This window comes from Lemur catta, chromosome 10 (assembly GCF_020740605.2).
Source record: "Lemur catta isolate mLemCat1 chromosome 10, mLemCat1.pri, whole genome shotgun sequence".
In the NCBI taxonomy this organism is placed as follows: domain Eukaryota; kingdom Metazoa; phylum Chordata; class Mammalia; order Primates; family Lemuridae; genus Lemur; species Lemur catta.
In genome coordinates, this window is record NC_059137.1 from 12718819 (window position 1) to 12862660 (window position 143842).

The window sequence follows — 143842 nt, forward strand, 5'->3', positions numbered from 1 at the left end:
GGCCTAGTAGCCGTCCAAGAGTGGTCTCCCAAAAGCAGAGGAGCTATCTGCAGCAGGTGGCAGGGTCTTGCTCCAAAGTCCTAAGGGCATGTGCTGCGATGCACCCACAGGGGCTTGCCCAAGGCCCCAGACAGCGTCCCTGTCTGCCACTGACACCTCCAGTACCATGGGATCTACTGGGTCATATGGCCCATGTGGCAGAGCAGCTCGCACAGAGAAGTGTCACCCCACACTTATCTCTTGTCCCTATTCCCACTACCCTTCTTCCCCCTGTTCTCATCTACCCACTGGACCTGTTGCAGAGCCTTCTGTTCTGGGCCCCGTGCAAAATAGCAGCTTCTCAAGCCACTCAATAGATGGGGCAGAGTGACACACCCAAATGAGGAATGTGTTGCCTCCAAAATCTGCTACCAGATCAACTATGTAGATAAACTGTAATAGACAGCATATATACATATATTATATAATGTCATATATACACAGAGAGAGGAGAGAGAAATATGTGCACATGTATTAATCAGAGTTCTCCAAAGAAAAAGAGCTAGTAGGATGTGTATACGTAGAAAAAAATATTTATTTTAAGGAATTGGCTCATGTCATTATAGAGGCTGACAAGCATAAACTCTGGCTGGCAGGCTGGAGACCTAGGGAGGACCTAGCAGATGGCCTTTGGTTCAAGTCCAAAAGCCGTCAGCTGCAGGATTCCCTCCTGCTCGTGGGAGAAGCCATCTTCATTCTGCTCAGGCCTTCACCTGATTGGGCGAGGCCCACCCACACACAGAGGGTAATCTGTTTTAAATGTTAGTCTTGTCCAAAAACACCCTCACAGAAACATTCAGAATAATGTTTGACCACATGTCTCGGCACTGTGGCCCAGCTGAGTTGACACCTAACGTTAACCTCCACAGTATACACATTAGCACATATAAACATACTTCTAGCTCTATCTGCTGAGAGGGACTAGGGCCAGTGAGGCCCCAATAGCAAGGAGCACATTTAGCACCCAGATTTTAGTTTCACATACTATTTCCTAATAGAAAGAATCAGGACTCTTTGGAGAAAGGGCTGATTCAGGATTGGGACAGGGAAGATACAGATGAAACTGGAAGATCTCGTGGCACCAAAAAGTAAGGAAGAATTCAAAATCTGGGACAATTTGAGTAACAAAAGAAATAATCATGGTGACAGATGATAACTCAGAATAAATATTCATAAATGTTTAGTGATAGAAATGATTGCATAAATGAGTAAATGAAGGAGAAAGGGCGGCTTTTTCTTAGAAGTCCAGTTAACCAGTGTAGAAGGAATACTGGAAACAAGACATAACTGTTAGGTGCACACCAGAGTATTAATGAGGTAGGAAAGAGTCTGACAGCTGCTAAAATTAGCGGGCCAGAGTGTGATGAGAAACAGGACATTTGTATAATCCCTAAGTGCCTCTCCACAAGACATTCATGAATTATAAAGGACAGGTAGTAATTTTACAGGGGAGAGACCTGGCAGATATTGTCTGAACCAGGTGAGCCCAGTGAACGTCACCAGCAGCAAGGTATGTGGACATCAGGGACCTCCTGACAGGCTGCACTGAGCAGGACACCAGATGGCTCCTGCAGGGTTCTTGCCTCGAATCACGAGAAAATATCAGACACATACAACTTGAGGGGCAGTTTACAAACAACTAGCTAAAACTCTTCAAAGGTGCAGAGGTCACAAAAGACAAAGAACAACTGAGAAATTGTCACAGATTGGAGGAAACTAAGATGACATGACAACGGCAAATGATGAGAATCAACTGTACATGTGTGTATGTGTGTGCTTGTGTGTGCACATGTGTGTATGCGTGTGTATGCATCTCCAATACATATCCAGCATACATCCAGGGCTTCATACCGATACCTCTGATTCCAGTCCAATGCCACAGGATTTGTTCCAGCCTTCCTTCTTTGCTTGTTTCTGACTCTTCTCTCCAACAATGAGAAACGTGGCCTTCATTATGCACAGCATATTTACTTAACTGCTCAACCCTGGTATATACACGTAGTTTCAGGATTGCTAACCCATACCCCTGTGAAAACAGATTTACTCACAAGAATACGATAGTGTGTACACTTCTTTTTGTCCCTAGCTTTATAGGAAATATGACAGTATTTACTGTAAATTTTACTGTAAATATTTACAGTACAGTAAATATTTCCAAAGAGTCATGACAACTGTTTCCCAAAGTTTCCTAAATTACTTTCCTTCCCCACTGCCTTCAGTGTGGTGACATTATTCATTTATAATACTGTTAGTTCTCTTGTGTGACGGCCTGGTTAATTTATTTATTCATTCTGGGGGTATGTGCAATGTTGCCATGGTTCTAAGAATCACAGCTATGCAAGAGGTATCCTCAGAGAAGTGTCACCCCCATCCCTCCCCCCAACCCCGGTCCCTCCTACCCACTGCAGGTAACTGATCCCCTTAGTCCCTGGTTTGCCTTAACTGTATTCCTTTTGTTCAAATGAGTAGATACCTGTGTATTTTCTTATGTCCTTTTTAAAAATACATTTATCTTGAAAACATTTTGCAAAAGTTTCTATAAGGTCAATTCCAAGTATGAGATTTCTGACGTGTGCTGAGTATGTTTCTTAGATGATGCAAATTGCGTCCACCTAATAGAGTAGGTGCTTGGTAAATATTTGTGGAATGAATGAATGAATGAATTCCTGGCTTGAGAGTAACTCACTGCGTGATTTGGGGAAAGTCTCTTGGTCTCTCTGGATTTTGGTTCTCCCAACTTCATGGCAAGGGAAGGCTCTTCCAACTGTGACATGAGAGGACATCCCAGGGCAGTCAAATGTATGCCTGGCCTTTTCCCTCCTCCTCTCACTTCTTGCCACGTGCCCTCTCCATTCCATCCCCATAACAACCTGGAACAATAACAAAAAACAACAACAGCGACTACAATAATGGCTACAACCATTCATTGAGCACTTGCCATGTGCATTGTCTCATTTTAATACTTACAAAAACCACATGTGATAGGAATTTTTGTTATTCCTCTTTTACAGATGGGGCATTTCAGGTCAGGGAGGTTCAGGAACTTGCCCAAGGCTGTATAGTCCTAAATTATGGTGGTGAGACTTGAATTCACGCCTGCCTGACAGCTGAGGCCACAGGGTTGCTTTACAGAACATCCATCCTCTCCCCCTGGCCCGTTCCTGCAAGCATGGCTCTTACTGAGTTGTTGACCAAATTTCCTAAGCCCAGCATTTCCCACGCCTGGTGGATATAAATAGCTGTTCTGTGCTCACATAAGTCCAAGGCTCTGTCCCTGAGGACTTCCAGCACTTTATGTGTGCTGTGGGCCTGCAGGATACAGAGTCGCCTGAACTGTTGTAAGCATGAAACCGCTTTTTCTTGCAACATTTGCTAACGTCTCATGTATTAGTTCTTTGGGCCACAGCTTAACTAATGTAATGCCCTTGGGTTTTTAGGGACAATGTGATCCAAGAGGGTCTCTTTTCAGGGCTGGGGGCGGGGGGGTTAGTTACATTTTCCTAGGAGGCTTATAGCCTAGGAACCATCCACAGGCCAAAAGGGGTGACTCTAGGGGTGGGTTTTCAGGCCCTGGAAGAGCTGGCAGGAGAGTGGGTGAGGGCATCAGAATTGGCCTGGCCCACTGCACAGCAAACTTAGTTGTCAGCTGCTTCCTGAGGCTAGTTCTGGGGGCAAGATGATGCTCCTTCTCCCTTTTATGTGGGGTGGGGGACTTTGGCCTCAGCTGTGTTTCCTCTGGCTCACGAGGCAAGTGCTAAATATGGTTTCTTACCACTGGAAAGTGTTTCCTGAAAGCCTTGATGGGAAACATGCAAAGGGCCCCGAGACAAGCAGGCTCTATCAGAGCACTTCTTTACGGTGAGCAATGCTGCTGGGGCTGCCGCCCTGCACAATTCCAGGAGGCGCTGTTCATACAGAGCACGTGGGGTACTGAGTGTGCCCTGCTGGGTGGTATCCCCTGGCACTGCACAGTGTCCCCACGCTGCCCTTTTCCATTTCCTGAGCCAAAAATCAAGGTTTCATTCTACTGAAACAGGAAAAAAGGAGAATTTGAAGAAATCTGAGGCCTCTAAATTCTTGTAATTCCAGGATTTTCCAAAATGTCTTAATGAGAGTTTTTACTAAAAAAGAAAAGAAAAGAAAAAATCAGCCAGTGAGGGATAAATGCCATGATCAGATATTTTAGAAACTTCCAGGTTAAATAAAATGTAACAACTTTCTTTGCTACATGACTTGTCAGAGCCTTTAATATACTGAAGACTCTATAAATCCAAGAGGGAAAGGTGGGCTGTGGCATTTCTCAAACTTATTTCACCATAGACTTTCCTTTTTTGTCTTCCTGAAAGTAATGTTTCAGAAAACATATTCTGGAAGCATTTCCTGGGTGTGAAAACAACAACAACAACATATTCTGGGAAACTCTGGCATAGAAGAGTATGTTTTCCTGAAAAAGTCACCTTTCCCCAAGGTCTGTATAAAACATCATTATTCTCCTCCTGTCCCTTCCAACCTGAATCACTGTTGGGACCCTGGGGCAGCCCAGCCCGCCAGCCTGTGGGCCCTGCAATGAACTGTGGTATTTGTTGAAGTCCCAGGATGTGTTGTTGCTGAACTAGTCTAGTCTCTGTGGCTGGGCTGCCTCAGTTTCCCTGCCTGGTGCTGCAGTTCCCAACTGGGAAGGGACCGTCATTTCAAACTTCAGCATATTTGGTAGGTCTAGCCACAGCTAGCTCGTGGCCCAGGGCCCCGGGACCCTGCCTGGCACCCACTGTCTGCTAGCTGGGGAATGGCGTGAAGGGTGTAGCTGCCTGCAATGCTGTTCTCTGCTGGGCCCCATCCCACCCCACCGCCACTACCTCCTACCATTTTTGCTCAGGCTTTGACATCAAACAGAAGTGAGTTCTCATTCTGACTTGGCCACACTCCCCAGCTCTGTGAATCTGGTGGGGGGGAGCATGTATGACTCCTTTGGGGCTGATGAAGCCCACATCATAACGAAGTTACAGACTTTCACGAGATAAAGGATACAGTGTGCTCAGCACAGTGGTGGGCACATAGTAGCTCTTAGCAAGTCCCCTGGGGTTGAGTGACTCCCAACCGTCCCACTTCCTGGCTGTATGTCCTTGTGCAATGTCCTTCTTGACCCTGGACTTCAGTTCCTGATCTCTAAAGTAAGAACAATCACACATATTTCAGAGAGTCATTGGGAAATTAAAAAAGAAAATGCATGAAAATGCTCTTTGGAAACCATGAAGCGCTATGTAGTTATAGTAACCATGGTAACAACAATGAGTTAGTGAGATGTGTAGCTGCTGCACCAACCCCAGTAACACATTCTAAATCTCTGAGGAATTCTGTGTACTTGGCAGCAATTCCCATGGATTGACAACCATTTATTCCACAAATATTTTTGGCTGCCAACTCTATGCCAGTCTCCAAGCTTAGGCTGGGGCTACCTATTAAGAACTGGAAAGGGTATGAGATTTTACCCTGCTGGGTAGACTTAGATGCTGGCAGAAGACAAAATACTCCTAGGTCAGAGACAAAGGACTTTATTACTCACAACATGACAAGCAGCACGAGCATCAGCATATTAGCATTAGTTTCTTTTGGCCCCAATTCCCACAGAGGTAAGGTTGCCAGATGTAGAAAATTACAATATGACATACCCAGTTGAATTTGAATTTTAGATTAACAATGAATACATTTTTAATATGTGTCAAATGTTGCATGGGACATACATAGACTAAAAAACTAATCATTGTTTACCTGAAATTCAAGTTGCACTGGGTGTCTTGTATTTTTAACAGGCAACTCTACACAAGGTGACGCAGATGAGTCAAGCTGTATGAACACACACACAGTGGATTAGATTACAAGAGATGCCTCTGAGTTTAGAGAACCCAAACCTTTTATAATGGGCAGTAAATATGCCTGCGCTTTGATTCAGAGAGACCCTCGCTCTGTCTTCTGATGTGTTGGCTATACAAACGCCATTGAAAAGACAGTCCAGGACAAAGGGGACTCAGTGGCTCTGCTTGCAAGACTTGGAGCATTGTCTCCCAGTAGCGCCCCAGGGAATAGGAGTGGGGAAAAGGAGATGGCGGTGGTTTCTATCCCCTAGAGTCACTATCTTGAGATAATTGCTTGTCAGAGGGCCTGGGTTTCATCCACATCCCTCCCCTAACCCTCACCCCCACCCCAGTTACAAGCTGACTCCTTTGCAGGGAGAGAGGGAGTGGTAGGGTAATCCAGGTGCAAATCTGCCCCAAGCAAGAGAGGATGAGAATACCTTCCCCCCACACCCACTCATTGAGTGAATGTCTGCCCAGGGCCTGCCATAGTCCAGGCACCGGGTAAGGCACTGGGGCTGCCCCCGTGGGGGAGCCCCACCCGGTCCTTGCCCATCTGCAGCTTCAGCCTGATGCATCTATGAAGGGAACTGGGAGAAAAAAGACGTCTCCTTTTTGTAAAGAAGCAGAACCAACTGCAAAGCCCCCTGCTCCACACTCTGCCCTGTGACCTCTTGCCTGAAGTCACTGGTGTGCCCTGCACTACTTCCTGCCCAGGGAGTCTCCCCGCTGGGGGATAGCAGCCTGGAGACCTGAGTTTTAGCTGCAGCTCTGGTCTCTGTCGCCCTGTGACTTTGGACAAGTCCCTTCCCGGGGCTGAACGGATAGGCTGGATCGGACAGTTGCCCCAGTGCTGTTTAGGAGGCTGGGATTCTACCTCATTGGGCCTGCTGATGTGTCTTTAGCTCCCACCGAGGGGCAGAGCCCAGAGAAGAGCCCTGACCCCTGCGGGCTCTGGGAGCTTCCGTTTGGACCTTAGTCTCCAGCCTCGTGATGTAGGAAGGGAGCCCGTGCACCCTGCCCGCCCCGTCCCACTCAGCCACCCCGTCCCACTCAGCCACCCCCTAGCACAGCCCCATGTGCGGCCAAGGCAGTCACTGCAGAAACTGCGATTGCCCAAAGTTGCTTTCTTAATAACCAAGAGGGCTGAGTTCCTGAGGAAGGAAGACGGTGGATAACAAATAAAACCAATTTCAAAACTCCCTTCTGGTTGCTGCAGGATCCTTTGGCCTCTGGGCCCCTCCCTGGCTCCCAGAACCCTCCAGCCTTTGACCAGTCGGGGCCTTTTCTTTTAGGGCCACCAACTTGTCCCGCTTTGCCTGGGACGATCCCAGTTTTACAACTGAAAATCTCACATTCCAAGAACGTCCTCAGGCCGAGGCAAACCAGGAAGGTTGGTCACATCACTTTCACGGCATTTTTCATATTTTCTACCTTAAGAATGATTCGGTGATCAGGAATCTGGGCTCTGAAGTCAGACAGGACAGGGTTTGGGTCCTGCCTCTGGCCCCATCCGTTGTACAGCTTTGGGCAAGTGACTTCTCCTGTTGGAGACTTAGTTTCTTAGTTCCTCAGCTGTCGAATGGGGACAATACAAACATTTTCCTTCAAAGGGTCAGTATGAAGACTGACAGAGGCATTGTTTAGTAGTATCTGGTCCCCTGGGTCCCAGAGATAGCACAGACCAGCCCTCACATTGGAGGGTGGGAGACAGATATTAGCTCTCTGGAATAGGATGTGTTAAGGTTGATTTTTGTTTTTGTTTTTGTTTTTTGAGACAGAGTCTTGCTCTATTGCCCGGGCTAGAGTGCTGTGGCATCAGCAACCTCAAACTCCTGGGCTCAAGCGATCTTCCTGCCTCAGCCTCCCAAGTAGCTAGGACTATAGGTGTGCACCACCATGCCTGGCTAATTTTTTCTATTTTTAGTTGCCCAGCTAATTTCTTTCTATTTTTTCATAGAGACGGGGTCTCGCTCTTGCTGTGGCTGGTCTTGAACTCCTGAGCTCAAGTGATCCTCCCGCCTCAGCCTCCCAGAGTGCTAGGATTACAGGTGTGAGCCACCTCACCCAATCTTGTGTTAAGGTTCTAAAGCAGGTGGGAACCAAGTGTCCTGGGGCCCATGGAGAGGCTAAGTCTGCCCAGGGATGACAGGAGAGACTTGAGGAATGGAGATCCAGTTGTGCAGGGCTTTCATGGATGAGTAGGAGTCCTTCAGGAGGAGAATAGGGAAGAACATTCCGGGCAAAGGAAGCAGGCTGAGGAAGTGTGTGTCTGGTCAAATTTCGCTGAACTGCAACTTACGTTTCCTGGAATTTCCTGCTGGTCAGGGCTGGCCTTAAGAAAAATCTGTGTGAACCCCAGGAAGAGAACTCTGCTGGTTTTTCAAGGGGAACTTTGACTAGCCCACAGGCATCTTGAGGCCTTTTAGAAAGCGGATATACAGGAGAAGGGAGGTTGTGCAGCTTACTGTTCTCTCCCGTGTTCGTGGAAGGATTGCAGGTTTATTACTTTACAGTGGCTTTGAAATGTGCTGTTTCTCTAACGAGCATGTCTTTATTGACTTCTGCACTTCACGGACTCCCCTGTGAAGTCTGGGGACGGGATAAATGGCCCCGTGCAAGCCACAGCCCAAGGTCCTGACGCTTCCCAAACAAGGCACACAGGTCCTGGGAGCTGGTGAGTGTCACCTTGGTTACAGTGAATTCAGGAGGGACTGGGCTTGTCACGTCTCTATTACAATAGTTTAAAGTCTATATTCCTCATTATTAAAATTTTTATTTTTTCTAAGGTATATTTTAAAAACTAAAAAAGAAAAGAAAAGAAAAATCTGTGGGAGATTTGAGCAGTGAGAGTGAAGCACCCAACACATTTGTGCCGAGTTCGGGGGAGACACGGATGCTGCTCACATGTGCTGCCATGGACCCGTGGGCTCACTGGTTTGGGCGTGACGTGGCAGCGGGGCCCACGTCTGTTCCAGCTCCCACTGGATCTTCTCCTTCAGTTTCTGCATCTCTTGGCACTTTCTTCAATAAAGACTCCAGTTTCTCCTGCAGGTCAACCCCACGGTGGAAGCTGCAGGCTCGGACACAACAGACCACTGCGGGTCCCAGTTTGTTCCCGTGGGTTCCAGCCAGCCCTCGCTCTCCTCCACTTGTGTCCAGCTGCCTGCCCTGCTGGCCTCAGACCCAGCACGGGCTGCAGAAGCCACAGCTGTGTAAGCTCCTATATTGCACACGGTCAACTGCCTATGATGTACCCCGAGTCTCTGTCGCTGCCGATGGTTCTGCTTCCCCAACTGAAACACTGAGTCCCATGTGCCTGGGGGCTGGAGAACCAGGGACATGGGGGTGCACGATAAGAAATGAGGATAAGCCTGGGCAACATAGTGAGACCCCATCTCTAGCAAAAATTAAATAAAAAATTAGCCAGCCATGGTGGTGGCGCCTGTAGTCCCAGATACTTGGGATCACTTGAGCCCAGGAGTTCAAGGCTGCAGTGAGCTATGATTGCACCACTGCACTCTAGCCTGGGTGACAGAGTGAGACCCAGTCTCTAAAAAAGAAAGAAAGAAAGAAAAGAAAGAAAGGAAGGAAGGAAGGAAGGGAGGGAGGGAGGGAGGGAAGGGAAGGAAGGAAGAGAGGGAGAGGAAGAGAGAGAGAGAGAGAGAAAGAAAGAGAGAAAGAAAGAAAGGAAAGAAAGAAAAAGGAAAGAAAGAAAAGGAAGAAAGAAAGAAAGAGAGGTGGGGCTGGGCCTGGGGGCAGATAATGGGGAGCCATTAAAGGTTGTTGAGCAGGGCAGTGACACAGTCCGGTCCCAACTTTCCCTATAATTCTTGGTTTCTTTCTTTCTTTTTTTTTTTGAGACAGAGTCTCACTCTGTTGCCTGGGCTAGAGTGCTGTGGCATCAGCCTAGCACACAGCAACCTCAAACTCCTGGGCTCAAGCGATCCTTCTGCCTCAGCCTCCCGAGTAGCTGGGACTACAGGCATGCGCCACCATGCCCGGCTAATTTTTTCTATTTTAGTAGAGACAGAGTCTGGCTCTTGCTCAGGCTGGTATCAAAATCCTGAGCTCAAGCGATCCTCCCGCCTTGGCCTCCCAGAGTGCTAGGATTACAGGTGTGAGCCACCACGCCTGGCCCTAATTCTTGATTTCTATGATTATGTGTTTATTATGAGCCAAGCCCTGGGCTGGGTCCCCAGGGGCTCAGTGGGCATGTGAGTTATGCCTCTTACACGAAGAAACTCCAAGCAGAAGGTGTTCAGAGCCATAGGAGAGCTGGAAAAATAGTATTATTATATTAACATATTAATATATTTCCTCAGTGACTATGACTTTCTTAAACTATTGTTTCTTCTCTACTTCCTCACCCAGGGCTTAGTATACAGCAGTTGCTCCTGAATTGACTTGAAAATGCTGCCTCCCTCTGTATCATAAGAGGACAAAAAACTTTCAGAGGCTTCTACTAAACAAACAAAGATTTCAAAATCATTTTTTCTTCTCTTGTCTTCATTCACCTAAAAGTGTGGGTGGGTGTGTGTATTAGCAGGGAATGGGAGCGGGGAGCCCATCATCCCTGTGTCCTGGGGGTCCTGGCTGATCATAGCTGGAATTCGGACACTTTTGTACGTGTGTCCAGTTAGGGGACGCTCTTCACCCAGCCCCATGCTGTGGGTACCTGCTGATTTACGTGGGGCCTGAGGAGCTTCCTGGGAGGACTGAGTGAGGTTCAAGCACTGAACCTTCCCTTTTGCAGCTGCCTGCCAAGCTGTGGCAGCACTGTGAGGTCTGCGAGTGGAGGTGGCAGCTCTATAGGCTGAATCTTGGTGGCAGAACCCGGGAGGGGCAGAGGGGACGGCCGTCTCAGATGATGTGTCTCCTGCTCAGCCAGCAGCAATGCGGGCACCGAGAGCCCCGGCCGTGGCCACGACTGTGTCATACTCCTTGGGACTAAGGCTCCTGCAGGAGCAGGTGGAAGGTGTTGAGAGCTAACTGCCAGCAGGACATTATCTATATCCACAGTTGGCAAGACCTGGGTCACACCCACGGTCACACTCAAGTGAAAACGAGCCGGTGTAGGGACAGCAATGGGGTGGGTGGAGAACTGGAACCCTTGTCTTGTGCAGGGGGAGGATGTGGCGCTGGGGTGGGAGAGAACCATTGCTCTCTGCTGCAGGCTGTCACCGTGCACACATGTCCCATGAGAGAAAGATGCAAAGAGGCAGCTTCCTCCTCAACCCAAGGAAGCGCTTTCTCACCACCAGAGCCCTCTGGGACACAGCGAGCACTGGGCCCCACAGGACAGCCAGCGGAGGGGGTGACTAAGTGGTAGCATTGCTGCAGACCCGCGGACTCCAGGCTCCCAGCCTCATGGACCAGTAATCAATCAATCAGTCAATCAATGACAAAAGTTATCTAGGTCCCAGCACAAGTTTAACACCAAACAGAGGAAGAACATACACATAGCCTTTCCCAAGAGGGATTTATCAATCATGTATGTACCAAGGGAAAAAAACTAAAGGAATATATCACAATTTATGCCCCAAGTTGCTGTTCAAACGGGGGACTGTTATACAACAGTGATCAGAAGGAACTGAAACCAGAAACAAATGCAGATGAACCTTAGAAACATGACACCAAGGGGAAAGGACACAGACGAAGAGACATTATATGTAGGAAAGTTTCCAAACATTAAGCAGAACCAAATACCGTGTTCTTTAGGGGTGGTTGAATCTGTGGGACAGCTATTTTATTAAAGAAAGGGAGTCAGGAACACAGCCTGGGACGGACAGCCGAGCTGCTCCGTGAGACAGAGGTCAAGAGCTCAGAGCTCGGCCGGGCGCGGTGGCTCACGCCTGTAATCCTAGCACTCTGGGAGGCCGAGGCGAGAAGATTGCTTGAGGTCAGGAGTTCGAGACCAGCCAGAGCAAGAGTGAGACCCCCGTCTCTACTAAAAATAGAAAGAAATTAGCTGGACAGCTAAAAATATATATAGAAAAAAATTAGCCGGGCATGGTGGCGCATGCCTGTAGTCCCAGCTACTCGGGAGACTGAGGCAGAAGGATTGCTTGAGCCCAGGAGTTTGAGGTTGCTGTGAGCTAGGCTGACACCATGGCACTCATTCTAGCCCAGGCAACAGAGTGAGACTCTGTCTCAAAAAAAAAAAAAAAAAAGAGCTCGGAGCTCTCAGTCTTGTCTGGCTCTGCCACCATGATGGCAGTGAGCCTGGACAAGTCGCTTGTCCTCTCTGGGCCTCAGTTTCCCCAGCTGCACAATGAAAGTATAGGAGAGGGCTCTGACCAAGGCTAAGACGCCAGTGGCCTCAGCATATCTGGGACAGAGAAGCGTCTCAAACGAGGAACTGCCATCTGCCCAAACGCCAGCACCCCAAGGAGCTGGGCTTCCCTGCCCCCTTCCAAAGGGGCTGTTCCCGGTGAGCCAGCTGCTGCCCTCCTGACGACCCCTGTCCCAGCTCTGCCCTGAGGGAAGGCTTCGGGAGCAGCTACTAGGTGGCTGTAGCAGGAAGCCTCCAGACAGCCCCCAGTCACCCCCACTGCCCTCACGTAGCCCCTCTCTCTGAGCGTGAGCTGGACCTAGCGACTCGTTTCTAACAAGGAGAATATGGCAAAAGTGATGGATGTGACCCGTGAGGTTGCAAGAAGACTGTGGCTTCCAGCTCGGTCTCTCATCCGCTCGGACTGAGGGCAGCCGGTGGCCAAGCCGGGAGCTGCTCTGTGGACAGGCCCATGGGGTGAGGGGCAGAGCCAGCCCTCTGACCCACCACGGGGGAGGAACTAAGCCCTGCAGCTCGGGAGGAACTGAATCCTACCAGTGACCGCGGGAATGGGTCCCTCGGGGAGACTGCAGCTCCAGCCCACACCGTGGGCCGGACACACCCAGCTAAGCTGAACCTGGATTTCTGACCCCAGAAACGATGAGATAACTCACAGTTGTTGTTGTACGTCACTAAATTTTGGGGTGATCTCTTGCATAGCAATAGACATCTAGCCCCGCCCTCACCAACCCCGAGGGCCCCTGGGAGTGGTCACACCCTCCCTGGGCCCCTCTTTCCTGCTTTGCCTGTGGTCAGTAGGGCTGTTCTCCAGCCACCTGCCCCTCTGTATTCTAGGCTATTCTGGGGCAGGGGCAGAACCTGTCTACCCCTCCAGGTCTCTGAGGGCTTCTCTCTGTGCCAGCCTCTGACACTTGGAAGGAGGGTGACAGCCGGCGGCATTGGGTGCTGAAGGGTGTTAGTTCTGGAAACGTCTGCTGGGTTGCTGTGTAGCTCTGCGTGGCCATTTGACCTCCCTCCGGCTCCCTCCCTCTGGGTGGCAGGATTGCCAGGGAGGCTGCGAGCTCTCTAGTGACTGTTGCTACAAACAGAGAGCAGATGGACGTCTTTCCTGCCTGGAAAGGGGCTCTGGTTTGCGTGTCCCCTGGGCCAGCTGTTTCCAATGTCATCATGGAAAGCAAAGGTTGTCAAGGGAAACCCAGAGAAGCAACTGAGCCGTGGGGGTGGGGGTGAGAGGCCCGGGCCCAGCCTCCCCTGCTGGCCTGCTCATGACCTCAGAGCCAAGCCTGCTCCTGTGGTCTCAGAAGTGCTCTCCTGAGAACTGCTCACCTCGTGTCTCCACCACCCCTCTACTGCGCCTGGCGTGGGGTCTCCTCCCGAGGAGACCCCCCTACGGGCCTTTGGAAAGAATGGAGGAAAGATATGGGCAAAAGGAGAACCTGGATTTAGAGTCAAACCTGGATTCAAATTCTAACTCCTCTATTCTCTGCTAGGAGATTGGGTATATCAATTAATCTCTCTGAGGCTCAGTTTCCTCAACTGTAAAATGGGGTGAATCATCTTTGCTTTAAGGTGCTTTAACATTCTTTTATTGTGGTAAAATATACATAACATAATTTACCACTTTAATCATTTTAAGTGCACAATTCGGTAGCATGAAGTCCATTTACATTGTTGAGCAACCACCACCGGCTCTAGAACCTTTTCATCATCACAGACAGAAACTCTGCACCTGTTAATCACTAACTGCCCAGCCCCCACCCCAGCATCCACTATGCTACTTTTTATCTCTATGAATTTGCCTATTTTAGGAACCTCACATAAGTGGAATCATAGGTATCAGTCCTCTATGTCTGGCCTCTTTCACTTAACTGCTTTAGGGTGTTTGCGGAATAATTGAAACTGTGTGCGTGAGACAACTGCAGCTGGGGGCCAGCACATAGTAGGCACTTAGAGATGCCTGTGCATGAGTAACTGACAGGACAGCCCCATCTGTCTCCTATGTCCCCAGGCTTAGCAGCTGAAGGAAGAGGACTGAAAGAGGGAGACGTCCTTTTGCACGTGGGGAATCCCAGCCCCGGGAAGGGAAGCAGCTGCCCAGGTCATAGCTGCCCTTCAGATCATCCTGTCCCAAGCAGGCCATGTGGTTTATGACAAACCAGGGAGGTCTCTTGTTCATTCAGTGCCACTGCCTGATGTCCTGCCATTAGGACTTCCTTATTCTGGATCTTGATTGTTTTTGATTCCCAACTTGTTCCCACACCTGTCTCTCCTGCCTATACTGCTCATTCATCATCATAGCCCTGGAAGCTTCAGGGAAGGCCTTCATCAATAGCTACCAGCAGCCGGGCACAGTGGCTCATGCCTGTAATCCTAGCACTCTGGGAGGCCGAGGCGGGAGGATTGCTCAAGGTCAGGAGTTCGAGACCAGCCTGAGCAAGAGTGAGACCCCGTCTCTACTAAAAATGGAAAGAAATGATTTGGACAGCTAAAAATATATATAGCAAAAAAAATTACCCAGCCATGGTGGCACATGCCTGTAGTCTCAGCTACTTGGGAGGCTGGGGCAGGAGGATTGCTTGAGCCCAGGAGTTTGAGGTTGCTGTGAGCTAGGCAGACACCACAGCACTCTAGCCCAGGCAACAGAGTGAGACTCTGTCTCAAAAAAAAAATAAATAAAAAATAAAGCTACCAGCATTAGCTGGTGTGGACAGTGCCCTATCAGAAGGCAGGCAGTCCTGGGCAGCATCTGCATCCATTCAGGGGCCCCTAGAGGAGTGTCTTCAAAACCAGAGGGCTTTTTCTCCAGTGCCTTCCCCCCTGGGCTGCAGAGGCCCATTATTACAGCAGAGCCTGTCTGGCCAGGGGAGCCCAGGGGCTCCGGGACTACTGCACCAGAACTGTAAGGGTCCTGTGTTTTAGTTTCCTCTTACTGCTGTAACAGTGACCACTTAGTGGCTTAAAGTGCACAAATTTATCATCTGAAGTGCAAGTTCTGAAGTCAGAAGTCTGCCATGAGTCTCACTGGGCTAAGATCAAAGTGTCAGCAGGGCTATATTCCTCTCTGGAAGATCCAAGGGAGAATCTGCTTCCTTGCTTTTTCCAGCTTCTGGAAGCTGCCGGCATCCCTTGTCTTCCGGCCTCCTTCCATCAGCAAAGCTGGGAACAACGGGCTGCGTGCTCGTGTCGCATCACTGCAACTGCCGCTTCCTTCTCAGACTCTCGCTCCTCCTCTGCCCCCATCTTCTTGTCTCGGGCTCACCCAGTGCCTTAGTCCATCCAGGCTGCTACCACAAAGTGCTACAGTCTGGGTGGCTTACAAACAGCAGAAATCCATTCCTGTTCTGGAGGCTGGAAGTCTGAGATCGCAGTGATAGCTCAGCCAGGTTCTGGGAAGGTGTCCCTTCTGGGTTGCAGACTGCTGACTTCTCCTTGTATCCTCACATGGTGGAAAGAAGGGTAGAGAGCTCTCTGGGGTCCCTCTTATAAGGGCTCTAATCCCATTCACAAGGGCCCCACCCTCATGACCTAATTACTTTCCAAAGGCCCCACCTCATAATACCATCACGTCAGAGCTTAAGGTTTCATCCTATGACTTTTTGGGGCATACACACTTTCAGGCCATTGTATCTGCATAATCCAGAACTTTTACATTTTCTCTTTAAGGTCAGCTAACTAGCAACCTTAATTCCATCTACCACCTCAATTCCCCTTTGGCATGTAGCATAATGTACTCCCAGGTTCCGGGGATTAAGCCATTACTCTTCCACACCTTCTTGCAATGGTGGTTTTCTGGCCCCACTGTGCGTGTGGGCTGACTCAATATCTGTGGCCTAGCAATCTGAATTTTTCAGGCTTCTGTGGTGATTCTGATGGTGAGGTTTTATCAGATTTGGTAACTACAATTCTAAGAGTCTCTGTGGGTGCACACGTGGGCACGTGTGTTTGTGGCATGGTCTGAATGTGAGTACGTGTGGTATCTGTGTTTGTCTCTGTGTGTGCATCTGTAGTGCATGTGTATAAAGTGTTTGGAACAGACCATATAGTCTGAGAAGTTATCGCACCTTAGTCATCAGCCAAAAAGTCATTGTCCTGCAGGTTTGGTTGCAAGGCATGCTGGGAGAGCAGGGGCCCTGGGCAGGAAGTGGGCAGCGGGGAGAAGGCAGAGCAGGGGAGCCGACGTGGGGGTTTCCCGGCCAGCCCTCTGCAGACCCGTTTGCTTCCAAAGGGCCTCCTTTCCCGTCAGCCTCTGCAGCTGCCTCTTCCTCCTCCTGCTCAGAAAAACCGGAAACCCCAGAGCAGTGCCAGGGTGGGCCACGCCGTGGGTGAATTTCAACCCAGGTCTGAAGTGGGAGGTGGGAAGTGGGGAGGCAGCCCGGGTGCCCAAGAGGGGAACCCCCAGGTTCCTCGGGTGGGTTCTTCTGACTCCTGGAAACTGGCCTTTCTGTTCCAGGGCCCTGTGCCACCCTGTCACCTCCAGGCTGTGGATGAGACCCTGGGCATTGATGCAGCTTGTGGTGACCACAGTCGCTTCTAGGTGTGCCTCCCTGAGACTCAAACGCCTGTATTCTGAGTCATTTGGGGTGCTGACGAGAGCGGCAGGGGGCCTGCCGGAGCACGTACAAGAATCCCCAAGGAAAAGGAAATGTTGCAACCAGGTGAGGAGTCATTTTGTCATGAGAAAAATTATAATATGAGGCTCTGATGATCTGCAGTGAGGAGGCCCTGCCTGGAACCCTCTTGGGCAACCACTGCTCTGGGGGTAACCGCAGTTTGGGCCCTGCCCCACCCCCCCAACCTCCTCCCAGACAGTTCTCCCCCGGCCTGTCTCCTGAGCCCTCCGTGGTCTTCCTGTCTGTGCCGCACACGCGCCACCCACGGGCCTTTGCACACGCCGTTCCCTCTGTCCTTAACACTTTCCCCTCTGCTCGTACTTCAGGTGGCAGCTCAGTTGTCAGGTCCTCAGGAAAGCTTCCCTGTCCTCCCTAAGCCACTCTAGACTCCCCCACCCAGTAAGCTCAGGGCACCCTGTGCCTCCTGCTCAACACTCCTCGGAGTGGCGATTTTTATTTCTCTGGTGTTTCCCGTTGGTTATCTCTCCCACCAGCCTGGCATCCTCAGAGCTTAGCGTAGCGCCTGGCACACAGTAGGTGCTTAAAGAACATTTGCTAAATGAGTGAAAGGAGACCAATGGTTACACTGTCTAAAAGTAGAAGGCGCTTCTTTGGAGGGAGTGAGCCCTCCATCATTGAGAAGCATCAAAATACAAACTGGACATTTGCCTGGAGGGAATGTTTGTCTAGAGGGCAGAGATGTCTCAGATGGATGCCCCATGGGAGATTTCAGGTTCCCTTTTTCTTTGTAAGAGACAAGGTCTCACTCTGTCACCCAGGCTAGAGTACAGTGGTGCCTGTCATACATCAGAGCTCCCTGCAGCCTCGAACTCCTGTGCTCACGCGATCTGCCCACCTCAGCCTCCCGAGTCACTGGGACCTTCAGCTGTTGTCACCACACCCAGCTAATTAAATTTTTTTTTTTTTTGGTGGAAACAGGGTCTCACTGTGTTACCCAGGCTGGTCTCAAACTCCTGGCCTCACGCAGTCCTCCCACCTCGTCCTCTCAAAGCACTAGGATTACAGGTATGAATGGTGGCACCTGGCCTCAGATTCCTTGAGACTCCAAGAAGCTGGAGAGCTGAGGAAAACTCTAGAAGCAGCCCTGAGAGGCTCAAGTTGTCTGAGAGGCTCAAACTGATGTTTGGGCTCTTATTAATAATTCACTGTATTCTCCGTTTTTTCATTTTGTCCTCCACTGGTGTCCGTTTTCTCAAAACATGGGGTGATAATACGAACTCGTACCCCAACACATGGAGCTATTGTGCGTATAAAGCAGGAGGAGGCTGGTAAGAGTGCTTTCCTGTCATCGCAGGCTGGGTTCCTGGAGGCAGAGCCTGAGAGGGGCTTCTTGCGAAAGTGAGTGATTAGGGGTGTGTTCTCTGGACAAGAAGCTGAGGGATGCGGGGTGGGACAGGGGAGGAAAGCTGAGGCAGCGCGCGGTCTCGGCTGGTATTAGCTTCACCTGACACCACAAGGCGCTCTCCAGTGTGAATCGTACCACGGAGTTGGTTCCGTCTTGAGACAAGAGCGGTGACTTTCTACAGCCCATAGCAGTCAGTACTCACTGGTGGCTGGGTGCCCTGGGGGTGAACATGACCTCCCAGGCAGAGCAACTTCCATCCAGCTAAGGACATTCCCTAAAGAAGGGGCAGCTGTGAGCCTGGAAGTGAATACCCACAGAGGCTGGAGACAGGTGCACCTGCTGGGGAGCAGGAGACCTGGTGCCCCCTGGCAGCACCCACTACACCTGTTTGTGGTCTCAGTTCAGGCTCACTGGAGTTGAGACGGGTCAACCTCGATAGCAGGAGTCTCATTTAGGGACTTGTCCAAACCCTCTTAGTCTGGCCAAGGGCAGGGACTTGGACCCAGGTTGCATTTCTTCCATAATCTCTTGACCTGACCGTTCCTCCTGCAGGGGATGAGGCCTCCCTGGCTGGGGAAGGGGCCTTGCCCGGCTGCACAGCAGGGGACCTGGGAGTGCAGTGGTTGGGGACAGAACAGAGGCTCCCTCCTTGGAGCCACAGCTGCAGTATTTTCCTCCATACTTCAGCATCAGGGCACGTGGACAAGCTTCAGTTGAGCTCCTGCAAACGTGTCCCTCTGGTTCCCGAAAAGGAAGCAGAAATAACAGGGTGGGTGAGAATGGTTGAGGCTGCCAGCACTCCTTAGAGCACCCACTGAAGTGAAAGGGAAACTGGCAGATCGTACAAACCACAGGCATTTCCTGAATTGGGGCAGGGAAAACAAACCCAGGGCCACCCTGCTTCCTGTACATGCAGGTGCCCAGGCACACGTACCCTCACAGCGCACATGCGTGATGCACACATGCACACACACACACAGCCACGCGCCCAGAGACATGCTCATGTACTGGCCTTGCAGACAAGCCCCCAGATGCACACAAGCGCCCATGCCCTCGCACTCAGCCACATGGCCACACACACTGACACATGCACTCAGGCTCCCAGCACCAGCACACCTATGTGCACACACACAACACACGTCCATCCATGCTCCACTCCCACTACAAGGCACAAACAGGCACGTTCAGGTGAACATATGAGAATGCACACACAGCTACATAGGTGCATAAATATGCAAATTCCCTCAAGCACACACACACACCCCTGCACACATTCATTCAATTGCATTATATTACATTGAAACATCTGCACACACAGAGAACACTCAAGCATGCACATAGTCCCAAACACACCTATGCGCACACACACAGAGAGACCAGTAGGCATGACTGCTCTCCAGGCACACACTCAGTTTGACCTCTCAGTAATCAAGGTGAAGCATTGTTCCTAGAGAGGTCTTGGTGGCCTCTTCCTGCAGCCCGCCACATCCTTCTTCCCTTCCCTTCTCTCCCCTCCCCTCTCCTCCCTTCTATCTGTCTCAGGGCAGAGCAGTAGAAGTGGCATAGCTGGGACAAAGGCCACGAGCATTTATAATTTTAACAGAGACTCCCAAATTGTACTTCGAAAATATTTGACTGATGTCACATGCCCACTAAGAGTGTATGACACTAGGGTAGAACCTGAAAAATGTCAGCGCTGCCTGAGAGGGAATAGACAGTTCAGGGGTGGCAGTAAGTGTGTAAACTGTATGTAAATGGATATGGGAACCATGTTCTAGGAATCCCATAGAAAGGATTCAAGTATCAGATTGGGGAGAAAACAGAGGATATATCAAGGCTCTGTTCAACCCCGAGACTGCATGATGAATGAGTATGGACCAGAATTACTCAGTAAGTTAAAAATTTGTAAATGCTCGGGCCCCACACCAGAAGGTTCTGGTTCGGTGGCATTGGGCTGGGGCCCAGGTAACATGCATCATAGGTGATATTTCCCGGAGAAAAGCTTGATGAGTGCCAAAGTTCACTATTTTTACCCTTATGTTGCTTGGGGATGTCCGGGCCCAGGCGTGGAGGCCAACGTGGAAGGTGCCCCAACACCTGCCTCTGAGTGGCCAGTGTCCCCCCACGTCTGCTGGCTGCTGCTCTGCCCAGCCTCCCCCTCCACCCAACCAGGGTACCTCCCCGCTGTCCAGGAGCATGCTGTGGCGACATGTGGCCCTGTCGCTATGACGCCAGGCCATTGTGCAGAAAATGACACCTGGCTGGCTGGGACCAGAGCTCCAAATGATCTGGGTGGAGGGCCCTCACCAAAGTGTCCCAGAATGAGGGAGGACGGGCAGCGTGGGCATGGCCTGAGGCAGGCTGCTGCCACTGCTCCGTGGCTTCGGGGTCGTGCAGGCCTGGCTGAAGCCGGTGCTGGCACTTAGGGCTGTACAACACTGGAAAATCACTTTTCTTTATACCTTAATTTCCTCCTCTGTGAAGTGACAATAGTTAGACCCACGTCACAGGGTGTGTCCCCAGGACTAAAAGGTATAGTGGTGGGTGTGACTTTGCTCTCGGGTGCAAGAAACATCATGTGGCTCCATTTAAACATAAAACGAAATCTGGCTTGAGTCAAGGGTCCAGCACATTCGCTGGGCGCGGTGGCTCACGCCTGTGATCCTAGCACTCTAGGAGGCCAAGGCAGGAGGATCACTTGGGCCCAGGAGTTGGAGGTTGCAGTGCTGTGATCAGGCCACAGCACTGTGGCTCAGGTGACAAAGTGAGACTCTGTCTCTTAAAAAAAAAAAAAGAAAAGAAAAGAAAAGAAAGAAAATGTTATATATATACACAATGGAGTACTATTCAGTCTTAGAAAAGAAAAACATTCCATTACTTGTGACAACATGGATGGAATTGGACGACACTATGCTAAGTGAAATACTCCAGGCACAGAAAGACAGATACTGCATGTTCTCACTCACGCAGTGGACTGTGGGATCCCAAACAATGGAACTCACAGAAGCGGAGAGTAGAATGGTGCTTATAGAGGCTGGGGGTGGAGGGAGTGGGTAGACAATGGTCAAAGGGTACAAAATCTCAATTAGACAAGAGGAATATGTGGCTTTCTTTGAGTTCTACTGCACAATGTGGTGAATACAGTTAGTAATAAAATACTGCACATTTCAAAATTGCTAAGAGAGTCAACTTCAAATGTTCTCATCACAAAAATGTTAAGTATTTGAAGTGACGGATATGCTAACTAGCTTGATTTAATTATTTCAGAATGTATTTATAAATCATAACATCATTTTGTACCCCACAAATTTATACAATTATACACTGTCAATTTGTAATAAAAAATAATGGTGCAGCAACCCTCATTTCAAGTCCCAGCTCTGACCTTCAGGAGCTGGGTGACCTTGGGCTTAACCTCTCCAAGGCTCAGTGTCTGTTGTACCTGTAAGATGGAGGTGACTGATACATGTGGTGGCTCTACCCTCTGCTCAGCTGTCTTGTTCTTCCAAAGGCTGATGGGAAACTCTCAGTTGCTATTCGGCAAAGTTGTGGTGGTGGCTGCTGACGCTGAGACTGGGAGCCCTGATGTCTCATCCAGCCTCCTAGGGACACCAGGAAAGTCCTGCCACCTCCCAGGGCATTGCAATGGAACAGGGTACCTGTCTCCACTGCTCCCAGAACCCCAGATTCTGGTGAGTCTTGGGGACTCCCTCTCAACCCACCCCTCGGTTCTCCCTCCCTTTCCACCCCTGCTCAAAGGCACCAGCCTCTTACCTTCTGGCATAATCGCCTTGGGCCAAGCCTGGCTTTGTACAATACTTCTGTCAAACAAATGCCAAGGGTGGGGTGGTATTCAAGCAACTTCTATTTTGGCACTGACCTAAGGCGCCTGAGGGTCTGGCTAATGTCAGAGACAAATGACCATGAACCGGCTCCAAGTAACTCCTCAGGTAACAGGAGCTGTTGTTCTGAGCCCAGGAGGCTGGGCCAGGCCAGCAGCAGCATCCACTGCCACAGTGAGATCCAAGGCTGGGCAGGACCCGTATTTCTGGCCAGAACACAGATATCTTTGGGGAGTGTGTACACTACAAGGAAACAAAGACCTAACTCAAAATGGCTTAGACTTGCAGGAGTCAGAAGTGGGCTGCTCCCTGGGGTAGTTAATTCAGTGGCTCAACAACATCCCTCCGGAGTCAAGGTTGTCCATCCTTCTCTGTCATCTTCATTGTCACAGGACGGCCACTGTGGCTTCAAGCCTCACATCTTCACTCATTTGCTCATTCGTTCATGGACACATGAAAGCACCTAACAGGGAGATCGGACCATGCCAGAAAGATGGTCCAAAGGCCTGCCTTGAGGTGGAAGTGAGGGCTTCATTCATCCAGTGGTTATTTTAACAAATATTTATTGAGTGCCAGAGAGCTGAGGGTGAACAATGAGAAGTCCCTCCCCTCCTGGAGAGAGACAATAGACACATAAATCTATAGCGGAATGTCAGTGACCCTGAGCACTGTGGGGAGAAATAAAGCCAGGTAGGTTAAGGGACAAAGAATGTGATAGGGCTGGGATGTCACTTAAACGGGGTGGTCTGGGGAAGCTAAGTGCTCCAAGATGGCCTTTGTGCAGGAACCTGAATGGAGAGAGAAAGCTACCCAACTGCTGGGGGAAGAGAGACACACCCATACCTGCAGGGTTCAGTGACTGAAGAATTCAAAGACTCTCTCTATATAATTGATGATAGGAAGTGATAGGAGCTCACATTTATTCAAAGGCTTATTGTATTTAGAGTCCCTTTTGCAAGACAACACATCATCTTATTTTTATCTTTACAAATCTCTGGGAGGTAGAAATAATTATCTCCATTTTACAGATAAGATAACTAAGGCTGGGAGAGGTTAAGTGATTTTTTTTTCCCTTCCAATGTCACACAGCAGTGGAATTCCAAGGACAGGCTGATCCCAGCCTTGTTCTACCAGATACAAATTTTATTTCTAAGGCCCAGAGGACAGCATTCAAACTCTTGAAAAGCCCCAGTACATTAGCTTTTTTAATTTGTGATTTTAAATTTTATTTATGTACTTAGTTTAAAAAATAGAATAAGACATGCTGATGGAACAATCCAAAAGTATAAAAGAGTTTACAGCAAGAACTTCCCTCCCCACTCAAATGGATTATTTCTTTCTAATGACTTTTTTTTTAAAGGTTGGAGGAACATACTTTTAAAACTTGTGGAATGCAACTTTATAAATTTTGGTTGCGTAGGTAAAATTTTTACTTCAGCTGGTAGAATTCTTTGGCCCTGGGAGCACTGTCAGTTTTTTTTAAAATGAGCCCAAAAGCATAAAAATACTTGGCTTTCTTCCTGTTTGTGCCTTTTAAAATTAGATACATGTAAATGCCAGAGGTGAAATTTAATATCCACCTCTAGAAAACAAAGGACTTCCAAGTACATAACCAAGTAAAAAGATAGGATATTTCTTCCCCTGGAAATAATGATTTTAACAGCATTTGGTTGGGGACAATAAAAGACAAAGAAGTTGACGGGCTAGTCAATCCCCCATCTTCTATATTGTCAAGCCTGAAGGAAAGCAACATCTGATGTCAGCCCTGAGTCAGAAAGCCTGTCTTTCTCTCTCTCTTTTCTTTCTTTCTTTGTTTCTTCCCTCCCTGCCTCTCTCCCTGCTTTCCTTCCCTCTTTCTGTCTCTCTCCTCTCCTCCCTTCTTTTTCACTGGATTTTTTTTTTTTTTTTTTTTTGAGACAGAGTCTTGTCCTGTCACCTGGCTGGAGTGCCGTGGCATCATCACAGCTCACTCGACTCCTGGTCTCAAGCCATCCTCCTTCCTCAGCCTCCCGAGTAGCTGGGACTACAGGCACAGGCCACTGTGCCTGGCTGATTTTTCTATTTTTAGTAGAGATGCTCAGGCTGGTCTTGAACTCTTGAGCTCAAGCCATCCTCCCGCCTCGGCCTCCCAGAGTGCTAGGATTACCAGGCGTGAGCCACTGCTGCTGGGCCCTCTCCTCCCTTCTTTATTTCCATCCCTTGTGACTTCATTTTCCAGTGGTGACTCCAATGGTAGGGTGAGGAATATCTCAGACACAACCCACCATGTCACTCTCCCTTCCCAGGGACCCTCAGAGGCTGCTCTGTAGGGAAGGGGTGACATGCTAATCCTGGTTTTCCTCTTCCGAGCCTCTCTGCCCCGACTCCGCAACTGGCCCCTCTTGCCCGGCCATGCGCCTGCCCAGTGCCCTCGTTCAGGGACCCCACTGCCCTCCCACGCCTTGGCACAGGCGCTCCTCCCTGCCGGGCACCCCTCCCAAGTGCCTTCTGCTCATCTCCCTTCCTCCAAGACTTTGCTCTCACACTCCCTTCTGCTGTTCCTGGCTGCCAGCCCCACTCGCGGTAGCTTCTGTGACACCTTCCCCTCTGGACTGGGAGTTTCGCCACCTGCCTGGGGCAGAGGAGCCCATGAGAGAACTCTGGGAATGAACTCCAGCTCTGCAAACTCCCAGCCTGCGATTTCCTGGAAGTCACTCCCCCATCTGGATCTCATTTCCTCATCTGTAAAGTGAGGGCGGGAGGCTGGGACCGGCCGTCCCATGGGGCTTCAGAGCTGTGTGTTTCCCTGGTTCTGTGGAAGTTTTGCATTCCCTTCATCCAGTATCTCTGGGAAAAATGCTTATCTCACTTTGGGGACATTGACATTTCTCTTCCCCATCAAGGTTGCAAGGAGGCAATTTTCTCTGCCAAGAACCTTCTGGATGTGCATGCCAAACCCTGCCTGCCAGGGCCAGCTCACCTCAGTGTTTCTGACATGGAGAATCTGAGGAAGAAAGGAACCTTGTTCAGAGAAGGGAGGACAGGATGAGGGAGGATGGAGGCTGGCTGCAGAATGCCTGGGGGACGTGGAAATGCAAGAGGTATTTATCCAAATCAGCAGTTGGGGGGGGGGGGGTCCACCCTGCTGTAGCAAGCCCAGGGTGGGCTAAATGGAAGGAACCAGACAAGACCCTGTCCGCAGGGGCGACCCATCTAGATGAGGCAGGCATGGAAAGGATCTCACTATGTGGCCTTCATTCATCCACGCACCCCTCCCTCTAGTTCATCAGCACACGATTATTTCATTTCTCTCGTGTGCCGGGCACATGCTATGTCCTGGGAATGCCAGCTCAGACGTGGGCACCTGTGACTTGTGGGGCATGCCGCCAAATAAAAAGTCATGTGACCAGTGCCATGAAGGGGACATACAGGGACCCTGACTCAGTGCCATTTCATCCAAGACTTTAGTCAGGTGCAAAAATGGGGAAGAATATTTGTTTTCTCCTATGTATTTGCAGGAGTCCCTTATACATCCTGGATACCAATCTTTGCTCGGTTATCTAGGCTGCAAATATCTTCTCTCAACCTCTGAGTTTATCTATTCATTTGTTGAGGTGTCTTTTCTGTATGTTTGGCATTTTAATGTAGTCAGATTTATCTGTGTGTTTTTTATCGTCATTGCTCTGTGTGTGTATGTTTACATACACCCTTACCTATTCTGGGGTATAAAGATATTTTCCTCTAAATGTTTTAAAGTTTCTCTTTTCCTTTAGGTCTTTGATCCATCTATTATATGGGGTGTGTGTGTGTATTAGGAATGTAATTTTATTTTATTTTATTTTTTGTACAGATGGCCCACTGACCAGCAACATTTGTTAAAATTGCAATAAAATTCATATAACATAAAATTCACATTTAAAATGGTTCAGCCATTTTAAAGTGTATACAAATCAGTGGCATTTAGAGCATTCACCATGTCATGTGACCATCACCATCTGGTTCCAGAGCATTGCCCATCACCTTGAAAGGAAACCCCGTACCCACTGAGCAGTCTCTCCCACTCCACCTTGCCCCAGCCCCTGGCGACCACTTACCTGATTTCTGTCTCTATGAATTTGCATATTTGGATATTTTATACAAATGGAATCATGCAATATAAGGCCTCTTGTGTCTTGCTCCTCTCATTTAGCATAATGTCTTCAAGCGTCATCCATGTTGCAGCATGAATCAGTACCACCCCTTCTGAGGTTGGCTGTTTCATTGTATGACACATCACATTTTGTTTTTCTACTCCTCAACTGCCAGACATTCGGGCTGTTTCCACTTGTCGGCTATTGTGGATAGTGACTCCATGAACATTCTCGTGCATGTTTTTGTTTGCACACTTCCTTTCCATTCTTTGGGGACCAGTGACATTTGTAAACAGTCTGCTTTATCACCCACTAATCTGTGGTTCCTCCTCTGTCACACGCTGAGCTCCCACACACGTGGGTTTCTTTCTAGCTTCCTTATTCTGATCCATTGGTCTAAGAATCCATCCTGGCACCAACACGACACTGCTTTCATTGTTACAGCTTCATGATACATCTTTTTGTTGTTTTTTTTTTTTTTGGAGACAAGATCTCTCGCTCTGCTGCCCAGGCTGGAGTGTAGTGGTGCAGGCATAGCTCCCTGTAACCTCAAACTCCTGGGCTCAAGTGACCCTCCTGCTTCAGCCTCCTGGGCACTATAGGTGTGAGCCACGGCGCTCAGCCTTCATGGTTGGTTGAGCAAGTGCCCAATCCTCCCCTCCCTGTCTTGTCAAAACCGTCTTGGTTAAATGTGGCCCTTTGCTCTTCCATGTGAATTTTAGGAGCAGCTCATCGAGTTCCACAAAAATTTCCTTGGGATTTTTTTTTAATTTATAGTTGGTTTGAGGAGAACTGCCATCTTTGTGATATTGACGGTTTCCCGCACACTCACAAGCCTTGTCCCTCCCACCTCAGGACATTTGCACCTGACTCTGCTTGGGCCACTCTCCCCCAACTCTCTGCCTCATCAATTCCCTGCTCCAGGCTCAGTCCTCCCAGCCGTGGGGCCCTCTGCACCCTGTGTCTCTCCCTCAGAGCCTGAGCACGATCGCCCTGAAATTATAAGAATTCAGTGGTTCTCAGTTTACTACCTGTGTCCCACTAGTCTGCAAGCTCCTCAGAGGCTATGATGCTGCCTGACTTGTTCATCTTGTCGTCTGCATGCAGGACACTGGCTGACAGATAGCAGGGTCTATGTCTGTCATAAGAATGGAGACACAAGAGGAAGCTCTTCTGCCCTGGGGCATTTGGCCACATGCAGAAGGATGGCAAATAAAGTCACTTAACTTCTTCCCTGTGCCTCTACTTTTCCCCTGCAAAACAGAGATGTGATTAGTGTCTGCCTCACGGGGCGCTGAGGATGAATCGGGTTCCCATATGTGAGAAGTGCTTGGAGCAAAGTCAGTCCGGCAGTCAGAGCTACCTAAGGGTGCACCTGCCCCACACCTCCTCTCTGTAAAGTTTTCAGCCTCACATTCCTGTAATTCTCTGATGACTCCAAAGCCCTTTCCTGAAGTTATCTCATTTTGACTTTATTTCTGTGAACTAGTCATCTTACCTCCATTTTGCAGATGAGGCAAATGAGTCTCAGAGGGGAAGAATGACTCATCTAAGGCCTCACATCTCAAATTTCTAACCCCAAACCCAATGCACAGAATCTTTAAAGTGTTTTCCCGCTCAGACATTCAGTCAGCAGAATTGCTAGTTCAACTTTGAGAACTATATAGCTCCTCTCAGAAGGGGAAAAAAAATCTAACAGGCCCACAGTGTTGATTTACATTACTTTGATTTTATTTTTATTGAAACAGGCAGGTATAAACCTAAGATTAAGCCTGAACTTCTCATGCTCATTGCTCTAGAAACCAACCATAAAACCAAAAAAAAATCTTCAAATTAAATACAAATACAACCACAAAACCAACGAAATAATTCAAATTAACAACATTAAATCAAGTGACTTAAAGATTAAACCTCTGATATTGGGTTTAATGGTGGCAGAGTAGTGTTTTTTGTTGTTGTTTTTTTGGAGACAGTCTCGCACTGTTCCCCGGGCTAGAGTGTCGTGGCATCAGCCTAGCTCACAGCAACCTCCAACTCCTGGGCTCAAGCCATCCTCCTGCCTCAGCCTCCAGAGTAGCTGGGACTACAGGCATGTGCCACCATCCCCGGCTAATTTTTCTATATATTTTTAGTTGTCCAGCTAATTTCTTTCTATTTTTAGTGGAGATGGGGTCTCGCTCTTGCTTAGGCTGGTCTCGAACTCCTCGCCTCGAGCTAGCCTCCTGCCTCGGCCTACCAGAGTGCTAGGATTACAGGCGTGAGCCACCGCACCCGGCCCAGAGTAGTGTTTTGGGGTGTTTTCTTGTTTCCTGTGTATGTCATCTTTTTTCCCTCTTTTTTTTTCTTTATAGGGTCTTTACAGAGGTAAGTCATCTTCGTTTGGTTTTCGTCATCATTTGAGCCACCATCATATTCACTATTGTTTTCTTAAAAAAAGAAAAAGAATTTATAATACAGTCTGATCGGCCAAGCAGTTTAAACAATGCATTCCCATTCTCTTCATGCGATAAAGAAAAGTGGGAAATAATGCATTTAGTATAACATCACCCATTGCGTATTTGCTGTGGTGCTCACCACTAATGAACTACTGCAAGTGTGTTCACAGAAGACAATAATGGCCCAATTTATCCTCGAGCAAAAGGCCCATTGTGCCGGCTGCGGTGGAGAGTCTCATTCCCGAGTGTGGGGCTGCCGATTCGCTTCTCCCACCACTTTATGTCCCTGAACCCACAGGGAAACTCCATTCTCCCACATTCCATCCCAGTCCTTCCAGTATTAAATCAGGCCACTGTTCCTTTCTCATTAGCATGAGACAATTAAAATTATACATCATGTCTGTGCTCCGTGCCATTTTCAGGATGTCAAATGACAGTTCCAATATATTCAATTATTTAAGAAGCTAATCTCTTAGTCTACGAAAATGACACTCTATGGCAAACGATCCTGGCAAAAGGAAGTTTTGACTTTTCCACCCTAAAGTAGATCCTTATGAGCCCGAGGGCCGGAATGAGATGACCCTCCTGGTCACTAGTGTAGGGTGAGCAGACTGAGGCCGCCCAGGCGCAGGTCATCAGAAGTAATCGCTGTCACCGTAGGCACGGAAGTGCAAACACTGAAATAGAAATTCTTGGGTTCCCCTCTAATTAATTCTAGTAGAGAATTACTGCACAGCCGAGGGCTGTGTAGAGCCGCATTTGTGAAACTGCGCTCAGCGATCACTAAGTCAGTGAACAGACCGGGGCAGGCCCCGTGCTGGGTGCCTGATGGCCAGCCCCTCCCTTCCGGAGCTCGGGCCCCGGGGGCCTCCAGCCAGAGCCCGCCGGCCTGTCGCTGTCTACATTTTTGCTCTTCCTTCCAGGGAAACAAAGGGTGGATCAGACCTCCCAGACTCTCGGCTTTCCCCGCGCTTGGCCGTGTGCCAGGGCACCGAGGCCCCTCCCTGCAGCACGGGGTGACAGACCCCAGCCCACCCTCCAACGCCCCTGTCCCTCCTCCACCGCCGCCACCAGCACCACCGCCACGTGCAGGCCGGAGAAGGCAAAAGAGGCCCAGCAACCTCCCCAGGGATTTTATTTTCTATTTTTGCTGGTTTCAGGCTTTTTTCTGCCTGAGTGGAAATGAAACAAATGCCCCCTCCCTCCCCCGGCACACACGCTCGCACTCTCGCTCACGCACCCGCGCGGCGGGCCTCCCAGCTGTCTGTGTCCGGGGCGGGGACCGGCTTGGCACCGACAGCGCGGGCCGGCCGGGGGGAGCGCGCCGCCCGCTGTCCAGCGCTCGCCGGCTGCCTCGCGCCCGTGCCCGCTGCGCGCAGCCCGCGGCCCCGGAGCGGGCGCCCGGCCGCCGGCCCACGGGCGGGAGGGCAGCGGGCACACCCCGCCCCGGCACGCCCGGCCCGGCCCGGGCGGAGGCAGCGCGGCGGCGGATCCGCCGCGGAGGGCGCCGCGGGGGCCGGGAGCTAGGCGCGGTCCTGCCCCGGCGCCGCTCGCCGCGCGCCCGCCCTCGGCGCCCGCGTTCTGCGGATCAGGTGGGTCCCGCGGGGCGCCGGCCGAGCCCCGCCAAGGCCGCGGGCCGGGCGCGGGGCGGCGGGGCCCGGGGCTCGGCGCGGGGGTGGGGATGGCAGGGGCAGCGGGGCGGGCCCCTGCTCCGGCCCGGCCCTGTTTCTGCCCCGCCTGTGTCACTGCTTTTGTTCTTGTCGCTGCCTCTGTGTCCAGATCTGACCCAGTCTCTGTCCCCCTCCTGTGCCCGTCGCTGCCTCTGTCCAGCCTTCCGGACTGGAGCCCGAGGGTCTGCGGGCCGAGGTCCCCCCACGGGGTTCTCGGGAGTGGGGTAGGGAGGAGGGTAGACTCAAGGGGCACGGGGTGCGACCGAGCAAGTCTCGAAAGGAGTGAGGGGTCTGTCCCCGTCTGTGGGCAGGACAGAGGGATGGCTCGTGCCCAGGACAGGATGGGAAGGGGGTGCCCCTGGGAATGGGGAGCTGGCCGGGGAGGGGTAAAGTTGGGGCGCAGGAACCGTGGGGAGCAGGGTGTAGGAGGACGTCCCGGAGCTGAGGAACAAGCCGGGACGCAGCGCGGGGAAAGTTTCAGACACTGTAACTTTGGCAGCCAACGTGCCCGCGCCCCGCGGTGGTGGGAGGCAAAAGGGTTCCTTCACCAGCCCTTCAAACCACCTCGCCCCCACTTGAGAGGGACGCCACCCGCGTTTGAAAACGGTACGAAAACAGCTAAACAGAATAATTGCACAAACTCTTGAAAAGCGTCCAAGAAACAGTAAAGGGGAAAAAAATGTCAGCGCGCGGAGAGAGAGAGAGAGCAGGCAGAGCGACACAGTCCCCACGTCCCCGCGGTGGCAGCCGCGAGGGAGGGGCGAGGCACGGAGAGTGTCACCGCCGCTCCTCCCTCCAGGAAGGAACCGTCCCAGGCCGCCGTTTCTGTGGCTTTGCTTGTAGTTTGCACTCCTTCTGGCTCCGGAGCAGGCCTCGCTGCCTCCTCCATTCACCTGGGACTAGGTGTGTCCCTGGAGGCAGGAGATGCAGGGTGGAGCCCCGGCCTGGCCGCCTCCCAGCTAGGAGACACTTTCCCAGGCAGAGTCTCAGTTTCCTCGACGGCTGTCAGACAGAATGCTGCTGGAGACGGCGCGTCCAGGCTCCCAGTAAGAAAGTGCCAAGTGAGGGGCTTGGGGGGCTGGGGTGTAGAGGATACGGTTATTCTGTTGCACTTCTGTGCTGCTTTGGCTGCACGAAGCACTTTTTGCTTTGTTCGCAGTTATATCTAGGTGTACTTTCCGTCCCCTGCCAGATGCCAGGCAGGCTGCAGATCTAGGTTCTCTCTGTTACAAGTAACAGGTGCTCAGTGAACTGAATAAGGCAGAGCTGAAAGCCTCCCTAGGGATAACCTGGTCCCTGCGATTTCCAGCTGTGTCCTGGAAGGCCTAAGGTCAGGGAGGGGAACTGAGAAGACAGGGTCTGGCCCCTCCCTACCTTATTTCAGACAGAACCAGTTCAGTTCTGCCTTTGTCTCCTCTACCTATTGGGAAACCCCAGAGGGTGTTTTTGGTAACAAATTCCCCAGATGCAGTCTGATCTGGTCGTTTTCAGCAGAGTAACTGAGGTCAAGAGGTGTGCACAGGGATTTGGGCAAGGTCCTCCGGGGGCCAAAGCTTACCAGGAAACCTGCCTCCTAAGTCACAGGCCAGGAGTGGCCCTTATCTGGCTGTGGTGGCTCTGAACAGCCATTTCCCCGGATCTTAGCACCTGCTCGCCTACACCCTAACTCCAGGGCCCCAGGGCTGCCTTCTTACCTGCAGCCTGTGAGTAATCTTCTGAGCACTTCCAGGCCTTTAGTGGGACAATTTATGTGACTTAGTTTTACAGATTTAGGTCAAAATGAATTAGGTTCCCCACCCTCCTGGGTAGGCTACGTATCACTAGCCCATTTTATAGTTAAGGAAATGAAAGCTCAGAGAGGCCAAGTAACTCACTCATGGGCACTCAGCTATTAAATGGCAGCTGGGATTTAAATGCTCTTCTTTCTGGCTCTAAGGCTTATGTTCTTTCCATTACATTATCTCTTAGGAGGGCTAGAAAATAGGTAATGGACAGATGTCATGGAGGCGAGGCATAGGTGAGCAGAGAACAGCTGAAGCAGGGGCGGCATTAAGTGGAGGCTGAGCATTCGAATAGCTGCATTCTTAATATTATACACATACAATTTTATTTGAAATGAATGTGGTTTCTGCCCTGTACTTTCTATTTTAGATTTGTTTTATTTTATTTTTCTAATTTTTAATTAAAGTACAATTTACATACACTCTAATCCACAAATCTTATGTGTTTGGTTCATTGAGGTTTGACAGTTGTTTATACCTTTGTAACCACCCCCCCCAAATGAAACATAAACTGTTTGCATAACCCTACAAAGTTCCCATTTCTGATAAATTTTCCTTCTACCCTTCCAGGCAACCATTTTCTGATTTTATCGTCACTGATTAATTTTGTCTGTTTGTGGACTTCATGTGAATGGGAATCACACCGTAGGTACTCTTTCATGCCTGGTTTATTTCAGCTGTAATGTTTTTGAGATTCGTCTGTGTTGTTCTGTGTGTGAGTAATTTGTTCTTTGCTATTGCCAAGTCACATTCCATTGTACGGATGTGCCACAATTTATTTCTCTCCTCTTGTTGGTGAACATTTGCGTTATTTCCAGTTTCGGGCTGTTATGTGAACATTCCTGTACAAGTCTTTTGTGGACAGTTGTTTCCACCTAGGAGGGAGATTGCTGGGTTGTAGGGTGTAGCATTTTACACTCCCACAGCAATGTGTGAGAATTAGGATTTCTCTCCATCCTTGACAATATGTGATATTGTCAGTCTTTTTGCTTTTAGCCATTTTCGTGACTGTGGAGTGGTATCTTATTGTGATTTTTACTTTCTATTTTTTATGATTGAATTTTAAGAGTTTTTGGAGAAAACAACATGAGTGGGGGCAGAATATGAAATAAAATGGTGATATGGAGACCACGATGGGCCATGACTGGGGAAGGAAAGAACCAAATGGTGGTTGTAATAGTGACCTTAGGAATAGGGGGTTCTCCGTGGACCAGCTGGGATTTAAAGAGCTGGAGCTTGTATTCCATAAGCTGGGCAAATTCATCATCCATGTTCATGGCTGTAAATGCCACTTCTGTAGCACTCACCTTATCTCCAATTTTGGGCTCCCAATCCACATATTTAACTGCCCACTGGGCATCTCTTTTTGGACATCTCAAAGGTACTGCAAACTCAGTAAGTCCAGACTAGAATTATCTCATGGTGGCTTTCTGTCTTGGGTCGCCGAATAAAAGATGGTTCCACTAGCTGAGAGGATAAGGAAGGAGAAATGTGTAGGGTGGGGAGACATAATGAACTTGGTTCCCTGCCAAATGGTGCAGAGCATTCCAGCAAGGTAAGGATCGGCAGTTGCACTGGGCAATTAGGAGATTACTGAAATATACTGAGAGCAGTTTTGGTGGAGTGGAGGAAAGAAGCTGGAATGCCTATGGGTGAGAGGGAGAAATGGGCAGAGTGAGTACTGTCAGCTCTTTTCAGAAGTTTATTTGAGAAGGTCAGGAGAGAGACAGAACTGTAGCTGTAGGGAGACAGGGTGAAGGAAGGGGTTTTAGGAAGAAAAGGACTAGTGATGTATAGGATTGGGGAAGGATTCAGTCCAGGAGAGGGAAGGAGTGGTGGATAGAACAAGTTGCTAGGAGGAACAGGAGGCAGTGGGGAGGAGTGATCTTGAAAGAAGTATGAAGGACTCCACTCTGACTTGGGACGTGAGTGATTATAGGTGAGAAGATTCATCAGTTAAAACAATCTAAGGTTCTTCACAATCTGCACTTCTCATCTCCCATCTATCCTGCGTATCAGGTAGCTTTTGCTGTAGCCATGCTGTGCAACAAACAACTCCCAAATCTTAGCTTTTGACCACAAAGTTTTATTTATTATTCACATAACATGTCCGCTGCAGGGAAGTTGCGGCTGCTTGGTTTTGTGGCTCTGCTCTAGGTGCCAGACAGACATAAGGTTTCTCTAGTGTATTATCAATTCCTGGACCCAAGCTGCTTCTATCTGGTTATGCCTTCCCTGGTGTCTGCTCCAGTCTTGTCCCCTCCAGTTCATCCCTTCAGTCCAGTTCCTTCTGTCCCCACAGTGAAAGCCTTCTTCCCAGACACCAAACTGATGGGGTTTTTCGATCTTTCTAAGGCTCCCCACTGACCTCAGGATGAAGTACATACTCCTTGGTGTGACAGCCAAGGTCCTGCCAGAACACTTCTCACCCTCCTCACCCTGCCCCTCAGAACCTCTGCTCCGGTCCTGACACTCTCTCCTGGTTTTATGCCCCTGGGCTGCTTCCCTCGCTGCTCCCTCTGCTTGGACCATCCTCCTCCCTCCCTCCCAAATCAACCTGCAGATCCCTCCTTTTCCTCCTAGACCCAGCTCAGGCACCACCCTCTCTGTGAAGCCAATCCCGTCCACCTGCCTCTGATGGACCAGACACTCGCTCCCTCCCCCAGCACCCTGGGCACCCTACAGCTACGTTCTGCCACATGTCATAATTTCTTCCCTCCTCCACTGTGACCTGCTGGAGCCAGACAGCACAGCACACTGTTCTCACGACCATAATGCTCTTTCCTTGGCACACTCCGGGAGTGAAGTGCGGCCTCCGTCCGCATCCTTAAGGGCACCCAGAGTCTACTGATGGGCGCCTGACATTTGCTCCTCAGGAGGAGGCCAGTCGGGCTAGTTTGGGAAGTCAAAGAACAATGTAAATTTGGCCTGTGGACTGAAGGCAAAGAGGACATCATTTAGCACACTTCACCCAGAATTATTTCTAAAAGTCCTTTCAATTCTAAAAAGAGGAAGTAAAAATATATTGTCTAAATCTTTAGCCAAAGAGTCGATCTCAGTTTGTCCAAGCCACAGAACCCCATGACGTGCATCCAGACCCGGCAATGGGAGTTTCCCAGACTTGGGCTTCCTCAGCCATTATGCTAATTTTCATGGCTGCACAGAGTCTCACAGAGCAGAGGCGGTGACGGCAGTGCCCTGGAGATCCAATGCCCCATGCTCACATTTTTGTGCCACAGGAAAACCCCACGCAGACTTTGACGAGGGACTTTGGTGGTGGGCATCTGCTTCCTGTGGTTCCTCTCCAAAGCCACGTGCAGTTGGCAGATGTGAATGGCAGGAACAGGCATGGAGCTGCCATCTGGGCCAGGGTATAGCTCAGAGAGCGAGTGATCTGGGAAGGAGGAGGAGGTTCCAGAGAGAGTGAGTGTAGGAAGCTGAAGGAGAGAGTTTCCAGGAGGCTGTGGCCAAGCGGGTTGAATGGTGCAGAGAGGTCACGCAGAGAGAAGGGCCCTGGAAGAGATCAGCTCCTGTGGGTTGACAGCACGACCCTGGGGAAAGTGGAAAAATAATTAAGGAATTATTACGATTAGAATTCTCTACACTGAGGCCCGGCACGGTAGCTCATGTCTGTAATCCCAGCACTTTGGGAGGCTGAGGGCCAAGGCAGGAGGATTGCTTGAGGCCAGGAGTGCAAGACCAGCCTGGGCAACATAGCAAGGCCCCATCTCTGGAGAAAAAAAAAAAAAAAAGAGTTCCTTAGACGGGTCCACAGTTTAAGAAGTGAGACCATGTACTCATTTCACGTGAGTCTCACAAAAGCCCTGTGAAATCGGTAGAACAGAAATTATTTCCTATTTTGTGTGTGGGGAAACTGAGGCTTAGAGTTTTAATTTCTTGATCAAAACCTCTCAAGAGTTTAGTGGCAGAACTGAGGCATGAAAGCCGGGTCCTGATTCCCAACATAGTGTGGCATGGAGCCCCCTGTAGGTGCTGGCAAGGGGATGACGGTGGCTCGGAAGGTGGTGGCCACTGTGACCTTGGCTGGGCACAGGGGAAGTCTCCTCCCTGGCATTGTTCGGGACTGAAACCAGCCAGAGAGACTGAAAAGCAGCAGCTGGAAGAGGCTGGGGAGAGAAAGGCCACCTCTCATGATCAGTTTTTTGTTTTGTTTTGTTTTGTTTTTGAAGACAGTCTCACTCAGTTGCCCCAGGTACAGTGACATCATCATAGCTCCCTGCAACCTCCAACTCCTGGGCTCAAGTGATCCTCCTGCCTCAGCCTCCCCGGTAGCTGAGACCACACGTGCGTGCCACGATGCCCAGCTTATTATTCTATTTTTAGTAGAGATGGGGCGGGGTCTCACTCTTGCTCAAGCTGGTCTTGAACTCCTGAGCTCAAGCAATCCTCCCGCCTTGGCGTCCCAGAGTGCTAGGATTACAGGCGTGAGCCACCACACCTGGCCACAATCAGTTCTTAATAAGAATCTTTCAATCTGTCTCAGTCTGGGAGCTCTCGTCTTCAGAGCCTTGCATGTAATGCCCTGGACTTGGCTCCCCTTAGGTCTGGGGTACTGAAAAGGGCTCTGGGCTGAAAGAGAGGTGGTCTTGTCCCACCAGGTACTGGTGCTGCTAGCTGTGGTTGCTGGGGAGCCTCAGTTTCCCTGTCAACCAAATGGCACAAAGCACAAGTCTAGCAAACCTCCCAGAGCAATACCTGCTATTAAGCAAAAACCAGAAAAAAGTCTAAGCCCATAGGAAATGGATGCTGAAACCTAAAACCTGTAAGGGAGATGCAGCTGCAGTCCCCAAAGGAATCGCAACTTTTCAGCTTCCTCTTGCCAGTTTTGACACCAGAAACTGAGGTTCTAGAAGTACACCTGTTCCAGAGACTTGTGCTGTGAATCATTTATTCATTCAATATTCACAGAGCCACTGTAAATCCATTCATTCATTAATTCATCCGAAATTTGTTGAGCACCTACTAAATGCTGGGCTAGATACCTGAGATGGCAGCGAGCAAGACAGACACAATCCCTGCCTGTGCAGGGGCCATAATTTAGCTTGGGAGACAGTCGTTAAACAACTCATTGCACAGTGAGAGCCACAAGGGAGAAGCACAGGGTGTGCGCCACAGGGGTCTGATCCTGTCTGGGGAGGCGGCAAGGAAGGCTTCCCTAAGGACATGACCTTTAAGCTGGGCCCTGCAGGAGTTAGACGCTGAAGAGGGAGGAGTGTTTCAGGCAGAGGGAAGAAGCAACGAGAACCCATCATCCTGCTGTCCCTCCAGCTGTTCCAGAATCCAGACAGCGCCGGTGGCTGCAGGGGCACAGAGAAGGGAGCAAGCCCGGGGCAAGGGTGACGTTAGGGTTGGCAATGTCTGCTGCACAGAAGCAGCTGCAGAGAAACCATGAGTCCTTGAGTGGCAGGCCAGCTGTCCCCAAGAGGAATTTGCCTGGCATCCGTGGGAAAAGCCAAGATGCTTTCAAAATCAGAGGCAGGGTTTCTTTTAAGGAGGACTGGGCTCCCCCAGAGCAAGGATGGGGTCTAGGTTTGCTTGTGGCTGCCTAACTCTCTGGCTGTCTATGGACTGGCATTTTGTGTAGTAAACTCTATTTTCATGTTAGCTGGAGCCAAGCAGAGGAAGCAAGAATTAATATTTCTATGTGCAAATTTAACTGAGTGCTTAAGAATTCATTCCATGGCATGAAAATTCAACACGGGAAGTGCTCGATAGATGTCTGGGGCTGATATATTGAGTAGCACATGAGACGGTGAACAGGTCAGAGATATGGTTGCAAGCAACAGACGGAGATCCCAGCTCAGTGAGGCAGAAGAGGCTTGCCTTGGAAGGATGTTTTTGTTGCTGACAAATTATCGTCATCCCTGAGAAAGCTCGAAAACCAAACTGGCCAGAACCAGTGAAGGTTGGGCAATAACCACAGTTAGAGTCTTGCACAGGAGCTAATGCTAGCTCTTCTGCAGCCAGAGCTGCTGTGAGCAGCGTTTCTCCAGCATCTGCCTTCCTGCGGCTTCCTTAGGATGCAAAGCCACCAACTGGCGAGGCCCAGGTCACTCTCCTGCATTCCAGGTATAGATGAATGGACTCGGGGGAGGATCTGGCCCATTCTGCTCTGGTGCTGGTGGTGGTGGGGTGTTGCTAATACAAAAGTGGGGAGCCACAAGTCCACCAATGCCACCAGAGATGGGGACTTTGCGGTGCCACTGAATTTTGCTGGCGTAAGGAGGATCACGGAGCCACAGCTGAGGGATGGAAAATGTCTTCTGGGGAACTTTCAGAGGGGCAGCCTGGCCTTGAGCAAGTTATTGAACCTCAGCATCCTCACATGTAAAATGGGTTGGTGTGGACTTTAGAGATAGAGCCTACTGCCTGGCATGCGGTGCTGCTGAACGGCAGTGCTGTTATCACTATCAGTAGTAGAAGTGATAGGAACTTCACTCTCTGTTATCACAATGGTTGTGTCCTCAACGGAAGGAGACCCAGCGTAATCTAGAGAAATTCAGAAGTGACTATGCACATTTTTTTTTTAGAGACAGGATCTCATTTTGTCACCCAGGCTGGAGTGCAGTGGTGCAGTAACAGCTCACTGCAACCTCCAACTCCTGGCCTCAAGCAATCCTCCTGCCTCGGCCTCCCAAAGTACTGGGATTACAGGCGCAAGTATCCATGCCCAGCCGACACATGTATACAAAGAGGTTCTCCGCAAGGTTCCTTTATTTTATTGTTTTCTTTCTTTTACTCCACCACAAGGTTCCTTTATTTTTTAAAAATCTATTGTTATTATTATTTTTTTTGAGACAAGTTCTCACTCTATTGCCCAGGCTGCAGTGCAGTGGTGCAATCATAGCTCACTGCAGTCTCAAACTCCTGGCATCACGCCATCCTCCCATCTCGGCCTCCCAAAGTGCTGGGATTACAGGTGTGAGCCATGGTGCCCAGCCAAGGTTCCTTGAAATGTTTACTTGCTCAGGATACTTAAGGGATTAATTTACCAAAAATAAATAAACAAACAAATGACTGAGCCACCATCTTTTAGACCCTTGATAAATACTGTTGAAGAAAGTGGTTCTTTTGCAGGAGCAGACAGATGTACTTAAACATCCCAGGTTTGCTTCACTGCTGAAGCCTTAACAGAGGAAGAGAAACGGTCACACTCATGTGGCTGGGGGCACCCCCTCTACACACACACACACACACACACACACACACACACACACACACACACACGTCCCCGGAGAGTTGGCTACACACCACACTCTCCCACTCTCCCCTCCCACCGGAAGAACATAGCCTCCCACGAACACCGACGGCCTGGAGGTGGTGATGTTGCTAGTAAGTGTTTCATGACCAGCACTTTGAAAACTGAAAGCCCTAGTATGTGGTATTTTCATAGTGTAGCTGTTCCCACCACAGCCAGTTTGACGTTACCACTCGAGGAACTGGGAGTAGACGTGCAGTAGCACAGTGTTATGTGGTATTTTCCACTACGCTTAGATACTATAGATGTAAGTAACCTCAAGAGTATAATTAAAATGTAGTAAAATAATTAGCAGTGATGAGTTTTTATTATTACCTTTGTGCCTAAAACAATTCATTTAATTGTAAGTTTATCTAATTTAATTTTAAATAAGAGCTGTGTTTAACAACTGGGTTGCCAAATTGTTGAGAAGTTAACAATTGGCTCGTGCAAGCCAGCACGAACCAACTCCAGCACGCTGTTGGCATGGGGCCCCTAGAGAGAGGCCAGCACAAAGAGGCCATCCCCGAACAGTGCCCCCCTACTTTCTAACATGTCAACATCTTTTATTTGCTTTATAACCCTTTTTGCCACCTGAAATTATTTCCTGTATTTGCTTACCAGCTGGAATGTGAGCTCCCAGAGTGCTTGCTCTGGGTTCAGCACTGGATCCCCAGTGCTTGGGCAGCGCTGAGGGGTCTTTGATAACACAATTGATTGAATGAATGGAGGCGGGGCAAGGAGCCTTCGAGGGTTCACATCCTGCCTCTGCTATAAGGTGCATCTTTGCTTGAGCCTCTGTTTCTTTATCTGTGAAAGAAAAGGGTTTGAGCAGAGACTCCCAAGGTTCCCCTTAGCTATGAAAAGTCTATACCTACTTATGGGGTACAATGTACACTCTTCGGGTGATGGGTACACTAAAAGCCTAGATCTCACCACTGTACAATATGTACATGTGACAGAATTCAATTTGTAGCCCCTAAATCTATTAAAAGAACAAAAAGAGAAAAAAGAAAAGTCAAGTCTATGCCTGATAAAGACACAGCCTGGCCAAGCAGAGATCCTCAACTGAGTGCCTGCGAGGTGGGAGCTAGCACCCGTGGGCTCCTAGGACCGGCGGTCTTATCCTTTTCCTCTGTGGACAGCGTTTTAAACACTGAGTTCAACATGGCTTCTCTCAGGCGCCACGGTTGTTCTGCGGGAGCCAGTCCTCGTCCCACACTGAGAGGCCCATCCCTCTGTGCCAGCGGATGTTGCAGGCCCATTGCTGCTGGGTGAAATGTTTTAGGGTCAAGGAGGAAGGTCCGCCTGGGTGAGGCATTCCCCCCAGATAGAGACCCACAATTCCATCCTGCACATGACGTGCAGGGGGCTCCACGTGCAGGATGGAATTGGGTAAAATACAGTAAAAATGAATTTACTCTCAATTTCTGAGCCTTTCACGGAGGAACAAACAGCATCGTCTGCGGGCCCCGCCGGGAGAGCCACTGCCCTGGGAGACCTTGCCAGCTGCCTTGGCTGCTTTTTGTTCCCGCAGCTGCTGGACAAGCAGGTATCTGAGGATCCTCACTCCACAGGTGAGAACACAAGAGGCCCAGGCAGGGTTCGGGACACTCCCTTAGAGGAGCAGAGGGAGGTGGCTCCACCCACGCCTCCCATGCCTGGGAGGTGAGTGACAGCCGCAGGCGGGCTGAGTCACTCCTTCTTCTCAGACCTGAGATGACTGAGTCCAGCCTCCTCTTTCACGCACGAGGTTCAGGGGCAGAGGTTGGAACAGGGGCAAACCCAGGCCTAACGTGGCAGCATCTCATTGTTCTCCATCGTCCCCGGGGACACTGGGAATGGGCGGGGCCTCTCCTCTGCTGCCGAATCTGGGTGCAGCCCAGGCCCGCTCTGTGCCCACCAGCTCCCCATCCATCTGCTTCGTTCGGGCAGCATCGTAGGATTTCCTGCTATTCCCCCCCAGAGTTTCCTTTTCCTGCTGTGATTGGCTCAGAGGGATGATGAGCTTTGCTTTCTCTGAGTGGTGGGGCTTGGGCACAGTCTGTGGGGCTCACAGGGCCCTCTGGGTTCTGCTTGCTCCTTCACAGATGGGTAAAACTGGGACAGAGAAGTGACCTAGAAAGCAGAGTAAACAAATAATAAAACAACGATAGCTCAGGCTTCCTGGGCATTTTTTACTCATTCCAGAGACTGTTCTAGGTGCTTTCTAGGAGCCTTGCCTTTTCTTCATCCAGAAACCCCAGGTGACAGGGATTGTTGTTGTTCCAGTTTTACAAACGAGGAAACTGAGGCACAGATTAAGAAATTTCCAAGGGCCACGTGGTAAGGGAGAGATCTGGGGACTGAGACACGGGCAAGGAGGCAGCGCTGCCTGTCCTCAGGGCAGCCCCTCACTCAACAGATGGGAAACCCCGACCCAGAGGGGGTGGGGGCTTCTCTGAGGTCACATGGGCTAGACTGGAGCCCAGGAGACCTGACTCCCTGTCAGTGCTCTCTGCGCCCCACCTGGGGCTCTCCCGTCCTTGGTCACTATGTAACTTCCCCAGACTGCGACTCTGCTCATTCTGTGCTGTGGGACATCCTATGAATAGACCAGGCTGGGGGCAGCGTGGGAGGCCCAGCCAGATCGGAACAATGTCCTCCTCCCACACCCTGTGAGAAAGGTCTTGGGGCGCCCAGTCCTGGCTTTCGCTGGAAAGTTCAGAAACTCTTTGTTCTCCTGTCAGCCAGCCCATGCCGCAGAGAGCTGGGCTGCTTATCCGCCCGTGTCACATTTCCTGTTTGTGCCCAGCCCCAAGTGGGGCTTTGGGTGAAAGGCGAGGGGGTGGGTGGGCAGCGCCTTCCTTAGGAATCGCAGTCGTCGAGGACAGGGAAACTGAGGCCCAGGGAATGGAAGAGCCTGTCCTAGTTCATCTAGTGCCCCAGAGTCACAATAGTTTTTGGTGGGTTTTTTTTTTTTTTTTTTGAGATTGATAAAATCCTAGAAAGGGTGAACTGGCTGAAGTCTAAGATGTTCCCTGGGCCACCTCCCATGTTCCATAGACGGGAATCTGGGGAGGGGACTTTCTTAAGAGCACAGAGCTGGGGAGAGCCCTGAGAACCCTGTTCTGAATCGACACACGACAGATGCCACTGAGCGAGGAGTTCGCGGTCTGGTGTGGGGCCTGGATCAGCCAAATACTCACGGCAGGAGTCTGAAGCCCGGCCAGGGCCCCAGAGGAATAGACCTTGGTGCTGCGGGGAATAACCCGGGAAGGACCCGGGAAGGTCTCGCTCAGGAAGTGACCTTTTGGCCGAAGCCTGAGGGTAGGGAAGAGGGGAAGGGGAAGAGAGAAGGGCCCAAGAACAAACCTTGTTGCTCACTCATTTTATAGATGAGAAAACTGAGGCGGGAAACTGGAAACCTGTCTGGTTTAGTGCCTCGAAGAATCTTGCCTCTTCTTCCCTTTTCTGTTTTTTCAGGAAAGAGGCAAGAGGTAATCAACTGACTGAGCGAAGCAGTTAGTGGCAGAGCTAGAATCCAGCACGCTCTCCTCCCTCACACCAAGAGAGTCATTTTAGAAAACCCTAAAGTTGGCTATTTCCTAATTGTGACCTTGAACAAGACAGTTAACCTCTTTGAGGCCCTGTGTCTTCATCTGTAAAACGAGCCCACACAGACTCCGTCAAGGTCTCTGTGTGCTGCCCAGTGTGGGGGCTGGAGGTGGGGAGGGGAGTGGAGGGCGCTGCTGGGTCCCCCTCAGGGCCCCACCCCCCACCCTGAGCCCCAGGTCCGAGGGGCCTTGTCTCTGCCCACTGCTTTACTGTCATCCCGTAACCTGCCCCTGGCACTAACCACATTTTGGCAAACCTCCCCCCCCGCCCCTCTCACAGCCACCCCATGAGGACACATATTTCATATGACACCAGGCACTTTGCACATGGGACAGCGTCTCACATGCACAACCACCCTGCAAGAAGGACAAGGCGTGTCCTTCTTCCTGCTGGTTCGCTGGGGACACCTGAAGCTCTGAAGGAGACTGCCTGAGGACACTGTCTCATGGTCAGTGGGGGCCTCTCCAGGGGGCTGTCCCAGCTCCTCAGACCCTTCCTGGGGGCTCCTTTCTGGCCTGTCTGCCTTTGAGCCGCCCTGAGCAGAGGGCAGGGGGAGCCAGCGAGGGTGGACTCATGTGGCCTGGGACTAAGGACACCCTGGCAGGCAGACGCGTTGGCTGCCCTTCAAACCAATACTCTTTTAATATCTGTCCACCAGTTACCTGGGGTGGGGAGTGTGAGAGGAAATGGATTTGCAATAAATACAAACGGTGGGCCTCTTCTGGATTCAAAATTCCCTTCTATGCAAGAATGTCTTCCAGAAGCAGAAGGAACAGAAATTCACTGACAAGGTTACTTTCCCAGCTGCAGCGAGTTGATGTCCTGAAAAAACACTGGCTCTTCCCGCTTTTCTGTCATTCCTTTTTTTCTTCAGTTTTCGTTCGAGCTTTTCCAAGCCAAATGGCTTCTGGGGAGGCTGATTAGAGGATTTATTTTGGTTCCGTTTTTATTTGAAATTTACTTAAATACAGAACAGAACATCTAGTCTTAGAAGGGAGACAACTCTGCGTGTCATTTATTTTGACTGAGCGGCATGGTGTATACTTTACTTGGCATCCTTGAACTTGACTCCTTTTATTGAGTACAGAAAGTATCACTTACACTTACATAAAAGCAACAATGCATTTTTGGAGAGTGTCAGGGAACCACCAGATTTATTTACTTAGATCACTTTCTGTCTGGTTACAAAAGTAATATATTCTCGTTGTAGAACACTGGAAAAATGCAGAGGTAGGAAGGATAAACAGACCACTCTCCCACCACCTCCTTGCTTGGACTTCACTGTTATTGCTGCATGAATCTAGTTCTGGCCAATATATTTTTTTTAATTGTGCTAAAACTTACACAACATAAAATTTACCATTTTAACCCTTTTTGAGCATACAATACAGTAGCGTTAAGTACATTTACAACGTTGTGCGACCTTCGCCACTATCCCTCTCCAGAAGTTTTCCATCATTCCAAACAAAAACCCTACACCAGTTAAGCAATACCTTCCCATCCTCCCCTACCCCATTGCCCAGTGACCGCGATTCCACTCTCAGTCTCTGTGAAGTTGACTCTTCCAGGCTCCTCATATAAGTGTAGTCATGCAGTATTCGTCATTTTTTGTGTCTGGCATATTTCGCTTAGCATAATATCTTTAAGATTCATCCATGTTGTAGCATGTGTCAGAATTTCCTTCCTTTTTATGGCTGAGTAATATTCCATTGTATGTATGTATTAATACCACATTTTGTTATCCATCCATCTGTCGATGGACATCTGAGTTATTTCTACCTTTTGGGCTATTGTGAATAATGTTGCTTAAACATTCGTATACAAATATCTCTTTGAGTCTCTGCTTTCAATTCTTTTGGGAATATAACTAGAAGTAAGATTGTTCGATCATACGGTAATTCTATGTATAATTTTTTTGAGGAACTGCTATACTTGTCCAGTATTTTTGATGTACAAATTCCATAGTTGAGGTCAATGTACAATTTTATATCGGACTTTCTCACTTAATTTTTCATTTTAGTAACTATTCTCCAAAAACACTGTTTTTTAAAGGTTAATATAATATTCTACTGTGTTGCCATACCACATTTTTTTCTCCACTTATTGGTTTTTGGACCATAGGAAAAGATTTTAAATTATAATGATAAAATAAGTTGCTTTTGGTAAATAGCCTCATGCTCATTTGAGAAATACTTAACAAGAATAAGTTGCTGCCTTCAAGGAGTTATTTTAATTTCTCCTTGAGGATTCTTGAAGATCATCCAATTCAGTGGTTTTAAAAGTCTTTTTCGGCTAGGTGCAGTAGCTCATGCCTGTGATCCTAGCACTTTGGGAGGCCGAGGCAGGAGGATCACTTGAGGCCAGGAGTTTGAGACCAGCCTGAACTACGTGGTGAGAACCCGTCTCTACAAAAAATACAAAAATTAGCTAGGTGTGGTGGCATGCACCTGTAGTCCCAGCTACTTGGGAGGCTGAGGCAGGAGGATTGCTTGAATCCAGGCGTTGGAGGTTGCAGTGAGCCCCGATGCTGCTGCTGCACTCTACCGTGGGCAATAGAGTAAGACCCTGCCTCTAAATAAATAAATATATACATACATAGGCCAGGAGAGGTGACTCATGCCTGTAATCCTAGCACTCTGGGAGAGCAAGGCAGGAGGATCACCTGAGGTCAGGAGTTTGAGACCAGCCTGAGCTGGGGTGTTTACTAAAAATAGAAAAAATTAGCCTGGCAACTAAAAATAGAAACAAAAAGTTAGCCAGGCATAGTGGCGCATGCCTGTAGTCCCAACTACTTGGAAGGCTGAGGCAGGAGGATCACTTGAGCCCAGGAGTTTGAGGTTGCTGTGAGCTAGGCTGACGCCACGGCACTCTAGCCCGGGCAACAGAGCGAGACTCTGTCTCAAAAATAAATAAATAAATACAAATTTTAAAAAGTTATTTTTAGCCAAGGGACCCTTATGCCAAACAAAACAGCATATGGACGCAGAGTACATAATAACAAAGAGATGAAAGGCGAGGTGCTGTAAAGAGGGGTGGGTGGGGGATTAGAATCCTGCTCCCTGGGCCTGCCGTCTCCTCGTGGTGGTCTCTGAGGGACTCCAGGGAGGTTTGGGGTTCTCTGGGACACACTTTGAAAACCTCCAGTCCTGCCCAGCACCTTCTGTTAAAGAAGGGGTGGAGATCTTGAGGGAGAAAGGAACTTGCCAGAGATCAAGTTCATTTTTTAATTCATTCATTCATTTTTCTCTACACACAGCACCACTGCCTACATATCAGAGTCACTCAGGGAACTTGTTACAGTTGCAGGTGTCCAGGATTCTTCCTTGTGGATGCCAAAGCCGTAGGTGTGGGAGGGACCAGGCCTGGAAACCCCAGTCCACACCGGCCCTGGGAGGTGCCCCAGCTCACTGCTGTGACTCCGCTCAAATGTCGCACTTCCTCTTTGAAGCCCCTGTGCACAGCCCCATCGGGACGGCTTACTCCTTCCTCTGCAGCCCGAGAACATGGGACTTCTGTCTCTACTCACGTTTACTTCTTTCAGTTCCACATAACAGTTTGTTATCACAGGTCTATATACCTGGCCTAGACCCCCCATCAGAATGTAAGTGTCTTGAGGGGAGAGATTAGGGGTTTGTAGCATCTCCGTATTCCGCACAGTGCCAGGTGCACAGTAGGTGCTTTGTAATTGTTCATTGGCTGGAGTTGGATTTAGTACCACCCCCATATTGGGAGGACAAGAAAACCGGGGCCCAGAGAGGGGCAGCAACGTGTGGAAGGTCGTACAGCCCATCAGGTGCCTGAGGGGCCCGAGGCTCAGCCCTGGGCGCTGGCCATCAGGGTGATCTGGCTGGGGAGCACTGCGCCCAGATCCCTTGTCCCTGAGTCCTACAGGAGCCTGTCCCCAGCCCAGGGATTTGCTGAATTCCAGAGCGAGCTGCCAGGTTTGTGATTTGGCGTACCTGCTGGGATGCCTGTCACTGACTTTGTAAATCACCAGTGTGTGCAGCATGAAATATCATGGGAGGGCTGCTTCGAGGTCAACCCAGTGCACAGATGCTGAGAAAGCACCTGGTGGGGGCCGGTGAGCCAGTGCATCCTCAGCGATGCCGGCTCTGGTTGGGAGTCAGCCGGCACCATGTCCCGGGGCGGCTGCTACCAGCCCCCCGTCACCCCGTTTTGTGATCAACAACTGATACTTTTCCAATTAGCACACAGGATGCTAAAACTTGATTTGATTTTGTTTTTAATTGGGAAAATGAGGGGCTTGTTAATTATCATGATGAATGTTGCAATAGGCTCACACTGCTGAAATCAAATGCAGTAATGGTGTGCACATGGGCTCAAGTAGCTGTTAATCAGTCTCCACGCTTGCACAAAGACGGCAGAAGAATCCTTCACCCTGGACCAGCCAGGAACTCTGGATTCTTCTGGGAGACAGAACCCTGCTTCTGGAATCCTGGCCCCGCCTCCACCAAGGTTCTCAACGCTTCTTGTGCCATGGACCCTTTTGGTGTCTGGAAAAGCCTGTAGACCCCTTCTGAGAGTGTTTTTATTTATTATTACGTATTGTTTATATACCTTTTTTTGAGGCAGGCTAGAGTGCACTGGCATGATCACAGCTCACTACAACCTCAAACTCCCGGGCTTACGTGATCCTCCTGCCTCAGCCTCCGGAGTAGCTGGGACTACAGGCGTACATTGCACGCCCGGCTAATTTTTAAAAAAATTTTTGTAGCGATGGGGGCTTGCTATGTTGCCCAGGCTGGTCTCAAACTCCTGGCCTCAAGTGATCCCCTTGCCTCGGCCTCCCAAAGTGCTAGGATGACGGGTGTGAGCCACCACACCCAGTCCTGAGAATGTTTTTAAATGTGAAATATAAAATAAAAAGATTATAGGGGCATCGAGTCACATTGAACTGTAGTCATTAAAGTATTCGTGTTAGGGGCTGAATCTCACCTCGGCCAAACTGAGCTGTGTCCTCAGCTGTAAAATGGAGATGATTCCGGGACCTGCCTCACAGAGTATCGGGAACGTCTAATGGGATACTGAGCACGATGTGCTGAGAACCTGGCCTGGCACGTCATAGCCCTCAGTGAGTAGGAGCATCTGCTGCTGCTGCTACTATTATCACAATTGGTAGTGTTATGTTATTGTATTGGTCCCTGCTCTGAAGATGTTTACAACCTGGAATGGGAGGAAGGACGTCTAGAAATGATAGTGATTAAAGATAAAGGTGAAGGAGGGGAAGAGAAGCCCAGTAGAGGACTAAGGAAAGTTCAGAAAGAGTGAAGTTGCTTCTGGCTGGAAGAGTAGAGCGTAGTGGTTAAGCTTTTGTGCCAGCCAGACTGGGACTGGTTCTGGTTTTGACCCTTAGCCATCTGAGCTTGGGCAAGAGATGTCATCTCTCTGTAAAGTGGGGATAATTGTAGAATCTACTTCACAAGATGCTGTAAGCTCCACCCCCTTCCCTCCCACTGTTGGCCAGTCAAATCATGCATCCATTTGTGCTTTTAATCAGCTTCTCCACTTTTTTTTTTTTTCCTTAGAGATAGGGATTTGCTCTGTTTCGCAGGCTGGAGTGCAGTGGTATCATCATAGCTCACTGCAGCCTGGGCTCAAGTGATCCTCCTGCCTCAGCCTCCCAAAGTGCTGGGACTACAGGCCTGATCCACCTTGTCCTCCTTGTCTTTTTGGTCCACCCACCTGACCAGTCAGTCCCAAACTGTGGATGCATCCAGCTAGTTGCTATCTCTGCCACTGTCCCTGGGCTGGTGACTGGAACCAGCAGGGAAGGGTGGTTGGGGACAGTCCCCAGCCCCTTCCCTGAGCTCTTCCATTTCCTGCTCAGCACCTGTGTCCCCATCCCTGGTCGGTGTCCTCTCTCAGTGCTCCTGGCTTCTGCTCCTAACCCGGGGTCCCTCAAGCTTCTGTCCCACTTGCTCTGAGCAATGACTCATCTTCCTGTTTCCCAGGAAAGGAGGGCTAAAGAGAGGAACACTCTGAACTTCCTTACACCTCCTTTCCAATCCAGCTGAATCTTTGAGACTTAAGGAGGAGAAAATTTCCACAGTACCTTGGAGAAATGTTCTCGCCTCCACTTCACTTTTCCTAACTCACACGGGATTTTCATGGAAGAAGGGGGTAAAGGATTTATAGGCATGGGTGCAGGCTTACACCCAGACACCTCCTCCTTGGTGAGGTGGGCAGTGTATCAGTCAGGATTGGGTGCGGTTGTGCTGCGGTAACAAACAACCCCTGGTCTCAGGGGCCAAACCCACAAAGGTTCACTTCTTACTCCAATTAACACGAACATCTTGGGTCAGCTGGGGGTTCTGCTCCTTGTTCAAGGAGCCAGGCTGATGGAGCTGTCACCTTCTGTGAATATAGTGCATGGCACAGAGAAAGAGCCCCAGAAAGTCTTGCATTGACAATGAAATGCTCGGGCCCACTCCCATCTTTTTGCTTGGACTACTCACATGGCCCTACCCAACCGACCCCAGGGGGCCAGGAAATGGAATCCCACATGAAGGTGGACAGCAGGAAATATGTTGGAGAACAACACAACTAAGTACCCCAGGTTGGACGTCCCCTTTTGTGCCCAGCTTGCTGACATCAAGCTGAGGCACCTGGCCTGGGACAGAGCAGCCTGTGGGCTTCTCATTGTGAATGCTAGGAAACCACACCCAGAGAAGAAAACCCCAAAGCCACTTGTCAGCCCCGAGAGCTGAGCTGCCAACGCTGTTGAAGAAGGAAACAACACCACACAGGCTGGATGCTGCCTGCTAAGAGCTTGAGGCGAATTAAGGTGCTAAACACTCGGGGAGGGCAGAAGCCACGGGGTGGAACCAGGTGTTTTCAAACTGTGTTCTGCACAACAGGTCCATGCGACGCTTTGTAAGTGGAGCTCATTTTAGGTGCTTTTCCTGTTTCTGAGCTATTTTATGTTTATGCTTGAGAGAAGGATGTTCTTTCTGAATTTAATGCCTCACTTCTCTTGGGTCCACCCATGATACTCCCCTTTTTCCAGTGGCGTTTCTATGCCCATGTCAGAAAGCCCACCTTGGTGGCATCATTCAAGAGCAGCGGTGGAGGGAAGGGCAGTGATGTGGATATCTCTGGCAGAGATCCCCAGGGTTTTCTCCAGCACAGATGAGGAAACTCAGGAAGAAGACAGTTGGTAACAGCCCCCAGGCCCTTCCCTGAGCTCTTCCATCTCTTGTGCTGTGGTTAAGACACCCCTTGTCCCAGAGAGATGTCGGACACCTGGGAACCACTTCATTGCCAAGTGGCCCTGGGTAAGTTATTTCCCCTCATTAGTGCCTCAGTTTTCTCATCTGTAAAATCGGGCAGCTCAGAAGACACGCTTGAGAGGGACACACTTGAGAGGAGAGTGACCGGGACAGTGGGGGGTTCCCCCAGCCGCACATCACTGTGCCATGTGGGGCTGCTCTCTGAGGCCTCCAGAAGTCCAGGGAGCTCAGAGTGAAGGGCTGACTGAATGTGGGGGGAAGGTCCTTTGTCATCGCTGTCCCAGGGCACTCACCTCAGCTGAATAATGCGTTTGGTAGCATGATGGTTGCATTCTGGGCTCAGCTTCCCGCTAGACAGTGAGCTCTATGAGAGGGGCCATATTTTGTTATCATTGCAGAGCTGGGAGCCTGAACCGTAGACGGTGCGTGGTGGGCACTAATATTGGTGACAAATAAGTTTTTATCTGATGAACGAATAAACAAATGAACACATAACTCCCTCTAACTTTGATGGAATCAGTGACTTGCAGACTTCTTATAGGGCATGGGGAGGTCAGAGAGAATCCTTAGACGTCACCTAAATCCGGCTTCCAGTCCCAGCTGAGTCACCTCGCGGGCAAGTCACCAGACCCCTTGGTGTCAGCCTCCTCTCTGCAAGTGGAGAGAGAGCAGCACGACCCTGTCTCACAGGCGGTGGTGGAGCCTCCAGTGGAACAGAGGTTCAAAAATGTTCTGAAAACTGCCAAGCCCCATGCAAATGAAGGGTTGGCTGTTTCTAGTACACAGGAAGGAGGTGGACTCTTTGGGTACACAGGGCAGGTGGCGCCAGAGTCTATGCGGTGGAGAGTTTTGGAATCATCGTTAATGGGAATTGAGTAGCTACCATTTGTTGGGCACGATTGGGCACTTGCTATGACATCAGGCCCTATGCCAAGCACTTTACATGCACCATGTCATTTACGATGGGCAAAAAGAGAGGCACGGTTATGCTCATTTTAAGTGACTGGCCCAAGGTCATGCAGTTAGTGACCGCCCAGGTCTGTCTCACTGAAATGCAGGCTGTCACTCCTGGCCCCACGGGGAGGTGGAGACAGTGCTTGTCTCTTAGGCACCAGTGATAATAATACACGCTGCCTTTTCCTAAGTACCTAGCAGATAGCAGGAACCTTATAGATGTTATTGTTGATGCTTTTGACAGCCCGAGAAGTACAGAATCATTATCTCTATTTTACAGATACATAAACTGAGGCTCAGAGAAGGTGAAGTGGTTGAACCCAGCATGACACAGCAAGAAATTAGTGGAGCTATGCCGGGTACGGTGGTGCACGCCTGTGGTTCAGTTGCACGCCTGAGGCTGAGGCAGGAGGATCGCTTGAACCCAGGAGCTCAAGGCTGCAGTGAGCTATGACCATGCCACTGCACTCCAGCGTGGGTGACAGAGTGAGACCCTGTCTCTATTTAAAAAAACAAAAAAGAAAAGAAAGGAAATCCGGGAGCTGGGATTTGAATCCAGGGCTGTCTCATTCCAAGAACAGATAGGGAAAAGCCATCTCCATGGTGGCCTGAATTAAGAGGTTTTTTGTTTGTTTGTTTTTGGTTTTTTTTAAGCTTCCTGCTAGGGTTTCTGGAATCTCATCATTAGAGATTAATTCTTGGAAGGCCTTTTATGCTTGAGTCAATTTATTACATGAGACCCTGGAAAATCTAATGGAAGGAAAAAAAAAACCCTCAGAATTCTCCAGTAAAGTTTCAGAATCAGAATACTCCCCTGGCAATGCAACAACTTCGTTTATCACCCTTTCGGAACAGTGAATCAGGCAGCAAACCAATTTGGAGTGATTGTAACTGAGAAGAGCAAGACACTATTGTGGAGCTGCTTAAGGGTGGGTGGGAGCGGGCAGGTTGGAGCCTGCAGGGAGGGAGGGGACAGTGTAGGCTTCACAGCAGCAGGGGCCATGGGGGTGGGGGGGCAGGTGAAGTAAGGGCGGGAGGGCATCAGTAGGAACTGGGCTTGTGCCACCTCTGAGCAGTCACAGGAAGGACTCGGATGCTGGAGAGGGCTAACCTAAGGGACCAGTAGGATTAAAAACAAGCCCTGAATCCTAGAGGGTCCAGGCTAGAAGGATTCTTGAAGAGGACTTCACTGACCTCTATTTTATTGGCCACTTTTACACAGGGTGACACTGTGATTTATTCTCTAGATCAGTACCCTTTTGAGAGTAAAAGGGGGACTAAAATAATTAACCCGTTAGCTGATCCATAGCAGGTGTAAACCAGAACTGTCTTGGGAAAGCATTTCATACGATCACCCTGATTTTACAGGCGTTCCCTGAGCCCCACTCTCCAGACATGGAAAGTGGGAGAAGAAACTACCCCCACCAGGAAGGGTTGCTGGGAAGAGGCAAAAGGCAAAAATAGGAGGGTGGTGAAAAAGCAAAACAAAGCAAAGCAACAGGAGATGGGCCTCAGGCAGAGAGGAGCAGTGGCTCCCACCAGTGGGCATCAGTAGAGTGCCCGCCTCGTGCCAAGTCAGGCTGGGTGCACGTCGGCAGGCACCAGGTCTGCAGATACGTCTGGCATCTGTGTGCACACATGTTCCTGTCACCAGACCCGACTGGACAAGTACAGGGAGTGGGTCTGATTCATTTCTGTGCTTGTCCCATTCGCAGGCACAGTCCCAGGTCCTGGGTAAATGCCCTTCAGATGTGCACTGACGCAGTAAGTGCTAGTGGGCAAGGCTTTCCTGAAATGTTCCAGGGAAGATATGATTTTGCTTGGAGAGGAGACGCTCCGGGAGCCCTATCTCTGAGGAGCTGTCATGTTCAACGGGAAGGGCAACGCTGACACGGACACGGAGAGCTCATCGTCTCTCTGATCTTGTCTGTGTCGCTGCACCTCTGGGCCTCGATTCCTCTGGGAAACGGGGAGGGTGTTCACTGACTGTAGAAAGGATTCAACAAGACTGTGCATGCACACGAACGGTAGACTTTATTATTATTAATAACGTCCTGGAAGGCTGAGCTCAGCTCCACACTGAAAAGATGTGTTTCACTATCCGAATAGTCCAGAGATGACACAGGCTGCCTGGGGAGGTGATGAGTTCCCCGTTGCTAGAAGACTCCAAGCAGAGGCTGCCTGGCACGGATGCTGTAAATGGGGTAACCACCTGTGGGAGACAGGCTGGGCTAGCTGGGCCCTGGGAGAGTTGGTGGATTGCTCCTGGCATAAAAGCGTGAGGATGACAGTGACTTCTTGACTCCTCTCAAGGAAGACTGTGCTGACAGCCAGCCAGGGGCCCGCACAGGGGTGACCAGGCTGGGACTGGGAGTTGGCCCCTTGAGAGACGGTATCTGCTTCTGGGAGGGAGGACAGGAAACAGGCAGAGGCCAGCCTTAAATATTTCACTTCTCTCCACGTGAAACGCCTCCTTGCTGTAGCTGGGGCCTCCCAACTTAGCTGAGGGAGGGAGAAGGCGTCTTTAGAACTTGATTCTCAGCACTTGTGACGGCAGCCAGATAAAGCCGAGGATTAGGCGCACCTGCTGGCTCCTGCCTCCCCTCCCAGAGTGCCTCTCCTCACCCGGGCTGCGCCCCTGCCTCCCGACTCAGGTGCCTGGAGCTGCGTCGCGTGCCCGCTGCTGCGACGCAGGGAGTCTTCGCCTGGAGGCCGGGTGGGCACGAGGGTTGCCATGAGCCCCCAGAGCTGGGATACGGTTGCGGAGTGAGAGACGCTAGTGCAGACTTTCATCCCTCAGAGAGGGTGGAATTAACCGGGCACGCCCCAGGAGCTGCCTGGAGCTGGAGGCAGAGCTGGAAACAGAACCCGGGTTCCTGGTGCCCAGACCTGCAGGGCCCTTTCCCGTGGGGTGCAGGATTCATGCTGCGCCTCCGTTTGCTGGCACCCCTTGGGACTCTCAGACAGCTGTGTGGCTCCGTCACCCCTTCGCCCAGGCACGTGTCTGTGGCTTTCTTCTGCCTTCCAGAGGTAAGTGGGGCCAGAGGCGGTCAGAGAGCACTGAGGATGGAGAGCAGAGAGGAGCTTTGCAAGCTTTTGTGGGCGTCCGGATCACCTGGAGACCTGGTTGCTCCACGGGTTCCTAGGCCCCACCCGAGACTTTCTAACTCAGTCGGGCTGCATTTCTGCCAGCTCCCAGGTGGTGCCCACAGTGCGGGCCGTTCGCCAACCACACTTTGAGTCGCTTACTAGAGTCTCCCCGTCTCTCCCTTCCTGCCCGGCTCTCTGTCATTGTTATTACCGCCATGCATTTTAAAGTAGTTAACATTTATTGAACGCTTAGGTGCCAAGCCCTGAAATAGGCATGTTTTATGACCTGCTGAGATTTACTGAGTGCAAGTTACTTTTTGCATTGGTACAGAACATACAAGGTACTTTTGCATTGGTACAAATGCCCCAAAAGTTGACATTCTGTTAGAGAAAGAAATTTAAAAGATAAATAAGTAAATTACGAAAGGTTATTAAGTAATTTTACATCCTGGAAGGTCTCACCAAGAAGGTGACATTAAAGCAAAAGTTGAAAGAAAAGTTATTTCATGTAACCTAAAGTCACAAGATGCCACTTTCTTCATTCCTCTCAAACCATTGCTGCTTTCTTGTCTTCCAGCTCATTCCGTTGGTCTTTTCCTCTTTCACTTGGACATCAGCCTCAGCCCCCTGGCTGGTCTCCCTGGCTGGAGACTTTCCTTCTCCCACCCACCCTCACCCTGCAGCTGAGTGCGTTTTCTGGAAAAGAAATCGCGTCATGCCCTTTGCCTACCCACCCAAGGATTCCCAGCATCTTCAGGTGGAAATGCAGGTTCCTGATGTGCTTCTGCCTGGGCTCCATCTTCTCCCGCCTCCCCACCCCTCCGCCCTCCACGCCGTAGCTGCTCTGGGTTAGAACCTTTCGACTTCCTCTTTGCCCCGAACTTAGCACCAACCCACCCATCCCGGGCTCCTTCCCTTCTGCCTGTCCTAGGGGCACCCCTCCACGCGTGCCTGGAGCATGCGCCCCCTGCCCCCGCAGGGGTGCCCTTCAACACTGTCTTCCCCTCTGAGCTCCAGTTCCTTCTCTGCCCGGCTGGGCCTCGTCTGCCGTCTACACCGCAAGCACGTCGTCTTTCTCCAGTCTCTGTAGCTGACACCCTGGCTCCAACTCTTCCCAGACAAGCTGCTGCTGCTTTTTTTTTTTAAATTTCAGAATATTATGAGGGTACAAACGTTTTGGTTACATTGCTTTTGTACTGTTTAGGTCAAAGTTACAAGTGTGCCCATCCCCCAGATAGTGTGCTCAGTACCTGTTAGGTGTGAATTGACCCATCCCCTCCTTCCTTCTCCCACCTGCTTGATTTCTGATGAATGTTATTCCCACATGTGCGCATAAGTGTTGATCCGTTAGTTCCAATTTAATGGCGAGTACACGTGGTGTTTGTTTCTCCATTCTTGTGATACTTCACTTAGGAGAATGGTCTCCAGTTCCATCCCGGGTGATACAAGAGGTATTAGTTCATCATATATATATATATATATATATATATTTTTTTTTTTTTAGTTCATCATATATTTTTTTTTCTTCACTGCAAACCAGCCCCGGTTGCAGCTGATACTCATGAGTCTGTGGCAATTCTTAGCGGTTGTGGAAACGTCACTCCCTCATCTGACATTCTTTCCTCCTCCACCACTGCAATGTAGCATTTGGCTCCGTGCTTCCATCCAGTTCCCTGGTGCCCGCTGTCCGGGGGGCCCTCTCTTCTCTCCACACCCTGCCCCGGCCAGGGTGATCTCCACTCCCATGTTGGTGGTGCCCGGCGCTGAGCGTGGACGTCGGTAGCAGCATCCATCGCTCTTGGACGGTGCACAGCGCCTAGTGCAGAGTCTGTCCCAGACGAGGCGTCTCTCTTCGTCCTGTTTACTCTCCCCTCCTCTTGAATCTTTCTCCAGAAAATCCTGGTCAAAGAGAGGTGCTCTAAGGACTCCATCCACTTTCCTCTTTCTCCGGAACAACCTCTTTCCTCCCCTGTGCTTTCAACTCTGTAACTGTGTCCACCCAGTTTGGGGTGATTTGTTGCATTATTAGCCTTAGGAAACCAATCCACTGTCCATCGGCCCTTCCGTCCACCCGTCTGCCATTCCTCAGCACCTGCTCTGTGCCGGCCCAGCGTGAGGCCCACCAAGGGCACTGCTGCTGCCCTTGAGAACTTCCACCGAGGGCGCACTGGTGTGTGCACGGCATCCCGTGGGAGTTCAGGGGGCAAAGTAGTTGCAGCTGGGGACGGGATCTCTGCAGAGGTGGCTTTTGAACCTTGAAGGCTGCGCATTGCATTCATCAGCCAGGTTTGCAGAGCAAGTGAGAATAGGCTCTTCATAGCCACCTTGTGGGTCCCCACCAAGTCCTCGCCACCCGCAAAACAAAGAACATGAGGCATCTTGGGGATCCTGGGAATATTCTGCTTCAACTTCATTAGTGTGGGGCGGGAGCCGTGAGGCTCAGACAGAGAAGAGCACTTGCCTGAAGCCATCTGGCCCGGGGAACTGTGTCAGTGGTTTTGTAAAGCACTTTTTTTGACTTTATTTTTCTAATTGTGTTATTAGTATTGATTTAACATTTAAAAAAAGTTTCTTCACTGCAAACCAGCCCTGGTTGCAGGCTCTTCGGCCAGGAAAAGAAACGCTTCCTGCTAAGCCGGTGGGAGGGGCCCAGCAGGACTGTCAGTCTGCGGTTATAGTCACAGTGGCTGGGTCCTCACCCTGGCCTCTGCTGGGACCCAGGGTCGGGGTAGGGTTCTCCGTGGTCCCCACCAGACCCCGAGTCCCGTGGCCCAGGAAGTCGGGTTTCCCTCTCTTGGCTTGGCTGGCTGCCTCTCTTTTGGTGCTAGAATTGGTGTTTCCTCCTTTCTCACTGGTGGGCCCGGGGCTTCCCCTGGGAGGGCTCAGTGGGGCTTCTGAGTGAGCTGGCTGGTCTGGGGCATTCTGCACCCCACGGAAATCCAAAGCTGCTAAGTTCATAAGGTGACCCCAAAGGAACACCTGGGGGCCAGGCCTGAGCGGAAGACTGTTTATAAATCCTGAAGGGTGGGTTTGCCTCACCCCTTGCAGGGTAATTTTCCAGTTTATCTTCAGGAAGTGTGTGACAAGAAGGGAAAGAGAGATGACAGCCTGTACAGACGGGAAGGACAAGGGTTAGGAAAGCCCATCTGTAAAGGTCCAGGCATGTCACCTCCTCCATGAAGCCTTCCAAGATTCCCCTAGTCAGATTTCTACAGAAGCCTGATTGACAGCTGTATCGCAGGCTCAGGCCCAGGCCCAGGCCCAGGCAGGGCAGTGGAGCCAGAAGGGACCTCACACTTCACTGATGGAGAAAACGGAGACCCAGAGAAGGGGAGGGGACATGCCTACATGCCACAGGCCGGCAGTAGCAGAGGAGGGTGCAATCATGGTGCTTCAGCTTCCAGACAAACCTATTTCCCCTAAGGGAGAAGTCCCCTGTGGCCAACATACCACATTCTATAATCAGAGAAGTGATGTTTGGGCACAGTTGTTTTCTTTTAAAATCTGATTTTACACATATTCATAAATGAAAATGGCCTATAAATTTCTTTGCTCATGCTGTGCTTGTGTAGATATCCTGGCCTCCGAAAATGAGCCAGGTGTATTCTTTCTGTCTGAGAATTTGTCTAAAATTGCAATGACATGTTCCTCTGTCCTTTAGGTTTATTCTGTTCTTCTAATATATAAAGTTGGTCATTTAACTCATTAATTTTCAGAACTATATCTTAACAAATAATTTAAAGCTCTAAAAAGTCCTGATTTTGGCAGAAGTTCCCCAGTTTACTACAGACCCCATCATTCCTCCTTGCCTTATACCTGGTCAAATTCACACACTTCTGCTGCCTGCCTCGCCCCTGTAACCTTGTCCTCAACATTCATTCAGCAAATATCTGTTGAGCATCTAACAGGTGTCAGGTCCTGTAACCTTGTCCTCAACATTCATTCAGCAAATATCTATTGAGCATCTAACAGGTGTCAGGTACTGTTCTAGGTACTGGGAAAACCCAGCAGTGGACGAGACAGCCAGACAGGTCCCTGCTGGGATAGTGTTTGTGTCCCAGTGACGTTCGCAGTCCCCGCCTTGTCCACCACGCCCATTCACATCCCAGCTTGGTCTGGCTTCACCACCACCAGGGTTAGAAGAGGTTGGGACGAGATGGAGTCATGGGGAGACCCCACACTTGTCTTCCATTCCCAGGTTGCTGACTCAAACCATACAACTCTATGAGATTCTTACCTGATCTTCAGTGTCTTCCCTGTAATTTGAGATGATAATCTCTGCCCTACTTACCTTCTAGGGTGGTATGAAAGTCAAATGGGGCTTTGTAGACAGCAGCAGGCTCTAAACAGGGCGTGAGTGTGACCTTGAGGGAGCTACGCTTCTCACCAGTAAGACGCAGCTCTGCTCTGAGGCAGGGGGCTGGCCTACATGGCATCTCCAGACTCTCTCTGCCCAGGGGAGGGGTGAGGGGACCTCTAGATTAGATTGTCATCAGAGAATCCAGGTGCATCTTTCTCACCTCCATCTGGGGTCATCAGCCTGAGGAAGTGGGAGGAGGGAGGAAGACAGCAGATGTTCCTTGGTTGGAAAATCCTCAACCCAAGTGTAGCTGGGGCCTTGTGCCTTGGTGGGAGCTCCTTATACCTCCTGAGGTATCAACAAAGCCAGCTTCATCCTGGTCTAGAAAGAGTCTAACCTACAGAGCTGCTTCCTTGTCTAGAAGAGTCTGGATGTCCTTGTATGAGAGAGGGACGTCCTTGTGTGAGGGAGAGGGCTTGGTGGGGGGGGGGTCTTGCTGCTGCAGAGGCAGTTGTCTAGCATAGCTCTGGGGTGGTCTGTCCTGGAGTTGGATGGGATGCAGGCAGCTCTAGAGATGCTTTGCTATGTGTTGCTTGGGAAGAGTCACAGGGACGCCATTTTTCTAGCCCTATCAAGGGGGCAGACTTACAGGTACAAATTCTTCTGACTGCAGTCACTTATCAGATGAGTCTTCACCAAGATCATTTCAGCTGATACTCACGGGTCTGTGGCAATTCTTAGCGGTTGTGGAAGCGTCATGCTAGAAACCTCCCCGTCTTCCTCCCTTCCCACTCCTCCAGGACTGATACGGTCAAAATGTGTATTTGATACACAAATGTGCAATTGAGTGAATGCCAACATTGGGTTAATTGAACATCAGAGGCAAACAATTATTGAGCAACTTCAGACACTATGCTGAGAGTCCTTTTCAGGGAGTACTCCTTTAATTCTTACAGTAATGCATATCGTGTATACAGCACTTACCATGTGCCAGCTATCATCGAGTGCTATTATTCCCATTGTACAGATGTAGAAACGGAGGCACAGAGAAGTTCAGTCAATTGCCCAGAATTGCACAGCATAAGGGGCAGAGCCAGGACTCATACCCAGGCAGCTGGGCCCCAGAGTCTACGCTCATAACCACCATGCTCTGCAGCCCCTCGGCCACCCTGAGAGGTGGGGTTTATGATTAGCTCCGTTACACAGAGCATGAAGCCAACCAAACTGCTCTCTTACTTGCAAGCATTGGCAGGCATGTCTTTTGTGACTGCCCGAAACATGTTTAGGATTAAACAAATAATGACAATCTGCAAACTTCGTGTCTGTAGTGTTCTTTGCCAAGAACACTTAATCCTCACACCTGCACAGAAGTAAGCAGGGTGAGGAACTTTTGTGGGTTTTCTTGTTTGTTTTTTTAGAAATGGGTCTCACTATATTTCCCAGGTTTGGATTTGAACTCTTGGGCTCAAGAAATCTTCCTGCCTCGGCCTCCTGAGTAGCTGGGACTACAGGCCACTGTGCCCAGCTCAGGGTGGGGATCTTAACCTTTATGTCTCCCAGCAGGAAGTGATCTGGGCTATGAAACTAGGGCTCCCTACACTTGGGCTGCAGCCACCTCTGTCACAACACCGAGGCCCTCTAAGTCTCTGAATCAGAAGGTCAAGTACTGAATGCTGGCTGCTGGCTGACAGATCCGTGCGCTGGTAGGGCTGGAATGATGAGATTCGTCAACTTCGGGCTGGGCACCATGCCAAGTTCTTACCTGGGCGGCCTCTGGACGGCTTTGATCAGCAAGACTCAGAAGCCTGAGGCTCGTCTGCAACGGTTCTCTGCCTGTCAATTAAGGAATGACCACAAATGTGTGCCGCTTTGTGTTGAGAGTTAGAGGGTGAACATGTGTCAGGGAAGTAGGAAGGCCATGCTTGACTTCTCTAGATGTTGAATTGTCTGCCTTCCAGGTGTGCACACACTCTGCCAGGCTGTGGCAAACCAGCCTGGAGCCTTGTTCTCCTGTCTATCTCCAGTGTGTTCCCTGGAGGCACCTAGCTAGGGAGAGCAGCAGAGGACCCGCCAGAGAAAGTGACCTTGAACGAGTCACTGAGACTCTCGGAGCCTCTCTATTTCATCTGTGCAAATGGTGCAGGGCCCTTCCCAGCCGCCCCGTGGGTGATTGTGAGGCTCCACTGAGGTAAAGGAGAGGGGCTGCTTTGTAAACTGTACAGTGGGAGGCCCGTGGTCAGTGCTTGCTCCTCGAGAGGACCGGTTTATCTCAGCCCAGCTCTTCAGGCTTCGAACTCTGTTTTCTTTCCCTTCCCCATTGACCATAGGCCCAGATTTCTGGATGGTTTAATGCAAAAGATCATCCCTGAGCCCCTCCTGAGGTGCCTTGTGGTGCCTAGGACTGGGGAGGGAGCCCACGTGAAGCAAAAGGCAGGGTCTGTCGTGGTCCTGTGGCCCTGGTGGGGGAGGACAGAGGGAGCACAGCTCCCAGCAGGAAGGTTTCTGTTCCTTTTTGTCCTCAGCATACATATGGAAGAGGCACATTTGTGATGCATTTTCAAAAAGTGGACACCCTTGTGTAACCACTACCCTGCTCGAGAAACAACATGACCAGCCCCCCATGTCCTGGGCCCCTTCGCTGTAGCCCCATCCCAGGGAAGCCACCATCCCGACTTCCACCACCACAAGTTAGTTTTGCTTGTTTTTAAACTAATAAATGAGATCATCCAGGGTGTATCCTTTTATGCCAAGTTTTCTTTTTTTTTCTTTTTTTTTTGTCATTTCAGCATATTGTGGGGGTACAAAAGTTTAGGTTACGTATATTGCCCTTGCTCCCCACCCCCTCCGTCAGAGCTTCAAGTGTGTCCATCCCCCAGACAGTGCGCATCGCACTCATTCTGTATGTATACACCCATCCCCTCCCCCCGACATCTGCCCAACACCCGATTAATGTTATTCCTGAATGTGCTCTTAGGTGATGATCAGTGAAACCAATCTGATGGCGCCACGTTTTCTTTTGCTCAGTGCTACGCGGGTGAGATCCGTCCTTGTGGACACGAGCAGCTGCAGCTCCTTCGTTCTCATTGCTGTAGATAGAATCCCTCTGTGGGACTACGCGACAACCCCCCTGTTCCGGTGTTGGGCCTTGGGAGAATGACCAGCTAGGGGTGTGCTATGAACGTGCTAGTGCACATCTCTTGGTGAACACACGCTTTCTTTGGGGTGTAGAACTAGGAGCAGAATGACAGGGTCATAAGGTATGCGTTTGTTCAGCTTGAGTAGGTACCAGCAGGAAGGATTTAAGAAAGGTGTTGGCTGACTGGGCGCAGTGGCTCACGCCTGTAATCCTAGCACTCTGGGAGGCCGAGGCGGGTGGATGGCTCAAGGTCAGGAGTTCAGGACCAGCCTGAGCAAGAGTGAGACCCCGTCTCTACTAAAAATAGAAAGAAATTATCTGGCCAACTAAAATATAGAAAAAATTAGCTGGGCATGGTGGCGCATGCCTGTAGTCCCAGCTACTCGGGAGGCTGAGGCAGGAGGATCGCTTAAGCCCAGGAGTTTGAGGTTGCTGTGAGCTAGGCTGATGCCGTGGCACTCACTCTAGCCCAGGCAACAGAGCGAGACTCTGTGTCAGAAAAAAAAAAAAGAAAAGTGTTAGGAAGAACTTCCAGACCCTAAATGTTGTGGCCAACTAACTCATGCCCTCCAGAGGAGGAAGCTGTAATGTCTCCTTCTGGGGAACAGGAGGAAGAGGCTGGATTAGGCATTGATCCAGGGGCCAGGCCTTGATTCCTTCCTATCCAGGGTTGGTCCCCTCTCCTTAGCCTAAGGTTTCCAGACTACTCTCTGGAGGGGTCTCAGTCTCTTGGGAGGGTGAGGAGGGGACTTGGAGCATTGTTCCCCAGCTCCGGCCAAAGCAGTGTGTGTGCTCTGTTTTATGTGGTTCGTCGTGGGGGTTCTGAGAATGACTTCATTTGCCTTTTGAAAAAGTTTTAGGTGTTTTGATGTTTGAAAATCCACTGACCTAAGGTCCTTTCCAGCTGGAAGATTCTATTTTTGGAGGAGGAGATGGGTGTGGGAAGGGTTAAGCATTATTCAGCCAAAGAGCAGGGTTGAGCCTCACTGACCTTTTAAAGTTCTTGCATTGTGGTTTGCAATGCGGGAGATCTCATAACATTCTATAAAAATACAATGTTCAAACCAAACAGAGCAACTTCCGAAGCCTAAAGGATGTAGACAGAAGAAGGGCTTAACTTTGAGGAACATTTAAGTAGAATTTCCACAAGTCTCGAGGACTCTCGAGAGCCCTTTACGCACCGTGCTCGTCTGTGTGTGTGTGTGTGTGTGTGTGATTCCCCATTGGCTGTTCCTAGGAGCAGTCACTTGAGGTTGTTTGGGTCTAGAACGGTTCCCATTTTTGCCCAGCAGTGGGTGACTTGGGCAGACTGTGTGTCCCTCTCAAGGGTGGGTGGTGGCCTTTCCTCCTCCATCACCAGGCCCAGTTTGGACTGTGGTTTCGCTTGGCGAGGAGGCTGGCTGTTCACGGGCCCGGGGAGGAACATTTCTGCCTTGGCGTGTAGCTCTGAGTCAACAGACCTGATAAACAGCCCATTTCCCGGGGCCTGCGAGGAACAAAGCCCCTGGCTGCTGCGGGGTCTCCCCCCTCTCTTCCTGAAACAGCTGTTTATTCTTCTGACAGGAGTTGGAACACAGCACCTGCCCTTCCTCTGAGCTCTGCCTCCTGCACAAGGGAGCTCAACAGAACTTTGTTGTTTTGCCTTTTACTCTGGGGTGAACGAAGCAGACGATGAGGTATGTGAACTGCTGAGATGATTTGCTTCGGCCCTGTCGGGGTCACTGGGGAAACTCAGCCTCAGCAGGCTGCTGTGTCAGTCCCTGCCCCTGCCCCGGGGGAGGATCCTCACAGTCCCCTTAACCTCTTGCTGGTCCCCTCAGTAGTTCTGGAGGAGGACAAAGTCCTCCCCTCCCCAGCAGTGGATCTGGAAGCAGGAGCTGCCAGGATGCTGGCTCAGGGACTCCGCTGTAAGTTCTGCTTTATTTCGCTCCCATTCCAGGACCTCAGAGGGCCGCAGCTGTGGCCTGGAGTTTTCTCTGAAGGATTTAAGGTGACGATGCAGGGGCAGGGGCTGAGTCTTGGTGCCTGGGGTGAAGCTGTGGGCGGATGCAGAGCCCTCCCCGGACAGGGCAGCATCTACCCTTTATCTTACTTTGGTTCCCTTGGGAAAACTCTCGCACAGTGATTTGTGAGCCAGGCGGCAAGGAAAAGCTGGCTGGATCTGGGCTTTAGATTTCCGGAAAGGGGATTGGAGCAAAGGCACTACGAGACGTACCTCAGAGAACGGGCCGTTCCGTTTGTGATGGCTGGAGAGACAGGCTGCCGTCTATTTAGTCTGAGACCTGTCTCTTATTTTCCTGCGTCTGTTTACTCTGACCTGTGTAATGAGAAACATAACTGCAGACAGCCGTCCATGCGCTTCTCCCCCCGTGAATCATACCACGTTTCCTCCCGCGGGGAGCATTTCCCTGGGATGCCCCCAGTCTGGCGGGCTTTCAGGAGAAGGCCCTCGCCCTCCTTGCTGCCAGCACCGTCCCAGCGCCAAGGCCTGGGCCAGGGAGGCAGAGGGTCTGCGTTTAAAATCTGGCACCACCACTTCTGGGTGCGCCCAGTGATCTCAGGCAAGCTACTTCCCTTTGCTAAAGCTCAGTCTTCTCAGCTAAAGAGCCAAGCTAAGGCCACCACGCTGACTGTGAGTGAGCTGAGGACACTCCACGCCGGGCACACAGGAGGCACCTGGAAAGAATTGAGCCGGTGCTCACCAGCTGATCCAAGGAAAACCTAGCCCCATGGTGGTTAGCCTGCGCATGAGCCTTCCTGTTTCTTAAAGCAACAGAGTGGTTAAAGGAGAGGGTACTAGAGGTGGACTCCCTGGATCTGAATCCTAGCTCTACCACTTTATGCTGTGTGACAGTGGGCAAGTTACTTAACCTTTCTGAGCCTCTGTTTTCATATCTGTAAAATGGGGATTATAATACAGTAACTTCACAGGGTTGTGGTGAGGCTTAACTGAGAGACTGCTGAAAAAGCGTGTAGGCCAGGGCCCGGCCTGGCTCAGTCCGGGAGGATCCAAGCATTGCAGGGCCTGAAGCTGATTCAATCTGGGCGGCCCTCTGTAAGAAAAAGAATGCAAAGTTACAAATACAATATTAGATATGGAAGTGAATCCTTAGAATATGAGAGGAGATACCACAACAAGTAACAAAGACTGAAAAATACTCCAAATATGACAAAATCCAAAAAACGGCATAGTAAAATGACGTAAAAATAATACAAAAATGATTAGTATCACTCAGCTGCCTGCTGCACCTGTCATACTTTTTGACTGTCACCTTATCTGACACCAGTTTTTCAGTATCATTTTAAACAGAGACAAAAGAAAGATAAATCAGTTTTGTCTCTAGCATGGTTAATCGGTGGTTGCTTTTTATTATTGAGAGTTTAGAGGAGTTTCTTTCAGCTTCACAGCCTGTTTTGGTGAAGCCACATCTGTAAGTCTGACAGTCTCTCACTCAGGTGGCTCCAGCCAGATCACCGGAGAACTCAGCCCTGTGATCCTTGCCAGGCACAGTGGGGCAGCCGGGCCTGGGTGCTGGATGGGGGTGGAGGGTGGGGGCACCAGGTGGTTGCGAGAGCTGGATCCTAGTGACCCCTGAGCAGGGAGCAAGGTCTACCTGGGGTCGTTGCTGGGCCCTAGGTGGGTGTGCAGGCGAGGGGTCCGTCCCCAGCACAGCCCGCAGTCCCAGGACAGGCGCCAGGGCTAGCGAGGGATTTTTCCAGGCAGGGGCAACAGTCTGCCCCCCCCCCCCAAGGGAAATCAGGCCCAGTCTTGCAAGGGGGCTGTGCAAGAGGAGACCCTGACACCTAAGCTTCATCAGCTCTGGCAAGGCAGCCTCTGCACTCACTACACATTGGTCAGTAAATCCTATCGTTTGATCATCACATCAAGGAAGCCACGTGGGGAGCTGCAGCAGGATGAGCTCCGTGTGCCTAAGTCAACCGCCCTCATGAAAAATGTGGTTTCCAGCCCTGTGGTAGATTTCTCATCCACGTCCTGGGTCAGTCAGGAAAGCCTGTTGGAGAAAGTTAGGGCCAGAGGATCCGTGTTCTGGATACAGAGACTGAGGCTGGAGAAATCGGTGAGCCTAGTTTAGAACGTTGGGGCTGACCCCGGGGCTGCTATAAGGCCAGGCCTCTGTCTGCCCCGTTCCCTGCCCAGCGTTAGCGCCGCCCTCAGGGGCAAAAAGGAGCTTGGCTGGTCAGGGCTGCACGGCCACGCCTTTTCCAGAGGGCAGAGCAGAGCGGAGCTGACTTTATCACAACGTGCAGTGGGGGTGTGGGCTCGCCCCTGACTGTTCTGCGAGGTGCTGCCATAGAGGATGGAGATTCCTCTCTCACGTGAACTCAGCTCTGCTTTCAGGACCAAGCTCTGAACTGTGTGTTTCTGAGTCTCTCCCATTAAAAACCATGATCACCACAGCTGCCATTTGTGGAGCATTTACTGACTGTCGGGCACAATGTGCTTCATAGACATGGTCTACTTTTGTCCTTTCAAGAACCCTGTGAGGAGGGTGTTTGAATCTCCGTTTGGTATGTGCAAATGGAGGCTCAGAGAGTTAACTTGCCCAAGGTATACATCTATGACTCTGCTGATTTAAGAGGCCTTAGCACTAGCCTATTTTTTTTACCTGGAATGCTGGATCTCGACACTCTTGTTTATAATCAAGGGTATCGAGGACTATAGACTGGAGTCTTGTCCAAGGTCATTAACACCCAGTTAGTTCCTACACCTTTCTCTGTCCCCTTACCTTCTTTGTTTCTCTTTGCAACACTTGTCCCTACCTGATGTTATATATCCTGTTGAGTCTCTTGACTCCCATTGGAGTGGAAGCTCTATGGTGGTCTTATTCACTGAAGTATCTCCGGTTCCAAAAACCATCTGGTGTGCAGTAGCCAAGTTCCGTATTTGTGGATGAATCTATGGCAGAGCATGATTAGGGCTCCTCAGGACACTCCTTACTCATTTGTTCACCCCAAAACACTCTGGGTGCACCTGCTGGGTGCCAGGACCTGTGCCAGTCTGGACCCATCTCAATAGCCCAAAAGTGATTAATGCTCGAGTGTAGGTGGAGAGGTCCTCAGGGAGGAGGGGATTGGGTTCTAGGGGCATGGTAGGGGGATCTCAGGCAGAGAGACCTCTTTAGCCAGCAGCGAGGTTTGGTTTCCTCTGCCACTGCTTTCCTCTTGCCTGATAATGGCTTTTCCATTATCAGCCTCTGAGTACACGGCTATTCAGCTGAGAGGTTCACCTTTTCCCCTGGTGTGAGATGGAGAAAACAGGGTCCACTAGAATTCCTTTTGGAGAGGAATTCTGTTTGGAAGGAATACCTTGACTTTGACCAGCTGGGGTGGAACCATGAGATTCTCTGAGGATGTGTGAGTTGTTTTGCGTGAGATGGGTTGGGGGTAGGTAGGGAAGAAATAATTTATGGGCCACATGGAAAAATATGTCTGACACTCCAGGGAAATAGAAGCAGAGAAGGGGGAGGGGGAGGGTGGAGTGAGGCAGGTGGAGAAAGGACAGGCTTTACAGCATAACCTTGCCTTTCAAAATGCCTCTGTGTTTCCAATGCAATCTACACATGTTCCAGGAGTGCCAGGTGTGAGTGGTTTCATGTGCACAACGGTGCAGGGGCTGAGTGCTTGTTAACTGAGTTCTGGGAGTGGCCTGGGAGCAGCCCATGTGGGGCTGTAGGATGGGTTCAGGGAGAACTTACAAGAGCCTTAAGGCAGAGGGTCTGAGAGATGGAGGAGGTCTCCGAACCATCACAGGCTGTGGAACTGAGGCTGGCTGAGTTCACCCAGTCCTCTGAGGGGTGGGGCCCAGGGGATGTCAGGGTTCCACTTTCCCACTTGAGACAGGGTGTTCATACTTGGCAGGTCCTCATTCTGGGCTCTACTCCTTGAAGGGGGAATTTAGAAACAAACCCACATTTCTTACTGGCTGGGGTGACTGTCAACCACCCATCTTCCGAATTTCAGAGTTTTGAAAATTCTGAGACAAACACATAAGAGAAGGACTTTTAGATCACATTGGCTGCCAAATGCCTCATTTTTTTGTCCACAGAGAAAAATAAAAATGTTTTAAAAGATCCCTTGGCCACTCTGCCAACCCTTCCTTCCCTGGAGACTTGGATTCCAGATTCCAGGAAGGACATCTCCACCCATTTCTAGTGCTTTGCTAAAGGATGCAAAATTGGATCATTCGGACAGCTTCCAATTTTCAGTCTGAAACAAGAGTGACTATAGCAAAAATACAAGCAGATTCAAGCCATCTACAAAGTCCAGAAAGAAATGGGCTTTAAGAGTTGTCTCTGACACTAATTTCTGAAATTAAAAAGAAAAATCAAACACCTGCATATTGTCGGAGGGGATTAGGAAGTGTATCTGATCTGGGGTTCTCCCTGACTTAAGTGCCATAAGAGTTTTCGCTTCTACAATTTGCATTTCCTCCTCAGCAGGTGGGGCCGGTAAAGCTTGGGCCACCAGCCAGCCAGCCAGCCGGCACTGCTGTCTCCTCAGCATACGCAGGGGGTTGTAGCAGCGCCTGGAGCTTGATCAGAGCAAATCAAAGTCACATCCCACTTCTGAGGAGCTCTTAATCAGGCTGTGGCACAGAACAGATGGGTAAACCCTAGAGTCCCTCATTTGCATGTATTTGCACTTCATTGTATAACATGTTCTTATATTCCAAATCCCTCCTTCCTTTCCTTCGAATCTGTTTTGAGCACCTGCTAAGTACCAGGCACCGTGCTATCCTCCCAACAGCCCGTTTTATGGATACCAGTTATAAGAACTAGCAGTATTTTTTTTTTTTTGAGCAATTATACTATGCCAGACACAACGCTAAGTATTTCATGGACATCGTCTCTTGTAATCATCACTATTTTTAAAGATGAGGTAATCAATTTAATGTGATCCAGTAGAGGTCCACAATCCTTATCTGAAACCCTGGGTTAGAATTTTTTGGATGTGGATTATATATTATACATTACACAGCATCCCCAGTGTAGCAGCACCCCATAATAAAATACATAAGTATTTATGCAAAGAAATAGTCTCACTCAGTGGGATAAAGATTATAAATACAAATGGCCTCATGTCAGTTAGGGCCATGATGCCAATTGTTAACAAAAAGGTGTTTGGAGGCCAGGCATGGTGGCTCATGCCTGTAATCCCAGCACTTTGGGAGGCCAAGGTGGGAGGATCATTTGAAGCCAGGAGTTCAAGACCAGCCTGGGCAACATAGTGAGACCCTGTCTTTACAAAAAATAAAAACAATTAGCCGGGCATAGTGGTACAGACCTGTAGTCTGAGCTACTGGGGAGGTTGAGGCGGGAGGATTGCTTGAGCCCAGGAGTTCATGGTTACAGTGAGCTATGATTGTGCCACTGCACTCTAGTCTGGGCGACAGACCAAGATCCTGTCTGTAAAAAAAAAAAAAAAAAAAGTTTGTTTTTCAGAGCTCTTCGGAGTTATGGATGAGAGCCACTGCCTAGGGTTACCCAGATTTGTGTGTCAAAGTTGAGACTGGAATCTCCTACCTCACTCCAAAGCCCGTGGCTCACCACTATCCACGCTTCTCTGGGAGTGATGACATCAATACAGAGAGGTGGCCACAGCCTCAAACTGAGATCTCTTGGCACCCAAAGCCTGGACTTTTTCAAGCACTCAGTGCTAGTGCCATTTATGCAGACTTCTTGTGACTTTTTTCAGCAGTGGGGCTGAGTTGCCTGCAGCCATCTACATTTTTGGACTTTGCCGTGGACCGTGGGCTGTATGTACCAGCTCACTCGGTTTAGAGGGAAGAAGCCTGAGACTGAGGCTTACCTGTGTCCCAACAGGTCTGTCTTCTTAGGGGTCTCTGCTGTACCCCCCATCATAGTTGTATGGAAAGCTGGAGGTTGGGTTATGACATTGAGTTCAGCCCTGGCTTTTCTGTTTCTAAACAAGCTCACTTTCTAAGCAAGGAGAAAGAGTGTCATGGCTGAAAATCCTGTTCTTTCTCTTCTTTAACTGAATTTAATAATAAAGGTGATATAGCACATGAGATCTGAGACTGGAATCATCTAAGAAATCTCTTTGAAAAGAATTGGAAAATCATCTGTCCCCAGAAAGGACAAATTTCAGTGTCAATCTCATTTTATTTCATTCATTCACCAAACATTTATTGAGGGCCTTGTCTACTCTATGTGAGGCACTGAGGATTGAGGGTTGAATAAGAAGACATACCTCCTTCCTTCGGGAAGCTCACAGACTAACCGGTACAGGAGACAGAGCCATATGGGATGTTACCGTGTGAGCCATCTCCAAAATCGACATGTGTGGCAATGTGAAAGGAGTGATAGAGGAGCGTGAGGCGAGAAGGGGACTCAGCTGGTGGTTGGGTGGGGGTGGGATGTAGCTTTACAAAAGCAATGACATTTGATGCATGGCTGGCCATCGTCTCCTGTTAGCTTCCAGATGTCCCCACTCGTGGTTTTCCTCCTACTTCCCGGGCCTCTCCCTCTCCTCCTCTATCCTACCTCTTCATGTTGGCATTTGCAGGCTTAAGCCCAAGGCCACCTTATTTCCTTTTTCTCTCTCTACATTCTTTCCCTAGGAACCTCATCCATTTCTTCACATTAAATACCTTCCCTATGTAGACAACTCCCCCTATGGCCTGTCCCGCCCACATCTCTCTGTTCAATGCCAGACTTAAACATCCACTTGCCTACTAGTCATCTCCACTTAGGAATTTACAGACACCTCAAAATTAACAAATTCCAAGTGGGAACTCATGATTCTTACCCCCTGCGCCTGCTTCTCCTCTATCCCACCTGACCCATCTCAGGAAATGCTACAGTTGTCCACCTGCTTAGGCAGAAAACTTTCTTCTTCCCTCTCCCTTGTCCCTGATGTCTAAATTACCAACCAAATCCTATCAATTCTCTTTCCAAAGTATATTTTGATTCGATCTACCGCTCTCCATCTCTGTTCTTTTATGTGATGGCCAGTCAGGTATGACCACTAGAGGAGACACAGGAGAGGCTCAGGAAAAACAATGTGTTATTCTCACAGGCCCTAAAGACAGGAGGCACAGCGCACCACTCGGCCTCGTGGGAAAAATACCAGGGTGGTCAGGAGATAGCAGCAAAGGGAAGCTTGAGGCCAGAGCCCTTACTGGGACTTCCACGGGAAAGGCAGGGCAGGGCAAATTGTTTAGGATTGGCTAGTTTGAATAATTTCAGCAGGCAGGCTTTAAGCTATAGGGTGGTTGTTAGTTGTCTGGTACCTGGTCCTGATGGGATGATTGAGGCCCAGTCATATTGCCTCCTGGGGTGCATGGGCCAGACAGAGGAGGTAGGCTCTGGATTGGTTTGTTTGTGTATCAAAGGCTTACTACTAGCTGAGCCCTTGCTATCTCTAAGAACTACCTAGCCCCAGGAGGGGTAGTCTCTCCCCAGCCAGAAAAGTTTTTAAAGATGTCAAAACATCATAATATATAGCCCAATACAAAAATATACATATACAGGCTGGGTGTGGTGGCATGCACCTGTAGTCCCAGCTACTTGGGAGGCTAAGGCAGGAGGATCACCTGAGCCCAGGAGTTTGAGGTTGCAGTGAGCTATGACGATGCCACTACACTGTACCATGGGCAATGATGCAAGACCCTGTCTCAAAAAAATATATACATATATATATGTATATAAAATACACACACACAACACGTACAACTGGCCACCCACTCTTTCTGGCCATCAGAGTATTCTGCTGACTGGCCTCCACACTCTGCTGTTGAACTCTTATCTGCCCCCACACCCCAGCACGCAGACAGGTGTCTCTGAATGAAACTGGGTCTGGTTATTCCCCAGCCTCTGAGGCTCTTGTGTCTCCTCCTCATCCCTTCTGTGCCTTTTGTGGTTCTGTCTTTCCTGCCCACTACCCTGTTGTCCACCACCACCCTCCTGCGATCCAGCCACTCGGAGGTGAGAGAACTTGTTTTTTCTTGTTCAGGTTTTCTTGTTTTTTAAATATGAGCATTTTCTCTTGTCATCCTGTTAGAAATGCTGTTCCTGCAATATTCTCATCCCTTCTCCTGGCGCTTTTCATCCTTTTCCAGCCTGTCTTCATGCCTTGGGACTTGACTTTAATCTTACCTGTACAGAGAGGCTTCTCTGACCACCCTCATGAAAGCACTTCCCAGCCTGTTACTCTCCATCCAGCGCCCCTTCCCTTTCAGTCCCAGTTTCATGCAGCGATCAGGGAATATCTGTGCACTGGCTGTGCGCTAATTGTTTGCTTGCTTGTGAGTGCTGTGAGGCTAAACTGGGTAGAGCTGGGAATGGGGAGAGGCCTAGATTGTAAACCCAGGGTCATCTTCCCCCTGGGCAGGGGTGTGTAGTTAGCACACCAAGGACATTGAGCCAGGGAACAGAGTGGCTCCCCACAGCCCCGTGCCAAAAGGTGGAGCCATCTGACTCATGTGGCAACTGGAGTCCCTGGGACCATTTACAGTTACTCCCTCACTCTCTGATATCCGTGGTGTATCTGGATACTTTGCCTCTGAGCCCCAGTGTGGCCTCAGCCTCCTTCTCAGGCAGCCTCCTCTGCTAACTGAATTGGTCTGATTTGCCACCGTAGGCCTGTGCAATTTAAGGTAGAACACATTCCTCAGCTCTAGTTAAATATTCCTAAATGCATCCTTTTAGAGAGAATGTGGGTAGAAGTATTTCTTTAAGACCATATTTTTCTCTGCATTTCATTTATTTAGTCTACTTTTCCCTCTTTTTTCCTAGGAGAAAATAATGAATGTCAAAGGAAAAGTAATTCTGTCAATGCTGGTTGTCTCAACTGTGATGGTTGTGTTTTGGGAATATATCAACAGGTAATTATGAAACATGATGAAACGATGTTGATGAAAGTATTGCTTTGACCCTGTTCTGCTGGTATCAGCCAAGTCACCAGGCTGAGTTAAAATTAGGATTAACTCAAACTATAAATAAGGGATTCCACCCTTCCTAGTCCCTGAGCCCTAGACTATCTTTAAAATCATTAGATCTCCCAAATAACTTTTGGCTAATTATCTTCCTTCCTGCCATGTTCCTAATATCTTGGTTTTTGTACTGGTAGGCTAGATTCAGACAGAGTGAGGTCAAATTAAGCCCCAAATGTAATTTTTAATAATTTGTATGATAAGATACAGAAATTATCTTAAGAAATTTCAGATAGGAATTTCATGAAAAATCCACCCTAAATTTTGCAATCCTAAAATATTTGCAGAGTTTAAAGGAGCAATTCAAGTTGTTGACTTTTGCTATAAAATACACACTGAGTTGCTGGTGATTCATTTGTGCCTGGCTAAAACTTCTGGGTGTTATTTTTTTTTTTTTTTAACTCTGGAAAGCAAAATGAATTAAAGATTTCTGAGTTTTCAAATTCATCTGTGGATTCATCCCAAATATATGAGCTGCCTCTGTGCTTTTTGAAACTACTACGCCTTGGAGATTCCAGCTGGAGAGGCTTCTGACAGAAGTCTCCACAAGCAGCTACAGAAATATATGATGCCTTTGACTCAAGACGCTGGAAAAGCTCAGCTTTCAGGTTCAAAAAGTCTGCTGTACAACTGAATTGTACGGAGCTGTCCCAGCACCATTAATATTTTCATGGTGAAGTGTTTCAGTGGCCCCCAAGTTCAGGATGATGTTCGGGAGTAACATTTGAATTTCTCTCTCAATTCTTAAAACTCTAAAATTTGGTGAGCCAGCAGGACTGTCTTGGCTACCGAAGAAGGAACTGCACATTTAGGTCCATCAAAAACAGAGGAATCTCCAGAACACTGGAGCCAAATCTAACCACTTCTGGAATGTTCTCTTGTTTCATTCTGAGCACTCATTTTAAGAAAAACATGACAAGCTAGACTGTGACCAAGTTAAAAGAGTCTGGAAACTAGGTCTTTTGAATTAAGGAAACTGATGATATTTAGTCCAAAGAAGAGATGACTCAGTTGGGTGCAGGGACCCTGGGGCTTCCTTAGGCATTTGCAGGCTGGGGAAGTACCCTGGCCAGGCGCTAGAGCTGGGCTGCCACTTACCTCCTCTGTGACCTTGGGCAAGTTACCCAGTCACTGTTCTTTAGTTTCCCTCTCTTTAAAACTGGGGATAATAAGAGTGCCTGCCTCATAGGGTTGTTGAGAGGATTAAATAAGTTCTTGTGTGTAAAGCACTTGGGGCAATGGACTCAATAAGCACTCACTAAATGTTAACTACCATGTCGTCATTATCATTGTCATCTTAATCAGCTCAGGCTGCTATAACAAAATACCACAAACTAGGTGGCTTAAACAACAGGAATTTATTTCTCACAGTTCCAGAGGCTAGGGAGTCCAAGATCAAGGTGCCAGCCAATTCAGTTCCCCAGCGAGGGCTCTCCCTGGCTGGCAGATGGCCACCTCCTCCCTGTATCCACACATGATGGAGAGAGAGTGAGCTGCTGTCTCTTCCTCTCTTAGGGGACACTAATTCCATTATGAGCAGCCCACCCCCATGAGCTCATCTAAACCTAATTACCTCCCAAAGGCCCCCGCCCCCCAAATACCATCACACTGGGGGCAGGGCTTAAACATATGAATTTTGGGGCCGTACAAACATTCACTCCACAAGAGTCATCATCATCACCGTCACCATCGTCATTTGCTCCAGAGGACAAAAGAGGACAGGGAATTTTGGCAAACAGAAGGAAGAGCTCTAGCAGTTGGAAAAGTCCAACGGAAGGAAGAACAAGTGCCCTTTGCGGTTCCTGCCTAGTGTCCGAATGCTCTTTTGGACAACCTTCAAGCTCTGAGTCTGAACACTCAGTGGATAACTTTGGCATTTTGAATTGTAGCCAGAGTTATAATTCCATAATTTGGGCGGTTCACAAAATTAAAATATGAGAGCCAAAGGCTCAGATGTGCATGTTGGCACTGGCTTCTCAGAAAGAGGGTTGGCCGGGCACGGTGGCTCACGCCTGTAATCCTAGCACTCTGGGAGGCTGAGGCGGGTGGATCGCTCGAGGTCAGGAGTTCGAGACCAGCCTGAGCAAGAGCGAGACCCCGTCTCTACTAAAAATAGAAAGAAATTATCTGGCCAACTAAAATATATGTATAGAAAAAATTAGCCGGGCATGGTGGCACATGCCTGTAGTCCCAGCTACTGGGGAGGCTGAGGCAGTAGGATCGCTTAAGCCCAGGAGTTTGAGGTTGCTGTGAGCTAGGCTGACGCCACGGCACTCACTCTAGCCTGGGCAACAGAGCCAGACTCTGTCTCAAAAAAAAAAAAAAAAAAAAAAAGAAAGAGGGTTATTTTTCAGTGCTGGGCATATTTTCTCTGCACAGTGGCCGGAGCAGGTTCTAGCTGCTCTTCACGGCCATACTCTGGCACCTGGACTCTGCCACATTATTCTCTGATGTGCAGAATCCACTTGATCATGTGCAAGAGGCTTCACAGGGAGGAGATATCTTTTGTCGCATTACAAATTAACCATATGATGGTTTGAGGTGAGCTGAGGATACAAACCTTAGACAGGCAGCACTGAGCTAAAAAGGATTTAAAGATAACTAAATCAAACACATTAACTATTAATAATTAGTAAATAGAACTGTTGTCAGTAAAGCACCCTGAAAGAATGTCATCCAGGACAGCATTTGATTTGAGGCTGGGTAAAAAAAGAAATCTTAGGCTGTTAGAGCTAGAGGAAACCTTAAAGGTTATAGTGAAATGGTGATGACAACAATGGCAGCTGCTAGTTATTAAGTGTCTGTGTGTGCCAGGACCCATGCTATGCATTACCTCCAATTCTTATGAGAGCTCTGCAAAGTGGGTATTATCCCACGTTTCTAGATGAGAACACCAAGTCTCAGAAATGTTAAATATTAATGCTAAAGGTCATATTTTCAGGAAGATTTAGGTGCCTGGCTATCTGACGGCAGCTCATTCTCTTGACTCACCCACCGCACAACCTTTCCTTTAGTCAGTGGCTACCATTTTAAAGTGACAAAACGGAGACCCAATAGCTGAAGTAACTTAATGGTGAATTTATGTCTGTGTTCCATTAGAATTCAGATCTTCTGAATCATCGGCCTGGACTCCTCCTTGATCTGAGTGCTGTGAGGGATACAATGTGAGCCAAATAGAACTCTTCCCCTCAAGGTGTTATGATCTAGGTGGGGCATAAGATGTGTGTATGAATAACCAGTGATACAAAGTAGATGAAGGATGTCAGAGGCAGAGAAGAGGGCTGGGAGAATTCAAGGAAGCAAAAAGACTGTGTTTGGGTTGGAGGAGAATCCATTTTTTGCATTCATTCACAAATATTTATTGGGCACCTGGCTATGCCAGCACTGTGCTAGAATCGTATCAAGGAGGGCACAGAAGAGGTGACATTTGAGCTGTGCCTTGAAGGATGAGTACATGTTAAAATGCCACTGCAGTGTGGATATTGCCAGGACCACTGCAATGGTGAAGGATTCTAGGAGAGCGGGGTAGGTGGGTAAGGAGGAGGGGTGGTTAAAGAGATATGACAAGTTGGTAAACCTGGATCTACAAATTCATGCCCTGAGTGCCAGGCGGGGTTCTGAGTGCTGGGTTGCAGCTCTTGTAGGTGCTTTAAGACAGTCTCACTGCCTTCGTTAGTTAAAGAAATGCCTTCTGCTCTGTAGAAGGCTCTGAGCTGGACATGGCATTAGGCTCTGCAACCGAGGCTTTATTTTCTGGGGGAAGATAAATCCTGGGTAAGGGATGGCTGGACCATGGTGTTTCCACCCTCCAGGGCCTTCTTCATCACCAGACACCTGAGTAGGTGGTAAAAGAGGACCCATCTATGGAGCCTCTCCCTCAGTGATGCCACCCCTGGGCAATGGAGAGCTGTCTTCTTTTTTTTTAAAAAAAAAGCACAATTTGAGATCCTCCAGGGACTCCCATCTCCTTGATATCCTGAAGTTACTGCAAGTGGAAATTCCCAGTGTCCTGCTATCATTGGTTATGACTCAAAGGAAAGTGGAAACCTGGAAGTAGCTAAAATCCAGGCTCTCAGCACAGCCGAGGGCTCAATGATAATGGTTAAAAAAACAGCCTTTCTCAGAATTAAAAGTAACATGATATCTTTTTATTTTTCATTTGCTTTTAGCCCAGAAGGCTCTTTCTTGTGGATATATCACTCAAAGTAAGTGCTTTGCATGCTAGTGGCTGGCTCCCACATCCACTCTTGCACCCGCTACAGCCTGTTCACACGGCAGCCAGTGATGGTGCTCAGGTCCAAGTTGGAGGGAAGTGGGTGGATCCCGGGGGATCTGGGCTGTATCCCTCCGGCCCCCAGTCTTGTCTGTATAGAGCCATGACTTGTATTTTGCCCTCATCAAGGGTCTCCTTAAGTAGTGTCATTTGGGGAGCATTCCTGTCTTGCTGATGAAAAGAATCTGGGAAGATACTGTCCATTATTCTGCCCCGTATATGTTGTCCAAAGACCTATGCAAGAAATTGCTCTGAGAATAAGAATCAGGAAAAAAGTCGGAGTCCCTTGATAAACTAGTGTTTATCTTTTTTAATTATTATTTTGTGAAAAGAAAATGAGAGCCATGTAAACCTTTATCTTCCTATTCTTGGCTTGGTTGCCAGAAAGCTCAAAGCAAAGTATTGTATTTAACTGCTTGTACTTGCCCAGCCTTTGTTTCCGATATAATCTGTCCCCTGGTGTTAAATCCTGGCTTTTATGCTTGCATGCCATGGGACCTTGGCAACTTGCTCAAACCCACTCAGCCAATATCTCAGCTGTAAAATGAAAATAAAGTAAAACCTTCATTTGGGATGGCCCAGATCGTGTGAAAATACGTGCCTGGGTGACTAAATCAATATTTCTGTTCACTTCGGATTTTTTATTCTCGTGTTGTTCTGCTTATTGTACCTATGTATGGTGAACTATCTCAAATGCTTCTAAGAGTAGATGGGCTTTGAAACAGGTTTCTTAATACCATTCTGCCTGTTCACAAATTACCTCAACACCTTATTTGTCCAGCTGGGGGGCACCGTGTCCCCTGGCTTCCCTTTCTTTCCCACTCCTCTAGAAGGCCCCCAACTTGAACAGACTCTCACACTGAGAGAGAAGAAACTTTCTCAAGTGGGTGGCTGAAGTGGCTTCTAATTAGTTTCCTGAACTTCTTGTCCAGTGACCCTCAGATTTCCTGAGGCTGTTGCTGCAAACCTGTGGGCAACTTGAATTTTTCTCAGGCTGACCTTTGTAGCAACCTGAATTCTGCTAGTTTAGCAAAAGAGATGATTCTTGGGAATGTGCATTGGTTTTTCATTAAGACTATAACTTGTTATGGCCATTTCCAACTCACAAAGCTCTTTTATGTATACTAATTCACTCAGTCTTCAAAATTACTTTCATGGTAGGTTTATTATTATTAACTACATTTTTTCAGAGGAGAAAGTCAAAATTCAGAGAGGGAAAATGTCCTATCGCAGTCACACAACTAATAAGTGGCAGGTCCAGGACTCAGGTTTATGTATTAATATTAACCCCAGCCACCCCGCCACCTACCCCTTTTCCCCGACTCTCCCTGCCTGGGCTTCCAGGGTGAGCTGAGGGCAGGCAGCTGCCCAAGGGAGGGGGAGGCCAAGGGAGCTTCAGTTCTGTCCTCTCTCATTCAGCTACAGTGCTTCATTTCTGTCTGTTTTATGAATTGGTGGTTTTAAATTTTGTTTTTGTTTTTGTTTTAAATGATCTCTACCATAAAAAAGAGTTTGAGGACTGCCTCATTTTCTAAAAGTGTTTGTCATCTTTTTCATTTCTTAGAAACCCTGAAGTTGGTGACAGCAGCACTCAGAAGGGTTGGTGGTTTCCGAGCTGGTTTAACGATGGGTAATCGGATGGCAGTCTGTGTTTGCCCGCCCACCCAATGCTTGCAGAGAGTCCTCACAAAATGGTTTCACGTCCATGGCCTTCTCAGTCACTCACCTCGTTGAAATCATACAGGGATCTGTTTTGTGGGTGGGACTAGGACATTTCAGTTTTGTTTTGGTTTTGTCTAGTTAACTTGGGGCTGAGGCTTGGGCTGAAGTTTAGATTGCAAGAGAGACAATCATAAACTAAAGTGTTCTTAAGAAAACAATTATCAAGTTTCCCCATCCCCCCACCCCCGAAATAACCTGAGGGCTATTGGGTCATTAAATGGCTAACCCTGCTGACTTGGGAGGGTGATAAGAAAGGCGAATACTGCACCTTTTTATCAAAAGTATGCCTTTATGAACAGACATCTAGTGTCTGGAGCCCTTCTCCAGTCAGTAATTTTGTGCATGCATTTTCTGCCTCAGAGCACATTTTCCTGAGATATTTGCCAACTGTCCCACCACCAGAGATCACCCTCCCTGTCTTACCCAGCCTGCTTTCCCTTTGTACTTAGGACCCCCAGTAATCAAGAAGAGGAAGACATAGACAAAGAAAAAAGAAGAGAAAAGGAACACAGAAAGGAAGACGACGAAGAAGAGCTTCAGCTGTGGGACTGGTTTAATCCAAAGTAAGAAAAGAAGCGTTGCTTCGCGTGCAGTGAGTCCATCACTAAGCAGGAGGTGGCAGAGGCAGCGTAGGCAACAGTCCCATTGAGAATAGTCCTGATTTGGGAGAAGGAATTTTAGTATGTTAGACCTTTAACAATAGACTCTGCATAGAAACTGAGATCTGGATATTTTGAACAAAATGCGTTGAGCAACACAATGATTCTGACAGCAATCGGCCAATGGTAGCAGATGAATATTGGGGCTGGAAAGGGTGTTACAGGCCACAGAGTATTGTGGAAAGCCACAGGATCTTGAGTCAGAGCAAGAAAATTCTCTCTGAGGTTCAGTTAACTCATCTATAAAATGAGAATGATAATAAACAAAAACCTCGTGGGGCCGTGAATGCATTAATTAAGCAAGTATACAACAAATGTTTATCAAAACTGATGATGTGCTAGCCAATGTTTTTCAAACTGCTAGTCACTATCCATTAACGTGTTCACAAACTAGCTTAATGGGTCAAAACCAGCTTTTAAAGAAATTGACATAGAATAGAATATCACAGGCATGGCGTGAAGCAAGGGTAAGCATTGTTTAGTGGAATTTTTGTTTTGTGTAAATGTGTATGTGCTTGTCATTTGGTTGTGATGGAAAATGTATTTCTCACTATGAGTTATGGTCACAAGCACTGTGCTAGGCATTGTGTTAGGCACAGGAGATAAGAGAAATCAATCAATATGGTTATATTTGAGAAGTTCACAGTCTTATAAGGGCAGTAGATGTGAAACTAGTTTTTGCCACGATTGGTCAGGAAGCGTGATCCACTCAACTGTGCAAGGATGTGTGTGGTTTGAGGAGTGAGGAGATGGGAGCTGTCCAGGGTGACTGTGAGACCTGAGAAACTGTAGCCAGGAAAGGGACTTGAGAAAGAAATGCAGGCCTCGGAGTTGGAGGAGGCAAGGAGCATGTGCATGGATTCAGGTGCTTATGGGTCATCTGGACAGAGAGTCACAGGGTGTCCTTGAGCTTGGCAGAAGTGTGGCTGGAGGTGTGCAAGGCGAGTGTGCATCAGAGTATAGATAGCAGTGGGATCGGTGGGCCTGGATGAGGCCACCCAGGGAGAGGAATAGGACTAAATCCTGTCTGAATCAGCAGTTAAGGTGCTGGTCTTAAAAAGTGCGGAAACAATCATAGAAGGAGAATGGCATCTTTTCTGGTGTAAGGTATCTCGGGCTCTGGAAGATTGAATATGTTCTGGCAAGTTCTCTTCTTGTTTTGGGATAGGGGATCCATACCAGTGTGGAAGGATGGGAATTTCTACCTCTCAGGTGTTCTATGAGCTGGACAACCGGATAGGCATCTCTGAAACACTAAACCACTGCCACAAATGTAAGAAGGTGGAAACACTGTTGCTTTGATGAGCCCCTTAGATGGGGAAATGAGATCCCCCCAAGAGGCAGGCTGGATGAGCCAGAGATGGCCACCCCATTGCCCTTCTAAGGAGAGTGATGCAATTTTACTGTGGCACTTGTGCTTTGCTGAGTGGGACTTGGAAAGCAGGGCCAGGGCTGAATTACTGGGAGCAAAGCGGAGAGAGACCAGGGCTATCAGCCATCACTCTCTTCACTCTCCCCCTGCATGGCTTTACCTCCAAATGAATGATGAGCAGATTTTTAAAGAATATTGGTTTGAAGCAGCATCAAATTTAAGTCTTCTCAGGGCACCAAAATCTATTTCTTGCAAAAATGAATTATTGGAGGAAAGAATGAATGAGCAAATAAAATATATTTTCTATAAATGTATCCTTTTCTATAAATTTCCTAAAACATGACAATATATTGTACACATATTTCCACATCAAATTCTCTTTGTTTCCATGACACCACATCCTCATTTTTCTCCTACTTCATTTTCCTTCTCAGTCTCCTCGAAAGGGGCAGCTCCCTCTTCCCAGCCATCAGGGATTAGAGGTTCTGGGGGGTAAGTCCAGCAGCCTCTTCTCTTTATACGGCATTTCCCCAATGTGCTCACATCCATTTTCATGGCATCAGATGCCATCGGTGAGAGAATGATTTTCACAAATCTATCGTTAGCCCAGATGTTTCCGCTGAGCCCTGACCTGCGTCTGCCTGCACATCTGACATCTCTGCATGTCTCACATGACCCAAGTAGATTTCTCAATTCTACCCCACCCTTATTCTTTTTTGTTTTGTGAGACAGGCTCTTTGTCTTTGTCACCTAGGCTGGAGTGCAGTGTCATGATCATAGCTCACTGCAGCCTCAAACTCCTGGGCTCAAGTGATCCTCCCACCTCAGCCTCTTGAGCTGCTGAGACTACAGGCACATGCCAGCACCATGTGCAGCTGATTTTTTTTTTTTTTTTAGAAACAGGGTCTCACTATGTTGCCCAGACATTGCCCAGGCTAGTCTCAAACTCCTGGACTCATGTGATCCTCCTGCTTCAGCCTCCTGAAGGCCACTGTGCGTGGCCACCCCACCTTTATTCTTCTCATTTCCCATCTCAGTAAATGGTTCAAACCAGAGTCCAGCGGATCTCTTCCTCTGTCCCCTTTACAATCTAATTCATTAGTACGTTCTGCCAATTCCTCCTCTGAAATCCTTCCCACATCATCCCCTTCTCTCCACTGCACAGCCACCATCCCTGTTCATGTCACTGTCAGCTCTTCACTGGATCCTGGTCATGCATGCTGCCACTTAGAAGTTCAGGCAATGAGTCGTATGCATTTCACATTTTCTTTTTCTTTTTTTTCCACCTACTGCATGATTCATAGAATTTTAACACTTCCTCTAACTACCCCTTGGGTACCACAATGTACCCATAAATAAATACATAAAAGTAAAAAGCTGCCAAATAACCTAGGGAGGTGTGTGCCTTAGTTATGGTGGCCCTTTTAGTTTTCGGGAAGATTTTGGCCTACGCTGGTGGAACTGTGCGTGCTGACGTCACACAGTTGGATCCCCTGTTTAGAAGGAAGGCATCTGAGCAGCTCTTTCCTGGGGATTTCCCCTCCTTTTTGATCCCCATCTTTGTGATCTTGTACCTTTCTGGCAGTTGACATTGTCAAAGACTAGCTTTTGCTCATGTGTGGGCTACCCCTGTCACTTCTTTTTGGGGTTTGTGTGTTTTGATGACTAAGACTCCTTGATGCAGAGGTTCATCCAGGACCCAGTCTCATTCTCCCTCCCTCCCTACTACCTGCATTTTCAGGCTATTGTCTGGCTTCTTAGCTAGGGGCACTGACATGTTGGAACTGTCAGTGGAATTGAATAATTAACAGCTGGGAAATTGAACATTTTAATTTTTAATTAAACATTAATTTTTAATTTTGCTACTTTTTCTTTCTGCTCGAAGGAATCTTTCCCATCCAAGTAATCAAACTGAACATTAGTTTTCTGACTCAGTCTTTCTAGAAGATATGGGGTGAGTGGTCATGCAGCTGAGGAGTGTGTAGAGGGCTGACTGCCTGTTGGGACTATGAGATCCCCACGGGGCAGGACTGGGTCTCATTTCTGCGATGTCAGTGCTTAGCAGGACAGCCTAGTACAGAGCAGGGCAGGGAGGGGGAAATGCTCATCAAAGGACTGAATCTCCTAATCTGGCCCTTTGTATAAATTAAATGGCAAAGGACTTCATTCCCTTCTTCTCTCCAACTCCCTGCTTTATTTGTAAAATGGGGATGATGATAGTACCCATTGCAGAGGGTGGTTATAAAGGTTCAATGAGAGAATGGAAGTCAAGTACTTAGCCTCTGGTGCATAGAAAGCATTAAATAGGTGTTCCTTTTCCTTTTTCAAAAAAATATTACCTGCTTACCAAATGTCTACCTTATACACAGCTATAAGACTTAGCTAGTGGGCTGGGTTAGAACTATGAGTACTAAAAGATCCTTGATGCGTTAAAGTAAAACTGCAATGAATGAGGTGGCAATATATGAGAGAGGTTAAGCTCAGAAACATTGTTTATGGAAGTGTAAGTTGTGTGTGTGTGTGTGTGTGTGTGTGTGTGTGTGTTTATGGGGTTTTTTTTGTTATGTTTTTTTGGTTTGAAATCCTGTCATTCAACAAAGCTGGGGGTTTTATAAAATTAAAACACCATGTAACTTTTTTTTTTTTTTTTTAATGAGACAGAGTCTCGCTCTGTTGCCTGGGCTAGAGTGCCGTGGCATCAAGCTCACAGCAACCTCAAACTCCTGGGCTCAAGCAATCCTTCTGCCTCAGCCTCCTGAGTAGCTGGGACTACAGGCATGCGCCACCATGCCCGGCTAATTTTTTTTTATATATACATTTTTAGCTGTCCAGATCATTTCTTTCTATTTTTAGTAGAGACAGGGTCTTGCTCTTGCTCAGGCTGGTCTCGAACTCCTGACCTCGAGCGATCCTCCCGCCTCGGCCTCCCAGAGTGCTAGGATTACAGGCGTGAGCCACTGCACCCAGCCCATGTAACCTTCTAAGAACAAAAAACCTCTTCATTTTTCAGTCTGCATTGATGAAAATGACAAAGCAGCTAAGTTAAATGGAAATACTATTACCTTTAGATCAGTGCAAACCTGAGTTTTAACCCCCACTTCATCAGCATAGCAAGTAAATGTCCATTTAGGAGCAATATAGGTGGCAGCTCAGAGCACATACTCAGGAGTCAGACTATCTGGGTTCAAATCCCAGCTTTAGCCCTTATAAGGATAAGCTGTGTGACTTCAGGCAAGTTACTTAACCTCTCTGTGCTAGTTTCTTCATTGCCAAAATGGGAATCAAAATAGCACCCACCTCAGAGGGTGAATCCTTCACACAGTGCCTTGCCCCACAAGAAGTGCTCAGTGTGTGTCAGTTGCCATTATCAGCAACCAGCTGTGTGGACAAGTTAATAAATAAGCTTCTCCTAGCCTTGGTTTTCTTACCTAGACAGTGGACGTAATACATCACAGGGTTGTTGCAAGGACTAAATGAGACACTATGTGACAGTGCCAGGCAAAGATTGATGCAGAGTGCCTGGTAGCCTCTTTCATGATTGAAGGAAACTGACAGCAACTTTGTCGTCCATGTATCAGGCACACCTGGAGTGCTGAGGGCAGAGTCAAGTCTGAGTTTGAGACTCCAGACAAGAAAGGGCAGGTCTTGAGAGCAGCCTGAGCGTGTTTCTCCACTCCGCCATCTGGACCGATCTGGGGGCGCTTCCACCTGTGTGTGGGTAACTAGGAAGCAGGCCAGAAGCAGTGCCCCGGGGCTGGGGTGGGAGGGCAGAGCCAGCTCAAGAATTCCAGGGTGCAGAGTTTGGCAACAAGAGACAGGAGGCATGAGGAGAGTCTACTGAGTCTCCTTCTCCATGCTGGGGCTACAGCTGGACAAGGCAGGGGATGACCCAGCCGTGCCTGTCAGCATCTCTTTGCTGATGGGTAGGGGCAGTTCTGTGAAAACCCAGCCCTCTACCTGCTATATAAGGGGTGGGGAAGTTCTCATTGGCCCAAAGTATTTGCTAACCTCTGCCCCATAGCCTCACCAGGGCCACAGCTTTACAGCTGGGAAGAAGTCAGGAACCTGGCAGGGACCACCAGGACTTTGCCCCAGTCACCTGCTTTTGAGCTGAGGTGCTCCCCCCAGTGAAATACAAGAGTATGGCATGCGGGGTGCCAGGCCCATTGGAGTTTGAATCTAAACAACCATGTGCCAGTCTCCACCTCCCAGTGGGGGAAATGCAGCCACTTCCTGAGCAGAGACTCCACCACTCCAGCTACCCGGAGCTCCACCAGCAGGCTGAGCCCCACTGCTGCTCTGGCCTTTGCACATTTACCGTTCAGGGTTTTATGCTTTGTCATTGCTCTTGTGTCGCTTCCTGCGTTTGTGTTGACCTTGCCAAGTCCCTTTCAAGCTTTCTGAGTGCAGAAAACCTACTCCCCCCCAATCCCCAACACTTTCGTGTTCCTAGCAAAGAGGCAATATGTTCTGGGGAGATGGTCTCGGGGTCTCTACTAGAGCCAGCCCTGTGTTCCAGCCTTGGCCTTGTTGGGCCTTTATCAAGTCCCTTCTTTTCTAGGTGCCTTTGTTTCCTTATTTGTAAAATGAACAGTAACACCAGAATCAGCTTAGTCTGGGGCCCTTTGTGGCCAACAGCCAGGTTCCAACCCAGAAATCCCTGTCTGGCAAAAGGCAAATTGAAACAGCTTTCTCTCTTTCAGCTTAGTGTCACTGTCTCATTCCCCTGTATCAAGGATTAGGGTCTTCTTTAGGCTCAGATGGCACCCACAGGGATAAATACCCAAAGATGCCACGGGCCGCTTAAGAAGAGGCTGGGGAGACAGGGGAAAGGATGTAGAAATAAGAGAAGAACCAAAAAAGCAGGAGGCGAGGAAAGAAGGTGTGAGATGTATAGGTAAGATCCTCACAGGCTGGGCACAGTAGCTCATGCTTGTAATCCTAGCACTTTGGGAGGCCAAGGCAGGAGGATTGCTTGAGGACAGGAGTTCAAGACCAGCCTGAGCAACATAGTGAGACCCTTTCTCTACAGAAATACAAAAAAAAAAAAAAAATTAGCTGGGCATGGTGGAATGTACCTGTAGTCCCAGCTACTTGTGAGGCTGAGGCAGGAATATCGCTTGAGCCCAGGAGTTTCAGGTTGCAGTGAGCTACGATGATGCCACTGCATTCTAGCTCAGGTGACAGAGCAAAACCCTGTCTCAAAAAAAAAAAAAAGTCCCCTCAAGACAGACCTCAGAGGGAGGACCTGGGCCAAAGCCTCCTATCCCTCACCCAGAAGATGCTGCCCCTGCAAATGTCACACCTCCTAGCCAAGTGCTGGGTTAAGCTACAGTCAGGATTCAAGGACAGTCACTGCAGATCGTAGCTGACGCATAGTTCCTTGGACAGTCTCTGCCCTGCCTTAGCAAAGCTGTTCTGACTCAGGGTGCTCTATGTTTTATTACCAGGAAACGCCCAGAGGTTGTGACAGTGACCAGCTGGAAGGCACCAGTTGTGTGGGAAGGCACTTACAACAAAGCCATCTTAGAAAATTATTATGCCAAACAGAAAATTACTGTGGGGTTGACAGTTTTTGCTGTCGGAAGGTAGGTGTCACTGATAAAACTGTCCTTGATTTTTTTGTTGTTCCACTGTCAAAATGTTTGTGAGGGAACCCCAGGACTCATGGAGGCTTGTCTGAGTTATTAGACAGGAGACCGTTTAAGGGGGAACATTTCAGTCTCCTTTCAGCGGAAGCCCCAAAAGCCTGGGAGCAAAACAATAGCAGGTGAGTCTACCCATTCTCACCTCAGAGTGGTGGTCTCCAGTCGCAGGCAGAAATGTCCACCATACCCACCGAGGTCAGAGCCAACAGCGAACCCACAGCCACCCACTTCCTGATCTCCATGGCTTCCTCTGGAAATTCTACAAGTGCCAGCTGCTAGACAGCCCAGAGTGCATCATTCTTTCTGCTATGCTCTCAAGGCCCAGGACCAAGGACAAGAAGGATTTACTTCAAGTTCTAGGTACAGAGTGACCTAAGTACAGTGGTTTTCCATGTTGGAACACAGATGGCCACTCTTCCATGGGTTCTTCAGGTCACTTCTACCTTATCCCTCCTGGAGGATTTGGCCCTGGGATATTTGGCTGGTCAGAACTTCCTCTTCCAAAGGTTTGAGAGGTTCCAGTTTCAGCTTCCATTTCCTTTTTCAGAACATTTGATGAAAAAAAAAACTGCAGCCATTCTTACTTGAAAGTTCTAGCTGTAATATCAGTTGTTAAATAGAATCCACTTTCCTTTTTTGGAGGATTTTTCAATTTTTTTCCCAAAAACAAAACCGAAAAATCCAGTTTTCCTATTTTTTTTTTTTTTCTTCTGTCCTCTGGGCCTTTCTTCCTGTACCTCTTTTGAAAAAGCCACATGGAAAGTTGATCCGTTGCCTTGTACAAAGAGTTGAAGGCTCACGTTGATCTGAGCTTGAGCTTTGTCAAGGTAGGACCTAAAAGAGAACTCTGTGAAGATCTGATAGTTCTCCAAAGCTAACCTTCCCCAACTCAGGGCACAGGAGTCATCACTGCTGCTGTCGTTAACAATATTAATCAAGTTCCAACATCACTGAATGTGCTGATCCCAGGGGCCTACCTGGTGTCTCTAATAGTGAAGGGTGACTGTGGAGTTTTCACATTTTTACTAGAAGAATCTGTACTGTGTGGGTTGGGAGCCAATGCTCTGCTCACCTAATCCTTTGGTACAAAAGGGGATAAGCCAGCCACGTTGCAGATTGATTTGATCCTGGTGTTTCCAAAAAGAACAAAATGTTGCCCACTGCTCCACAACAGCTTCAACCATCCAGCTGCAACTCTGCAGAACTAACTGTAAATTGCCCATCCTGGTGAAAGCGCTGGGCCCTGTGCCCTCAGCTCTGAGGCAAGAGAGGACTGTTTGTACTCAGCAGCAATAAATCCCTATAAGTGGATTTGGACTTTTAGGAGGTGTGATATTTGTGCTTTGTTTTCAAGCAACAATGCATGGCGCCAACTACAGTGCTTTCATCTGTAAACAATGTGAAACCTCAGAGTGATTCTCCTCAGCACCCCCACCCACCCCAGTATAGTTTCCCAAGCTTCAGGGCACAATAGATTGTTCTTGAACTTCCAGAGTACTGAAGGATTTTTCTGACCACTGGCTATAGTCATATGGAAGTCCCTCTTTATATTGTAAACCTTTGGCTTTCCAGATGCCAATATTATAATAAAAGCACACTTTATTTTAGTAGCAAAGAAAAGGAATCCAAGCATCAACAAAAAGTAAAAAGAAGTACCAGTCGTTATCACTCACCAAACATCATGATTGACCAGTACGGTGGTAAGCAAATTAAATTTAGTCCAAAACAAGAGTTTTGGGTTTGGATGAGTTGTATGAAGCCATCTGGTTTCTTCTTCCTCTTCCCTATAATCTCCATAGCGTGGCTTCACAAGACAGTCTGTGATTTGGACTTGCAGAAGAAGAGACATCAATATAATGCTTTTCAAATAAATAGATAAATAGTTAAAATGCTACTACACACCTATTAGAATGGCCAAAATTCAGAACACTGACAACAGCAAATGCTGACAAGGATGCGGAGCAACAGGAACCCTCATTCATTGCTGGTAGGAATGCAAAATTGTAACAGCCACTTTGCATTTTCTTATAAGACAGCCAATTTGACAGTTTGTTACAAAACTAAACATATTCTTACCACACAATCCAGTGATTGTGCTCCTTGGTATTTATCCAAATGAGTTAAAAATTTATGTCCACACAAAAATCTGCACATAGGTGTTTATAGAAGCATTATTCATAATTGTCAACAATTAGAAGCAATCAAGATGTCCTTCAGTAGGTGAATGAAAAAGTAAACTGTGTTACATTCAGACAATGGAATATTATTCACTGCTAAAAAGAAATGAGCTATCAAGCCATGAAAAGACATGGAGAAATCTTAAATGCACATGATTAAGTAAAAGAAGCCAAACTGAAAATGCTACATACTTTATGCTTCTAACTGTATGACATTCTAGAAAAGGCAAAACTATGGAGACAGTAAAAGATCAGCGGTTGTGAGGGGTTTTGTGGGGGAAGGAGGGATGAATAAGCAGATTAGGGCATTGAAACTATTCTGTATGATACTATAATTGTAGGTACATGCCATTATCCATTTATCAAAACCCATAGAACGTACACCACCAAGAGTGAACCCTCATGTAAACTGTGGACTTTGGCTGATAGTGAGATATCAATGTTCATCACCTGTAACAAACGTACCACTCTGGTGCAGATGTTGATGGTGGCAGATGGGGGCTATGCAAGTGTGGGGGCAGGAAGTATATGGGAACTCTCTGAACTTTTGGCTCAATTTTGCTGTGAACCTAAAACTTCTTACAAAAAAGTCTTTATGACAAAGAAAAAAGTTAAAATAAGATTAAATCAAAGGTGGTTTTCTCTAGTGTTTGCATGGATTTTATAATGATGGTACATAGACAATAGATTGGTGTTTTAGGTAACCATTGGGAGGCTGAAAGGAGGACTATGTAACATGAAAGGAGATTCGTGTCCCATAACCCATTCTCTGTGTCACAGAAGAGGATAAGAGAACGCTGCTGTTTGGGCTTAATGCATCCCCAGGGGACCCAAGGGTCACATCCCCCTTGCATCTGGTCTGGCAGCAGCAATAGTGGGATACCTAGTGGAGTTTTTGAGGGAGGCTTAAAAATTACCATCTGCTTTGTCCAGAGTCTGAACCAATTGATAAATAAGACAAAGGGGTAAGTAAGGCAGATGGCAGTAAATATCACCTTCGTTACAGTTAAAGCTGGTAGGGAATATGCCTTATATCTGCAGGCCCTGGGCCTCCTAAATACTGAACCACAGAATTAGAAAGGCTTAGGCACCCAGGTACCTACAACATTAGAACTACAGGTCTTTAGGATGTGGGAATAGAGCTTGTACCACTAGGCTTTCTGCAAGGCCCAAAGCAGTCGAGAACGCATACTCTCTTACACTGGCTGGCATGCAAGAGAATAGGAGGGACAGGGATATGTCCAGCTGCTGTTCCAAAATTGGCAGTCAGATAAGACATTCCACCTCCACCAGGAATGAGTGAGTGTCTGGTGAAGAGAAGCCCAGAGTGTTACGCTAACAGATGTCCCTCCACATGAAAACACACATCTGGGATAGGAAGAAATCATCCCCCTCCTAACCGTAAAATAGAGACAAGATGATTACCATAGCATGTGGTCTCCTGCAGGAATCCCAGCAGTAAAACGTTTCCCTTTCTTCATTGTTTCAGATACATTGAGCATTACTTGGAGGAGTTCATAACATCTGCTAACAGGTACTTCATGGTTGGCCACAAGGTCATATTTTACATCATGCTGGATGACATCTCCAAGATGCCTTTGATAGAGCTGGGTCCTCTGCGTTCCTTCAAAGTGTTTGAGATCAAGCCTGAGAAGAGGTGGCAGGACATCAGTATGATGCGCATGAAGACCATTGGGGAGCACATTTTGGCCCACATCCAGCATGAGGTTGACTTCCTCTTCTGCATGGACGTGGACCAGGTCTTCCAAGACAATTTTGGGGTAGAGACCCTGGGCCAGTCAGTGGCTCAGCTACAGGCCTGGTGGTACAAGGCAGATCCTGATGAGTTTACCTATGAGAGGCGTAAAGAGTCAGCAGCATACATTCCATTCGGAGAAGGAGATTTTTATTACCACGCGGCCATTTTTGGAGGAACACCCATTCAGGTTCTCAACATCACTCGGGAGTGCTTTAAGGGAATCCTGCAGGACAAGAAAAATGACATAGAAGCTGAGTGGCATGATGAAAGCCACCTAAATAAGTATTTCCTTCTCAACAAACCCTCCAAAATCTTATCCCCAGAATACTGCTGGGATTTTCATATAGGCCTGCCTTCAGATATTAAAATTGTCAAGATATCTTGGCAGACAAAACAATATAATTTGGTTAGAAACAATGTTTGACTTCAAATTGTGCCAGTAGATTTCTGAATTTGAGAGAGTATTCTGGCTACTTTCTCAGAAAAGTAACACTTAATTTTAACTTTAAAAAAAATACTAACAAAATCAAGATGACAAACACATACTATTCCTCCTTGTAACTTTGAGCCTTATAATATGGGAGAATGAATTTATGGCAATCAGATGTAAATTCCCAGTGATTTCTGATCTATTGTGGGTTTGGGGGAAATACTATTGGCTGAATCAAAAAGAACTTGGCACAGGCAAAGAAAATGCCAGAAAAACTCTACATTTGCCAGATAATGTGCTGGAGAAAAGGGTGCTAAGGGAAGTGTTTGGCAACAAGATATGGTTTGGGGGAGTTGTCTCCTTGATTTCACTCTCTTCCCTTTTTTTGATGGGTCTAAAGCAACATGAAATTGCTTTGCAGCAGGAGGACTCTCAGTAAGGACACCATTTACCTTGGCCATCCTCAAAAGTCTCAACAGCATACTGCTTCAGGCCATTTGTAGTCTATGTCCTTTTCTCATCAGGATATTGTTTTGTTTGGCTTATGTGTGCAAGATTGGTGGCAGTTCCCAGTAGATATCACGGAGCCCCAGGGAACCCAAAGAAGCCAGTGGGTGCTCAGTGTGAGTTTGCCATGAAATAGCAAAGAAAGAGTGGAAGAGAAGGGCTGATCACTGTGGGGCAGTGCCAGTACCACCCTAGAGGGACACAGGGCAATGGGGTTGGTGCTTAAATACATCATGGATGCAGGCACTGAATAGGAGGCAGTGTGGACAGGGACTTGAATGGAAGATGCTACTTGTTTTGTCCAAATCATATTCAGTCTATCAGACTCTGCAACTTGTGTCTTCAGTCCTTGGTGAGGATGATAGAGGTGAGCATATAGATAATGTCAGAGAAGCCAAAGGCCTGAAGTGGATTGGAAAGGCTTGCAAGGATTTCTGTTTCCAGGACCTCAGCTTCATCAGAGGACAATCAGTCATCAGACAGTTCCACCATTTAGCTAGTCTAAACCCCAGGGTTCCTCAGCACATCATATGCCCACTCGGAGGGCTGACATCAAGGAGTGGACTAGAGAAAAAGCCCTCCTGTCAAGCAACCTCTCCTTTTCCCCTGTTCCGTCTGCACAATGGAAATGTAACAATCAGATGTACTTGACAAAATGGTTAATTGACTTTATAACAGAAGCATGAGGGATAGCACAGGGAGATCTAATCAGGACTGAACAGCTTAACATTCAATTCCCTTCTCTAAGAGAAGCTATGAAATCCTACATATTATATTTAAATGCAAGTCAGGAGGCAAAACTTACATATGTACAAATATTTATATTTTGCTTGTGTTCCAGTTTAGGTCATTTGTTTCCATTTTCAAGCAATTTATTTGAAAAACCATTACACTAGCTTGATGTACAGTGCAATGGGCTTCTTTGAGAAAATGAAACTTGCATTTTTCTCTACCCTTTCACTGTACCTCCTACTCTTCAATTCTTGCCAAAAAATCTCACATCCAACAAAACACAAATCTTAAATTCAGCTTTGAAAACAAAAAAGTAGCCCACACATCAGTTAAGAATCTTGCTTCTCTGTTACTCGAATTATTTTTGATCCAGTTTGGAGTAGGGAGAGTTTAATGATTTAAGTCCTGAACCAAAGAAATCATCTATCCTGTAAGTTTAGAGAAAAGAGCTGATGTTTACTTTTGAGGAACTGTCTTGATTTTTCAAATTCATTTAAATTTAAATCCCCAATGGACAAATTTAAGATATCATATATGGTTATTAAACTCTTTTTAAATAAAGTTCCTGATTTACAATTAAAATAAATTATTTTCTCAGTATGTTTGGGTCTGGTCATAGATTGTGCATTTTCTCCTAAAGATGTTCAAAATTATCAATTATGGAATTTTAAGTTTTTAGACTCAGAGTTCTCATGCTCTTCTGAAAATGTGTCCACTATTATAAAGATAGAACGGGCTTGAGAGTCTCAAACTTTTATTTTTTTTTTTTTTGAGACAGAGTCTCGCTTTGCCCAGGCTAGAATGAGTGCTGTGGCATCAGCCTAGCTCACAGCAACCTCAAACTCCTGGGCTTAAGCGATCCTACTGCCTCAGCCTCCCGAGTAGCTGGGACTACAGGCATGCACCACTATGCCTGGCTAATTTTTTCTATATAGATTTTTAGTTGGCCAGATAATTTCTTTCTATTTTTAGTAGAGACGGGGTCTTGCTGTTGCTCAGGCTGGTCTCGAACTCCTGACCTCAAGCAATCCACCCGCCTCGGCCTCCCAGAGTGCTAGGATTACAGGCGTGAGCCACCGCGCCCGGCCAGAGTCTCAAACTTTTAAGTAACAAATGCTTCTAAAAAGCTTTCCAAAGCAATGCACTGAAATAATTAACTGCCAGCAGAAGAATCATTGGGAGAAAAGGCTTATCCCTGAAGCCCAGGGTGGGGGTACCAGGGCAGAGGAAGAAAACAATAATATAACCATATTGGGGGTTATTAGTCCTGAACTCTGGGGAGTATATCTGGCCAATGGAAAGTCTGGATTTCTAGTAGGTGTATTTATAACATAAAAATTAAAAGGAGACCAGCTTGATCTAGTGAGATGCACTGAACATATATAACAGGACATGATTCCCTCATAGTAGAGAATTACTCCCACTTTATAAGCAAGGAAAGTGAGGTTCAGAAGGGTTCAACCACCCGGTTGGTAAGTGGCTGAGCTGAGGCTCAAACCAGAGAAGCTCACAAGGACAGAGATGTTAACACAGTACAGATGGAGGGCCATGTTTCATATCAGGGAGAGTACAACTAGGTATCTTTCCAGGCCTGTATCATCTCCCACTTTTTATGCATCAAACTTGCTCCTGAAGCATTAAATAAGTTAAAATGCATCATGTAAAAAAATAAAAGCCTAGGTTATCATTCTTTACATCGTGCATGGAAGGCTGATGCGAGCACCATGGGCATGCACTGAGTTGTTGCACTACGGAAGATGTGATCAGGCAGAGGGAGTGAGTGGAAGGGACAGCCTTTCCTCCTCCCGTTCCACTTCCATCTGGGAACCACAAGCAGCTGGAAGGGAAAACATTTTTTCATGGCCTGAAGAATTTCTCTTTGTCCTTCTTTTATCTCTCCTAGCCAAAGTTACTACCACGTGGGAACCTCAGCTATGGCAGTACTTATAATTACAAGTATTTATTAAATGTGCCTTATATAAATGAATAATAGGTATGATAGCATACTCACGAACATGAAAAGTCATAGAGGCTGGGTGCAGTGGCTCATGCCTGTAATCCCAGGACTTTGAGAGGCCAAGGCGAGAGGAATGCTTGAGACCAGGAGTTTGAGACCAGCCTGGGTGTCACTGCAAGATCCAGTCTCTACAAAAAAATTTAGAAATTAGCCAGGTGATAGCTTGAGCCCAGGAATTTGAGGTTACAGTGAGCTATGATTGGGCTACTGCAGTCTAGCCTGGGCGACGGAGCAAGACCCTAATAAAAAAAAGAAAGAAAGAAAAGTGATAGAGTGGGCTGGGTGTGGTGGCTCACGCCTATAATCCTCACACTCTGGGAGGCCAAGGTGGGAGGATTGTTCAAGTCAGGAGTTCGAGATCAGCCTGAGCAAGAGCGAGACCCCGTCTCTACTAAGAAATGATCTGGACAGCTAAAAAAAAAAAAAAAAAAAAAAAAATATATATATATATATATATATATATATATATATATACATAAAATTAGCCAGGCATGGTGGCACATGCCTGTAGTCCCAGCTACTTGGGAGGCTGAGGCCCAGGAGTTTGAGGTTGCTGTGAGCTAGGCTGACGCCATGGCACTGTAGCCTGGGCAACAGAGCGAGACTCTATCTCAAAAAATAAAATAAAATAAAAATAAAAAATAAGAAAAGTGATAGAATGAATACATAACATAATATGCATACATTTTAAAGAGAGAAGAGGGTCAAGTGGGGATCCATTGCTCAAAGTCTCAGATCTGAAAGGGTGCAGAGCCAGTATTTAAATACAGGATTGTCTGATTAAATCCTGCACTCTTTCCATCTCTCCAGACTGCCTCTCTCTTTTTTACATCTATATATGGATGCACACACTTTAACCATCTCATTTTTGAGCAAAGGAATCACCATCAAAGCTCTCGAGTCCTTTGTTAGGCATTAAAGAGAGGGAATTTAGTAGACTAAAAACTCTTCAAAGGTAGAATGTAGGTCTAAAGTTGGAGAAGCAAGAGCATGAAACCTGAGCAGGTATGAGGTACTGGTAAGTACAAAGGCTAAGGGAGTATGCAGGAAGGAAGGATGTCTGAGGAGGTAGAAGTACCCACAGGGGCTGGCTCTGAACTGAGCTTTGAAAGGAGAGAAGGGATCACTGTGAAGAGTGGATGGAATGAGGTTTCCGAGGGGGAAGCAGCAGTTGTGAAGCCCAGAGCGCTGCAATAAGACTTTCACGGAAACCCACAAAAATAGTGCTGAGGCTTTGAGCCTGTGTGAAAAGCAGCAAAGACCACACGAGGGCCTTGGCTGGTTGACCACCCCACATTCACCGAGTACGGTGGCTCGCTCTCCCTTCCCAACAATCTCTGGTTTCGTTTGGCAATCTATGTAATTTCCACGGAAACTGGTGCCGTGGTCAAAGCAAGTGCTCTAAGCTAAGCCAATCAGCACTTTTCATCCCCCTGGTGGTAATGATTGATTCAGGGGTGGGCAGGTGACCTAAACTAGTCCAAACAAAGTAAATTTCAGGTCTTTTAGTAGACATGAGGAAGCATATATTACTGGGGGCTGCTAGACAACAGAAGTCTGTCTGCCTTAGGATGAAACTGACAATAGGAAAGGAAGAGCAGGGACACTGAAGGAAACCAAGTCCCTGGTGACAACTTTGAGCCACTCGATCCAGCCTTACCTGGTCTGCACTGCCTGTGGGCTTTTCAACTGTGTAAGCGCCAAGTCCCATTATAGTTTAAACCAGCTGGAACTGGGCTTTTTCCTACTTGTAACTGAAAATATCCCCACTGAACCCCTCTAGGATTGCTAGCTCCTGAAAGGCAGGACCGTGATCTGCCTTTGCATCAGCTCCAGCACCTACCACATCACCTAACTCAGAGGCCCTGCTTCACAGATATTTACTGAATGGACGAATGAATGCATGCATCAACATCCACTCCCATCATGCCTCATAAGAAATTAATTTTAAAAAATTGATTGTGAACTGTGTGTTTATTAAAAAGCTGATGTTTCAATATCTGGTACCTGGAACTTTTCCTCCTGTAGTACACAGAATGGGAACCCAGGAGTTGTAGCCTAGGCTTCAGGCTTAGGTTCTAACTTGGTGTGCCATAACGTACTAAGTTCAGTGCTGCTTCAAGGTCAATGATGCATGGAATAAATTTGCTTCATGAGCATGGAGCAGTGGTTCCCAGCCTGGGAATTGCTCCCCTCCTCTCTCCTCAGGGACATTTGGCTATGGCAATGTCTGGAGACATTTTTGGTTGTCACAACTGGTGGAATGGCATTATAAACATCTACTGGGTAGATGCCAGGTATGCTGCAAAACATCCTGCAAGGCACAGGACCGACCCCCACAACAAAGTATTATTTTGTTCCAAATGTCATTAGTATTGAGGTTGAGAAACCCCAGTGTAAAGTCCTCCTGGACTTCATTGAGAAGGAAACATTGGGAACCAATATGCTTAATACCTGCTTGTCTATACCCTGGGAACAGTCCCTGTCAGGTGTCCAGAGCCTCTAACTCTACAGTTCCCAACACACGGGCAAACCCGGCCTCGGCTCAGTGCCGGTCCATGGCCTGTTAGCAACCAGGGCGCATACCACCGCCTGAGCTCCGCCTCCCTGCCCCCTCCCTCCCCACATTCGTGGAAAAATTGTCTCCCATGAACCCGGTCCCTGGTGCCAAAAAGATTGGGGACCACTGCGTAACTCCCCTCCTCGTCCTCCCTTAACATTCACAGCTAACACAAAAGTAGTTCCCGATACTGGACACCAGAGGGCAGGAATTTCCAAAGATAACCCTGTTATCCTAAGCAACTGCAGTGATTTAAAACATCTTTTTCTGGCACTAGTGAAGACTATGCCCATTTGTAGAATTAGATATTAATTTTGCATATAAGGGACAATGGCTATAAATATTTAAAAGGTGTAGCTGTGAAAAATCAGCCAAAATTAGAACATACTTTTAGTGAATTGGATGTAATTGTTCACAACAAGAGGTGGTTAGGTGTTTTAGTTAAAGATGTTTTGGTTGCCAGGAGCTGTCTAAACCCCAAAAGGAGTTTTTTTGGGAGGCTACTGGAGAGTTCCAGTGAATACAAGGCAGAGTTGACCAGCAGGCAGCGGCACGCTGAAGCCAGCTCCTACTGGCTTGGCAGAGCTTACAAGCAGTACTTCCCAAGTCCCTGTTCAATGACATCATTGTAGTAGCCTGAACCAGACCATAGTGGGAGTATGTATTTACACCAGAATCAGCAAACGCTAGAAACACTAGGGCTCTTTTTCTTTTCCTTTCTTTCTTTCTTTTTTTTTTTTTTTGAGTCAGTTGTTAAAAATTTACCAGCATATCACTACAACCATGCCATAAGCAAGAACCAGGGAAGCTCAGGGCCTCAACAGCTGAAAATTATGAACTCCCCCTAGAAGTCTGCCGTTAATATGACCCAGCTGCCACTATCTCCAGTCTCAGGGTTTGTTCCTTCAAAAATCTAAATTCCTAGAAAAGAACATCCAAACGGCACAGCACCACTCCTGCTCTCAGCAGCTGTGCCTTAGCACAGATTCACTGGCGGGTGATAACACTACGGGGAAGTTCTCAGAGGAGAATACAGCGTTGTGAGCTGGTTATCTACACTCTCAGAGTGTCTACCACTTTCCACTATGGCTGTCTGGCTGCCAATCACTTCTTCCCATGTATCTAAAATACTCCCATGATCCAAAATGTTATATACTCCTCCAGTACAGCCCCCTCTCCTAGTAGCAGACCACGAAATCCACAGGTAATATCATAGGGCCAGGATTCTTAGAATCCACTTCTCCAGGTATTAACCATTTCTCCTTTGGCCCCTCAGACAGCTCATCTGACTGTTCTGCAATCTGTGAAATAAATGGTCAATTTAGCACACACCCAAACACACTACAGTCAATACTGAAAGACAAAGAAGAAAGATGGGGAAAAATTATAGTAAGTGCTATTTAAAAGAGGGAAATGATGGTTACCTGCTCAAGCGGCAGTCCCTTGCTCTGGAATTCAGTGGGCCTCCGCTGTAAATTTTCTATCAAGGGTAGTTACAATCTTTATCCACCATCCAATCCACTTCAGACCCATTCAACTGTGTAAGATACGACTGGTCATAAGGGTCGTGGCAGGGTAACTTGCCTACAACCTGAACCAGACGAAGAGCTTTCTCTTGACCTGGGTCCCACTGGAAGCTCACTGCTTTTATATTTATCAGGTAAATGGAAGGCAGCTGGACAGACACACATGCGGGACATTGCCTCCAAAATCCAAAGAAGCCCACCGGAATTAGTCCTCTTTCTTAGTAGTAGGAGACATGAAGCACTGGTTCTCAAACTTGGCTGTACCTTAGAATTTCCTGGGGAGCTAATATTGATGTCTGGGTCCAACCTAGAGATTCCAATTCAATTGGCATGAGGTGAAGCCTGGACATTGGGATGTTTACAAGTTTCCCAGGTGATTCTAGTATGCAGAAACTTTGAGAACCACTGGCATAAAATACAGCAATTTGCCCTGTGATTTCCTAGGTGGGTTTTCTTTGCATTTTTATTGTTTGGGATTTGCTAAACTTCTTGGTACTATAAGTTTATAGCTTTTTTTTTTTTTTTTTTTTTGAGACAGAGTCTCACTCTGTTGCCTGGGCTAGAGTGCCATGGCGTCAGCCTAGCTCACAGCAACCTCAAACACCTGGGCTCAAGCAACCCTCCTGCCTCAGCCTCCTGAGTAGCTGGGATTATAGGCATGCACCACCATGCCCAGCTAATTTGTTCTATATATACTTTTAGTTGCCCATATAATTTCTTTCCAATTTTAGTAGAGACAGGGTCTCGCTCTTGCTCAGGCTGGTCTCGAACTCCTGAGCTCAAACGACCCATCCACCTCGGCCTCCCAGTGTGCTAGGATTACAGGCATGAGCCACCATGCCCACTCTATAGCTTTCTTTTAAATCAAATTTTGGAAATTTTTAAAATTTTGTTTCTGCTACATTTTCTTTCTTCTGTATTTCTGGGAATCCAATTACATACATGTTAGACTGACTGATATTGTCTCATAGGTCACTGAGGTTTTGTTTATTTTATCAATCACTTTCCTTTCTTTTTCACACAGGATGATTAACATTGATTTGCCTTTCATTTCACTGACCTGTTCTTCTGCAGGGTTCAATCTGCTTGTAAATCCATCTAGTTATATTTTTATTCCAAATATGGTACTTTCAAAGTTCTAGAATATCCATTGTTTTTATAGCTTCCATTGCTTTGCTAAGAATTCCTATCATTCCTTCATTTTGATAAAATTTTCTATTAAATCCTTAAACATTTTCATAATAGCTGCTTTAAAGTTCTTATTTATCACTTCCAACATCTGGGTTATAGTGGTTTCCTGGGTGGGAGAGAGTATCGACTCAAACAGGCCTAAGGAAGGTTACTGGGGTCATGAATATGTTCTCTGTCTTCATTTAGGTGGCCGTTATGCTCATATGTATGTGTATCACAAACCCAATGAAATGTACACTTAAATTATGTTTTATTTCATGTAAATTATACCTCAACTTAAAATTTATTACAAAGCTTTTAAAACTCCCCCCCCAAACAAAAGGGGCTTAAAGGATCCTTAATTTTTTAAAAAATGGGACAAAATCTAGTCCCCTGGTAATGACAAAGAGAAAGCTACTGGCATATAAATTGTTATGATTGCAACTATCTACTTATTTCATCATCAAAAGAGAATCTGATGACATCATCATTCATAGAAGACTGAAATAATAAACACACAAACTGGAGAGTCATAGAACCTACCTAGTATCTGATTCATGATTTTTCAAGGGTCTCAAAATGTCCTGCCTAAAAACTGCCCCCTTGAGATTCTCCACGTCTTCTTAAACTACTATACCATAAACGTTAAGAGTCTCCAATGAAGAATCTGTTTAAAATTCCTACATGATTTTAGGAAAACAAAAGGTAAGACATTGTCCTTACTTTCAACCAAATTGAGCCATATCTACTTCCTTTTCTGCACATAGATAATTTCATAGTGCATAAATAATACAAAGGAGTTTGGTAACTTTGATGGCAAAAAATCCAAGGTCAATGCACCGATAACCTAAAACTCACAGTTGAGCCTCCAGCCTGTGCTCTGAATCAATTTGATATTCAAATACTTTTGATAATGGGCATATGTTTTATGCTGCTGTCAGTCTTATCATCTTTCTTGGAATGATCAACTTCATAATATCATGTAACTAAAAATAACAACTTCCTTCATAAATATACAACTCTTTAGAGTCCAGGTAAGTATTTTCATAAATATCTCTTTTCACTGACAGCCCCCGCCTCCAGAAGTTAGGCTGGGAAGTGGCATTTCTACATTTCTTTTCTGCAAGTAAAACCCTTTGTAATTTAGAAAAGACAAATGAAAGTTATGAGATCTCTTGCATCAAGGCCAGCTAAGACCAGCTAATGTTCTAAGACTTTCTGCAACTAGCTCAAATAAAACCAAGTGTCTCTACAGACTCAACTCTGTTGTCATATAGACAGGCATCCAAAGAGTAGCAGTATCTTAATTGCTAGTTGATATTTGTTAAAGCATCTAGTTTAAGTCACAGAGAAGCAGGCTTTACCACAGCTTATCCTGTATATACTGTACTTTATTTAATCTACTTTCTTCTGTTTATTTTTCCTTCCAGGAAAGAATGATATACAAAAGAAAAATAATTCTATTGTTACTGATTTTATTGTCTCTTTGGGCCTTGCATAGGGAGTATTATTTCAGGTAACTATAAAAACTTAATGATTTTTTTTTTCTGATGTTTGGTAAGGATCTGGTATGTCAAAAAGGTGATGAGCTCAACCCCTGAATAAATCAGCATCCGAGGCCGGGCGCGGTGGCTCACGCCTGTAATCCTAGCTCTGGGAGGCCGAGGCGGGTGGATCGCTCGAGGTCAGGAGTTCGAGACCAGCCTGAGCAAGAGTGAGACCCCGTCTCTACTAAAAATAGAAAGAAATTATCTGGCCAACTAAAAATATATATACAAAAAAATTAGCCGGGCATGGTGGCTCATGCCTGTAGTCCCAGCTACTCGGGAGGCTGAGGCAGTAGGATCGCTTAAGCCCAGGAGTTTGAGGTTGCTGTGAGCTAGGCTGATGCCACGGCACTCACTCTAGCCCGGGTAACAAAGTGAGACTCTGTCTCAAAAAAAAAAAAAAAAAAAAAAAAAAAAAAAAAATAAATCAGCATCCGAACATCTCAATCCAAATATACCTAAATACACTTAAATAATATCCAAATATATCAGCACAAAAATAGTCTTCAGCATCCAAATTCTTTTGCTTCTAGAGGGATTGTGGCTAAAGATAATTTTTGTAGACCCATATGTATGATGAGAAGCTATATTAAGCTACTAGTTACTATGGCAGTGTAATATTAGTAAATATTACAGAGAAACTACCATTTTAAAATAGGTGGCATCTTCTTTAAGAAATATCCCTGATGTTGATGACTTCAGACACTACATACAGTATTTGCCCTCTCCAAATTTGAGGCGCATAGAAAGACTTCATTGGCAATTAGCAAGTTTCACTGTTCTAATGATACTAAGCTGCTCTTTTGTGTCTCAAAGAATTAGGTTTGGATGTTGTTGTTTTTAAGATATAGCATATGAAGTCCTTAATTATAGTGATTCTTATGTCCATTATGTATCTCTATAACCAACAATGTACCTGGCATGTAGTATGTGTTTGGTAAATATTTGGTAATATTAGGAAATAAAATAAATGGATTGATGGATTCTAGCTCTAGTCATCTTATATGTGGAAAACCTTTACATACATTTAAAAGTAATATAATGCTCTTCCTTTATCCTAAGCACAAAGACACTACAGAGGATGTATCACTGCTGGTAAGTCTTTATTTCCAAATATGTTGTGACCTCTTCTTTGAGAACAAAACTGGTTGGAGGGAACGGAGTGCCTGTGGGTCCTCGATTCCTTCAGGCAGAGTAAACCAAAGCAATTTTACAAACATATGTTGGAAATAATTCGCTTAAGGTCAGAATGCTAGGAACCACAGCCAGAGTAGACTGGAGAGTGCCATCTCTGACAGAGAAGTGGGAACTTGTTCTGGAACATACTGCAGAATTACGTATCACAGAAGCCAAAACACAGCCCCAAGGAAGCTTAGGTCTTTTAAAGCTCTGGGCAAACACACAGAAGTAAAGACTTGGCTGGAAGACTCTCAGGAGACTGTACTAACCACATGCCACATACAAATTATACCATCAGAATGTGTCCTGGGAGGAAAACTTTCCCAAAGATTTTGCAAGATTCAATTTTTTTTTTTTTTTTGAGACAGAGTCTCACTTTGTTGCCCGGGCTAGAGTGAGTGCCGTGGCGTCAGCGTAGCTCACAGCAACCTCAAACTCCTGGGCTTAAGCGATCCTACTGCCTTAGCCTCCCGAGTAGCTGGGACTACAGGCATGCGCCACCATGCCCGGCTAATTTTTTCTACATATATTTTTAGTTGGCCAGATAATTTCTTTCCATTTTTAGTAGAGACGGGGTCTCGCTCAGGCTGGTCTTGAACTCATGACCTCCAGCGATCCACCCGCCTCGGCCTCCCAGAGGGCTAGGATTACAGGCGTGAGCCACCGCGCCCGGCCAAGATTTAATATTAAAATATGTTCTTCTGTTTCTTCCTATAGTCATGGGAACCCATATAGAGAAGTGAAGAGCAGCTTTCTTTTCTGATGCTGGTTGTGTGCAGGGGCCTTGTCTCTCTGATGATTCTGATTTACAACATTTCCCACTAAGACCATGACTTATGTCCCTGGTTGAACCTGGGTGAATTATGCCATGCATGAAAACAATATATGAATAAGGTATGTTTCCCCTATATGTAGCCAAGGCTAACAGGGGACAATAACTTTCAACTACCTGAAATCAACAGGAAAATCCCTAGGCAAAGATGAGAACATTCAAGGAAAGTCTGCTGCAGCAGAAACTAGGAGAATAAACAGAATAAAATGTTTTCTGGCAAATGTGTTTAATGTAATACATTCAAACAATAGTTCTATTATTAATTTCTCCTTAGCATCAGTATTCTACAACCTTAACATACTAACACTCATCATCCCAAGGCACAGCTATTAATGTAGTAGCTGTTTGAGTAGAATGCCATGTCTTAGTCATACCCCTAACATTGCAGTTACTATCTGTGTAAATAGGATAAAGACAGTCTCATGACGTATGACTCAGCTCCACAGTTGCCAATCCCTTCATTAACTCCCCCCAGGATCAACTCTCCAAAGGTGTCCTAGCTCTATACCCAGAGTGCTATTAGTTTATAGTGAAGAGGAAGAGGAAGGACTCAGGAAAAACTGTCTTTCCACTTACTGTGTGACTCTGGACAAGATAATGAAAGTTCTTTGTGCCTCAGTTTCCTTATCTGGTAGAACAGGGATAATAAGAGTACCAGTCTCATAAGCGCTACATGGATTAACTCAGGTAATACCTAGGAAAGTATTCAGTAAGTATGAGCTATTAATGAAGTGATTCTAACCTCATCTAGCAGATTAGGAAACACTTCCTTTAGGAAGGGATATTTAAAATGAGATCTGAAGGCTATGTAGGAATTAGCTGGTTGAACTTGTGGCATGCTTAAGGAAATAAAAAAAGGCCAGTGAGCCTGGAAAATCATAATAATAAGGGCTTGATAGGAGATGCTGCTAAAATAGTGTAAAGGGCCAGGTCATGTGAAACACTGTGGCCATATAAAAAATGTGGACATGATCCTCAGGACAATAGGAAGCCACTGAACACTGTTAAACAGAACAATGACATGGTGAAACTGGAGCTTCAAAAACATGATATTGGAAGTAGACTTGAAATACAAAGAATGGGTTAAAAAGGGGCAATTCAAAGACAGGCAGAGAGGGTAGCATCTTGCTATTAATAATTCTGGAGAAAGGGAATGTGGAGGTTCATTATATTAGTCTATTTACATTTGTGTACCTTTGAGATTTTTCATACTTCAAAGTCTTCTTTTAAAGCATACAAACAGTAAGACCAATTAGGAGGCTATTGCAGTAGAGATGATGGTGACTTGAAGTCATGTGGTGGCAGGGAATGCAGATAAGTGATGGATTTGAGAGATTCTCTGGAGGTAAAACCAACAGGATTTAATGATGGATTTGATGTCAGGATTTAGGGAGCACTCCGAGTATAGAAAGACTCTCATGTTTCTGCCTTGGCCATCCAGGTGGATCCAGTGAGATAATACACCATTTGAAGGGCAGATAATCTTGGGGAGAGATGATGACTAACATTAAACATCTTCATTTTGTGGTGTCTGCAAAATTCAAGGAGAGAACTTCAGAACACAGTTCTATATTCGAGTCTTAAGTTCGTGGGAGAGGTCTAAGTTGTATGTAAAAATTTGAAGCCACAGGATGTGACAGAAGAGAGTGTCATGTGATAAAATAGAAGGGCTAGGAGAAACTCTTTTGAGAATGAATGTCAAATCAAGGCTCCGAGAAAATAGGATATTTAAGGCTAACCTTAGACAGAAAGTAGGGATATAGTTCCATTGTGAAAGAAGGAAAAAAGCCTAGTGCTGTAGGTAAATTTGGAGGAAAGGTGGCAGAAAGTTAAGGGAGCTTTCATCTGATGGCTGCTATCTTCTCCGTGAATTAGAATAATGAGAATGAAAACTATGGAAACACATCAAAATTTCTGGACACCACACAAAGGTAAGTTTAGTTTGAAAACCATGACTTTTCTGTGCTACCACCATAAAAGTTCCTCATTATTTTTCTCACTGCCTCACTCATTTTTAATTTTGTATCTTATAATACAGCCCATGACTTGATACTCAATTATTTCAAACTCTAGCAGACATAGCATGACTATTTGCATTCTTTGTCCTTATAGGTCTCAGAAAAATCAACCAGAATTACAGCTGTCAGACTGGTTTCATCCCATGTAAGAATCCAAATCTTGCACGTGTGAGATTAATCCATAGAAGTTAATAGACAGCAACAATATCACTACTGGTATTCCAAATGTTGGAGAGTAGATAGGTCTTTGATTACAACATTTCAAAAAATAAGCAGTGGCCAAGACCCAATGGGACTGGATGTTTGGACCCCACATCCTCCATGAGTGAGAGTTTAAACTGCATAAACTCAAAGGTCCTAGGAGGACGGCAGGCTAAAAGTGTGAGAAGGTATTTGAGATGATTTCATTGATTCTCCTCACTTCACCAGTGAGAGACCCGAAGCCCAAAGGGGATAGGTGGGCTGTCTATGCATTTCTTATTTTTAGTCCAATCGTCTTCCTCTCTGCTTCCATATTCTCCCTCCACCCTCCATCTTTCACCCCAGTGCTATAGGCTTTAAGGAATTCCCCTAATTAAAACTTTGAAAGGAGACATCCAGGTTCAGATCATGACTGGATAATGGTCCATAATTCATCTCATAATATCATAACATTTGTGAGAGTCCAACTAGGCCACAGAAAGCACACCAATTATTTAAACAGAGAATTGTTAACCAATATAAAGTTGTTAACTAGGTAAGGGAAAGACTGAAAAGGGAACTCTAAGGGATCATGAAAGTAACAACTAAAGAACTAATTATTCCTCCTAAGACTAAAGAACAAAAGGAAGAGGTAGGAATTGTTAAACGTTAGAAATTTAGAGAAGAAGCTCATGGAGCTTAAACTCTGATGCCACTCAACTGGTGCTGGTGTCTGTGAGCTCTATGGAGGCCTCCTGGAGCTGGGATCCACACCTCTAAGGAGAGGCACAATGAGGCTGGTTTTTTAAGTGTTGGAAACTGAAAACTAGATTCATCTGCTGTTCTGGGAATGAATTGCTATTGTTGAGGTAAAGAAGCATTGCATTTCTCCTTTGCTAGCTGGTACCCTGTTAGGGTCTGATAACAGAGGGCACTGGAGGAAAATTACAAGGCCGGAGGAAGAAGAAACTTGTTCTTTCCTGTTTTCCATAAGTTTCTTGTCTGCTTCCTGTTCCTGTAAGTCCCACCCTAGCAATGGAATCTTGAATTGTTTTCCTGATTTCATTGAATTGTCTATCTGTATTCTCTTGTATCTCACTGATTTTCCTTAAAATTATTATTTTCAGTTCTTTTTTTGACATTTCATATATTAATGTTTCCTTATGATTGGGATCTGTTACTGGAGAATTATTGTTTTCCTTTGGAGGTATCATGTTTTCTTGCTTTTTCATGTTTGAGGTGTCCCTACATTGATTTCTATGCATCTGATGGAAAAGTTGCCTCTTCCAATTTTATGAAGTATGTTTCAATGGGAAAGACTTACTCATATGAATGGGTCTTGGAGTATCAGTTTGGTGGGGTGCACTGGCCTTGTTTCTAGGTGGATGCAGTAGTATAGTCTCCTTGTAATCCACACTAGTGGTGTTTGTAAGTTTCTCAGTGGCTTAGGCTTTTCCCCACAATAGGAAGTCCCTCCTGACTCCAGGCAGATCCAGTCCAGGCAGGGGAGATGGGGCTGCAGAGGCCAGGTGCTTCCACACTGCCCTCCTGGACTTCCAGTTACCACAGGTGTATCTGCACTCCTCTACTGCACTCCAGCACTCTCCCTTTGACAGTCTAGTCAAATCTTAGCTGTTTATTCATTGTCTTGGTCCTTTCTTGTGGGGGAATGGATGAACACCAGGCATCTCTAGTCAGCCATCTTGCTGATGTCACTCTCTTAATCTTTATCTCTTTATTGATAATCTCTATTGCTTGAAACAGTATTTTCCTGGTTTCTTTAGTTCTTTGTTCATGGTTTCCTTTAGTTCTTTGAACATATTGAAATCCATTAATTTAGAGTTTTTGTTTAGTAAATACAATGTCTAGGCTTCCTTGAGGACAGTTGATATTAATTTTTTTCTTGTGAATGGGCCATACTTTCTTGTTTATTTTCATGCTTCATAATTTCTTATTGAACAAGAAGAGAGAAGAGAGAGAGAGAGAAAGAGGAAGAAGAAAGAATAAGAAGAGAAAGAAAGAAAGCAAGAGAGCAAGAAAGGAAGGAAAGAAGGAAGAAAACAAAAATCTCTCTCAGTCTTTGCAGATTGTCTCTGTGTTTCGGCCTCTCCTGCAATGTTTCCGCCAGCTGTTCACAACTCTGGCTTAGCCTTAACTTCCTGCTTACACTGATCCTAAATGTCAGCCAGAGGTGAAAGCTTAGAGTCTTCTCTCATCTTTTCTGAGCACATATCCTGCCCTGGATGGATTTCTAAATATCTCATTATACATAAGAGGTTGCTGAATCCCTTATTTTCCAAAGTAACTCTCTTCCCACGTTTTCCTCCCAGGCTTTCAGCATCTTAAGTGTATTTCTCATCTATTGCCTTTTGCAGGGTGGCAGGGACTTGTTTCTTTTTTAAATGTGTTCAAGGAATACCCTCTGCCTACCACTTTTCCACCTCGAGAGAGGTCTGAGTTAGGTAAAACAAAGGAAAGTGCTTTGTGTCAGTCCTTCAGGGAACTCTCAGGCATGTCAGAACAGACAAACACAGTTTCTTGAGAATAAGGTCCGTTCTTCTCCCTCCAGAACCAGATATTCACACTGGGAACATGGTCTGCTATCTTCAATACTGCTGACACATTGGGGAGGGAGTTGGGTCAAATTTAAGTTAATATACCACAAAGCTTTCCTATTCCTACCATGTTGAGTCATCTTTTTCTTGATTTAATTTTTACTTGGTTGCTCTAAACCTTTGACTATTATCCAGAGTTCTCACAAAGTTGATTCTGATAGTATGCAGCAATATTAGCACTGACAGCATTTCAGATTATGAAAACTGGCAAGTTCACTTTAAAAAATATAGTCTTTGAAAATGAAGTCAAAAAACCTAAGACCCAGAGGTTTGGGCTAAACATAAGAAAAATTATTGCTTTAGACCTTGGGATACATTTGAACTATGTGTCCTGAAAGATCTTGGAATCACAATATAAATAATCTATAAGTGTACTTTTGTAATGATCTGGCCATTTCTTATATACTGTTTTCCAGTTGATCATAACCATCAAGGCTTTGGGTTAGGTGTGAGGAGATGCTGCAATCAGACTCAGGCTTTATGAATTAATATTAACTCCTGTTCAGTCTTTAGACTGAAACAGGATCCGCACTATTCACCTGTCCCACAAAGGCGCACTTCTCAGGTCTGGCGCTAGTCCAACAAACCCAGGACTGACAGAGGCCCTGCAATTGCCACCCCAGAATAATATCTCATCTCCAAAGAAGGATTCTTATGCTAACGGTTGAAAAGTGCTCCCGTTCTTGACACAGTGGTGAAAGGATGGTGAAATAATACTGAAAACAATCCTATCTTCCAAGCCTCCGGTGCCAGGTATGGGAAATAGCAAATTACCCGAGCCTCAGCAAAGTTTTCTCTGCGAAAAGCATCATAGGCTTCAGGATGCAGAGACCGACCTCATGACTATTACGGTGCAAAACGCTATGGAATTGGCAAATAATTACCAACATACTGGTGATTTCAAAAGTGTCAGGATGAAATCTGAAGCACGATCCACACTTTTCCCATCTCACGCAAATATGCACTCACCAACTCTGAAGGTAAACAAATCAAACACAGGGCTGACAGATGCCCGCACTTACACCCCACCCAGAAATCTCAACTACGAGGAAGGACTCTTATGCTAATGCGTGAAACCTGCTCAGGTTCTGAAAATAATGGTGAAACCACACTGGAATAATACTTAAAGGAACACTTTCTTTACAGTGTCTAGTACCAACTCTTGGAAATGCCAAGTTTACTGGGCCTCAGCATGCTTTCGTCTATGAAAACTCTCCTATGCCTAAGGATGCAGAGAACAACCTGATGACAATTACGGTGAAAAGTGCCACAGAAAAATACCAAATAGCCCTCCACATAGCGGATATTTCAAAAGTTGTGCCACACACCTCGTGGAGAGATCGAGTTACTTTGGCCTAGCCTTCGATTGGTCTGGAGAAGGAATCGCCATTCGTAGCTGATGAATCAAATGATTCTGAAAGGAACGGTGAAAAGTGCGGATCCTGTTTCAGTCTTTAGACTGAAACAGGATCCGTATTATTCACCTGTCCCACAGAGGCGCACTTCTCAGGTCTGGCGCTAGTCCAACAAACCCAGGACTGAGAGAGGCCCTGCACTTGCCACCCCAGAAAAATATCTCATCTCCAAAGAAGCATTCTTACGCTAACGGTTGAAATGGCTCCTGTTCTTGAAACATTGGTGAAAGGATGGTGGAATAATACTGAAAACAATCCTATCTTCCAAGACTCCGGTGCCAGGTATGGGAAATAGCAAGGTACCTGGGCCTCAGCACAGTTTTCTCTGTGAAAAGCATCATAGGCTTCAGGATGCAGAGACCGACCTCATTTCTATTTCGGTGCAAAACGCTATGGAAATGGCAAATAATTACCGACATACTGGTGATTTCAAAAGTGTCAGGATGAAATCTGAAGCATGATCCACACTTTTCCCATCTCACACAAATATGCATTTAACAACTGTGGCGGTAAACAAATCAAAGGCAGGGCTGACAGAAGCCCTGCACGTACACCCCACCCAGAAATCTCAACTAAGAGGCAGGATTCTCATGCTAATCCGAGAAACCTGCTAGGGTTCTGAAAATCATGGTGAAACCACAGTGGAATAATACTTAAAAGAACACTTTCTTTATAGTCTCTAGGATCAACTATTGGAAATGCCAAGTGTACTGGGCCTGAGCCGGGTTTCCTCTGTGAAAATTGTCGTATGCTTAAGGATGCAGAGACCAAGCTTGTGACAATTACGGTGAAAAGTGCTACCGAAAAATACCAAATAGTTCTCCACCTAGCGGTTCTATCAAAAGTTGTGCCACACACGTCTTGGAAAGATCGAGTTACTTTGGCCTAGCCTTCGATTGGTCTGGAGAGGGATTCGCCATTCCTACCTGATGAATCAAATGATTCTGAAAGGAACGGTGAAAAGTGCAGATCCTGTGTCAGTCTTTAGACTGAAACAGGATCCGCACTATTCACCTGTCCCACAAAGGCGCACTTCTCATGTCTGGTGCTAGTCCAACAGACCCAGGACTGACAGAGGCCCTGCACTTGCCACCCCAGAAAAATATCTCATCTCCAAAGAAGGATTCTTACGCTAACGGTTGAAAAGGGCTCCCGTTCTTGAAACAGTGGTGAAAGGATGGTGAAATAATACTGAAAACAATCCTATCTTCCAAGGCTCCGGTGCCAGGTATGGGAAATAGCAAGTTACCTGGGCTTTAGCAGAGGTTTCTCTGCGAAAAGCATCATAGGCTTCAGGATGCAGAGACCGACCTCATGACTATTACGGACCAAAACGCTATGGAAATGGCAAATAATTATCAACATAGTGGTGATTTCAAAAGTGTCAGGATGAAATCTGAAGCACGATCCACACTTTTCCCATCTCATGCAAATATGCACTTACCAACTCTGGAGATAAACAAATGAAAGGCAGGGCTGACAGAAGCCCCGCACTTACACCCCACCCAGCAATCTCAACTACCAGGCAGGATCTTTAGGCTAATGCGAGAAACCTGCTCAGGTTCTGAAAATAATGGTGAAACCACGGTGGAATAATGCTTAAAAGAACACTTGCTTTATAGTTTCTAGGACCAACTACTGGAAATGCCAAGTTTACTGGGCCTCAGCCTGCTTTCGTGTGTGAAAAATCTCGTATGCTTAACGATGCAGACACCAAGCTTGTGACAATTACGGTGCAAAGTGCTAAGTAAAAATTACCAAATAGTTCTCCACCTAGCGGTTCTTTCAAAAGTTCGGCCACATACCTCTTGGAAAGATCGAGTTACTTTGGCCTAGCCTTCGATTGGTCAGGAGAAGTAACCGCCATTCCTAGCTCATGAAAGAAATGATTCTGAAAGGAACGGTGAAAAGTGCGGATCCTGTTTCAGACTGAAAGAGGATCCGCACTATTCACCTGTCCCACAAAGGCGCACTTCTGATGTCTGGCACTAGTCCAACAAACCCAGGACTGACAGAGGCCCTGCACTTGCCACCCCAGAGAAATATCTCATCTCCAAAGAAAGATTCTTAGGCTAACGGTTGAAAAGGGCTCCCGTTCTTAAAGAGTGGTGAAAGGATGGTGAAATAATACAGAAAACAATGCAATCTTCTAAGGCTTCGGTGCCAGCTATGGGAAATAGCAAGTTACCTGGGCCTCAGCAGAGGTTTCTCTGCGAAAAGCATCACAGGCTTCAGGATGCAGAGACCGACCTCATGACTATTACGGTGCAAAACGCTATGGAAATGGGAAAGAATTACCAACATACTGGTCATTTCAAAAATGTCAGGATGAAATCGGAAGCACGATCCACACTTTTCCCATCTCACGCAAATATGCCCTTACCAACTCTGGAGGTAAACAAATCAAAGGCAGGGCTGACAGAAGCCCCGCACTTACACCCCACCCAGAAATCTCAACTACCTGGCAGGATTCTTATGCTAATGCGAGAAACCTGTTCCGGTTCTGAAAATAATCGTGAAACCACAGTGGAATAATACTTAAAAGAACACTTTCTTGGTAGTCTCTAGGACCAACTATGAGAAATTCCAAGTTTACTGGGCCTCAGCCTGCTTTCGTCTGTGAAAACTCTCCTATGCTTAAGGATGCGGAGACCAACCTTATGACAATTACGGTGAAAAGTGCTACGGAAAAATACCAAATAGTTCTCCACCTAGCGGTTCTTTCAAAAGTTGGGCCACACACCTCTTGGAAAGATTGAGTTACTTTGGCCTAGCCTTCGATTGGTCTGGAGAAGGAATCGCCATTCCTACTAGATGAATCAAATGATTCTGAAAGGAACTGTGAAAAGTGCGGATCCTGTTTCAGTGAAACAGGATCCGCACTATTCACCTGTCCCACAAAGGCGCATTTCTCATGTCTGGCGCTAATCCAACACACCCAAGACTGACAGAGGCCCTGCACTTGCCACCCCAGAAAAATATCTCATCTCCAAAGAGGGATTCTTAGGCTAACGGTTGAAAAGGCCTCCCGTTCTTGAAACAGAGGCGAAAAGATGGTGATATAATACTGAAAACGATCCTATCTTCCAAGGCTCCGGTCCGAGCCATGGGAAATAGCAAGTTACGTGGGCCTCAGCAGAGGTTTCTCTGCGAAAAGCATGATACGCTTCAGGATGCACAGACCGACCTCATGACTATTACGGTGCAAATCGCTATGGAAATGGCAAATAAATTACCAACATACTGATGATTTCAAAAGTGTCAGGATGAAACCTGAAGCATGATCCACACTTTTCCCATCTCACGCAAATATGCACTTACCAACTCTGGAGGTAAACAAATCAAAGGCAGAGCTGACAGTAGCCTGGCACTTACACCCCACCGAGAAATCTCAACTTCCAGGCAGGATTCTTGTGCTAATGCAAGAAACCTGTTCGGGTTCTGAAAATAATGGTGAAACCACAGTGGAATAATACTTAAAAGAACACTTTCTTGGTAGTCTCTAGGACCAGCTATCGGAAAGGCCAAGTTTACTGGGCCTCAGCCTGCTTTCGTCTGTGAAAACTCTCCTATGCTTAAGGATGCGGAGACCAACCTTAGGACAATTACGGTGAAAAGTGCTACGGAAAAATACCAAATAGTTCTCCACCTAGCGGTTCTTTCAAAAGTTGGACAACACACCTCTTGGAGAGGTTCGAGTTACTTTGGCCTAGCCTTCGATTGGTCTGGATAAGGAATCGCCATTCCTACCTGATGAATCAAATGATTCTGAAAGGAACGGTGAAAAGTGCGGATCCTGTGTCAGTCTTTAGACTGACACAGGATCCTCACTATTCACCTGTCCCACAAAGGCGCTCTTCTCATCCCTGGCGCTAGTCCAACAAACCCAGGACTGACAGAGGCCCTGCACTTGCCACCCCAGAAAAATATCTCATCTCCAAAGAAGGATTCTTACGCTAACGGTTGAAAAGGGCTCCCGTTCTTGAAACACTGGTGATAGGATGGTGAAATAATACTGAAAACAATCCTTTCTTCCAAGGCTCCGGTGCCAGCTATGGGAAAGAGCAAGGTACCTGGGCCTCAGCAGAGGTTTCTGTGCAAAAAGCATCACAGGCTTCAGGATGCAGAGACCGACCTCATGACTATTACGGTGCACAACGCTATGGAAATGGCAAATAATTACCAACACACTGGTGATTTCAAAAGTGTCAGGATGAAATCTGAAGCACGATCCACACTTTTCCCATCTCACGCAAATATGCACTTACCAACTCTGGAGGTAAACAAATCAAACGCTGGGCTGACAGAAGCTCCGCACTTACACCCAACCAAGAAATCTCAACTACCAGGGAGGATTCTAATGCTAATGCGATAAACCTGCTAGGGTTCTGAAAACAATGGTGAAACCACAGTGGAATAATACTTAAAAGAACATTTTCTTTGTAGTCTCTAGGACCAACTATTAGAAATGTCAACTTTACTAGGCCTCAGCCTGTTTTGTCTGTGAAAACTCTGGTATGCTTAAGGATGCAGAGACCAACCTTAGGACAATTACGGTGAAAAGTGCTACAGAAAAATACCAAATAGTTCTCCACCCAGCGGTTCTTTCAAAAGTTGGGCCACACACCTCTTAGAAACCTCGACTTACAGTGGCCTAGCCTTCGATTGGTCTGGAGAAAGAATCACCGTTCCTAGCTGATGAATCAAATGATTGTGAAAGGAACGGTGAAAAGTGCGGATCCTGTTTCAGTCTTTAGACTGACACAGGATCCTCACTATTCACCTGTCAAACAAAGGCGCTCTTCTCATCCCTGGCGCTAGTCCAACAAACCCAGGACTGACAGAGGCCCTGCACTTGCCACCCCAGAAAAATATCTCATCTCCAAAGAAGGATTCTTACGCTAACGGTTGAAAAGGGCTCCCGTTCTTGAAACACTGGTGATAGGATGGTGAAATAATACTGAAAAGAATCCTTTCTTCCAAGGCTCCGGTGCCAGCTATGGGAAAGAGCAAGGTACCTGGGCCTCAGCAGAGGTTTCTCTGCAAAAAGCATCAAAGGCTTCAGGATGCAGAGACCAGCCTCATGACTATTACGGTGCACAACGCTATGGAAATGGCAAATAATTACCAACACAGGGGTGATTTCAAAAGTGTCAGGATGAAATCTGAAGCACGATCCACACTTTTCCCATCTCACGCAAATATGCACTTACCAACTCTGGAGGTAAACAAATCAAAGGCTGGGCTGACAGAAGCGCCGCACTTACACCCCACCCAGAAATCTCAACTACCAGGCAGGATTCTAATGCTAATGCGAGAAACCTGCTAGGGTTCTGAAAACAATGGTGAAACCACAGTGGAATAATACTTAAAAGAACATTTTCTTGGTAGTCTCTAGGACCAACTATTGGAAATGTCAACTTTACTAGGCCTCAACCTGTTTCGTGTGTGAAAACTCTGGTATGCTTAAGGATGCAGAGACCAACCTTAGGACAATTACGGTGAAAAGTGCTACAGAAAAATACCAAATAGTTCTCCACCCAGCGATTCTTTCAAAAGTTGGGCCACACACCCCTTGGAAAGATTGAGTTACTTTGGCCTGGCCTTGGATTGGTCTGGAGAAGCAATCGCCATTCCTAGCTGATGAATCAAATGATTCTGAAAGGAACGGTGAAAAGTGCGGATCCTGTTTCAGTCTTTAGACTGAAACAGGATCCGCACTATTCACCTGTCCCAAAAAGGCGCCCTTCTTATGTCTGGCGCTAGTCCAACAAACTCAGGACTGACAGAGGCTCTGCACTTGCCACCCCAGAAAAATATCTCATCTCCAAAGAAGGATTCTTACGGTAACGGTTGAAAAGGCTTCACGTTCTTGAAACAGTGGTGAAAGGAGGGTGAAATAATACTGAAAACAATCCTATCTTCCAAGGCTCCTGTGCCAGCTATGGGAAAGAGCAAGGTACCTGGGCCTCAGCAGAGGTTTCTCTGCAAAATGCATCACAGGCTTCAGGATGCAGAGACCGACCTCATTACTATTACGGTGCACAACGCTATGGAAATGGCAAATAATTACCAACACAGGGGTGATTTCAAAAGTGTCAGGATGAAATCTGAAGCACGATCCACACTTTTCCCATCTCACGCAAATATGCACTTACCAACTCTGGAGGTAAACAAATCAAACGCTGGGCTGACAGAAGCCCCGCACTTACACCCCACCCAGAAATCTCAACTACCAGGCAGGATGCTAATGCTAATGCGAGAAACCTGCTAGGGTTCTGAAAACAATGGTGAAAGCACAGTGGAATAATAATTAAAAGAACATTTTCTTGGTAGTCTCTAGGACCAACTATTGGAAATGTCAACTTTACTAGGCCTCAGCCTGTTTCGTCTGTGAAAACTCTGGTATGCTTAAGGATGCAGAGACCAACCTTAGGACAATTACGGTGAAAAGTGCTACAGAAAAATACCAAATAGTTCTCCACCCAGCGGTTCTTTCAAAAGTTGGGCCACACACCTCTTGGAAAGATCGAGTTACTTTGGCCTGGCCTTGGATTGGTCTGGAGAAGCAATCGCCATTCCTAGCTGATGAATCAAATGATTCTGAAAGGAACGGTGAAAAGTGCGGATCCTGTTTCAGTCTTTAAACTGAAATAGGATCCGCACTATTCACCTGTCCCACAGAGGCGCAATTCTCATGTCTGGCGCTAGTCCAACAGACCCAGGACTGACAGAGGCCCTGCACTTGCCACCCCAGAAAAATATCTCATCTCCAAAGAAGGATTCTTACACTAACGGTTGAAAAGGGCTCCCGTTCTTGAAACACTGTTGATAGGATGGTGAAATAATACTGAAAACAATCCTTTCTTCCAAGGCTCCGGTGCCAGCTATGGGAAAGAGCAAGGTACCTGGGCCTCAGCAGAGGTTTCTCTGCAAAAAGCATCACAGGCTTCAGGATGCAGAGACCGGCCTCATGACTATTACGGTGCACAACGCTATGGAATTGGCAAATAATTACCAACACAGTGGTGATTTCAAAAGTGTCAGGATGAAATCTGAAGCACGATCCACACCTTTGCCGCATCACGCAAATATGCACTTACTAACTCTGGAGGTAAACAAATCAAACGCTGGGCAGACAGAAGCCCCGCACTTACACCCCACCCAGAAATCTCAACTACCAAGCAGGATTCTAATGCTAATGCGAGAAACCTGCTAGGGTTCTGAAAACAATGGTGAAACCACAGTGGAATAATACTTAAAAGAACATTTTCTTTGTAGTCTCTAGGACAAACTATTGGAAATGTCAACTTTACTAGGCCTCAGCCTGTTTCATCTGTGAAAACTCTGGTATGCTTAAGGAAGCAGAGACCAACCTTAGGACAATTACAGTGAAAACTGCTGCAGAAAAATACCAAATAGTTCTTCACCTTGCGGTTCTTTGAAAAGTTGGGCCAAACACTTCTTGGAAAGATCGAGTTACTCTGGCCTAGCCTTGGATTGGTCTGGAGAAGCAATCGCCCTTCCTAGCTGATGAATCAAATGATTCTGAGAGGAACGGTGAAAAGTGCGGATCCTGTTTCAGTCTTTAGACTGAAACAGGATCCGCACTATTCACCTGTCCCACAAAGGCGCTCTTCTCATGTCTGGCGCTAGTCCAACAAACCCAGGACTGACAGAGGCCCTGCACTTGCCACCGCAGAAAAATATCTCATCTCCAAAGAAGGATTCTTATGCTAACGGTTGAAAAGTCTTCACGTTCTTGAAACAGTGGTGAAAGGATGGTGAAATAACACTGAAAACAATCCTATCTTCCAAGGCTCCTGTGCCAGCTATGGGAAAGAGCAAGGTACCTGGGCCTCAGCAGAGGTTTCTCTGCAAAAGGCATCACAGGCTTCAGGATGCAGAGACCGACCTCATGACTATTACGGTGCACAACGCTATGGAAATGGCAAATAATTACCAACACACTGGTGATTTCAAAAGTGTCAGGATGAAATCTGAAGCTCGATCCACACTTTTGCCATCTCAGGCAAATATGCACTTACCAAATCTGGAGGTAAACAAATCAAACGCAGCGCTGTCAGAAGTCCCGCACTTACACCCAACCAAGAAATCTCAACTACCAGGGAGGATTCTAATGCTAATGCGAGAAACCTGCTAGGGTTCTGAAAACAATGGTGAAACCACAGTGGAATAATACTTAAAAGAACAGTTTCTTTGTAGTCTCTAGGACAAACTATTGGAAATGTCAACTTTACTAGGCCTCAACCTGTTTCTTCTGTGAAAACTCTGGTATGCTTAAGGATGCAGAGACCAACCTTAGGGCAATTACGGTGAAAAGTGCTACAGAAAAATACCAAAAAGTTCTCCACCCAGCGGTTCTTTCAAAAGTTGGGCCACACACCCCTTGGAAAGAGGGAGTTACTTTGGCCTGGCCTTGGATTGGTCTGGAGAAGCAATCGCCATTCCTAGCTGATGAATCAAATGATTCTGAAAGGAACGGTGAAAAGTGCGGATCCTGTTTCAGTCTTTAGACTGAAACAGGATCCGCACTATTCACCTGTCCCAAAAAGGCGCCCTTCTCATGTCTGGCGCTAGTCCAACAAACCCAGGACTGACAGAGGCTCTGCACTGGCCACCCCAGAAAAATATCTCATCTCCAAAGAAGGATTCTTATGCTAACGGTTGAAAAGGCTTCACGTTCTTGTAACAGTGGTGAAAGGATGGTGAAATAATACTGAAAACAATCCTATCTTCCAAGGCTCCCGTGCCAGCTATGGGAAAGAGCAAGGTACCTGGGCCTCAGCAGAGGTTTCTCTGCAAAAGGCATCACAGGCTTCAGGATGCAGAGACCGACCTCATGACTATTACGGTGCACAACGCTATGGAAATGGCAAATAATTACCAACACACTGGTGATTTCAAAAGTGTCAGGATGAAATCTGAAGCATGATCCACACTTTTGCCATCTCACGCAAATATGCACTTACCAACTCTGGAGATAAACAAATCAAAGGCTGGGCTGACAGAAGCCCCGCACTTACACCCCACCCAGAAATCTCAACTACCAGGCAGGATTCTAATGCTAATGCGAGAAACCTGCTAGGGTTCTGAAAACAATGGTGAAACCACAGTGGAATAATACTTAAAAGAACATTTTCTTTGTAGTCTCTAGGACAAACTATTGGAAATGTCAACTTTACTAGGCCTCAACCTGTTTCGGCTGTGAAAACTCTGGTATGCTTAAGGATGCAGAGACCAACCTTAGGACAATTACGGTGAAAAGTGCTACAGAAAAATACCAAATAGTTCTCCACCCAGCGGTTCTTTCAAAAGTTGGGCCACACACCCCTTGGAAAGATCGAGTTACTTTGGCCTAGCCTTGGATTGGTCTGGAGAAGCAATCGCCATTCCTAGCTGATGAATCAAATCATTCTGAAAGGAACGGTGAAAAGTGCGGATCCTGTTTCAGTCTTTAGACTGAAACAGGATCCGCACTATTCACCTGTTCCACAAAGGCGCTCTTCTCATGTCTGGCGCTAGTCCAACAAACCCAGGACTGACAGAGGCCCTGCACTTGCCACCGCAGAAAAATATCTCATCTCCAAAGAAGGATTCTTATGCTAACGGTTGAAAAGTCTTCACGTTCTTGAAACAGTGGTGAAAGGATGGTGAAATAATACTGAAAACAGTCCTTTCTTCCAAGGCTCCGGTGCCAGCTATGGGAAAGAGCAAGGTACCTGGGCCTCAGCAGAGGTTTCTCTGCAAAAAGCATCACAGGCTTCAGGATGCAGAGACCGACCTCATGAGTATTACGGTGCACAACGCTATGGAAATGGAAAATAATTAGCAACACACTGGTGATTTCAAAAGTGTCAGGATGAAATCTGAAGCACGATCTACACTTTTGCCATCTCACGCAAATATGCACTTACCAACTCTGGAGGTAAACAAATCAAAGGCTGGGCTGACAGAAGCCCCGCACTTACACCCCACCCAGAAATCTCAACTACCAGGCAGGATTCTAATGCTAATGCGAGAAACCTGCTAGGGTTCTGAAAACAATGGTGAAACCACAGTGGAATAATACTTAAAAGAACATTTTCTTGGTAGTCTCTAGGACCAACTATTGGAAATGTGAACTTTACTAGGCCTCAGCCTGTTTCGTCTGTGAAAACTCTGGTATGCTTAAGGATGCAGAGACCAACCTTAGGACAATTACGGTGAAAAGTGCTACAGAAAAATACCAAATAGTTCTCCACCTAGCGGTTCTTTCAAAAGTTGGACCACACACCTCTTGGAAAGATCGAGTTACATTGGCCTAGCCCTCGATTGGTCTGGAGAAGCAATCTCCTTTCCTAGCTGATGAATCAAATGATTCTGAAAGGAACGGTGATAAGTGCGGATCCTGTTTCAGTCTTTAGACTGAAACAGGATCCGCACTATTCACCTGTCCCACAAAGGCGCACTTCTCATGTCTGGCGCTAGTCCAACAGACCCAGGACTAACAGAGGCCCTGCACTTGCCACCCCAGAAAAATATCTCATCTCCAAAGAAGGATTCTTACGGTAACGGTTGAAAAGGCTTCACGTTCTTGAAACAGTGGTGAAAGGAGGGTGAAATAATACTGAAAACAATCCTATCTTCCAAGGCTCCTGTGCCAGCTATGGGAAAGAGCAAGGTACATGGGCCTCAGCAGAGGTTTCTTTGCAAAACGCATCACAGGCTTCAGGATGCAGAGACCGACCTCTTGACTATTACGGTGCACAACGCTATGGAATTGGCAAATAATTACCAACACACTGGTGATTTCAAAAGTGTCAGGATGAAATCTGAAGCACGATCCACACTTTTCCCATCTCACGCAAATATGCACTTACCAACTCTGGAGGTAAACAAATCAAAGGCTGGGCTGACAGAAGCCCCGCACTTACACCCCACCCAGAAATCTCAACTACCAGGCAGGATTCTAATGCTAATGCGAGAAACCTGCTAGGGTTCTGAAAACAATGGTGAAACCACAGTGGAATAATACTTAAAAGAACATTTTCTTTGTAGTCTCTAGGACCAACTATTGGAAATGTCAACTTTACTAGGCCTCAGCCTGTTTCGTCTGTGAAAACTCTGGTATGCTTAAGGATGCAGAGACCAACCTTAGGACAATTACGGTGAAAAGTGCTACAGAAAAATACCAAATAGTTCTCCCCCAGCGGTTCTTTCAAAAGTTGGGCCCCACACCTCTTGGAAAGATCGAGTTACTTTGGCCTAGCCTTGGATTGGTCTGGAGAAGCAATCTCCATTCCTGGTTGATGAATCAAATGATTCTGAAAGGAACGGTGAAAAGTGCGGATCCTGTTTCAGTCTTTAGACTGAAACAGGATCCGCACTATTCACCTGTCCCACAAAGGCGCTCTTCTCATGTCTGGCGCTAGTCCAACAAACCCAGGACTGACAGAGGCCCTGCACTTGCCACCCCAGAAAAATATCTCATCTCCAAAGAAGGATTCTTACGCTAACGGTTGAAAAGGGCTCCCGTTCTTGAAACGGTGGTGAAAGCATGGTGAAATACTACTGAAAACAATCCTATCTTCCCAGGCTCCGGTGCCAGGTTTGGGATATACCAAGTTCCCTGGTCCTCAGCAGAGGGATCTCTGATAAAAGCATCATAGGCTTCAGGATGCAGAGACCGACCTCATGACTATTACGGTGCAAAAAGCTATGGAAATGGCCAAAAATTACCAACATACTGGTGATTTCAAAAGGGTCAGGACGAAATCTGAAGCACGATCCACACTTTTCCCACCTCAGGCAAATATGCACTTACCAACTCTGGAGGTAAACCAATCAAAGGCAGGGCTGACAGAAGCCCCGCACTTACACCCCACCCAGAAATCTCAACTACCAGGCAGGATTCTTATGCTAATGCCAGAAACCTGCTCGGGTTCTGAAAATCATGGTCAAACCATAGTGGAACACTACCTAAAAGAACACGTTCTTTGTAGTCTCTAGGACCAACTATTGGAAATGCCAAGTTGACTGGGCCTCAGCCTGCTTTCGTCTGTGAAAACTCTTGTACGCTTCAGGAGGCAGAGACCAACATTAGGACAATTACGGTTAAAAGTGCTACGGAAAAATACCAAATAGTACTCCACCTAGCGGTTCTTTCAAAAGTTGTGCCACACACCTCTTGGAAAGATCCAGTTACTCTGGCCTAGCCTTCGATTGGTCTGGAGGAGGAATCGCCGTTCCTAGCTGATGAATCAAATGATTCTGAAAGGAACGGTGAAAAGTGCGGATCCTGTTTCAGTCTTTAGACTGAAACAGGATCCGCACTATTCACCTGTCCCACAAAGGCGCACTTCTCATGTCTGGCGCTAGTCCAACAAACCCAGGACTGACAGAGGCCCTGCACTTGCCACCCCAGAAAAATATCTCATCTCCAAAGAAGGATTCTTACGCTAACGGTTGAAAAGGGCTCCCGTTCTTGAAACGGTGGTGAAAGCATGGTGAAATAATGCTGAAAACAATCCTATCTTCCAAGGCTCCGGTGCCAGGTTTGGGAAATACCAAGTTCCCTGGTCCTCAGCAGAGGGATCTCTGATAAAAGCATCATAGGCTTCAGGATGCAGAGACCGACCTCATGACTATTACGGTGCAAAATGCTATGGAAATGGCCAAAAATTACCAACATACTGGTGATTTCAAAAGGGTCAGGACGAAATCTGAAGCACGATCCACACTTATCCCACCTCAGGCAAATATGCACTTTCCAACTCTGGAGGTAAACAAATCAAAGGCAGGGCTGACAGAATTGCCGCACTTACACCCCACCCAGAAATCTCAACTACCAGGCAGGATTCTTATGCTAATGCGAGAAACCTGCTCGGGTTCTGAAAATCATGGTGAAACCACAGTGGAACACTACTTAAAAGAACACTTTCTTTGTAGTCTCTAGGACCAACTATTGGAAATGCCAAGTTTACTGGGCCTCAGCCTGCTTTCCTCTGTGAAAACTCTCGTATGCTTAAGGATGGAGAGACCAATTTAGGACAATTACGGTGAAAAGTGCTACGGAAAAATACCAAATAGTTCTCCACCTAGCGGTTCTTTCAAAAGTTGTGCCACACACCTCTTAGAAACATTGAGTTACAGTGGCCTAGCCTTCGATTGGTCTGGAGAAGGAATCACCGTTCCTAGCTGATGAATCAAATGATTGTGAAAGGAACGGTGAAAAGTGCGGATCCTGTTTCAGTCTTTAGACTGAAACAGGATCCGCACTATTCACCTGTCCCACAAAGGCGCACTTCTCATGTCTGGCGCTAGTCCAACAAACCCAGAACTGACAGAGGCCCTGCACTTGCCACCCCAGAAAAATATCTCATCTCCAAAGAAGGATTCTTACGCTAACGGTTGAAAAGGGCTCCCGTTCTTGAAACGGTGGTGAAAGCATGGTGAAATACTACTGAAAACAATCCTATCTTCCCAGGCTCCGGTGCCAGGTTTGGGAAATACCAAGTTCCCTGGTCCTCAGCAGAGGGATCTCTGATAAAAGCATCATAGGCTTCAGGATGCAGAGACCGACCTCATGACTATTACGGTGCAAAACGCTATGGAAATGGCCAAAAATTACCAACATACTGGTGATTTCAAAAGGGTCAGGACGAAATCCGAAGCACGATCCACACTTTTCCCACCTCAGGCAAATATGCACTTACCAACTCTGGAGGTAAACCAATCAAAGGCAGGGCTGACAGAAGCCCCGCACTTACACCCCACCCAGAAATCTCAACTACCAGGCAGGATTCTTATGCTAATGCGAGAAACCTGCTGGGGTTCTGAAAATCATGGTGAAACCATAGTGGAACACTACTTAAAAGAACACGTTCTTTGTAGTCTCTAGGACCAACTATTGGAAATGCCAAGTTTACTGGGCCTCAGCCTGCTTTCGTCTGTGAAAACTCTGGTACGCTTCAGGAGGCAGAGACCAACATTAGGACAATTACGGTGAAAAGTGCTACGGAAAAATACCAAATAGTTCTCCACCTAGCGGTTCTTTCAAAAGTTGTGCCACACACCTCTTGGAAAGATCCAGTTACTCTGGCCTAGCCTTCGATTGGTCTGGAGGAGGAATCGCCGTTCCTAGCTGATGAATCAAATGATTCTGAAAGGAACGGTGAAAAGTGCGGATCCTGTTTCAGTCTTTAGACTGAAACAGGATCCGCACTATTCACCTGTCCCACAAAGGCGCACTTCTCATGTCTAGCGCTAGTTCAACAAACCCAGGATTGACAGAGGCCCTGCACTTGCCACCCCAGAAAAGTATCTCATCTCCAAAGAAGGATTCTTATGCTAACGGTTGTAAAGGGCTCCCGTTCTTGAAACGGTGGTGAAAGGATGGTGAAATAATGCTGAAAACAATCCTATCTTCCAAGGCTCCGGTGCCAGGTTTGGGAAACACCAAGTTCCCTGGGCCTCAGCAGAGGGTTCTCTGTGAAAAGCATCATACGCTTCAGGATGCAGAGACCGACCTCATGACTATTACGGTGCAAAACGCTATGGAAATGTCCAATAATTACCAGCATACTGGTGATTTCAGAAGGGTCAGGATGAAATCTGAAGCACGATCCACACTTTTCCCACCTCAGGCAAATATGCACTTACCAACTCTGGAGGTAAACCAATCAAAGGCAGGGCTGACAGAAGCCCCGCACTTACACCCCACCCAGAAATCTCAACTACCAGGCAGGATTCTTATGCTAATGCCAGAAACCTGCTCGGGTTCTGAAAATCATGGTGAAACCACAGTGGAACACTACTTAAAAGAACACTTTCTTTGTAGTCTCTAGTACCAACTATTGGAAATGCCAAGTTGACTGGGCCTCAGCCTGCTTTCGTCTGTGAAAACTCTCGTATGCTTAAGGATGCAGAGACCAATTTAGGACAATAACGGGGAAAAGTGCTACGGAAAAATACTAAATAGTTCTCCACCTAACGGTTCTTTCAGAAGTTGTGCCACACACCTCTTAGAAACATCGAGTTACATTGGCCTAGCCTTCGATTGGTCTGGAGAAGGAATCGCCATTCCTAGCTGATGAATCAAATGATTCTGAAAGGAACGGTGAAAAGTGCGGATCCTGTTTCAGTCTTTAGACTGAAGCAAGATCCGCACTATTCACCTGTCCCACAAAGGCGCACTTCTCATGTCTGGCGCTAGCCAACAAACCCAGGACTGACAGAGGCCCTGCACTTGCCACCCCAGAAAAATATCTCATCTCCAAAGAAGGATTCTTACGCTAACGGTTGAAAAGGGCTCCCGTTCTTGAAACGGTGGTGAAAGGATGGTGAAATACTACTGAAAACAATCCTATCTTCCAAGGCTCCGGTGCCAGGTTTGGGAAATACCAAGTTCCCTGGTCCTCAGCAGAGGGATCTCTGATAAAAGCATCATAGGCTTCAGGATGCAGAGACCGACCTCATGACTATTACGGTGCAAAATGCTATGGAAATGGCCAAAAATTACCAACATACTGATGATTTCAAAAGGGTCAGGACGAAATCTGAAGCACGATCCACACTTATCCCACCTCAGGCAAATATGCACTTTCCAACTCTGGAGGTAAACCAATCAAAGGCAGGGCTGACAGAAGCCCCGCACTTACACCCCACCCAGAAATCTCAACTACCAGGCAGGATTCTTATGCTAATGCGAGAAACCTGCTGGGGTTCTGAAAATCATGGTGAAACCATAGTGGAACACTACTTAAAAGAACACGTTCTTTGTAGTCTCTAGGACCAACTATTGGAAATGCCAAGTTTACTGGGCCTCAGCCTGCTTTCGTCTGTGAAAACTCTGGTACGCTTCAGGAGGCAGAGACCAACATTAGGACAATTAGGGTGAAAAGTGCTACGGAAAAATACCAAATAGTTCTCCACCTAGCGGTTCTTTCAAAAGTTGTGCCACACACCTCTTGGAAACATCGAGTTACAGTGGCCTAGCCTTCGATTGGTCTGGAGAAGGAATCACCGTTCCTAGCTGATGAATCAAATGATTGTGAAAGGAACGGTGAAAAGTGCGGATCCTGTTTCAGTCTTTAGACTGAAACAGGATCCGCACTATTCACCTGTCCCACAAAGGCGCACTTCTCATGTCTGGCGCTAGTCCAACAAACCCAGAACTGACAGAGGCCCTGCACTTGCCACCCCAGAAAAATATCTCATCTCCAAAGAAGGATTCTTACGCTAACGGTTGAAAAGGGCTCCCGTTCTTGAAACGGTGGTGAAAGCATGGTGAAATACTACTGAAAACAATCCTATCTTCCAAGGCTCCGGTGCCAGGTTTGGGAAATACCAAGTTCCCTGGTCCTCAGCAGAGGGATCTCTGATAAAAGCATCATAGGCTTCAGGATGCAGAGACCGACCTCATGACTATTACGGTGCAAAATGCTATGGAAATGGCCAAAAATTACCAACATACTGGTGATTTCAAAAGGGTCAGGACGAAATCTGAAGCACGATCCACACTTATCCCACCTCAGGCAAATATGCACTTTCCAACTCTGGAGGTAAACAAATCAAAGGCAGGGCTGACAGAATTGCCGCACTTACACCCCACCCAGAAATCTCAACTACCAGGCAGGATTCTTATGCTAATGCGAGAAACCTGCTCGGGTTCTGAAAATCATGGTGAAACCACAGTGGAACACTACTTAAAAGAACACTTTCTTTGTAGTCTCTAGGACCAACTATTGGAAATGCCAAGTTTACTGGGCCTCAGCCTGCTTTCATCTGTGAAAACTCTCGTATGCTTAAGGATGGAGAGACCAATTTAGGACAATTACGGTGAAAAGTGCTACGGAAAAATACCAAATAGTTCTCCACCTAGCGGTTCTTTCAAAAGTTGTGCCACACACCTCTTAGAAACATCGAGTTACAGTGGCCTAGCCTTCGATTTGTCTGGAGGAGGAATCGCCGTTCCTAGCTGATGAATCAAATGATTCTGAAAGGAACGGTGAAAAGTGCGGATCCTGTTTCAGTCTTTAGACTGAAACAGGATCCGCACTATTCACCTGTCCCACAAAGGCGCACTTCTCATGTCTGGCGCTAGTCCAACAAACCCAGGACTGACAGAGGCCCTGCACTTGCCACCCCAGAAAAATATCTCATCTCCAAAGAAGGATTCTTATGTTAACGGTTGAAAAGGCTTCACTTTCTTGAAACAGTGGTGAAAGGATCGTGAAATAACACTGAAAACAATCCTATCTTCCAAGGCTCCTGTGCCAGCTATGGGAAAGAGCAAGGTACCTGGGCCTCAGCAGAGGTTTCTCTGCAAAAAGCATCACAGGCTTCAGGATGCAGAGACCGACCTCATGACTATTACGGTGCACAACGCTATGGAAATGGCAAATAATTTCCAACACACTGGTCATTTCAAAAGTGTCAGGATGAAATCTGAAGCAGGATCCACACTTTTCCCATCTCACGCAAATATGCACTTACCAACTCTGGAGGTAAACAAATCAAAGGCTGGGCTGACAGAAGCCCCGCACTTACACCCCACCCAGAAATCTCAACTACCAGGCAGGATTCTAATGCTAATGCGAGAAACCTGCTAGGGTTCTGAAAACAATGGTGAAACCACAGTGGAATAATACTTAAAAGAACATTTTCTTTGTAGTCTCTAGGACAAACTATTGGAAATGTCAACTTTACTAGGCCTCAGCCTGTTTCCTCTGTGAAAACTCTGGTATGCTTAAGGAAGCAGAGACCAACCTTAGGACAATTACGGTGAAAACTGCTGCAGAAAAATACCAAATAGTTCTTCACCTTGCGGTTCTTTGAAAAGTTGGGCCAAACACTTCTTGGAAAGATCGAGTTACTTTGGCCTAGCCTTGGATTGGTCTGGAGAAGCAATCGCCATTCCCAGCTGATGAATCAAATGATTCTGAAAGGAACGGTGAAAAGTGCGGATCCTGTTTCAGTCTTCAGACTGAAACAGGATCCGCACTATTCACCTGTCCCACAAAGGCGCACTTCTCATGTCTGGCGCTAGTCCAACAAACCCAGGACTGACAGAGGCCCTGCACTTGCCACCCCAGAAAAATATCTCATCTCCAAAGAAGGATTCTTATGTTAACGGTTGAAAAGGCTTCACTTTCTTGAAACAGTGGTGAAAGGATGGTGAAATAACACTGAAAACAATCCTATCTTCCAAATCTCCTGTGCCAGCTATGGGAAAGAGCAAGGTACCTGGGCCTCAGCAGAGGTTTCTCTGCAAAAAGCATCACAGGCTTCAGGATGCAGAGACCGACCTCATGACTATTACGGTGCACAACGCTATGGAAATGGCAAATAATTTCCAACACACTGGTGATTTCAAAAGTGTCAGGATGAAATCTGAAGCAGGATCCACACTTTTCCCATCTCACGCAAATATGCACTTACCAAATCTGGAGGTAAACAAATCAAACGCAGGGCTGACAGAAGCCCCGCACTTACACCCAACCAAGAAATCTCAACTACCAGGGAGGATTCTAATGCTAATGCGAGAAACCTGCTAGGGTTCTGAAAACAATGGTGAAACCACAGTGGAATAATACTTAAAAGAACAGTTTCTTTGTAGTCTCTAGGACGAACTATTGGAAATGTCAACTTTACTAGGCCTCAACCTGTTTCTTCTGTGAAAACTCTGGTATGCTTAAGGATGCAGAGACCAACCTTAGGACAATTACGATGAAAAGTGCTACAGAAAAATACCAAAAAGTTCTCCACCCAGCGGTTCTTTCAAAAGTTGGGCCACACACCCCTTGGAAAGATCGAGTTACTTTGGCCTGGCCTTGGATTGGTCTGAAGAAGCAATCGCCATTCCTAGCTGATGAATCAAATGATTCTGAAAGGAACGGTGAAAAGTGCGGATCCTGTTTCAGTCTTTAGACTGAAACAGGATCCGCACTATTCACCTGTCCCAAAAAGGCGCCCTTCTCATGTCTGGCGCTAGTCCAACAAACCCAGGACTGACAGAGGCTCTGCACTGGCCACCCCAGAAAAATATCTCATCTCCAAAGAAGGATTCTTATGCTAACGGTTGAAAAGGCTTCACGTTCTTGTAACAGTGGTGAAAGGATGGTGAAATAATACTGAAAACAGTCCTTTATTCCAAGGCTCCGGTGCCAGGTTTGGGAAATACCAAGTTCCCTGGTCCTCAGCAGAGGGATCTCTGATAAAAGCATCATAGGCTTCAGGATGCAGAGACCGACCTCATGACTATTACGGTGCAAAATGCTATGGAAATGGCCAAAAATTACCAACATACTGGTGATTTCAAAAGGGTCAGGACGAAATCTGAAGCACGATCCACACTTTTCCCACCTCAGGCAAATATGCACTTACCAACTCTGGAGGTAAACCAATCAAAGGCAGGGCTGACAGAAGCCCCGCACTTACACCCCACCCAGAAATCTCAACTACCAGGCAGGATTCTTATGCTAATGCGAGAAACCTGCTCGGGTTCTGAAAATCATGGTGAAACCACAGTGGAACACTACTTAAAAGAACACTTTCTTTGTAGTCTCTAGGACCAACTATTGGAAATGCCAAGTTTACTGGGCCTCAGCCTGCTTTCATCTGTGAAAACTCTCGTATGCTTAAGGATGGAGAGACCAATTTAGGACAATTACGGTGAAAAGTGCTACGGAAAAATACCAAATAGTTCTCCACCTAGCGGTTCTTTCAAAAGTTGTGCCACACACCTCTTAGAAACATCGAGTTACAGTGGCCTAGCCTTCGATTTGTCTGGAGGAGGAATCACCGTTCCTAGCTGATGAATCAAAAGATTCTGAAAGGAACGGTGAAAAGTGCGGATCCTGTTTCAGTCTTTAGACTGAAACAGGATCCGCACTATTCACCTGTCCCACAAAGGCGCACTTCTCATGTCTAGCGCTAGTTCAAGAAACCCAGGATTGACAGAGGCCCTGCACTTGCCACCCCAGAAAAGTATCTCATCTCCAAAGAAGGATTCTTATGCTAACGGATGTAAAGGGCTCCCGTTCTTGAAACGGTGGTGAAAGGATGGTGAAATAATGCTGAAAACAATCCTATCTTCCAAGGCTCCAGTGCCAGGTTTGGGAAACACCGAGTTCCCTGGGCCTCAGCAGAGGGTTCTCTGTGAAAAGCATCATACGCTTCAGGATGCAGAGACCGACCTCATGACTATTACGGTGCAAAACGCTATGGAAATGTCCAATAATTACCAGCATACTGGTGATTTCAGAAGGGTCAGGATGAAATCTGAAGCACGATCCACACTTTTCCCACCTCAGGCAAATATGCACTTACCAACTCTGGAGGTAAACCAATCAAAGGCAGGGCTGACAGAAGCCCCGCACTTACACCCCACCCAGAAATCTCAACTACCAGGCAGGATTCTAATGCTAATGCGAGAAACCTGCTTGGGTTCTGAAAACAATGGTGAAACCACAGTGGAATAATACTTAAAAGAACATTTTCTTTGTAGTCTCTAGGACAAACTATTGGAAATGTCAACTTTACTAGGCCTCAACCTGTTTCGTCTGTGAAAACTCTGGTATGCTTAAGGATGCAGAGACCAACCTTAGGACAATTACGGTGAAAAGTGCTACAGAAAAATACCAAACAGTTCTCCACCCAGTGGTTCTTTCAAAAGTTGGGCCACACACCCCTTGGAAAGATCGAGTTACTTTGGCCTAGCCTTGGATTGGTCTGGAGAAGCAATCGCCACTCCTAGGTGATGAATCAAATCATTCTGAAAGGAACGGTGAAAAGTGCGGATCCTGTTTCAGTCTTTAGACTGAAACAGGATCCGCACTATTCACCTGTTCCACAAAGGCGCTCTTCTCATGTCTGGCGCTAGTCCAACAAACCCAGGACTGACAGAGGCCCTGCACTTGCCACCGCAGAAAAATATCTCATCTCCAAAGAAGGATTCTTATGCTAACGGTTGAAAAGTCTTCACGTTCTTGAAACAGTGGTGAAAGGATGGTGAAATAATACTGAAAACAGTCCTTTCTTCCAAGGGTCCGGTGCCAGCTATGGGAAAGAGCAAGGTACCTGGGCCTCAGCAGAGGTTTCTCTGCAAAAAGCATCACAGGCTTCAGGATGCAGAGACCGGCCTCATGACTATTACGGTGCACAACGCTATGGAAATGGCAAATAATTACCAACACAGGGGTGATTTCAAAAGTGTCAGGGTGAAATCTGAAGCAAGATCCATACTTTTCCCATCTCACGCAAATATGCACTTACCAACTCTGGAGGTAAACAAATCAAACGCTGGGCTGACAGAAGCCCCGCACATACACCCCACCCAGAAATCTCAACTACCAGGCAGGATTCTAATGCTAATGCGAGAAACCTGCTAGGGTTCTGAAAACAATGGTGAAACCACAGTGGAATAATACTTAAAAGAACATTTTCTTTGTCGTCTCTAGGACCAACTATTGGAAATGTCAACTTTACTAGGCCTCAGCCTGTTTCGTCTGTGAAAACTCTGGTATGCTTAAGGATGCAGAGACCAACCTTAGGACAATTACGGTGAAAAGTGCTACAGAAAAATACCAAATAGTTCTCCCCCAGCGGTTCTTTCAAAAGTTGGGCCCCACACCTCTTGGAAAGATCGAGTTACTTTGGCCTGGCCTTGGATTGGTCTGGAGAAGCAATCTCCATTCCTGGTTGATGAATCAAATGATTCTGAAAGGAACGGTGAAAAGTGCGGATCCTGTTTCAGTCTTTAGACTGAAACAGGATCCGCACTATTCACCTGTCCCACAAAGGCGCTCTTCTCATGTCTGGCGCTAGTCCAACAAACCCAGGACTGACAGAGGCCCTGCACTTGCCACCCCAGAAAAATATCTCATCTCCAAAAAGGATCCTTACGCTAACGGTTGAAAAGGGCTCCCGTTCTTGAAACGGTAGTGAAAGCATGGTGAAATACTACTGAAAACAATCCTATCTTCCCAGGCTCCGGTGCCAGGTTTGGGATATACCAAGTTCCCTGGTCCTCAGCAGAGGGATCTCTGATAAAAGCATCATAGGCTTCAGGATGCAGAGACCGACCTCATGACTATTACGGTGCAAAATGCTATGGAAATGGCCAAAAATTACCAACATACTGGTGATTTCAAAAGGGTCAGGACGAAATCTGAAGCACGATCCACACTTTTCCCACCTCAGGCAAATATGCGCTTACCAACTCTGGAGGTAAACCAATCAAAGGCAGGGCTGACAGAATTGCCGCACTTACACCCCACCCAGAAATCTCAACTACCAGGCAGGATTCTTATGCTAATGCGAGAAACCTGCTCGGGTTCTGAAAATCATGGTGAAACCACAGTGGAACACTACCTAAAAGAACACGTTCTTTGTAGTCTCTAGGACCAACTATTGGAAATGCCAAATTCACTGGGCCTCAGCCTGCTTTCGTCTGTGAAAACTCTTGTACGCTTCAGGAGGCAGAGACAAACATTAGGACAATTACGGTGAAAAGTGCTACGGAAAAATACCAAATAGTTCTCCACCTAGCGGTTCTTTCAAAAGTTGTGTCACACACCTCTTGGAAAGATCCAGTTACTCTGGCCTAGCCTTCGATTGGTCTGGAGGAGGAATCACCGTTCCTAGCTGATGAATCAAATGATTCTGAAAGGAACGGTGAAAAGTGCGGATCCTGTTTCAGTCTTTAGACTGAAACAGGATCCGCACTATTCACCTGTCCCACAAAGGCGCACTTCTCATGTCTGGCGCTAGTCCAACAAACCCAGGACTGACAGAGGCCCTGCACTTGCCACCCCAGAAAAATATCTCATCTCCAAAGAAGGATTCTTACGCTAACGGTTGAAAAGGGCTCCCGTTCTTGAAACGGTGGTGAAAGCATGGTGAAATACTACTGAAAACAATCCTATCTTCCCAGGCTCCGGTGCCAGGTTTGGGAAATACCAAGTTCCCTGGTCCTCAGCAGAGGGATCTCTGATAAAAGCATCATAGGCTTCAGGATGCAGAGACCGACCTCATGACTATTACGGTGCAAAATGCTATGGAAATGGCCAAAAATTACCAACATACTGGTGATTTCAAAAGGGTCAGGACGAAATCTGAAGCACGATCCACACTTTTCCCACCTCAGGCAAATATGCGCTTACCAACTCTGGAGGTAAACCAAACAAAGGCAGGGCTGACAGAATTGCCGCACTTACACCCCACCCAGAAATCTCAACTACCAGGCAGGATTCTTATGCTAATGCGAGAAACCTGCTCGGGTTCTGAAAATCATGGTCAAACCATAGTGGAACACTACCTAAAAGAACACATTCTTTGTAGTCTCTAGGACCAACTATTGGAAATGCCAAGTTTACTGGGCCTCAGCCTGCTTTCGTCTGTGAAAACTCTGGTACGCTTCAGGAGGCAGAGACCAACATTAGGACAATTACGGTGAAAAGTGCTACGGAAAAATACCAAATAGTTCTCCACCTAGCGGTTCTTTCAAAAGTTGTGCCATACACCTCTTGGAAAGATCCAGTTACTCTGGACTAGCCTTCGATTGGTCTGGAGGAGGAATCGCCGTTCCTAGCTGATGAATCAAATGATTCTGAAAGGAACGGTGAAAAGTGCGGATCCTGTTTCAGTCTTTAGACTGAAACAGGATCCGCACTATTCACCTGTCCCACAAAGGCGCACTTCTCATGTCTGGCGCTAGTCCAACAAACCCAGGACTGACAGAGGCCCTGCACTTGCCACCCCAGAAAAATATCTCATCTCCAAAGAAGGATTCTTACGCTAACGGTTGAAAAGGGCTCCCGTTCTTGAAACGGTGGTGAAAGCATGGTGAAATACTACTGAAAACAATCCTATCTTCCCAGGCTCCGGTGCCAGGTTTGGGATATACCAAGTTCCCTGGTCCTCAGCAGAGGGATCTCTGATAAAAGCATCATAGGCTTCAGGATGCAGAGAACGACCTCATGACTATTACGGTGCAAAATGCTATGGAAATGGCCAAAAATTACCAACATACTGGTGATTTCAAAAGGGTCAGGACGAAATCTGAAGCACGATCCACACTTATCCCACCTCAGGCAAATATGCACTTACCAACTCTGGAGGTAAACCAATCAAAGGCAGGGCTGACAGAAGCCCCGCACTTACACCCCACCCAGAAATCTCAACTACCAGGCAGGATTCTTATGCTAATGCGAGAAACCTGCTGGGGTTCTGAAAATCATGGTGAAACCATAGTGGAACACTACTTAAAAGAACACGTTCTTTGTAGTCTCTAGGACCAACTATTGGAAATGCCAAGTTGACTGGGCCTCAGCCTGCTTTCGTCTGTGAAAACTCTCGTATGCTTAAGGATGCAGAGACCAATTTAGGACAATAACGGGGAAAAGTGCTACGGAAAAATACTAAATAGTTCTCCACCTAGCGGTTCTTTCAGAAGTTGTGCCACACATCTCTTGGAAAGATCCAGTTACTCTGGCCTAGCCTTCGATTGGTCTGGAGAAGGAATCGCCGTTCCTAGCTGATGAATCAAATGATTCTGAAAGGAACGGTGAAAAGTGCGGATCCTGTTTCAGTCTTTAGACTGAAACAGGATCTGCACTATTCACCTGTCCCACAAAGGCACACTTCTCATGTCTGGCGCTAGTCCAACAAACCCAGGACTGACAGAGGCCCTGCACTTGCCACCCCAGAAAAATATCTCATCTCCAAAGAAGGATTCTTATGTTAACGGTTGAAAAGGCTTCACTTTCTTGAAACAGTGGTGAAAGGATGGTGAAATAACACTGAAAACAATCCTATCTTCCAAGGCTCCTGTGCCAGCTATGGGAAAGAGCAAGGTACCTGGGCCTCAGCAGAGGTTTCTCTGCAAAAAGCATCACAGGCTTCAGGATGCAGAGACCGACCTCATGACTATTACGGTGCACAACGCTATGGAAATGGCAAATAATTACCAACACACTGGTGATTTCAAAAGTGTCAGGATGAAATCTGAAGCACGATCCACACTTTTGCCATCTCAGGCAAATATGCACTTACCAACTCTGGAGGTAAACAAATCAAAGGCTGGGCTGACAGAAGCCCCGCACTTACACCCCACCCAGAAATCTCAACTACCAGGCAGGATTCTAATGCTAATGCGAGAAACCTGCTAGGGTTCTGAAAACAATGGTGAAACCACAGTGGAATAATACTTAAAAGAACATTTTCTTGGTAGTCTCTAGGACCAACTATTGGAAATGTCAACTTTACTAGGTCTCAGCCTGTTTTGTCTGTGAAAACTCTGGTATGCTTAAGGATGCAGAGACCAACCTTAGGACAATTACGGTGAAAAGTGCTACAGAAAAATACCAAATAGTTCTCCAGCTAGCGGTTCTTTCAAAAGTTGGGCCACACACCTCTTGGAATGATCGAGTTACTTTGGCCTAGCCTTGGATTGGTCTGGAGAAGCAATCGCCATTCCTAGCTGATGAATCAAATGATTCTGAAAGGAACGGTGAAAAGTGCGGATCCTGTTTCAGTCTTTAGACTGAAACAGGATCCGCACTATTCACCTGTCCCACAAAGGCGCACTTCTCATGTCTGGCGCTAGTCCAACAAACCCAGGACTGACAGAGGCCCTGCACTTGCCACCCCAGAAAAATATCTCATCTCCAAAGAATGATTCTTATGTTAACGGTTGAAAAGGCTTCACTTTCTTGAAACAGTGGTGAAAGGATGGTGAAATAACACTGAAAACAATCCTATCTTCCAAGGCTCCTGTGCCAGCTATGGGAAAGAGCAAGGTACCTGGGCCTCAGCAGAGGTTTCTCTGCAAAAAGCATCACAGGCTTCAGGATGCAGAGACCGACCTCATGACTATTACGGTGCACAACGCTATGGAAATGGCAAATAATTTCCAACACACTGGTGATTTCAAAAGTGTCAGGATGAAATCTGAAGCAGGATCCACACTTTTCCCATCTCACGCAAATATGCACTTACCAAATCTGGAGGTAAACAAATCAAACGCAGGGCTGACAGAAGCCCCGCACTTACACCCAACCAAGAAATCTCAACTACCAGGGAGGATTCTAATGCTAATGCGAGAAACCTGCTAGGGTTCTGAAAACAATGGTGAAACCACAGTGGAATAATACTTAAAAGAACAGTTTCTTTGTAGTCTCTAGGACGAACTATTGGAAATGTCAACTTTACTAGGCCTCAACCTGTTTCTTCTGTGAAAACTCTGGTATGCATAAGGATGCAGAGACCAACCTTAGGGCAATTACGGTGAAAAGTGCTACAGAAAAATACCAAATAGTTCTCCACCCAGCGGTTCTTTCAAAAGTTGGGCCACACACCCCTTGGAAAGATCCAGTTACTTTGGCCTGGCCTTGGATTGGTCTGGAGAAGCAATCGCCATTCCTAGCTGATGAATCAAATGATTCTGAAAGGAACGGTGAAAAGTGCGGATCCTGTTTCAGTCTTTAGACTGAAACAGGATCCGCACTATTCACCTGTCCCAAAAAGGCGCCCTTCTCATGTCTGGCGCTAGTCCAACAAACCCAGGACTGACAGAGGCCCTGCACTGGCCACCCCAGAAAAATATCTCATCTCCAAAGAAGGATTCTTATGCTAACGGTTGAAAAGGCTTCACGTTCTTGTAACAGTGGTGAAAGGATGGTGAAATAATACTGAAAACAATCCTATCTTCCAAGGCTCCCGTGCCAGCTATGAGAAAGAGCAAGGTACCTGGGCCTCAGCAGAGGTTTCTCTGCAAAAAGCATCACAGGCTTCAGGATGCAGAGACCGAGCTCATGACTATTACGGTGCACAACGCTATGGAAATGGCAAATAATTACCAACACACTGGTGATTTCAAAAGTGTCAGGATGAAATCTGAAGCACGATCCACACTTTTGCCATCTCAGGCAAATATGCACTTACCAACTCTGGAGGTAAACAAATCAAAGGCTGGGCTGACAGAAGCCCCGCACTTACACCCCACCCAGAAATCTCAACTACCAGGCAGGATTCTAATGCTAATGCGAGAAACCTGCTAGGGTTCTGAAAACAATGGTGAAACCACAGTGGAATAATACTTAAAAGAACATTTTCTTTGTAGTCTCTAGGGCAAACTATTGGAAATGTCAACTTTACTAGGCCTCAACCTGTTTCGTCTGTGAAGACTCTGGTATGCTTAAGGATGCAGAGACCAACCTTAGGACAATTACGGTGAAAAGTGCTACAGAAAAATACCAAACAGTTCTCCACCCAGCGGTTCTTTCAAAAGTTGGGCCACACACCCCTTGGAAAGATCGAGTTACTTTGGCCTAGCCTTGGATTGGTCTGGAGAAGCAATCGCCATTCCTAGCTGATGAATCAAATGATTCTGAAAGGAACGGTGAAAAGTGCGGATCCTGTTTCAGTCTTTAGACTGAAACAGGATCCGCACTATTCACCTGTTCCACAAAGGCGCTCTTCTCATGTCTGGCGCTAGTCCAACAAACCCAGGACTGACAGAGGCCCTGCACTTGCCACCGCAGAAAAATATCTCATCTCCAAAGAAGGATTCTTATGCTAACGGTTGAAAAGTCTTCACGTTCTTGAAACAGTGGTGAAAGGATGGTGAAATAATACTGAAAACAGTCCTTTCTTCCAAGGCTCCGGTGCCAGCTATGGGAAAGAGAAAGGTACCTGGGCCTCAGCAGAGGTTTCTCTGCAAAAAGCATCACAGGCTTCAGGATGCAGAGACCGGCCTCATGACTATTACGGTGCACAACGCTATGGAAATGGCAAATAATTACCAACACAGGGGTGATTTCAAAAGTGTCAGGTTGAAATCTGAAGCACGATCCACACTTTTCCCATCTCACGCAAATATGCACTTACCAACTCTGGAGGTAAACAAATCAAAGGCTGGGCTGACAGAAGCCCCGCACTTACACCCCACCCAGAAATCTCAACTACCAGGCAGGATTCTAATGCTAATGCGAGAAACCTGCTAGGGTTCTGAAAACAATGGTGAAACCACAGTGGAATAATACTTAAAAGAACATTTTCTTTGTAGTCTCTAGGACAAACTATTGGAAATGTCAACTTTACTAGGCCTCAGCCTGTTTCATCTGTGAAAACTCTGGTATGCTTAAGGAAGCAGAGACCAACCTTAGGACAATTACGGTGAAAACTGCTGCAGAAAAATACCAAATAGTTCTTCACCTTGCGGTTCTTTGAAAAGTTGGGCCAAACACTTCTTGGAAAGATCGAGTTACTTTGGCCTAGCCTTGGATTGGTCTGGAGAAGCAATCGCCATTCCTAGCTGATGAATCAAATGATTCTGAAAGGAACGGTGAAAAGTGCGGATCCTGTTTCAGTCTTTAGACTGAAACAGGATCCGCACTATTCACCTGTCCCAAAAAGGCGCCCTTCTCATGTCTGGCGCTAGTCCAACAAACCCAGGACTGACAGAGGCTCTGCACTGGCCACCCCAGAAAAATATCTCATCTCCAAAGAAGGATTCTTATGCTAACGGTTGAAATGGCTTCACGTTCTTGTAACAGTGGTGAAAGGATGGTGAAATAATACTGAAAACAATCGTATCTTCCAAGGCTCCCGTGCCAGCTTTGGGAAAGAGCAAGGTACCTGGGCCTCAGCAGAGGTTTCTCTGCAAAAGGCATCACAGGCTTCAGGATGCAGAGACCGAGCTCATGACTATTACGGTGCACAACGCTATGGAAATGGCAAATAATTACCAACACACTGGTGATTTCAAAAGTGTCAGGATGAAATCTGAAGCACGATCCACACTTTTGCCATCTCAGGCAAATATGCACTTACCAACTCTGGAGGTAAACAAATCAAAGGCTGGGCTGACAGAAGCCCCGCACTGACACCCCACCTAGAAATCTCAACTACCAGGCAGGATTCTAATGCTAATGCGAGAAACCTGCTAGGGTTCTGAAAACAATGGTGAAACCACAGTGGAATAATACTTAAAAGAACATTTTCTTTGTAGTCTCTAGGGCAAACTATTGGAAATGTCAACTTTACTAGGCCTCAACCTGTTTCGTCTGTGAAGACTCTGGTATGCTTAAGGATGCAGAGACCAACCTTAGGACAATTACGGTGAAAAGTGCTACAGAAAAACACCAAATAGTTCTCCACCCAGCGGTTCTTTCAAAAGTTGGGCCACACACCCCTTGGAAAGATCGAGTTACTTTGGCCTAGCCTTGGATTGGTCTGGAGAAGCAATCGCCATTCCTAGCTGATGAATCAAATGATTCTGAAAGGAACGGTGAAAAGTGCGGATCCTGTTTCAGTCTTTAGACTGAAGCAAGATCCGCACTATTCACCTGTCCCACAAAGGCGCACTTCTCATGTCTGGCGCTAGTCCAACAAACCCAGGACTGACAGAGGCCCTGCACTTGCCACCCCAGAAAAATATCTCATCTCCAAAGAAGGATTCTTACGCTAACGGTTGAAAAGGGCTCCCGTTCTTGAAACGGTGGTGAAAGGATGGGGAAATACTACTGAAAACAATCCTATCTTCCCAGGCTCCGGTCCCAGGTTTGGGAAATACCAAGTTCCCTGGTCCTCAGCAGAGGGATCTCTGATAAAAGCATCATAGGCTTCAGGATGCAGAGACCGACCTCATGACTATTACGGTGCAAAATGCTATGGAAATGGCCAAAAATTACCAACATACTGGTGATTTCAGAAGGGTCAGGACGAAATCTGAAGCACGATCCACACTTATCCCACCTCAGGCAAATATGCACTTTCCAACTCTGGAGGTAAACAAATCAAAGGCAGGGCTGACAGAATTGCCGCACTTACACCCCACCCAGAAATCTCAACTACCAGGCAGGATTCTTATGCTAATGCGAGAAACCTGCTCGGGTTCTGAAAATCATGGTGAAACCACAGTGGAACACTACTTAAAAGAACACTTTCTTTGTAGTCTCTAGGACCAACTTTTGGAAATGCCAAGTTTACTGGGCCTCAGCCTGCTTTCGTCTGTGAAAACTCTCGTATGCTTAAGGATGGAGAGACCAATTTAGGACAATTACGGTGAAAAGTGCTACGGAAAAATACCAAATAGTTCTCCACCTAGCGGTTCTTTCAAAAGTTGTGCCACACACCTCTTAGAAACATCGAGTTACAGTGGCCTAGCCTTCGATTGGTCTGGAGAAGGAATCACCGTTCCTAGCTGATGAATCAAATGATTCTGAAAGGAACGGTGAAAAGTGCGGATCCTGTTTCAGTCTTTAGACTGAAACAGGATCCGCACTATTCACCTGTCCCACAAAGGCGCACTTCTCATGTCTGGCGCTAGTCCAACAAACCCAGAACTGACAGAGGCCCTGCACTTGCCACCCCAGAAAAATATCTCATCTCCAAAGAAGGATTCTTACGCTAACGGTTGAAAAGGGCTCCCGTTCTTGAAACGGTGGTGAAAGCATGGTGAAATACTACTGAAAACAATCCTATCTTCCCAGGCTCCGGTCCCAGGTTTGGGAAATACCAAGTTCCCTGGTCCTCAGCAGAGGGATCTCTGATAAAAGCATCATAGGCTTCAGGATGTAGAGACCGACCTCATGACTATTACGGTGCAAAATGCTATGGAAATGGCCAAAAATTACCAACATACTGGTGATTTCAAAAGGGTCAGGACGAAATCTGAAGCACGATCCACACTTTTCCCACCTCAGGCAAATATGCACTTACCAACTCTGGAGGTAAACCAATCAAAGGCAGGGCTGACAGAAGCCCCGCACTTACACCCCACCCAGAAATCTCAACTACCAGGCAGGATTCTTATGCTAATGCGAGAAACCTGCTGGGGTTCTGAAAACAATGGTGAAACCACAGTGGAATAATACTTAAAAGAACATTTTCTTTGTAGTCTCTAGGACAAACTATTGGAAATGTCAACTTTACTAGGCCTCAGCCTGTTTCATCTGTGAAAACTCTGGTATGCTTAAGGAAGCAGAGACCAACCTTAGGACAATTACGGTGAAAACTGCTGCAGAAAAATACCAAATAGTTCTTCACCTTGCGGTTCTTTGAAAAGTTGGGCCAAACACTTCTTGGAAAGATCGAGTTACTTTGGCCTAGCCTTGGATTGGTCTGGAGAAGCAATCGCCATTCCTAGCTGATGAATCAAATGATTCTGAAAGGAACGGTGAAAAGTGCGGATCCTGTTTCAGTCTTTAGACTGAAACAGGATCCGCACTATTCACCTGTCCCAAAAAGGCGCCCTTCTCATGTCTGGCGCTAGTCCAACAAACCCAGGACTGACAGAGGCTCTGCACTGGCCACCCCAGAAAAATATCTCATCTCCAAAGAAGGATTCTTATGCTAACGGTTGAAATGGCTTCACGTTCTTGTAACAGTGGTGAAAGGATGGTGAAATAATACTGAAAACAATCGTATCTTCCAAGGCTCCCGTGCCAGCTTTGGGAAAGAGCAAGGTACCTGGGCCTCAGCAGAGGTTTCTCTGCAAAAGGCATCACAGGCTTCAGGATGCAGAGACCGAGCTCATGACTATTACGGTGCACAACGCTATGGAAATGGCAAATAATTACCAACACACTGGTGATTTCAAAAGTGTCAGGATGAAATCTGAAGCACGATCCACACTTTTGCCATCTCAGGCAAATATGCACTTACCAACTCTGGAGGTAAACAAATCAAAGGCTGGGCTGACAGAAGCCCCGCACTGACACCCCACCTAGAAATCTCAACTACCAGGCAGGATTCTAATGCTAATGCGAGAAACCTGCTAGGGTTCTGAAAACAATGGTGAAACCACAGTGGAATAATACTTAAAAGAACATTTTCTTTGTAGTCTCTAGGGCAAACTATTGGAAATGTCAACTTTACTAGGCCTCAACCTGTTTCGTCTGTGAAGACTCTGGTATGCTTAAGGATGCAGAGACCAACCTTAGGACAATTACGGTGAAAAGTGCTACAGAAAAATACCAAATAGTTCTCCACCCAGCGGTTCTTTCAAAAGTTGGGCCACACACCCCTTGGAAAGATCGAGTTACTTTGGCCTAGCCTTGGATTGGTCTGGAGAAGCAATCGCCATTCCTAGCTGATGAATCAAATGATTCTGAAAGGAACGGTGAAAAGTGCGGATCCTGTTTCAGTCTTTAGACTGAAGCAAGATCCGCACTATTCACCTGTCCCAAAAAGGCGCACTTCTCATGTCTGGCGCTAGTCCAACAAACCCAGGACTGACAGAGGCCCTGCACTTGCCACCCCAGAAAAATATCTCATCTCCAAAGAAGGATTCTTACGCTAACGGTTGAAAAGGGCTCCCGTTCTTGAAACGGTGGTGAAAGGATGGGGAAATACTACTGAAAACAATCCTATCTTCCCAGGCTCCGGTCCCAGGTTTGGGAAATACCAAGTTCCCTGGTCCTCAGCAGAGGGATCTCTGATAAAAGCATCATAGGCTTCAGGATGCAGAGACCGACCTCATGACTATTACGGTGCAAAATGCTATGGAAATGGCCAAAAATTACCAACATACTGGTGATTTCAGAAGGGTCAGGACGAAATCTGAAGCACGATCCACACTTATCCCACCTCAGGCAAATATGCACTTTCCAACTCTGGAGGTAAACAAATCAAAGGCAGGGCTGACAGAATTGCCGCACTTACACCCCACCCAGAAATCTCAACTACCAGGCAGGATTCTTATGCTAATGCGAGAAACCTGCTCGGGTTCTGAAAATCATGGTGAAACCACAGTGGAACACTACTTAAAAGAACACTTTCTTTGTAGTCTCTAGGACCAACTTTTGGAAATGCCAAGTTTACTGGGCCTCAGCCTGCTTTCGTCTGTGAAAACTCTCGTATGCTTAAGGATGGAGAGACCAATTTAGGACAATTACGGTGAAAAGTGCTACGGAAAAATACCAAATAGTTCTCCACCTAGCGGTTCTTTCAAAAGTTGTGCCACACACCTCTTAGAAACATCGAGTTACAGTGGCCTAGCCTTCGATTGGTCTGGAGAAGGAATCACCGTTCCTAGCTGATGAATCAAATGATTCTGAAAGGAACGGTGAAAAGTGCGGATCCTGTTTCAGTCTTTAGACTGAAACAGGATCCGCACTATTCACCTGTCCCACAAAGGCGCACTTCTCATGTCTGGCGCTAGTCCAACAAACCCAGAACTGACAGAGGCCCTGCACTTGCCACCCCAGAAAAATATCTCATCTCCAAAGAAGGATTCTTACGCTAACGGTTGAAAAGGGCTCCCGTTCTTGAAACGGTGGTGAAAGCATGGTGAAATACTACTGAAAACAATCCTATCTTCCCAGGCTCCGGTCCCAGGTTTGGGAAATACCAAGTTCCCTGGTCCTCAGCAGAGGGATCTCTGATAAAAGCATCATAGGCTTCAGGATGTAGAGACCGACCTCATGACTATTACGGTGCAAAATGCTATGGAAATGGCCAAAAATTACCAACATACTGGTGATTTCAAAAGGGTCAGGACGAAATCTGAAGCACGATCCACACTTTTCCCACCTCAGGCAAATATGCACTTACCAACTCTGGAGGTAAACCAATCAAAGGCAGGGCTGACAGAAGCCCCGCACTTACACCCCACCCAGAAATCTCAACTACCAGGCAGGATTCTTATGCTAATGCGAGAAACCTGCTGGGGTTCTGAAAACAATGGTGAAACCACAGTGGAATAATACTTAAAAGAACATTTTCTTTGTAGTCTCTAGGACAAACTATTGGAAATGTCAACTTTACTAGGCCTCAGCCTGTTTCATCTGTGAAAACTCTGGTATGCTTAAGGAAGCAGAGACCAACCTTAGGACAATTACGGTGAAAACTGCTGCAGAAAAATACCAAATAGTTCTTCACCTTGCGGTTCTTTGAAAAGTTGGGCCAAACACTTCTTGGAAAGATCGAGTTACTTTGGCCTAGCCTTGGATTGGTCTGGAGAAGCAATCGCCATTCCTAGCTGATGAATCAAATGATTCTGAAAGGAACGGTGAAAAGTGCGGATCCTGTTTCAGTCTTTAGACTGAAACAGGATCCGCACTATTCACCTGTCCCAAAAAGGCGCCCTTCTCATGTCTGGCGCTAGTCCAACAAACCCAGGACTGACAGAGGCTCTGCACTGGCCACCCCAGAAAAATATCTCATCTCCAAAGAAGGATTCTTATGCTAACGGTTGAAATGGCTTCACGTTCTTGTAACAGTGGTGAAAGGATGGTGAAATAATACTGAAAACAATCGTATCTTCCAAGGCTCCCGTGCCAGCTTTGGGAAAGAGCAAGGTACCTGGGCCTCAGCAGAGGTTTCTCTGCAAAAGGCATCACAGGCTTCAGGATGCAGAGACCGAGCTCATGACTATTACGGTGCACAACGCTATGGAAATGGCAAATAATTACCAACACACTGGTGATTTCAAAAGTGTCAGGATGAAATCTGAAGCACGATCCACACTTTTGCCATCTCAGGCAAATATGCACTTACCAACTCTGGAGGTAAACAAATCAAAGGCTGGGCTGACAGAAGCCCCGCACTGACACCCCACCTAGAAATCTCAACTACCAGGCAGGATTCTAATGCTAATGCGAGAAACCTGCTAGGGTTCTGAAAACAATGGTGAAACCACAGTGGAATAATACTTAAAAGAACATTTTCTTTGTAGTCTCTAGGGCAAACTATTGGAAATGTCAACTTTACTAGGCCTCAACCTGTTTCGTCTGTGAAGACTCTGGTATGCTTAAGGATGCAGAGACCAACCTTAGGACAATTACGGTGAAAAGTGCTACAGAAAAATACCAAATAGTTCTCCACCCAGCGGTTCTTTCAAAAGTTGGGCCACACACCCCTTGGAAAGATCGAGTTACTTTGGCCTAGCCTTGGATTGGTCTGGAGAAGCAATCGCCATTCCTAGCTGATGAAT

The 143842-nt window shown here is 47.1% G+C and overlaps 1 protein-coding gene and 2 long non-coding RNA genes across 16 annotated transcripts; all 3 read left to right on the plus strand.

The window, feature by feature from the left end:
- The first annotated feature begins 7915 nt into the window (after positions 1–7915).
- Positions 7916–10360, plus strand: LOC123646479. Of its 2 annotated transcripts, XR_006737912.1 has the most exons (4): positions 7916–7942; positions 8483–8568; positions 8681–9106; positions 10266–10360. It is a non-coding gene; the product is annotated as an uncharacterized LOC123646479 (long non-coding RNA). The 2 variants fall into 2 exon arrangements; XR_006737911.1 differs by lacking the exon at positions 7916–7942 and having other exon boundaries at positions 8262–8568.
- A 6044-nt stretch (positions 10361–16404) lies between these two features.
- LOC123646480 lies at positions 16405–17773 on the plus strand. The gene is made up of 3 exons (XR_006737913.1): positions 16405–16524; positions 16637–16841; positions 17736–17773. It is a non-coding gene; the product is annotated as an uncharacterized LOC123646480 (long non-coding RNA).
- A 12311-nt stretch (positions 17774–30084) lies between these two features.
- GGTA1 (glycoprotein alpha-galactosyltransferase 1 (inactive)) lies at positions 30085–92438 on the plus strand. 13 transcript variants are annotated; one of them, XM_045563510.1, is made up of 9 exons: positions 30515–31264; positions 32570–32644; positions 72363–72451; positions 75659–75723; positions 76729–76764; positions 78397–78462; positions 79004–79117; positions 86036–86173; positions 89900–92438. In XM_045563510.1, exons 1-9 carry the CDS (start codon positions 30898–30900, stop codon positions 90591–90593), a joined length of 1644 nt encoding a protein of 547 aa, XP_045419466.1. In that variant the 5' UTR covers positions 30515–30897; the 3' UTR covers positions 90594–92438. The 13 variants fall into 13 exon arrangements, with proteins under 13 accessions (XP_045419477.1, XP_045419466.1, XP_045419467.1 ...); XM_045563511.1 differs by lacking the exon at positions 32570–32644; XM_045563518.1 differs by lacking the exons at positions 32570–32644; positions 75659–75723 and adding an exon at positions 63148–63260 and having other exon boundaries at positions 31204–31264.
- Positions 92439–143842: the final 51404 nt, after the last annotated feature.

What these genes read in the sequence shown, in the direction of transcription:
- GGTA1 (XM_045563510.1), top strand. Translation starts at nt 30,898, where the DNA reads ATGTCAGCGCGCGGAGAGAGAGAGAGAGCAGGCAGAGCGACACAGTCC. An exon ending in AGTGCTGTGAGGGATACAAT is followed by an intron (nt 75,724 to 76,728) that starts GTGAGCCAAATA and finishes ATTTGCTTTTAG; the next exon opens with CCCAGAAGGCTCTTTCTTGT. An exon ending in ACAGTTTTTGCTGTCGGAAG is followed by an intron (nt 86,174 to 89,899) that starts GTAGGTGTCACT and finishes TCATTGTTTCAG; the next exon opens with ATACATTGAGCATTACTTGG.